The 119,847-nt window shown below is 38.8% G+C and overlaps 6 protein-coding genes across 7 annotated transcripts; 3 read left to right on the forward strand and 3 right to left on the reverse strand.

The window, feature by feature from the left end:
• The first annotated feature begins 410 nt into the window (after window positions 1-410).
• LOC135467094 (autophagy-related protein 2 homolog B-like) lies at window positions 411-55,076 on the forward strand. Its single transcript, XM_064744854.1, has 43 exons — window positions 411-678; window positions 1,778-1,946; window positions 2,368-2,532; window positions 3,695-3,797; window positions 4,330-4,519; window positions 4,775-4,966; window positions 5,604-5,700; window positions 6,330-6,524; window positions 7,373-7,486; window positions 10,518-10,601; window positions 11,187-11,457; window positions 12,933-13,119; window positions 30,080-30,193; window positions 30,881-31,060; window positions 31,541-31,644; window positions 31,902-32,074; window positions 32,736-32,841; window positions 33,198-33,399; window positions 33,776-33,918; window positions 34,559-34,734; window positions 35,334-35,497; window positions 36,048-36,198; window positions 36,933-37,138; window positions 37,529-37,609; window positions 38,018-38,124; window positions 38,462-38,554; window positions 38,942-39,012; window positions 39,217-39,284; window positions 39,769-39,957; window positions 42,637-42,757; window positions 44,518-44,906; window positions 45,350-45,566; window positions 45,808-45,850; window positions 46,203-46,329; window positions 47,159-47,326; window positions 47,699-47,800; window positions 48,164-48,474; window positions 48,809-48,878; window positions 49,278-49,360; window positions 50,320-50,441; window positions 50,896-51,050; window positions 51,357-51,512; window positions 52,034-55,076. The coding sequence occupies exons 1-43, from the start codon at window positions 511-513 to the stop codon at window positions 52,277-52,279; spliced, it is 6,573 nt and encodes a 2,190-aa protein (XP_064600924.1). The 5' UTR covers window positions 411-510; the 3' UTR covers window positions 52,280-55,076.
• LOC135468880 (insulin-like growth factor-binding protein complex acid labile subunit) lies at window positions 13,742-22,183 on the reverse strand. Its single transcript, XM_064747342.1, has 2 exons — window positions 21,493-22,183; window positions 13,742-18,817 (listed from the first exon to the last, which is right to left on the reverse strand). Exon 2 carries the CDS (start codon window positions 18,783-18,785, stop codon window positions 16,272-16,274), a length of 2,514 nt encoding a protein of 837 aa, XP_064603412.1. The 5' UTR covers window positions 18,786-18,817; window positions 21,493-22,183; the 3' UTR covers window positions 13,742-16,271.
• A 2,726-nt stretch (window positions 55,077-57,802) lies between the features above and the next one.
• LOC135467773 (perlwapin-like) lies at window positions 57,803-60,196 on the reverse strand. The gene is made up of 4 exons (XM_064745613.1): window positions 60,082-60,196; window positions 59,145-59,186; window positions 58,782-58,872; window positions 57,803-58,590 (listed from the first exon to the last, which is right to left on the reverse strand). The coding sequence occupies exons 1-4, from the start codon at window positions 60,115-60,117 to the stop codon at window positions 58,274-58,276; spliced, it is 486 nt and encodes a 161-aa protein (XP_064601683.1). The 5' UTR covers window positions 60,118-60,196; the 3' UTR covers window positions 57,803-58,273.
• Window positions 60,197-66,412: 6,216 nt separating this feature from the next.
• Window positions 66,413-73,793, forward strand: LOC135468935 (purpurin-like). Of its 2 annotated transcripts, XM_064747424.1 has the most exons (6): window positions 66,417-66,728; window positions 68,907-69,040; window positions 69,536-69,642; window positions 70,532-70,762; window positions 72,742-72,789; window positions 73,113-73,793. In XM_064747424.1, the coding sequence occupies exons 1-6, from the start codon at window positions 66,615-66,617 to the stop codon at window positions 73,157-73,159; spliced, it is 681 nt and encodes a 226-aa protein (XP_064603494.1). In that variant the 5' UTR covers window positions 66,417-66,614; the 3' UTR covers window positions 73,160-73,793. The 2 variants fall into 2 exon arrangements, with proteins under 2 accessions (XP_064603495.1, XP_064603494.1); XM_064747425.1 differs by lacking the exon at window positions 72,742-72,789 and having other exon boundaries at window positions 66,413-66,728.
• Window positions 73,794-75,732: 1,939 nt separating this feature from the next.
• On the forward strand, window positions 75,733-79,694 carry LOC135469210 (retinol-binding protein 4-like). The gene is made up of 5 exons (XM_064747766.1): window positions 75,733-75,865; window positions 77,637-77,773; window positions 78,305-78,402; window positions 79,038-79,268; window positions 79,537-79,694. The coding sequence occupies exons 1-5, from the start codon at window positions 75,746-75,748 to the stop codon at window positions 79,581-79,583; spliced, it is 633 nt and encodes a 210-aa protein (XP_064603836.1). The 5' UTR covers window positions 75,733-75,745; the 3' UTR covers window positions 79,584-79,694.
• Window positions 79,695-84,451: 4,757 nt separating this feature from the next.
• On the reverse strand, window positions 84,452-104,184 carry LOC135467095 (visual system homeobox 2-like). The gene is made up of 5 exons (XM_064744856.1): window positions 103,737-104,184; window positions 92,384-92,468; window positions 90,081-90,204; window positions 85,025-85,205; window positions 84,452-84,744 (listed from the first exon to the last, which is right to left on the reverse strand). The coding sequence occupies exons 1-5, from the start codon at window positions 104,182-104,184 to the stop codon at window positions 84,452-84,454; spliced, it is 1,131 nt and encodes a 376-aa protein (XP_064600926.1).
• Window positions 104,185-119,847: the final 15,663 nt, after the last annotated feature.

Genomic DNA, 119,847 nt, shown 5'->3' on the forward strand with positions numbered 1-119,847 from the left:
AAAATAAGATAAACAGAAACACTTTTTGCAATTCTTGTTAATACTTTCCTGGAATTTATTTAAGCATATAGGCCTATACGTTTATGGTATAGTTGATTTATGTGTAATAGTATAACAGGTGTGAGATGGGAATAGTATATCAGAAAATTGGGTTAAAAAAATTATACAATTTCATTTTATTTATTAATTTGCCTAGTATCGAATGATATTTATCTCGATGTCGATGCATTTTTTCCCCAGTTATCCCTTGATCCCTTGGCCACGAATTTACAACTCATCCTTACATTACCGATCGATGTCGTTGCATGTTGCAAGAAGATCGCTGGCTTTCAGAGTTACTCCCCTTGGCAGAGCTCACCTACGTGACGTCAGGTTTTATTTACAATCCAATGGCGCATGATGTTGTTTTCATTCTGAAGATGAAAATTAACTGTAGTTAGCTTATGTCATAGACGTATTGATGTATGTTTGTATATATTCTTTAGAGTGTTTGAGTAGCCGTTGTCAAAAATGCCTTGGAACTTTCTGTGGTCAGATTTTGTGAAGAAAAGGGCGTGCAGATATCTCTTGAACCACTACCTCGGTCAGTTTCTCCAGGAAAAGTTGACACTCGATCAGCTGAGTGTTGACCTCTACAATGGCACCGGAGTCATTAAGGATTTATCACTGGACGTCGTTGTAAGTTTATTTGAACAAAATTCAATAAATAATGTGCCCTGGGTGTTATCAGATGCTGACCTTTCAATTTGATTGACAGACACACCTGATGATTGTTTGTATATGGAAACAGCGTACAATGATTCTAAAAATAGATGACTCAATGTCGGTGTCACCTTTGTTGGATTTATGAAATTTTCCATAACAGAAAGAGACAAATCAACTTATTTAGTAATTTGGCAGGTCTCCAACAGTGACTGATGTTGACTGTCCTATAAGCCTTGATCTGCCAGGATGTAACTACAGGCATCATAAACATCTTCGAAACCGCAGGCATCCAGATATTTGCCGTTTTACTCGTACAAACACTCTTACTGGCACAAACTCTCTTACTGGCTCACACCTGGCCATGAAAACATTGTCTTAGAACATGGGAGCTAATTAAATACAAAGTTTCACAGCCTCATTAGTCCAGAACCAGATTTTGTTAACGTTCACAGTTTATATTTGTGCACTGTTCTGTTGTTTAATAACAAGGTTGCTGATGTAATGCTATTGCTGAACCATTGTTAAAGGATTTCTTTATACTTCGACATATGGGGCTACAAAGTTATGAAGCCTCCAAGATGAACATTTTCAGCCGAGTCATACATAATGTATCTGCTTAGAATCTCACTTCACAAACAAATTAATTATTTTAGTTGATACTAATTCTACTTGGATAAGTTAAATCTAATGGCCTTGGAGTGTTGTTTTTACTTGCTTGAAACTGATAAATAATAAATAAAATTCTTTTTTCAAAGCTATAAATGTCATTGTCATGAAAGGAGTAAAAGATAACTGAGAGGATGAGAAACATTAAAAGTTATTCAAAACTCCATGTGAAATATTCTCTGTTTGCATTACGAAATGTGAAATATTCTTTGTTTGCATTACCAAATGTGAAATGTTCTCTGTTTGCATTCCCAAATGTGAAATATTCTCTGTTTGCATTACCAAATGTGAAATATTCTTTGTTTGCATTCCCAAATGTGAAATATTCTCTGTTTGCATTACGAAATGTGAAATGTTCCCTTTTTGCAGTACCAAATGTAAAATGTTTTCTGTTTGCATTCCACAGTCCTTGAATGATGCACTGAACACGTACAACATCCCATTTGAAATTGTGGATGGGTTTGTTGGGAGTATAACGGTGAGTGTGCCATGGTCTGCTCTGATCAGTGACAGTACCAAGGTGGAGGTGGATGGCCTGGAGCTGACAGTACAGCCCAAACAGAGAGCTGATAATGGTATGGTTTTAAAAATGATAAGATTTGATTAAACTTACTGTACGTGTGTAACTGTTGATAATATTGTTCTGTTTAGGGACTATATTCCTGAGAATTGGATGCTCATAATGCAACTACAATGGTAATTATGATGCCAAATGAATATTTGACAGTTAAGATAGAGAACAAATCTCCTTTGTCAGTACACACTGAGATCCTCTCTAAAATTTAGTATACATGTCTTTGAGCTTCCAAACAAACGACTGACTTGTACCTACAACCCATTTATGATGAGACAAAGTTTGGTCATTATGGTGCATTTCATTGCTCTGCCAAAATCGAGGCAAGGAAGGATCAAGGTGGTTCATTGAAGTTGAATGCTAACAATAGAAATTTCCCATGCTCTTGAGGAAATTCTTGCTTACTGGCTGTTTATTGTCAGGCACAACCCTGGAGGAGATGTTCACCAGCATGACTTCCATGTCCTCCAGCCTGCGTCTAGCGCAGGAGGTGCTACGCCAGGATCAGACATCAGACAGCGGGCAGGCCAGTGATGGAGCGGAAAGATTTGAAGGTGTTGAGAAGTTTGCTCAAACAATTGACTCTGGTAAGTCTTAACGTCAGTACCCTGTAGCAAGGAGGCATTAGCTTCATAATCATAAACAAGCTATTTTCACTTGTTTAAGATATTACATCTGTTGCCCAGTGTTTTAACAGAGAACATTATCCTTGACTTAGAACGTCCGCCTCAGGAAAGGTAGGGATCAATCCCGAATCGGGTCATAACAAAGACTTTCAAAATCTTACTTGTTGCTGCCTCGCTTGACGCTCAGTACTGAGAGGTTAGAGTAAGGAAACAGGGCTGCTTGGCCCGGTGTCAGTATAATGTGACTGGATGGGGTGTTATATTCTGGTGACTTCAGTGGCAGCAGCACTTTGACGGCATGGACTTGCAGTGCCAGAAGAAGACAGTATGTGTGCACAGTACCTAATGACACCTCGCTATGACTGAAAAATTGTTAAGTACAACCTTAAACCCCAAGCATTCATTCATTCATTCTATCCTTAACTGGCGAGGCCATAAGCTAAAAATTATGCTAGTCATGTAGGATCCAATTTTTGACCCACTGCCTCAGTTTGACCCGATTAATTTTCATAGTACATGTATCTTGAAAACCCTAAAACTATGATATCAATCTAAGGACTCTACATTAAAGAAAAGACAACAAATACTATAAACGTAGTTATTTTGGATTAGAGCTGGAAAACAGACCTGACAACCACTGACCTTTCTTTCTGACATGCTTGGTAATTCTTTAAATCAACTTTTAATCAGGAATTCTTGTAAGGCCGTGGGATATTAAAGACTCGGGATGTTAGAGAAGTAGGAAATGCAGTATCATGTCACTCACTTGTCAGTTTGTGTGGCAAATACGCAAAGCAGGGATCAAATTGCTGCCATCACTGGAGAAACTGGTGCATTCTCAGTTTATTGAAATAACTTGTGTCTGTAGTTAACATAGGTGCTTTCCGCTTTCATGATGTGTATGTTTTTTTCACTTTGAACACTCGGGTTTAAAAAAATAGATAGGTTTGCTTTGTAGAGATTGGATGTTATACTTTATTGATTGTGATAGACGTGTACATTTGGCCTAGTGTTGCGTTTTCTTTTCAGAGTGGACAGATACATACACATATATAAGTGCTGGGTGTGTCTGACTACCTTGTCACTATAGACTAACTTCTGGTTGTAATTTTTCATTTTACAGTTCTATCGCGGGTCAAGGTCACATTTAACAACACAACCATACGGCTGGAGCATCTCCCTAAAGAAGCCAACGTCGGAGTGGCCTTAGAAATGAGAATCAAAAGGTTAGAGTACAGCATAAAATACCAATCAGATAAATGTGCATTATATTGTCGCATATACATCAGGCTCTATGTTGACTTGATTGGTTGTCATGGTTTTACATCTTCATTACGCACATGATACACAAATGAGTATATGAGCTGATGCGGGGCTTTCTCTCTGGTTCTACTTGTTAAGATCGGGCAGCAACCTGCAGATTGTTGTTTTCTTTCCCCTGCCTCGTTTCCGTCCAACTTAATACTGGTTGTCGTAGCATAAGTGAAGTATTTTTGTGTGTGGTGTAAAACACCAATCAGATAAATAAATGCACTGTTTATGCAGGGTCATGGCATTCGCCCGGATGGAAACTAGCCACTAATTAATTTGATAAATAACACAACAGCTTTTTATTTTTTCTTCCACCACCTATAATAATACGGAGGGTGGGAGCAGTTTCTGTGAAGCACTGATCATCCCAGGAAATATGGATTGATTTGAAAATGTAGATAGATGTTCAGAATTTGTGTCCTGTCATGTTGTTGTTGCTGTGTGCAGGATGGAGTATTTTGATGACCTGGCAATGGACCAACACAGTTCCTCTGAAGAGGCTGGGAAGAGCAATGTGGTGGAGCCAGCTGCTGTGTGCCACAAGAACCTGAAGATGATGGGAGTGACGTTGTATGTTGATGAGTTTAACAGAGCCACAAGGACACCCCCAACAAAGGCTAACACTGGAGACTCACAGGTACTTACTCTTACCAGGCGTGACGAGGGAACCAAAATAAACTTAGGCCTAAACTGTGTAATCTGTTTTTTTATTCTTATCTTTGTAATAACATATTGTGGAAAACCTCCATATTGGAAAAGTGAAAATGTACCCCATTCCATGTTACATGCACATGTACACATTTAAACTGAAAGGTCTGTAATACTAAACACATAATTCTTCAAAAATTCTTTATGTTTTTATGTAATGTATTTTTTTTTCTGCCCCATCTAGCTATTTGAGTCCAGCACCAGTTCGTTAAACCTCAGTCCTGAAGCTTCCCCATCAGCTACAACCGTTACAGCACAGCCCAGTGGAACAGGATTTCCATTTCTGCTGTCTGAGCCCGTCAAAATAGCCATGCTTAATGGCACCCAGGAATTCAAGATAAAACTCAAACAAAATGATTCTTTACAGGGACCAAAGGTGAGCAGTTTAAAAAAGCACTTTCACTTTTTTATTTAAGTTTTATTCATTGTTGCCTAGGACTATACTCAAGAATTTTTTGCTTATACAATGGCTGTCATTTTTATGAGTGAAGGAAACCATTGTAGATTGCTTATTGTCACTATGCCCTGGCAAGCAGTGAGTGAAGGGAACAAATACCCTGTCATGATTGTTCTTTAGGCTGCAGCTATCATATATATGCATCAGTGCATGTACATATGAGTCACAGTGATTTGAGTCGCCTCAGCAGTGTTAATGATGTCTAAGTAATCATGAGCGTGATTATCAAAACTATATTTTAAACTTTGACTGAAAAGTTGTAAAACATGTAAACAAGGAGCGATACTGGCTCACAGCTTTACTTTACAAGTTATAAGTGGAAATAACTCATGGTATAACTCATCACGTGAACAATTTGCTGGTTTGATATTGCTATTCATTTATAAATTGTTTTCTCCCCTACATTTGTTTTACTTTTGTGTAATACTTTGCTCATTAAGCAAGTAGCTATTAACTCTGCAGTTTGAAGCATTATCTAAGGTAGCAGTATGAATTTTCAGTTTGATTGTTATACTTGGGGGATGTTATAAGCATTATGTTTTTGTGACTGTTGTAGTTGGAAGTGGACAGTCAGTTTGGAGCTCTCCATATACTGTTGACACCACGGCAGGTGCACATCCTGATGGAACTAATGAGTGGACTAGCTGCTCCAGGTAATTTCAGTTCCTCTCTGGTACACATCCTGATGGAGTAAATGAGTGGACTAGCTGCTCCAGGTAATTTCAGTTCCTCTCTGGCACACATCCTGATGGAGTAAATGAGTGGACTAGCTGCTCCAGGTAATTTGAGGTTCTCACTGGTACACATCCTGCTGAAGTTAATCAGTGGACAAGCTGCTTGAGATAGGTTCAGATTCTCACAGGTACACATCCTGATGGAGATGGAACTGCAGTGGTTGCATCCCATTAACTACATTTACATGTAATATGTTGCAACCAAAAGTCTTGATTCTAGATGTTTTTTTTCACAGAATACTGACATCAGCCAGTCCAAATGCAGGTTTAGAAATTGATGATTTCTGTGTACATGACCAGTAATGTGAATTCACCTTATTGGGATGCTTTGTGAAATACGCCTGGAAATTAAGATGCCCTTTAAAATATGCCTGAAAGTTTGATTGAGGATGTTTCCATATATTCATGGTATAAAATATTATGTGTTAGTTGCAAAAAATATTAGCAGTCTCTGCTAGCAGTCATGTTTGAAATTACTATGAATTGAAAAATAAATTCTATTAAAAGATGGATGTATATTTAACATGTATTTTGTATTACAATTGTAGGTACTTGTGACAACAGTAAAACAGGTCACCATGGCAACAAGCCAATGGCTGCTGACGATTATGACAGGGTGGAGTCAGAACTACAGCGTCAGCTCCAGAGTGGGAGGCTACAGCAGGGCAGGGGAACAGAACCTCACCTGACCTCCCTGCCCCTTATACAGGAGCCTGAGGGCATGATGATACAGCACTCACTAGGTAGACATCAGAGAAATTATGTCACCCTAATTCTTCAACCTCTTTAATCGCCTCTGTAACCAATATTTTGAAACATTCTCAGAGAACTATGGAGTGTACGGAAATAATTTGCACAGTTTTATGAAGGTTGCATCTTTAGTGACACAAAGAAATAATATTTAGTGTCTTTTTTGTAATAACTTTACATAAAACTCCACTGAAAAAAGCCCATTAGTCATTGAAAAGGTTGACGATTTACAGTGGATACATACTGTAATAGGAATGGAGGTCCAGACAGCGAATGTACCCTCCTATATGTTGTTTTCTGGAGGAAATTCTGCTGATTGCCCAGGACATATAAGTGATTTATGTGGAAAAAATCAGGTAGTGCATGTAATAATATTTGAAAATGTCAAAGTGCTGTACGGAATGGGAGACAACTCTGTAGTGTTTGTTCACAAGATGTACTGGGTTGATGTGTGTGACCTACATGTAGTTGATTCAGTTATGTTTAGCTTTGTATTGTAAGAACTTTAGTCTTGGCATTCATTCAACCATTTTGTGGCAACCACGTACTACATTTAAGTACAGCAGTATAAATGGCATTAAAATACTCGTTTAATGTAGTTATGTATGAAGTTAAAATTACACCATTTAAAAGGTGATGTAAACAGAAACAAGTAGCTTAAAAACAGAAAGAAAATAAAGTGTAAATAAATTTGTGAAATGCTCAAGGTCTAAATTAAATAGCGGGTCTGTTTAATAATTCATTAGATATACTCGTCATTTCAGTTTCTTTTAAACATTCAAATGATTTTGATGTTTTGAGTTGGTGCTAACATCTTCTGTTTGTATTGCATTTGTTGCAGATGACTCTGATGATGAGGTGTACTTCTCCATGCATGCCAACAAACTGTCATCTGTGATGGAATCCTCCATGTCCAGCAGTCTCAGTACAGCCACCTCAGCCAGTAAAACATCCAGTAAGTCCACTGAGTTTGGATGCAGTACTTTTCTTTTACACATCAGGAATATTCAGAGCAATAAAATAGACATGCGAAAAAAAGACATATTTTAAGCCATCCCCCACTTGCCATAGACAGTAAAAGTTCTCAGGATTTGTGCTACGGTACAGCTTAGGCTAAAAGTGAGAATCAGGTAGAAGATTAGCACATTTCTAGGAGCCTTGTAGTGAGTTTGTAGAGGACATGTAGAGAGCTCCGGGGCAGACAGTCACCTGCAGAGTCAGTGATGCGTCCACTGTGACTGAGCATGGTTATGCCTACACGCTGGCTCTGGAAAGTTGATGACAGAAAATCTAGTTCTTTTTAAGAATGATTTAAAAGATTTTTGATGGGCTAACACAATACATGAAACTAAAGTAAAATATCTGATGTTTTTGTGTTTTTGATCGCAAAATGGCAGTTTTCTTGTAAGTAGTGATTTACAAGTGGGTCTGTGCAAGATTTGTAATGGATCACTTTTCATTCTTCATCTCTCATAAAAAAAGTTAAAAGTATATTTCATTTCTTGCCCAGAAGGTTTTCCTTATTGTGGGAGTACATGTAATGTGCCAGTGAAAAATTATCTGCCACTTAGTTATTTAGAAAACAAAACTGACACTTTGACGCTGAAAGGTTGTGCAACAACAACAACTCCACACAGTATTACAATACGAATTCCATCTATAAAAGTGGTGAAAAAGGAAAACACGATAAAAGACAAGTTAGATTTTGTCTGTGTGACTTTGTGGAGAATTTGTAGTTTGTACGAAACCATGTAGAAACAGCACCCACATATTTAGTGCATGTAGGAAAAAATGATTCATTTCTAAAGGTTTTTACCCCCCAAAAAAGAAATAATACTTTCCCTTTTGCATCAATACATTTTATTTGAATTTTTGGGTCACTGGATACAGTGTGCCTTAAATATTTTCTTTTCTGACTGTTTGACTATAAAATGCCTTCATAGAATTCATCCAACTCATTGTTAAGCATAAATTAACAATACATGATTTGAACCAGCACCCGGATGAATTCAGAAGTTAAATTTTATTTGTGAACTTGAATAAGAACTTGTGTGAGAAAATATAATGGGTGTTAGGCATCAACAGCAAAGCGGATTATTGTAGGCTTTATTAAACTACTCAGAAGTGTCATGCAGAGATCTGGAAGAAGAAGTCATGCAGTCTTTAGTGCCCAGTGCTATAGATGTAGGGTAATCTTGAAAACTTCTTAAACACACCAGTCAAATTAAAAACAGAAAAAACGTCAGCCATTTCGGATTACTTGTTGAAAACATCGATAGCTGTGGTTAGTCCTTTGTGCCTGTGAACCGGATTTAGCCAACAGTGAAAGGTCTGCAGCTTGGCGATGCCCGATTCTGTCCAGTTTGGACAGAATTTCGATGTGTTTTCAGTTAATTTCTTTTAGTTCTTTTCATATGAGGCTTTAACCTTGCAGTAATGTAAATGCATTATGTTAAAGGATGTCACCTTTATAAAAATGCGATAAATGATAGGACATGCGCGGTATTGCGGGTGCTTGCATTCGTTTGTGAAGTTTATGCAGAGATTTGGCGAGTTTACTGTGAAATCTCTTTTAGCAATGTTCTATATTCCATAATATAAATGTATATCAAAATGAGTAGGCCTATGCAGAGCATCAACACCATTAGAGGACTTCGATCACATATTTACACCCTTAATCAAGTTGATAAACTGATTTTGTTGTGCTCAGGTAGGTTATATTGTGCAAAATAAATTTTCCACCTTCTGGGCTAGTGCTCTGTAAAAGGGATCAGAAGCTAGAGACCACGTGATCTCCTTAGTAGCAAATGACATGGGTGAAGAAAACGGTCGTCTCAGTGTTATTGCAAAGGAAATGCCTATTTTTGAATCACTGCCAAGGATCTTGTAACACTTGAATTTGTATAATTTTCAGCTTTTCAAATAGTATGAGTATTTTTGCAGAGCTTTTGTGATGTTATTTTGTACAACTAGTTCTCACTAGGTCACTAGCGAAGTGGCAAAAAGTGACCTTTTCCCCAGTGCTTTAACATTAGGCCATTTTGTTTTCGACACGAAAGGATTGTCACATGACCTCCAACTTTCGACCTGTCTTACAGAATATTTTCACATAACTGAATAGACTATCAATGCACCTACTTTATACAGAACTATATTCACACCTTCCAACGAAAATCCTACGCGCCTCAGCATGTCTCCGACACCGCTCAGTAGATGGTTTGTCATGTGTCAGTAGAGCATTATTCAGTATCTCATAGCGCAATACGAGCAGTAAAAAATTGACTTCTAGTCTGAGCTGTACTGTATATCGGGAGATAATTAAATTGCAGTTTTACATAAATCCTGATTTGGCAAAAGTTTGAGCATCAGGTGTAAGTGTCCCACCCAGGCATAATTGCTTTGCAGTCCAGCTGCATGTGATAAACAGTTGGCAAAGCAACGTGCCTGCAAGAAATGGGCCCTTACATAATTGTATCAGATACCCACATAATCAAGGGTTGTGTTAGACTCATTTTTGCAGCGATATTGAACGAAACTTTCATGACAGAAAACAAGCCATTGGTCTACAGTGTGTCTATGATAGATCAAAGTCAGCAGATTTGTTTTCTGTTCATAATCATGTTGATGTTGTTAGTTCTAAACCTGAAACCTGGGTTGGGATTTTTTTTCACTGTTGTTTGTCCGCACTTGTCCTTATAACAGACATACAAAATTTATTGTGCTGTCTCAATGAAATGCTGTCTCAATGAAATGCTGTCTGAAGAACTCCAATCAAAGTAAATGTATGTGACATGGAGCCTACATGTACTTCCACATGCTGAGTAGCAGGCCAGTGAAGTGCCAATTTGGCTAGATATAGTCTGACTTTGAACTGAACTGCAAGCCTTTCATTTAAATAGTAGAGCATTTTATGCACAAAGTGGAGAGAAGTGTATCTTAACCATTGACCTGTATATGTATCCTACCACTGTCTCCTTTGATTTCAGCTGCTCCGTATAGCTCCAGTATCCCCCTGACTGATGAAAAACTGGATTCTCCAAAGAAACATACCAAATCACCGGCGTCTAAAGGTAACAGCATCTTCATGTTTCTGATCTGTTTTGCTGATATATATATATTTTGCCCTACATATCACGAATTACCATTGCCCAAGAGTGAGTAAAGTGTACAGGCTCAAACTGACTGATACAAGACTATGAACAATAATTTGTCCAAGTTAGTTCACTTATGTTCCAGTTTGATATTTGATTTGTTTGTGTTTCTCCTCTCTATCATAAATTTAGTGACGATTCCAGGTAACCTCCATGATGCAACACTGTTCCTGGGATCCCGTGTGGTGTAGTGATATTGTTTTAAGCTCTGGTTATTCATCAGACATCATTGAGTAAAAAGTCAGCCAGGACTCTGACAACTCGATGTTGATACCTCATTGCGGATCACACATTGTCCTGATAATCTGTATGTGTCAGTTTGAGCCTGGTTATTTGATGAAAAAGTTCACTGTGGATTTCTCTGACTAGGTCAGTATCATATTTAAGATCTAACCCAGAACATTTGGGTAAGGTATTCAGGTAGACAGATGCGACATTAAAAGCGTGTTGATACTTAAAATCAATTCTCATCGTTTTTTTACTCTTTTCTCCTTTTTCTCATAGATTTTATACAGAAGTTTTATGATGATCCTGGGGCGGAGTTAACACGATACAAATTTAAACTAGGTTTCTTTTCCCTAACCATCCTTCATGAGAACCCAACAGCCTCACCTGGTGATGTCCTGTCTCCTGGGGTATCAGCAAGTGACAGGCTCAAGTCTATATCAGAGACATTCTTTAACAAAATCGGATTAGTGAGCACGACTGGTTATAGTGTTGATCTTACCGAGCAGCGCCACAAGTTCTCAGAGGCCTGTCCTCATGACCATCTTGGGTAAGTCAAACTCCTCAAGATTCCCAACCATTCATTCTATATTTGTCTGGTAACTTAATTCTCAGAGGGGTTGATGCATGTATGCGTATATCTGTTATTATAGGGGGCGTACATCTAAGTCTCACCTGAGGATTAACAATATCCATCTACAGGAGTATACTACTTGGAGCAAATTTCACACATGCACTGGTCATATTAATGGGCACCTGCATCACCTCCACATCCAGTCAAGACTGACCTTTGGAACCTGTACAACACACATAGGCTTGTTTAGGTTCAGCCATACCACAGATAATCTCATGCAGACCTGTGTAAAGTAAGAGTGGTGCATGGTGCATGCTTTTTGAGGAGTATACTTCTACAACCTGGTGCCATTAATTTTTGGGTGAGATTCACTATCCTAATTGGTATCCATTGGTAGGGTTAATTTGCCCTTACCAATTTTGTCAAGAACATTTTCCACTGTCTAGGGTCAGTAATACTGTTAAACAGGGGGGAATAACTTAGACATACTCTGTAAATGAAAACCTTGCCATGTGGGCTTTGTACATGTACATTCTTATACTGGAAAATAGAGATGAAAAATTGTAAAAACAGCCATCTAGCTGTATGTCCAACAAGCATGGTGATGTTAGAATCACATTGTGAGTTATGTGTCACTGGTTTTGTGTATTTTTTGTGAGGATGTTTGTAATGCACTGAGGAAAACTATGTATACAATAAATCTCCTATAATTTTCATAGTGTTTTACCCAACTTAGAATCACCTTTCTGTATTACATGTATAAAGTTGGTAAAATATCACTTGAAAATTATGTCGTTTATGGTGAATTTTGTATGTCTTCTCTTAATTTTTCATCACCAACCCTTCTGCATGGCATTTCATACAGCATGGCATTTCATACAGCATGGCGATTGGATGATGGAAAGTTGTACAATGGTGACATATTTATCAATAACAATGACATTTGATAAAGGGAACAGTATATTTGCAGACAAGTTTTAGTCATGATATAATTATTGAAATACTTGGAGTTATTTATTTAATTTGATTGGTATTTTACGCCGCACTCAAGAATATTTCATTTATACGATGTCTGTGATCATTATGATGGGAGGAAACCGGACAGAGCTCGGGGTAAACCCACCACCATCTTCAGGTTGCTGCCAGACCTTCCTACCCACAGGCTTAGAGGAAGCCAGCATAAGCTGGACCTGAACTCCTCAACAACTGCATTGATGAAAGGCTCCTTTGTCCTCGGGCACACTAACCACCTCAGTCACGGATAAAACCCTTGGAAATTTTGAATGCAAATGCAATTCCCACCGTCCAAAATGACTGTATATATGACTTTGTTTTGATGATCATCATGACCTGTTGTACAAAGCCTAACTATATTTGCTATTCATTCAATATTATAAATACAGTCATACTCATTTACAAAATAACTCTAGACGTATGTGTATCTTTTGCAGGTTTTTGGGGAAACCAATCAGCTTGGAGTGCATGCAGAAGACTTCCTCTTACAAACAGAGCTTGTCTTTAGACTTGATGATTTCACGCTTTGATTCAGTGGAAGCCCTGTTTGACCGTAATGACAACACCATGTCCAGCCATGGCTTCAGTCTTCCTATCCACAACAAACTGCCAGAGTACAGCGAGGTAAAGTAACACTCTTTGCTCTCTCCATAATCTGGACATATACCCATTCATATTCTCCTTAGAAGGTATGATCCCTGGAGGGTCGACCATCTGCATGTCAGGATTTGTTGACTGGGGCCAATTAGTTTCTGGTTCCGGACATTGAAGTTTGGACACAATTACTTGAAGTTTAGATAGCATTTATGAGGTGGTCAAGATTTTAATTTCCAGAAACCAGAAGTAAGCTGTAAACTCTTATTTTAAATTTTGAATTGTGTCAGAAATGGCGCTGTGAATTCTGACTGATTTTGATCTTCAGGCATCTTTATGACAGAAGCGAGGACTTGTCAAATATAGGTAGGGGGCCTTGTGGCCGACTGGTGAACATGGTAGTACAGCACAGTGATCTCGGAGCCTCTCACCAATTTGGGGGCTGTGAGATCAACTCAGGCTGGCTTGTTCTCAGGTCATACATGGGAAGATCTTCCACTGATCGTGGGTTTCCCTCAGGCTCTGCTCGGTTTCCTCCCACCATAATGCTGGCCACCATCGTATAAGTGAAATATTCTTGAGTGCAAAGTAAAACAGCAATCAAATAAATAAATCACATATGGTTAATTAAGGCTGAATAATCTGAAACTTAATCCTGGTTCATAGAAAACCATTGAAGAACCTGCTGGAGTTCTGACATAATGGTCCTTAACAAACAAAAACATGAACATTGCACCTTGATATTGTACATAAAATATTTCGTTTTATTCAATGAGATGTTATGTGGAAACTTACATCCTAGCTATCGCTATGTGTTCCCATGTACGCAGTAATACAATTAAACACAGCCATTCACGTATCATTTATTTCTATGGAGTCCTGATATGTGTCGTATGAAGAGTAAATATATATGAAACACAAACTGTAACACTTACTCAGCACTCAAAACTCAAAGTTCGTGTGTTTTTTATGTACAGAAATATACATGTATATACAAGTGCATGATTACCAAAGCTCAGCCATTATGTGATGTAACTAAATTTCACAGCCCAGTAATTTGTGTTCCACTTGGATATGCTATTTACATAGTGTACCTACATTTTATTAGGCAGTCAAAAATAACATCAAAAAGTAAGGGATTTTAAAATATGTAAGGTCATTGGCGCATACCTACACTGTGTTTTATGTTTTGTTCAGCATTTTGCTTCAGGAGTACACATTGGCTACAATAGCCAAAACACAGTATATACATAACATGTATGAAAGAAAACGGAAAAAGAATTGGACTCGATGAACAAAGAGAATGGATGGAAAACATAAAGTACATACATTATATTAGTAGGACATCTTGACCTTATCTGTACGCATGTACATGACTCAGGCAGTGACATACATTTATATCATTTGTCCCCAGAATAATGTGGCCTGGACAATATCTATGTCCCCTAAATGACCTCAGATTTCGCCCACAAAAGTGCATTTTTTTTTTAGAGACAAATAAATGTCACAAAATATTATGTTTGGTGCTAAATCTTACAATTTTCCAGTAGAATATCACCCCATATTCCAGGCAAACCTCAAAACACTTTTCTAAACTAAACAGAACTCTCAGAATCAGGAAAAATGGGCAAGTCAGTCATGGACAAAATTTAAGGTCTTTTAGGGTATATAGAGCTATCAAGTTGTTGACATATATATATATTATATAAACCTGAATGTCTCACAAGTGTATAAATTAGTATTGTAAAGTATTGTATATGAAATACCATTACAACTCATTCTTTGTTTGTTACCATCTTCTAGTGGAAAAAAGAATTGGAAAAGTAAATATTGAAAAGAATGATTTCTTTACATGTTTTACTCTTTCTAGCAACAAGTACAGTTATAAAACAAAAACAGTGAAAAAATACAGCTAGAAAAATATACATGTAATAATACAAAAATGAATATGGAAATTTTTTCAACTGCCTAGCGTGAAGATTATATGATATTGCTGGGACGAGATTTTCATTGTCTTGTAGTGGTACTTTTTTTTACTGCAGGGCCCTGCTGTTAACTAGAATACATCTAAGGTCAACATTTAATACATGTAATATACCTTAGACTTGAAAAACACCTTCAAACATTCCCCAAGTTTAATAGGTAAAAATATAACATCCTAAATGTAAATTTATGATGTATATGAAACATCTAGGACACATTCCAGTACTTCCATGTCTCAGTGTATGAACACTGAGGTCTGTGAAGGAGCAGTTTAGTATGTTTGCATAGTCCTGACTCAGCTGTGTGGATGGAATGTATGGCTGTGCTAAGGCTTTGTGGTTTGGCCATTGAGTGAGTGAGTGCATGGGACATATTCATACATACATGTTCAAGTTGGCACATGTAATAAAATGTCTATACATCTCCTAATTTCCTCACCAGGCTGATACATGCACCAGCTGTAAATCTTCAGTCTTCGAATCTTCAAATTCGACCTCGTAAGCACTTTTTTCTGTGGAATTTATGCATACAATATTACCAAAAAAAAAAAGAAAATGTCACGAAAAGAGTTGTTTATGTCAAGCTACATAAAAATGTGCAGATTATTTCTCTACAACCTCATAGTTCTCTCAGAATGTTTAAAAATATTGGTCAAAGTGGTGGTTGAAAAGTTCGAAGAATTAGGGCAGCCTGAAGTATACTGAAGAATTGGACACCTATTATGTCTCTACAAAACATTTACAACTTTCTTCAATGTGAAAACAGAATGGCACATGTACGTCTTTTTCACTGATTATCACAAGGGTGATATCCCATGTAAGCCCATTATAAGCACCTCTTTCTTGGTTACACAGATATTGTGCTGTTTGATGTAATATGGATGAAATGACAGGATGTGCACAAAATAGCCATATAAGTTTAGTACATGTAGACACACAGTATTATTAAATAGTATACGAAAACTGACCAGCAGGTTCATATACAGGTTGATCAGATTTTTCACTATTTATGCTACCAAGATAATATATGTGTGTTGTTCTCACAGCCAAATGTAAAATCTTACCATACGTTGTACATTGTATCTGTATTGTATTGGTAATCACAGCACTGTAATATGCACACTTTCAGTCCATTATCATACCACATATATGTACACCCTGATGGAATGGATGATGAATATTAATTGAGATTATACGGAGTTAAATATGAGTCTCTATTCCATCTAAATTTATCTCATAATACTTATGACGCAAGTCTCTAGTGTCCAGTCCATTCGTAGAATGTCTCTGTGGGTAGAAGGAGTTTGTAAGTCCCATTTGGCCTCCAGGGGCAGGTAACTGGGATACATCTTTATCCAGGTACTGGTAACTGCCAGCGGATGTACGTTGTAAATTGGTGTTTCCTTGGACATGCCGAATCTCTTTGATGCGGTGGTCTTGTCCAGGCGGCTTCTTCTGTTTGGTGAAGCGTTTGGAGTCATAGGCCTCATGGGGCTTTCCTGCTTTTTGCCAGGGGGAAGGATCCTTGGGTTTATCATACACATTTTCTTGTTTTCTGTGGCGAATCAAAATGAAGACAATAGCCACAATAATGATGAGAAGCAGGACACCTCCAGCCACTGAGCCTGCAATGACCCCTATCTGTGCGCTTTTCATTGATTGGGCAGGCGTAGTAGTGGATGTTGGCTTGGAGGTTGTCCCTGAAAGACACTTATTCTCAGAATGAGACTCAAAATCCTTGTAGTAGACAAACAGGCAAGCTTCGTACGTGCGTTGTGATTCTAAATTCCGCAGTGTATACTCATTAGTGGTTCGATGAATCATATCGGTGTTTTTCTGTTGTGACGTGGATAAGTCTTCATACACAATCTGGTAAGAGCCCACATATGACGGATAGTTTACATTCCACTTCAATGCTATAGTAGAGCTGCCAACATCTATTATGCTAAACCTGACCACCAGATTGGGAGGTGTTGGTTTAGGGGTCGTTGTTGTTGTTGTAGTTGTTGTGGTGGTTGTAGTTGATGTTGTTGTTGTGTAGTAGTTAGCACAATCTCTCCTCGTTGTGTTTTCATCACAGCCTAGATCTTCTGGCCTTACATTAATGAATTTCCTCCCATCAGTGCATGTCCACTGTAAAAGCTGGATTTGGAATTTATCATCGGGTGTGGATTCATTAAAAATTCTCTGTACCCATTCACTCAACCATTCCAAACGACAGTCACAGATCAGTGGATTGGAATTTAAATTGATTGCTTGTGGTTTTAGTCTGATAAAATTATAGAACGTGCAATGGTTAAAGGAGTTAATTGAGTTTTTTTGAAGTCCAAGACTTCGCAGACTGTCTTTCAGGCCATGAAACGTCTCCTGATTCACGATTGTGAGCAGATTTCCGCTGAGATCAAGATTTTCCAACTGTGACATATTTTTGAAAACAAAGTCTGGTATGTGTTCTATCCTGTTCATGGAGAGGCCCAGGTTGGTCAAGCTGGTCAAACTCCCAACAGCCTCCCAGTTTTCTGCTGTGCCAAACCCCGAGTTCTGTAGTTCAAGTTGTTTAAGGCTTCCCAGTCCAGAAAACATGTCTGGTTTGATGACTTGGCTGATGTTAATCTGCTGGTTGTCTAGCTCCAACTCTCGTAGGGTGGTCATCCTGGCAAATGCTCCTGCTTCAATCTGAGTGAGACGGTTCTCAGACAGTATCAGCAGTGTCATTGTTGACCCCAGACCTTCCATCATGTCTGCGGTGATAGTGGTCAGCTGCGTCTTACGCAAGTTCAAGAATACCAAATTGCGTAGGTTTCTGAAGGTGCCAGGTGGGATTGCGACCAGTTGGTTGTGACCAAGGGCCAACTGTTCAAGAGCTGTCAGGTTCTCCAAGGCAGCTAGTTGTGTCCCGGAAAGCCTGTTTAAGTTCAAGACCAGAAGGGTCAGTGAGTTCGTGATCTGATTGAAGCAGCCGGGTTCCATCTCTGAAATGAGGTTCTGAGTAAGGTCCAGCTCACTTAGTCTGGCGTTTGTGAAAAAGGCATTTTGTTCAAGCTTTGAAATGCTGTTTGAAGGCATGAATAATTTCCTAAGAGCTGCCAAACCCTGAATGGCATTGCTGGGTACTGTCAGGAACCCATTGTTACTTAAATCCAGTGTGGTTAGGGTGTTGCCAAGCGGCTGTAGCAGGTCACTGTGCAGAAAGTGAAGTTGGCTGTTGGTGATCTTGAGACTCACAAGGCTCGTCAAGGTGGACAATGCAGAGCTGTCATCAATGCTGCCTATGTCAAAGAAGCTAAGCTCCAGATTGGTCAGGCTAGATAAATTTGCCAGCACTGACCATGGGCCAGGAAGAACCCTGTTGTCCTTGTTTCCATGAAGAATCAGTGTCTCAAGCATTGTCTCCATGCCAGCAAATGCTTCTTCTGATATGTTCATAATCGGATTTACCTGAAGATCAATCTTCTTGACCAGAAGTCCTTGGAAGGCATTGGCTGGAATGGATGTGATAGAGTTATCAGCAAGGGTAAGCTCCGCATAGGTAGTGTTGGATGGTGTTATTGCTGGGATTTCAGTTAGACCTTTCCCTTTACAGTAAATGGTCTGTTTCCCTGAATTTTCTTGACAGTCACACTCAGCCATAGGGCAGCCCAGTGCTAGTGGTATGGCCCAGCTAATAGCTAAAAATGTAATCACTGCACTCATGGTATTGCATGTACACTTCATCTTGCCCAAGGGTAGCAGCTGATTAGTTTTACCTGTGAAAAAAACAAAAGGAAAACTGTGTCAGAAATTGTGAATTTTCAGAAATACACTTATGGTATAGGATGATATTACACATTTTAATAAAAGTTGTAGTTTACTGTTTTTCATAGCACCACATTTTTTCCCTAAAATGATTTGACAGTATTCAGAATTTTCAACAGGAACATGCCAACACTTGGATTTTTCTGACAGAAATTTAGCCTAATTTCACACAAAATTCTTACTTGGCCCAAAAAGTGGGAGGAATCAATCAAGAACCAAGCAAAATGTGTCAGTTCAAAAATACTTAACATCATATACAGTATTACCTCTTCTCAGATGTCACTGCCTTTTAGGCCTGTTCCAACTTACCATACATGTATTATCAAGGTACACATGTATCGCAGGTACATGACACTATAGTTGTCTCTGAATACTCAACAAGAACAGTTTAGCCTATCCTAAAATCTTGGGATACTGTATAAGGATCTGAACAGTGCTGTGATCATTTTAGGCCCATGCCATTCAACCTTGCATAATGTATAGCAGACAACTTCTTTGGGTGAAGCCTTCCACATATTGTCACAGTTCAACCATAAAAGAAGAGCACATCCCCTGGGGTTGAGGAAATGGTTCTTTGCCCACACCTTCAGCTTATCTCACCCAGCACATGTAACCTTTTTCACTCAGGGTACTTTTGTTGACCAACCCTGGGCATGTCTAGTGTCACTAAATTCTTTAGATAACAAAGTAATCCTCTCTTTTATCCCCTAGTAAGTGAGGTAAACTGTTATGTCATGGGTCAATAAATGAACGGCCACAAACTGCTATAGCCTTCAGACTAGTTAAGGTTTAACTCTTTAAACTGTGTGTGCTTAGGTAAGCTTTAGAAAGCCTTTGATCTCAACCCCACTTCCTTTGAGGTTTTGTTTTGTTATCCATTTAGTCACTATTTATAATTCATCTCGTTAAAATGTGTGCCCATGAATCTACATTATTATGTGATAGTATAATGTTTTGCACACATGTCTTATGTTTATTTTTATTACATTCAGTGCTCAACACCCTCTCCTACCACACACCCCATCCCCACCCCTTTTTCTGCCCATTCGAGTAATTGAGGTGTCAGGAAGTGTATCACTGTTATGTAAAGCTCTTTTTCAAGAGAGTTTAAGAGGAGATTATAAATCATACCTCCATCATCTGTTGTGGTTCACCACTGTTAAGATTTAGCCAGGTATATGTCAGTATCTAAGATGTGCAAATACATGCACTTCTAGTGTAAGCTGTCAAGCTAATTTTTCTAATTTGTTGATTTCTTAAAAATTGCGATGATTTTTTCATTGGAAATATCCTGTATAAATCTTTTAAACCACTGAGCAAGATGTATGTATGGTGCCGAGCCTGTGGCCCTGAGATGCCCGGGTTTACCGGTAATAGTGGTTACCAAGGAGACAATCAGAGTTGAGGGTTAAGCCCTCTTTCCTGTTTATGTCCGTTTTATAATGTCACTTTTGTTCATTGATCAAGGCTTGATGGGGCAGATTTAGAAAGGAAATGTAGAAATTCATATGTCTTAATATCCCGAATCCTACATTACAACCAGAAATAGCCAGCTAGAGAGATATATGAGTAACAAAATGATACCAGTGCCAGGGTACAATATTACCAGCTGTTTAAAAATAGAAAACTAACTGCCCACATTAAAATAAACCTCTGAATGTATTGTGTAGTGTGCAGATGAGTAAAGTCTGTTTTGAAGATAAGCTTTAAAAGTAGTTCATTATAATGTTATAGTGATGATCATTGTTGTGAGCTGCTAAATTTACGTGTGGTGACAAGGAGGAACACATTTAAGGTTTCAGGTTTTTGTAAAACTTTTTATATTTTAAGCTGATTTTCTGTTAGGTTTTCATTTACTTGTATGCACCTAGTGTTATGCCTGGCTCTAGGTATACTATCTAGGCACAGGAAAGACTATCTAGACTATCTTCTATGTTCTTGCCCTTGTGCATATTTACCTGGTGATGTCATTCGCATACAAGAGATATCTAGCCCACTGTGTCAGCTATACACTGGTAATATTAGAAGACATTTCTTTGTGTATATGTAATTGTAAGAATCTAGAGTACACCTCGTGTTAAAAGGATCATATGCACTTGTCAATTATCCAGCTAAAAATAACCTACATTTCCAGTCGTCACAGGAATGTTTCTGTCTTAATAGTTTTAACTGGGTCACATTCATCCATTTTTTGATGGGTAGGGATTAGGTGAAATAAAATTTTGTAACTGTTAAAGACTGGTGTCAGCTGCTTCATTTTGATAGCAGTTTTAAAACCTGTATAGGTGTTTGGGACTCGGCTGACAAATTTCCAGATCATAAATAGTATGTGTTAAGTTTTGTGTTAAGAAACACTTCTTTAAAATGTAAAATCAAAGTAATAGGTCAGGATAAAGGGAGAATTGTGTGGCCCAACATCTGATTTATCAACAAAATTCTATACATGAACATGTATTACACATTGATGGGCCATCACTAATTAATAAACAGTTTGTGTGTAAGCTTATATAACTTCAAGTTAAGCTTAACTTTAAGGTATTGGTAAGCTAAACCTATAAATGCCAAGCTCCTGGGATATAACTATTCTTGAGGTAGGTCAGCCAGTTTGTTTTTTAAGTTTTCTCACCTGTTGTGACTTCCTTTGATCTTGATTACTTCAGTCCACCTGGGCAGTCCACTGTTATCTTAATCCAGTTTGTACACATAAAGTAATCAGGCCATTATTACCAGGTATAAATTTACCTGTTGATCATAGAATGTATTCTGATTAGAGGCAGGTGAAAATATGGCCTCCGTGTCCAGTTAACTTGGCTTGTTCATATGTTAAGGGGTATCTGAACTAGCTGCGGAAATAACACTACCTTACATGGTAATGTAGGCCTGCCCTGTTGAGGATCTGAAGGGGACTTCTTTTCACCTTTGCCTTTATCAGCTGCAGAGCTTCTTTTACTCTCTATTAAGAACTTTGGCTTTAAACGTGAGATTTAAAGAATGGAAGGTAGATTTATCAACTAGCTTTAGATTACATGGACAATATTAAATAACATACTAAATTCAAAGCTATGTTTTTACTGGCTTTGTATATAAGACCCCTTTTACTCACTGTACCCCCATATGCAAATGACAATTGACGTAAGCCCTGCTGGCCAATCATAGCATAGGACTGATCAACACCTTGTGTCAATCACGAGGTAGACATATTTTCATGAATGTACAGAGGCTAGGCCAGACTGTTACATATACGTATACTGCTGTTATGGCTCAGCAATCATGTCACTGACCTTTTGAGAGATACAGGGGTCAGAAGAACGCTTAAGGACCACAGACTGCTTTCTCTATGTTCTTTTCTCTGCCTTAGTTATTAACCCCAAGGCTTTGGGAAGACAAACTGGAGTCGTGAGAGAAAAATACATTATATTCTATTTGTCAGCCAGGTGTGCAGTATACAGCTAACAATACCCCCCCCCCCCCCCCCCCCCGACACAAACACACACACACTCTCCCATACCTGTCCATAGCCATGCCTCCCTAACCTTTGCCCCACCTGTAAGGCTGACTCAACTCAGGTGTGCTCTATTCTCGTAACATTGACAAGATCTATATAGGACTACATCATGACACACTTTTGGAGAGGCGCTCTGTATCTCCTGATTGTTTTCTGAATAAAAATGTAAACCCTTGTACAGAAGATATGTTGCCTATATTTCACTTAGCAACTGTTTATTGAGGTAATTCATTAAAATCTCTATTTACAATCTATAAACTAAGGTGATTATAGTGATTATATTGTCTCAATGTAGAATGTGTGATTTCTGTAGATGTTAAGTTATGGGCCAGCATGAAAAAGCCCATTCACCATTAGTTCTAGTACAGTACAGTAGTCAGATAAACCATAAAGTGTACATGAAAATATGCTATAAAACAAAGAGTATGGTTTTAAGAAAAATGAAGAAAGAGTGAGAAAAAAAATTTTCATTTTTTAAGGTACATAATATATTTTTTAATAACCTCTCTATTTAACGCATATTTCCATCACTGGTCGGAGATATTCAGAGGTGACATGAATGATGAACATACTGGGTAGGTGGGACCAGCTTAGCATCATCAGTAAAAGCTGTTTAGATAGGTAGCACCATTGACCTCACCATAGCAGGAGACTTCATTTCTGGACTGACCGCTGGGGCTTGAGGCAAACTGTGGTTTAAAGCCAGTTGAAATTTTTTTTTTTTTTTTTTTTTGGTACTTAATATCTTAGGTCCCTTTATGCATATATTCCATATTAAAACTTGACACCATATATATATATATATATATATATATATATATATATATATATATATATATCATGTATCTGCTAAATGGATATTTTTGTATTAACAAACTTGCCATAAGTACTCATGAAAAATATTTAATTCCTTCTGTTAAAACAGTTTCCAAAACATACATAGATGTAGATTTTCATAAAAGTGCTGTTTATTTGCATTTTGAGCTTTGATCATCACAAGATGAAAATGTTTCCTCCATGTCGCGCAGCAAAGGTTATTACACAGAATGTATCTATCAAACAAATGGGAAAGATGCTGAATTGGATGATGTCCATAGACTAGTGTAGAAATATTGATCTCTGAGGAATATATATTGATGTACCATCAGGGTGGATCAGCACACATGTTGTCACTCTTCCTCACCTTGTAAATTGTCCAATAGACATCATTTAACATGCATTTAAAGTATTGATTGATTACAATCTACTCATGATGAGTGTACTGATTGGATATTTAGATTACCCTAAATGACCTAAAAATTCGACCACAAAAAAGCATATGTGGATGCAAATAAATGTCATGAGATATTACTTCTGGTGATAAAATTTACATTTTCCCAGTAGGACATCATCCTACCTTCCAAACACCTCTCAAAACACCTTTACAAAAGCAGTAGAACTCCCAGAACCTGGAAAAATGAGCAACTTAGTCATGGACAAAATTTTAGGTCATTTAGCTCATTTTCCTGACATCCAAATGTTAAAATGTTTTTGGCTGCAGTCGTGTAAGTGGAGCAATCTTCAGCACTGCACCAGTCATATAAGTAAACAAAATAATTGCCAGTTAGTTGTCCTTCATGGAGAAAAAGTTATAAAATGATGATGCATGTAGCCTAAATATATGACTTTGAGAAAAAAGCTTGACTTTGAAAAAATTCATGGATTAATTTTGATGTACACTTCTAATACATTTTCATATAAACACTTGGAAAATAGTGGGTAAATTGAATTGTACCTCTCTACTTGTACTGCACCTGTTTTACTCATGTATTGAAAATATTTAGATAAAACAATACATAGATGTAATTGAAGTAGATTTACACACATAATGTGTAATAGTTTCTAATGGACGGCCTATAGCCTTGGGGATTTTAACATGGGTTATTTTCAACAGCAGGATATCACGAGTGCCTCTGTTTGTACATGCATGTCTCTATTATGGTATGTGGTGGACATGAGGTTAACTGGGCACCCCCTCCAGTGCCCCCCCCCCTCCCTAACAAAAACCTGTAATGTCACAAGGCACACAGCAGACCCTGAGTAAGCTAGGTTGTCTGTAGTTCCTGCTCATCTCTGAGTCACTCTGCGTAGCATGTATTGCTGCAGCTGTCTTGACACATAGAGACTTTAACACATCTTTATACAAAATCACGTACGCTAATAAGCGGTCATTCATACAATGTATGTATGGGCATGATGGGCTAGCCGACTGTGATTTAACTAAGGGGGGCAATCTGACTTCGCCAAGAATAAATTAGGGCATTTCTTTTCTCTGTCAGGTTCCATGTACACATACCCCCTCAGTTACTAACCCAGTAGATTGCATTAGGGCTGGGGAAGAAAAACACCCACATTCTATTATTGTATATTTGACACCTCTGCTGGTTTTAATTGTCCTTTTTATTGACTGCTAAATAGGTAGTTAAACATGGTATTAGCAGCTCAATGGGAAAAGTAAACTTGCAGACTGTTTGTTATGTGTGGTAACTAATTGAACTCTGAAGTGATTGTTCAATGAGTAGTCTCACCTCTCAAACAGGCTGTTACGTGTTTTAGAAATAAATTGGCCTGGTTGTTCAAAAGTGTATTTAAGATTTTATTCAAAGTATAAAAACAGCAGATTTGGTGCATATTTAATACACTTTTAAGTACAAAATTGAATAATTGGCTTAAAGTTAAATCTGGGATTAAATTCTTAAAAGAGTTTTGCACAACCAGGCCTGATTAGTGAATAGAGAATTGTTCAGAGAGAGCACAGTCAAATGTGATTAAACAAGAGATAATAAAGCTACATTTAATCTAACTGGAAGTAATGCACAATGTACAGATTTTCACATATACTACTTACTCAGAAACCAAAATATTATATTATTTACTATTTGTACTGGTGGTATTATTAAAATTGATTGCTAGTTGACACCAATGCTGAAATCCTCCAAAAATTACATGATAAGGATTACTTTCTCTTGGTCAGTGAACTCTTGAACATGAAATCTCTGTTGTTCCTGCAAACTTGTCCTGTTTGTAATGAACAGCTAAAAGTATTTTTGTAGGCATATTAACTTTGTACAGGTTACCATCCATAATTTGCACATGCAGAATTTCACTATTAAAAGCGAAATGGTTTGTTTTCAAAGCATGGGTTCACACAACTTGTACATATGTGAAGCTGTTCAGTTTATGTCAAGGTTGTAAGGAGTATAATGTATTAAATGTGTGTGAACAGAAGCACGCTTAAAGCACATACATGTGCATGAAGTGTGAAAATTTGAACTTGTTCATATACACATATCGTAATAAATGTCGTAAAATTTTGCCCATGGAAGTGCTTTTTTGGAGACAAATAAATGTCACAAAATATTATTTTTTGTGCTGAAACTTACAATTTCCCCATAGAATATCATCCCAGGTTCTAAGTAAACCTCAAAACACCTTTCTAAAATCAATAGAACTCTCAGAGTCAGGAAAAATGGGCAAGTTAGTCATGGACAAAATTTATGGTCATTTAGGGTACTTAAATTTGTCAGATGGGTAAAAGGTAATTTCTGGCAGTAATCTCCATTTTTATACCAATATTTTGGTATTCAGATATTATAAGAATGTTTAACAGTTACATACAATGTATGGAGCAGCTAGTATCACAAGCTTTTAATTTCAGTTGTTAATACATTGTTGACATATGTGCATGTAGACATGAATAATGATCTAAAGCTGACATCAGAATGACCAGCCTTGTTTACCATAACATGTTCTTTTGCCTTGTCTTCCCGCTGAGGTTTTGTCTAGTCTCTATAAAGAATTCATGTATTCATGTACAGAAATTTTATCCAGTCATAAGTACATGTTGGTATGTAGGCAAAAATAGCCAAACAGTACCATGTAGTTGAAATGCCTCGTAAATCTAAACAGGCCATCACTAGTGTACTATTGTTACATAGCGAGATATTGGTGTTCACGCACCGTATGAAATGTGAGTGTATACATGTATGCGACTGTGTCATATATGTACACTGTACATAATGTGCCATTCACTCATACATAACTTGACCACAGATTGCTGATATTGGCCAGAAATGACATCACGCGTCTCCCATAATCATATACTACGTACAGCACTGGTATTTTTATGTTTGTGATGTTCATTGCACACCCCCGACAAGTAACTTTGTCCACAGGATATCTCCAAACTAATGTGTGGATTTTCACCAAATCTTTCTTGAAGCTTAATGACACAAGTGTTAAGAACTGATCAACTTTAGGGGTTGTGAGTCAGTCTCCTTGTTTATCCATTCGTCAGTATTGTGGGAAGCAATAACTTGTTCTGTGTGATATCCAGAACTACACACGTAACAATGAGTGGGACCTTGGTGACAAGTTGGAAACAATGCTCGTGTGGCCGTTCGTGAAGCTGTCACAATAGGCAAAGTTATTCAGTAACTTGCCAAAGGTTGTGGTTTACCCTGGGCACTCCAGTTCCTCGATGCACTCAAAATTCGTCAGTGATTTTGAGCAACAGTTAATGTAATAAATGTGTATGTGATCGGCTGATCTGCAGCAGATTTGAATTTAAGATTAACTTAATAGTGACACATTTGCATTGAGAACTGACTAACTTTTTGTTTATTTAGACTGTTTTCGAGTTTGTGCTTTAACTGCAGAACTACTGAAATGGACAAGCATACTGTATTTGATACTATTTAAATATGTGTAATATGATTTTTTAAAGAAAAAGACAATTAACTCTAAACCAAATGTATATGCATCGGTAGAGTGTCCCACAGAAAGTTTAAAAAACGTAACTTTTTCTTTTTATGAGGTTGCACAACCAAGATATCGCAGTTCAAAGTATAAGCAAAATCACGCACATTGAGATATTCAAAAGCACTGCCATGTTATCAGTATTATCCAGTCAGATGTGAGCTATGACTGTAACCTAATGGACATATCTGTTTATGTCACCCGAACCCTGTTTTGCATTTCAGCCATATATGCGAGTGATGTGACATCATGTTTCCGGTTACTCTAACATGGTACACCCCACGGCCTTGTAAAACACATCAGAAAAATTGCCTGTGGCCTTTTAGGTCTGTTTTCACCCATCTTCGTAAACAACTATATTATTGGTTGTTTCTGCAGTTTTTGCTCCTCTGTTTGTTTGTTCATTTGTGGTTGTAATGAGACTGTCACTGACCAACACCATGTCTAAATGGTGGGGTGAGATAATTAAATATGCCTTCAAGGCACTCTTTCACAAAACTTCATTTGTCAGTTTTTCGTAACTTTTCTCATAAATGTCATCACCTTATGGTGATATTACCTAGACAATGGAAAAGGAAAAAGCTACAAGAAGTAAAACTTTTGTGAAAGTGGTCCAAGGAGTTCAAGATTATAAGCAGACCCTCAGAAGTGGTCAGCAAGTGGAAGGGGGGAGATAAATGTTGCAGTTCCAAAACCTGTGTGAAAGTTTAATTACTTATTTGATTGTTCTGTAACATGATACTCAAGAACTTTTCACGCATAAGGAAACTGTCTGATTTTGAGGGGTGGACATAAGTGAAAGTGCCCGGAGTACACCATTGTTTTTGTGACAAGTTATTGACCAACTTTCCCACCTGGGGCAAAAAGACATTACCCTTTATAATGGCTCAAGGGAAGTGGTCATCGACAGATGTATTACTCCATAAAACCTTTGAATACCAGTATTGCTGGAGCGATTTACACAAATTTAAAGAAAGGTATTAATTTCAAGTATTATTTCATAAAAAAAAATTATTTTAAAAACAAAAGAGGACTAGTGAATTTTTATGTATAGCTTTGTAAGCATTCTTTCATTCAACTTTTACAAAGTGGAGGGTTTATTTCCTGAACTGAGCTAAATTTGATGTGTAGTCTGGCATGTAATTGTGACTTTAACCTCAGAGGTAAAATCATACAAATGTTGAACATGTGACACATTTGACTTCCAGTCTTCATTGACAGAAGCAGATGATATCATCCTTGATTTAATAGAGTGTAGAAAAAACAGTTATTGCAAAAGTTTTTATATGATATAACAGTGTATAATACTTTGTTTACATTCATTTGTCTATTTGAGTGGTGATTTATGCCGTACTCAAGAATATTTCACTTAGAAGACAGCGGCCAGAATTATGGTGGGAGGGAACAACACAGCAGTGGAAATTCGGTCTGCTTTGTTTATAAACATGCCCTGTAACAGGAAATAAGTTTTTATTCTTTGTTTATGCAAGTAATTAATACTTGTCTGCAAACATTGAAACGGTTTTGAAAATCATATGAAATGATGTGTTAGAGTAGGAATTTCCTCTTTGTATATAGGGCACCTGTCACTCTTCAGGTAGTGTACAGGTATTGAGTGATGACACATCATTCTGTGGGTTACAGGGATTGCCTGGCAGCGTACTTCAAACGGTACTATGTGTACACACACGAAAATACAATGCTGGCTGTACATAGCTGTGCACACTGTTATATTTAGCTCTCCCGTGACAGTGATTGACAGAAAACATCTTGCACCTAAATGATATATGTATTATCTCGGTATGTGTCACAGTGTGTATTAGATGTGAAAGCCCTATGAGTTCATATTAGAAAGCAAAGTGAAAGTGTTGTTACAGAACTACTCAGAAATACTGGATTATGTCATAATGGAATTGACACTTACTGTATTTGCCCTACAAATTCACCCAGAGAAAGCAAATAAAGGTCTTTAAATATTACATATGGCACTGAAGCTCACATTTTCACATTAGGATGTAATGTTCAACCTTCCAAACAAATGCCTTTCTAAGATCAACCAGATTTAAGTCTGTCAATGTGTCTAAATTAGTAATTGATGAAATTTTACATAAAACTCATATGTATATACTATATATGTTAACCTAATGTTTTGTGTATCTTATGAGAACTGATTTGATATATGTATTAAGTAGTTTAAACTAAGACATATAGATGCATGTTTCAGCACATATGCAAGAGTTTGTTGTTAAGGAATTTTCATCAACATTCATGTACATCTTAACTGCACAATTCAGTTTTCATCTGCAATTCCAAAAGCTGCTCAACAGAAAAAAGACTGGTGCATTATATTGTTGGAATCTATATGTTCCCGCATTTGTGATGATGAAGACTGAATAGAGCCACATGTGTAGTGCTATATACATGATGTAGTCTGCCCCAATGGGCCTCTGTGGCCGAGGTGGTTGGCGTGCCAGCATGGTGCCATGACCCGTGAGCCTCTCACCAATGAGATCTCTGTGAGCGCAAGTCTAGCTCATGCTGGGTTCTTCTGTGGATGGTCGTGGGTTCCTCTTGGATTTGCTCTGTTTCTTCCCACCATAATGCTGGTTGCCGTTGTAACTGAAATACTTTTCAGTATGGTGTAAAACACAAGTCAAATAAATAAATAAATATTCTGCACTAAACCGTCATTCCTTTTGAAGTTTATTTTAGTTCTGCCATGGCACATAAATAAATAAATAAATAAATAAAGAAGTACATAAGTCTTATGAAAATCTTTGAGGGTAGAGGTTCTTCATTTAAAACTCAGCTTATGAGGGAAAAGCAATTATGGGCCAGATTCATGATAATATAATGCAAACAAAATTATCAAAATGCAGTAACAAGCTAACTCCTTTGTTTCTGTTGACAGTTGCTTGTCTTTCATGAGGATTTGGCTGACACCAAACCTTACTCCATGTTCAGCAGTGTCCACGCCTCCACCCCATGTGTGAAGTTAAAACTGGACAATGTTGAAACACACAAGGTAAGTACCCATAGTCATTTATTGCATACAAGCTCCTCAAGTTGAGTTGGGGACCTCGGTGGCATAGTGTTTAGCATGCTAGTGCAGCACATGTTGACCCAGGAAAGTCTCGCCAGTGTGGTTGACGTGAGTTCAAGACCAGCTAATGCTGGCTTTCTCTCTGGTTGTATATGGAAAGGTCTGTCAGCAACCTGCTTTTATGATCATAATTACTTTCTCCCCTTTTTGGAGTTTTAAATAATCAGAATAGGGGAGTTTCAAGCTTGACTCTTTTTGTTGTAAATGGTAAAAATAGTCTTTCTTTATCATGTGACTTGTCAAAAATGTTAGGCAACTTTTGCTGACATTGATGTACTGTACTGATCATTCAAGTTCTGAATTCATGAGTGGCATCACTTATCTTCAGGAACGTCATGAGAGCAGCCGTTCAGCACCTCAGTTTTTTTCCCATCGTTTTTCTATTCTAAATAACTTTGTGTGAAACCTTTCCCAGGGGCCCATGTTATAGTAAATGTAATCAGGTATAGTTGCCCAACATTTCTGTCAAGTCACATGGTACAGTAGGACATTTTTTACCTTCAGCAGTGAAAGAGTGCAAACTCAAAACTCTCCAGTTGAAATTAGAAACAGCAAGTCAGTCCACTGGCTATGATTCAAACACGGTTATATTAACATGCCATTTTGCAGATGTCTCACCGGAAATATGTGCCCCCACGCACAGATGTGGTGCTGGAGTTGGGTCGCTGCTCCTCTGAGCTGGACATTACCATCGTGGATCGCATCGACACTTTGCTCAACCCTGACCCTCTGACCCCTGAACCCAGCTCCTCCAGACTCTATACATCCTATGCTCCACATTATAATTTGGTACGTGCCCCGGCTAGATTGTTTACTGATCATGAAGTCAATGTTTCCCATATGTGAAGCCGTTATCACTTATTATGAAACAAATGGAAAAATGAAAACAGAGTATAACTTTGTGGGCTTTAAAGTAACAGTTTATTTCATGATATTTATGTACGTAATTTCTTGGTTCTGGGTTTGTGCCACACCCAGTATTGTTTCACGTACATGGTATGCTATATATGAGTGGATGAATCCAGGTAAAACATGTAACCTCATGTTTATTGGACAAAAACATGTTGTCTGCAACAAGAGTAACACCTTAGACGAATGAGCCAAAAAATATAGGGTGCAAAATAACAGTTAAACTATTTTTCGTAATGATTCCCATCTTATTTTGGTGGTTTTAATACATGCTGTCCAGCACTGATGCAGTACTGATGCACTAGTTATTTATAAGACTATATAGATATAATAGTGTGTTACTGTTTGTGTGTGGTTCAGGCTGGTGCTCAGTCCCTGTCAGAGGACGTGATTGATGAAGGATCAGGGGATGAACGACGAATTGATGTCACTGTGTCCGCTTCTTATGCTCAACTACACTTCAGGTAGAACTTCATCTTTCTAAACTGACCTTAAGAAATTAAGGTATGAATGGCAAAAGCTGGATTGGAAGTCTAATGGATCCCAAAGAGATGAATCATTTTAGGCAGGTGTAAAATACTGGTGTACATGTAACACACTTTCTTGCATAACAGCCAAACAACATTATAATATTGCCTATTGTGTGATGAGAGCAGTAATGTTGAGTTTTATATAAACATAAGATTTGCTAAAAGTGTTCATATTAAATCTTCACTTGCAGGTTCCCAATCCCTGTGTTAGGGACTGGGCCTCAAGTGGGGAGGTTGGCCTGGTGGAAACGACGACTAAGGAAGGAAGTTCTAATAGCTGAATTGACCGAGTTCTGCTTCCAAACCAAATACATCCCTGTGGAAAACGTACAGCAGTATGAATTCACATGTCGGGAAGTACACGGTGAGAACGTCAATCGTAATCTTGTGGAAAGAAAAAAACGATTTTTACAGGGAGAGTTGGTATTGATAATTTAACTGAATTTTCTCTATGTCTCTACACAGTATCATCATTGATATATTCAGCATCTTGCCATGACATTTGAGATGAGATAAATATTTATATTTGGGAAGGTAGCACGTACATGTACTATACATGGGGAGTCTCTTTTGCTGTTTGACCCCAGTGTGGATGAAATATTGCCAACTGCGGGCGAAACCATGATCATTCGTTCATTTTTTTGCTACTATATAGTACCACTCTATAATCATTGATTACATTTACCCTGTTCTCACTTGCATGTTGCCAAGGTAACAGCCTTTGGTGACGCTAGTGTAGCAGTTTACCCCAGGCACACCAGTTTCCTTCACCCATAAAACTGACTCCCATTGCATAAGTGGAAAATTTTTGAGTATGGTGTTAAACAACTGTCAGATCAAATTAAATTAAAATTTTGAAAAATCTGATTCTAATCGTAGGTTGATTGGATACTTTTGAATTGTTAAATAATGTTTGCAAACATTGGGTCTGTTTGTGGTCCATTAATGGTATTTAAAATGGGTGCACATTAAAGTTTTGAGGCACATGTACATTGTACCTGTTCATGCTCTCTGCTGTTCTATAGGCCAACTGCAGGAGGAACCAAGCCAACCACCAATCTCATTCGTTCACATTAGACAAGATGTGGATTCATCAACCAATGGAAATCAAGATGACTTCAACTGGCCAAGGTAAGAGACACCAGATGGCTTTTGTTTGTAAAGACGATTACCTATCATTATTAATACATGTATCTTCCCGTGTCCTAATTGCACTGCAATTTCTCTGATGTAGGCTACATGCTGTTGCGTTTTTTTTTTTTAAACTTAAACTTTGATTTTCATACATTCTAATTTGAATAGGGTTCAACTGTTTGCAAATTTCCCTGATTTTAAGAGAAAGAAAAAGACATGAATAATTATTCCTGGAGCTGTCATAAAGGAGATAGATATACTATTCTTTGATGAATTAATCTGGATTAACACGTTTTTGTTGTAATCAAATTTTAGTAGTTGTCAACCTTCATTTATGGTGTAACATTTTGCAGGTTAGTCGTGAAGGTGTTTTCTCAGAAGTCATCTGTATTGGAGGAAGAACAGGTGGAGTCTGATGACTCCACTCCAATGGACTCACTGAATGGGGCATGTCAGTTTGCCAAGCCAGAGTCGTCTCCCTTTTCCTCCAGAAAGTACATGTATGAGAAAGAGGAGGTGTCCGACAGAAGTGAAGTCACACACACAAGTGAAGAGGTAAACTTACAGCTAAGATGCATGCGCAGTTTATCAGTGTGTTACTCGTAAACGCAAATCATTCATTCATTCATATACATTCAACATGAGTTGAAATTGAGTTGTGTGCTTTATTTGATAAAATCGCCTGAGAAGAAGATGTAAATCTTTGTACAGACTTGGTGTTAGTAGTAATATAGTAAAGTTTGCTTTGGAGTCCAATTAAGATACATGTAAATACTAATGGCAGAAACACATTTCATTAAATATGGATAGCTGGATTATTAAGACCCATGTAAAAGTTAAAAAAGAAAGCACACCTTTCTGAAAAGTTAATCAATCAGTCACTCATTTAATTCATCAACAAGTGATCAAACAGTAATTTTTTGCTGTGTAGATGGTGCTGCCAGGTGAGAAGGAGGAGATGAGAGAGTTCCAGGAGAAGGCCCTCAGTAACACACGGGTGGCTGTAGAGCTCTGTCTACCAGAGGTCATCGCTGTCTTACCCAGTAAACAGTTCTTTGAACTTCTCTACAACAGGTAGGTTCAAGCTGTAATTTCGTACTGTTTTTGGTGGCTTACTGGCTAGAGCCTCGGCCTGAAAATCGGAGGACGTGTGATCAAGGAATCAGGACTGCTTGATCAGGCGTTAGTATCATGTGACTGGGTGAGGTGTCATGTCTGGTGTCTTTGGCATGATACTTCAGCGGCAACATTAACTTGCGCTGCTACAAAAAGACACAGTGTATGTATATACACCTAATGAACCCTCATCATATGACTGGAAATTGTTAGGTACGACATAGAGCTCAAAGCATACACACAAATTTACAGTGATCTCAGTGCACATTTCATATAGTTCAGCTTAAAGTTAAATCTAAAATCAGCAGTCTATATACTTCCTGGGCTTAGTGCTCATCGTACTGAGATAGACCAAGCACCGGTTGACCCTGGGTCAATATACTGTGATGTAGTGAGTTGGATGTCTGTTGTTTTTGGCAGAAAGGGAGGCAACGTACATATAAATGTTAAATCAAAAACAAACAACACAATGTACAGTTCATGTGAGACAGTTGCCTACAAGCTCAGAGGTAATAAGTTAATAAGGTAATAAGAGAGAGAGAGATAAACATAACAAAGTTTACATAATGTGGAGAGGATATGTCTTTTTTTTTCTCAGGGTGAACAACGACTTGTTGTTATGGTCCCCGAAAGCCCCTTCCCCAATTCAGCCTCAGGATATGTACCCTGTCTTTCCCTCAGTCAGCACCACCTTGGATTCCATCAGAGTAACACAGCTTCTACAGGAGGGTGGTCTGGATCATTTCCAACTATGCAAGTCTGCTTTACAGTATGGTGAGTTCGGCTTACGCATGAGTTTATCCATGGATGTGGTGACCATGAGCCTGCCTTACAAAGCTGTCAAAATGCTGCCTCAAACACACTGACCTTGGTGACATTTTCTCTTCACTATGTGTTGCCGTGGACCTTTACCTGCCAGAGGCAACCTATGGATGGTCGTGATTTCCCGTGAGCTCTACCCAGTTTTCTCCCACCATAATGCAGGCACCTGACCTATAAGTGAAATATTCTAGAGTGCAGCGTAAAATACCAATCACATAAATAAATAAATATATGCCACAAGAATGTTGCAACTGATTCGTAAAAGGGTCCGACAAATCTGTAAATTGTCTTCAGAAATTGAAAATTAGCATGAAAGTTCAAATTTAGGCTTAGGAATAATAATGTGGGTTAAGGCTTAAAGTCTGACTTCAGTTCAGGACAGCTTCATGATCCTGGAAATGATTTGAATTTGTGGGGGGTATTTGGGTCAAATTGTATGTGTAGCATTTCTTCATTTACCTTTGGCAAGTTGTATCAAAAAATTGTGTGCAAATGCACAAAAGTAATAGGGTATTCTTTACATGTCAGATGTGATTTTGTTTATTTCACAGATTCGGACTCAGACTCAGAAGATAGCATGGATCCTGTATACTCCATCCATGATATGAAAAGAGGAGGACTGAAGAGGCGCAGAGAAGGGAGACAACTGCCCAGCAAACTCTGTCTATCTATCAATATCACCAAAGGGAAAGTTTTGGCTTGCATCCCAATACTGGTCAGTCGTACTGATTGATTGATGTAAATGCACAAGAAAGGCTGCAAGTTTTTATTTTGCGATTTTCACACCTTGCACATTAGCAGAAGATTTTTGTTCTATAACTGACATCAGGTCATTTAAGGTCTACTTGTATTTTAACAAAGATGCTCCATTCCTAGCTTGCCAGCTGCCAGCCCTACTGCTTCTGTTTTCATGATTCCATCCTATTTTCATAAATTATATTATTTCTTATTTCATTGGTTATTTCTTAATTCGTGCGATTTAATATTGACCGGGAATGTTCCTCTTGGTTGACGGTTGGTATACAATATTTGTGGGTCAAATGAATGAATATTAAACAATACACAACTATCAACCCATGAAGTTATTCCAGGGCTGATTTTTGTTTGTAGAGGGTTAAGAATATCAAAAATTTATACATGTGGTCAGAGAGCTACCTTTTTCTCTGCCCATATCTTCAACAGATAGAAATGCAGCAGTACTGACACCCTGTACAGTGTATAGCAATCTATGATAACAGTCACACACAAAAGCTGTCTGTTTGCAGGATGAGAATGAAGAAGTGAGCTCACAGGAGCATGGGGAGATAATCCTGGCTGTGGAGGAGGGAAGTGTGTTTATCGTCTCCTCATTCAAGGGAGACAAGGACCTGGAGTATGTCTGTGTGCAGGCCAACCAAGCTGCACTCTACCATGATAGTGAGTGTACAAGTGTGTCACTGAATGTCTGATACTATATGTCTGCCCCAGCTGCCATCATTGTGAGCACATGGCCTAGCTGACTGTGATGCTTAAAGTGCTGGCTGTGATTATCAGGCCCTTGACTAATGAGGCGATGTGTTTGAATCCAGTTGTCAACTGCAGGTTTGTCGATGGATACCTGGTGAAGATCTGTGGTTTATTCTGGGTTCTCCGGATTTCTCCAACCATAAACCTGATCGCCGTCATATATCCTAATTCCTCAAACTTTTCGCATGTGAAAGGGCAACTTTCATTGCAGTTTGCATGCACTTTCTTAGTATGAATTTTTTTGTGTTGGCCAATTTCAAGTCTTTACAAAAAGCATAAATTTATCGGTTTACACTGAATAATGTCTTCGGAATATGCTTGAATAAACATCTCGCAAACGAAAAGTTTGAAGAATAACAATGGTGAAAAATTATGGAGTACAGCATTAAATACCATTTAACCAAAAACCTTCCTGCTTCAATCTGAAACCTATGAACCTCATCCTAGATTTTATGTCTTCCAGTTTTCGTTCAAATTTCATCTAGTTCATCTAATAGAATTACATGGAATTTTGATCTTAAAGTTTTGAAGATCTGAAACAATATGCATGAAAGGTTTCCTTATTTTGAGATGGTCATTTGAAATTTATAGAAAGGTGCTTGTCAACAGTTGAACTGACACGTACCATGATTACTTGTTACCAGACTGTGTAGCGACTCCAAGTAAGTGGCCTCCCACCAGTCAGGCGGAGTTATCTCCCTGCATCAACCCTGCCCTCAGGTGTGTGATCAGTAAGTCTGGGCCAGGTGTGTACAGTAAGCTGTGTGGACAGGTGGGCTGTGGTCAGGACAGCAAAGACATGCTGGCTGTCGCTGTTAAAATAAAACTAGACACCTTAAACAACATCAAGGTAAGCATTGACTACCTACAAGTCTAAAAGTTGTATCTCAGATATCTTCATTTATAGTAAAGTCCCATTGTTTGTAGTATGGCAGTTACCACTATGTTTGTATCAGAATTTTCCATTTCCACAGAAATTGATGTTGTATGAATGTTAAATGGATGTCATTCACATCTAGATGTTGTGGCAGGTATGTTTTTATGTAGGAAACCTGCAGATAGTCGTGAGTTTCCCCCGGGCTGTGCTCGGTTTCCTCCCATCATAATGCTGGCTGCTATCGTATAAGTGAAATATTCTTGAGTACGGCGTAAAACATCAAATCAAATCAGATATAATTTAGGACACATTCCATGCCTTAAAAGTGCTTTATAAGTTTTTATGAATTTGTATGTTTTTCAGGAATTCGTTGTGTCACTGGGCGTGAAGGGAGCCACACTACGACATTACATGTTACCAAGTGGCTGTAGTTGGATCTCCCAGGTGAGGGGTTTAATGTGAAAGTCAGTGAGGGTTGTGGTATCTTAGGTCATATTAGTATATTTCACGTAAAGTTTAGCATTTTTCATGTGACACATTTTCCTTTATTCTGATTGATTTATCCACCTTATAGGGTGGCTTGTTTTTTATCAAGTTTGGTTGGTTGGTTTCTTTTCAGAAAAACTTTAGTGTTGGCATCAAAAGTATCACTTAATGACCTTTATTTGCTTTTGAAATTGCATTTTCACATACCAAACTTTAGATGAAGTACAGTAATTAAATCATATGGATTAAGAAAATATTACGTAATGTATTCAGCATGTGAGTGTTTGTTTCAGCTATGTGTTCACATGTTTCATAAGACTTGGAGACAGACCTGATTGTGTTAATTTACCTTATGTATGTTAACAGGCCATGGAGTTTTTAGATGTGAAGGACTTTCCCATCCAAGGGTATGTGGAACCTAAAGTGATAACAGAGCTGCATGTTCACCTGTGGAGCTGTGCCATTGATTACAGGTAGGTTTTTATATATTTATTTATTTATAGGTACATATAGCTCAGAATTTCAGATAAGAGAGACAGTATGTGCATTCCCAATTCATGATTCAGGAATGCCCACTTTGGTGATGCTTGTGGAGTTAATTCATGGATAATACCGTTAATGAAGGTGTTGTGTATGCAATTTTAACTATGCGTAACATTCCGACTACATGAAAATTACAAATATTTCAAATTTGTTTTTAGAATGACGTAAAGTCATCTTTGATCCAATCTGATAAGGAAGTTGTTTGGGTTTGTCGCACATATGAAGACACAATACAGTGTATTATGTATTACCTCTGTTTCACTCCAGGCCCCTATTTCTGCCACTAAAAGCCATGGTAACATTGGAGGCATTTAATGTGTCTAGTAATATTGTAACAGGGTCACCCACTTCTCTGTTGAGGTAAGAAGATACAGCTTTACAACATATGTCTATTACTATGTAAATAGCCCTGTCCACAGATTTCACATATGGCTTCTCTTTCTAATGTAGATAATGTCACCATAGAGAAGACAATAATCATGAATTTTTCCTGTGTTTGTAAGTAACGTTATCTTTTTTTTAGGTTTTGCGTACAGGTTACCATATGCACATGAAATATGTCTTACTTTTAGGTCTATAAAATGTTACGGTCGGCCAGCAGTCTGCTGGTGGTCGTGGGTTTTCCACTGGCTCTGCCAAGTTTCCTCCCACCATAATGCTGTTGCTGTCGTATAAGTGAAATATTCTTGACAACAAGGTAAAACATCAATCAAATAAATAAATAAATCTTACAATATGTTGTTACAGATTTCTGGTGGATGATGCTGCCCTCTTTATCTCAGATAACTGCAAGTCTTCTCAAGTTGACTTGAAGAAAAGTAAGATGACTTTTCATACTTTAAAAAGTTTTGTGTCACACACTGGTGTCATTTGCCATTGACATGAGTTCCGATATTTTATAATAATGTGTACGAAATTTTCAAGTGAATGATTGACTTTTTATTGAAGTGTACAAAGTTCTGTTATGCATTAGAAGATATGGAGTTGAGGGCTATCAGAAGTATTTTGTCTCATGTTTTCAGATTATGTATGTGTTTTGGACATGGAGAGGTTTGAGTTGTCCCTACTCTCAGCTGATGGCAAAGATTTGGTAAGTCTTTCCAACATTGTCATATTATAAAGGATTTTAATTAGTTATGTTAACTAAGACCTGGACTTTAAAGTGGTCTAGAAATTTTTGTGAATTAGGTTGTCAGAAATTTTCTTGCAAAGCTTAAGTTTTGGTCTTTAGGCAGAACACAATCATTATGTCCATATGTGTAGAATTATTGCCTGTCAGTTTATGTGTGAGATTATTGACTTCTGTAGCATTCATTCAAAATTCACTCGTATTTGTATTCTAAAATATTTTACCAGCGGTCAGTACATATACACCGTCTTCTGGTGTTGTTGTTGCATGACATGGGTAGAGGAGGAAAACACTTGTATATTAATACAAAGTAATATGCTACATGGATAAAGGTCATCACATTCATTTAATAAAAGTTCATAATAACAAACGATGTTTAATTTATTAAAACTATAAGACTGAACCCATAGCTCTTTGGCATGTCATACTTTTTTTTCCATTTCAGAAATATCCAAAAACAGATTTAAGGATATCTACAAATAAGCTGAATATTCGAACATGCTCTGATTCTGGGAAAGCCCTCACAGAACTCTTACAGTACTTTGCTGCGGACGGCGATCTGGTTGCCAGGGAAACAGAGGCAATGAACCAAACAGATTCCTGTGCTTCCCCTGGTGTCTCCAATATTGTTAAGGTAGAAGTTATTTGTAACACACATGTCAGATCAACAGACAACAAAAGTGTTTCATGGAGGAAGTTGTTCACTACAGTGGAGCACATAATTCTCTTTCACTTTCATTCATGTAATTCACTTTCATTACAAGTTCATTACATATACTGTAAATCACGTAGAGTTTAGCCGATGATTTTGAACAGTGTTTCCTTGTGTTTAGTTGTGATTCTTGGTAATTGGACACAGCTTGGGAGTGGTGGGAGTCTGAGGAGTGTCTTCACAGAATTGTACATACCTGGGACAAGGCCAATAAACACTCTCACGCTTCACTGAACATCGAACTGCTAACTCTAGTAGAATCACAACACAGCTGCTGCCAAAATGCACATCTCACGTATGGTATGCAGAGTGAGTCGTGCCAAAACGCATCAGTGATCAACAAAATGTTAGCACTGGTACCATCTGTACATAACTTCCACCAGAATGCATGTTTCACGCATGGTCTGCGAGAGTATGTTGTGTCAAAACAGGCAGATTGAGGTTAGACGGTGGACAGTAACAAATAGGCCTACCGTCATAAGCGTGCAGATCTTTCAAAACATCACTGAACGACAAAATGTCTAGCCTAAAGTAAATAAGTACCCATGTGCCTTTTAGAGGAGAATTTGCAAATGTAAATACAACATTGCATTGCTCCGACTTACTGCGATTCGGTTCGGCTTTACAGGTTTGCCCTTGTTGAAATAAGAAAATCCATTTTCGCGCAGTTTGCTTAAATCAGAACCAATCTAACAGATATAAACATCTGAGTTCTATTGATATCATGGCTTATCCTAGCCTTTCTCACATCTCTGGGTGTAATCTTGCTACTAAACCATTCTTTGAAGTTTCAACATAGTTTAGGAGACCCGTCAATCACAGCAGAGACCCGATATGACCACCTGATATGTTGTCAGTTGTTTTTAATTCTACTCACTGTAAATGGGTTACGTGTGTTACGTAAACCACTGAAATACACAACTACCTGGCTTTACTGAAATGGTTTAGTAGCAAAATCCATAGTGATGTCACGAAAATTACTGTGCATGCATTTCACTGAGCACGTGGCTGTATGTAAATTAATGGACCTTCGTCTGCTAGTCTAGATTTGGTGGGAGATTTCATTATTGGGACTATTCCAAGGGGCGGATTAATGAAAATAAATGCACCTAATTTGTCAGTGTTGAAATCTATAAGCTGTCAGTTACCTGTAGACATTTACTATTACATGACTCAATCCAGTATATGGCAATCGGCTGTCACAACAATGCGAGAATGAGGTTAGAACATGTAATATATCTGGTTTCGGAAACTTGGCCCTAATGTGCTTTCTGTGTTGAACTGAAGACACCTGATTGATAAGGCGAGAAACTAGAAGAGGGAGAGTTTCAATTGTAAAGAAATAACATGTGCGTGAGATGTGACAAACTCAATTGCTATTTTTCGAGAGCTTGATAACTGATACTTTATATCGCTGAAATACCTTTGCCGATGCGTTAAATTTATTTATGGTGCTCCATGTAACCTGAACAATTAATCATTCGCCCATTTAATTGAGGCCAGCATGTGTAATACACAACTTTAGCCTGTCAGCCTGAGAAGTAACACGTCAAGTAGCCTGTTTAGCGTGGACATTTTTGGAATTTACAGGTTTGTTGCAATTGTCGCTTGATACTTTATTTTCTTTAATTCATGAGTGAAAACAAAGGTGTGACTGGTCTGGAAATCTTTAAGCCTCACTGTCAAGTACTATAGTTAACCCCCATATCATGGGGAATAGCAGCCTAAGCCTTCATGAGGTTTAAATGGGGATGGAGGGTGCTAATATCTCATAGGCATATTTCATGCCGCCCCCAACTCTGACTGCACGGAAGTAACCGATGGGGGAAATTTTAGATCATTTTCCACAAGTTATTTCACAGGTCAAAATGCCTAATTTTTTTTCAAAGACTGATGGACCCAACCATTAATAGCTTGCTACTTGCAACCAATAATGTTTTAATGAGGGTCTAGATAGACTAGTGGGTGTATGATCGCCCTTCTCTCAGTCCATGCCTGGGGAGTTTATCCCATGTGGCGAGGTCCACCAGCCAGACTGTCACTGGGGACTGGTCACTATCCCCTGTCATCTTCGGTGGCAGCTCAAATCAGCTAAACTTTACGACCAGAAATATTTGGCTAAACTCTACATGATTTACAGACTTAGACTTTTTCTAAAACATCTTCTATATGCATGTTTGGCAGTCAGATCTCACGATGCATAGAACATCACCTCTATCTTAATTCTACATGTTTATCTTTACCCTCTATTCAAATAGCCACCAATAACTTGTGCATTCTTGATTATTGTAAATCTGTGTAGTCGCTGTCATTGATCATGAGTTCAGTGCACAACCTGAAAGCTCAGAACACAAGAATTGAACATATTGAATATACTCATTAATGAATTACCTAATTTGATCAGTTTCATAGAGAGTGCAGTTAACCACTTTATGTTGAAGTATAGCGCCTATACCATGTCGTTGCATTGCTAACAAAATCAACATTGTCCTACTCTACCTTTTTTATGCTTTTATTTGAGCTGACAAAAACTGATAATTCAGATGACATTCCAGTATAATTTGTCTCACCAACTTGTACCTGTGTTGTTGTTTGTTATAGGAGGAGAGGACACGGTCTAACAGTTCGTCTAGCGGGGGTCTGTCTGAGTCTCGCATGGAGCAGGTTCATGACCTGATGGCTGATGCCATGAGAGAGTCCAGTTCTTCCCCATCAGGATCAGGTCTGTCATCAGATAGGGCATTACCCAGTTAGCAGTCATATCAAAAAGGGCATTACCCAGTTGGCAATTGTATCAAAAAGGGTATTACCCAGTTAGCAAACGTATCAAAAAGGGCATTACCCAGTTAGCAGTCATATCAAAAAGGGCATTACCCAGTTAGCAAACGTATCAAAAAGGGCATTACCCAGTTAGCAAACGTATCAAAAAGGGCATTACCCAGTTAGCAGTCATATCAAAAAGGTCATTACCCAGTTAGCAATTGTATCAAAAAGGGCATTACCCAGTTCGCAATCTTATCAAAAAGGGCATTACCAAGTTAGCAATCATATCAAAAAGGGCATTACCCAGTTAGCAATCTTATCAAATAGGGCATTACCCAGTTAGCAATCATATCAATAAGGACATTACCCAATTAGCAATCGTATCAAAAAGGGCTCGCTTGCACAAAGGGGTTGCAGTTACAATCAGTTGTATACCTTACAATTGAAAATGGATTGTAAAAATAAGTTATGCTGCAAAGTTACGATTTTAAAGTTGTGATCATGATCATGTCAGATTTGACTCGTACATAAAGGTGATCCATAAAAGCAGACAGTGTACCAACCAATACATTTTCAAAAGATGGCCAACAACCACAAATAAATAATGTTTGTAATATCTTCTTAAGACAGTTAAGTTACACATCTTTGCAAACCCAGTCAAGAATTAAAAACTGCCAGTCTATCCAAGGTACATGTAAGTATTTGTACTTATCATTATTTTGGGGGCCACTGTAAATATTAAGAATAATGTCCAGCCAGTTGTACCTTTTAAATGTACAGGTGAGTGAAAGTGATCGTTGCAATACGTTGTCGATTGTACATTAGGACTGCAATTGTGATCTTAGTTATTAACAATGAACTTCAGCTTATGGTCCCTTTGTTCAAGCGGGCCCAGGAATCTCTCTTCTTCTGAATGGAAGAAGGTCTGTTTAAGACTTCCTTGGTATTTATGGCATATTCAGTTTTTCACTTAAGTTATATTAAAGGATTATGGCTTGTGAACTCTAGATAGATCCCATAGGAAACTACTGCACCTTGTCAATTATGTAACAAACATCCTGACTTAAAGCTGTAGTCAAACTTAACGGAACTGGATTTGAACTTGCGAGCTCATTGCTCAAGCTCTAGTAACTTTCTTCTGAAATCAAGTTCACTCAGCTGACTAGGAAAATAGATGACTGTGATGCATCTATTACTGTTTTGTATTGCTGATTAGATGGTTGTGCAATATGACTTTACTGCTACTAGTTCCTGAAACTTTGTCAGTTGGTGCTAAGTTTAAGCATACGAAATTTGAGAGATTCCAAAACTCAAGTGTTCTTGACAAACTTTCATGTCTTTTCAGATGCCCTGGGTTCACATTTATGTGATTGCACCCATTTTCACAACTGGTTATGATTAAAACCGGTTTATATTTGATCCAGACTAAATTGTGGTCAGGTGAAAACGGTATTAGATTCCTGGTGATTCATATTATTAGCTGTCGGTGTACAGCTGAAGACTTCATTAATTCTGTTACAGGAATTTATCTGTTATTCCTTTACCTTATTGCCCGTAAGTGGGAAGGTCTGCCAGTAACCTGCAGATGGTCATGGGTTTCCCCCAGGCTGTGCCCGGTTTCCACCCACCATAATGCTGGCCGCCGTCGTATAAGTGAAATATTCTTGAGAACGGCGTAAAATACCAATCAAATAAATAAATAAATTTACCTTATTGCAGGTTCAAATTCACCCGAATCACGACAGTCTAAAAACACTACACAAGTTTTCTTCTTTCCAACTGGGTCACATGACAAAGCTGAAGTGGCTGACCCTTTGAATGGGTCAGCTGATGCTGACCTCAGTGACGTTCCACTTCCCCTACTGGCTGGAGATTGTAAAATGACTGATCACTTTGGGTCAGGGGAGAGAACTCCTCCGACAATGCAGTCTCCAGGGAAGAAAGGTGGAAGAGTTTTGCCCCCTGGCAGTGATGTTGGGTTTTCCCCTCGTCAGATTGTGATCTCAGACAGTCAGGACTCAATCAGCAGCACACTGTCAGACAAGGCAGAGCGGATTAGTGATGATGAGGAGTTCTGTATTATAGATAATCCCGGTTTAGGGATTGCGGTGAGTAGAAAAATATGTTGATCATTAATTCTTCATATCTGTTGGTTATTGTTGGATAATGTTCAACTGTTCCATACATAACAAGAGAGTCTTAACCGTATAACACTTATATGTGTGTTTCACTCTTATTATTGTGATATTACTAACGTCTCTAAAACATTAATCAAAACAGAATGTTTATCCTGCAGTGATCATCCTCGAACTATAAACATTATTTCTGTAAAATCAAGCATTAGTCCAGGTTAGTCCATATGTGTTTGCTACACTTGTGCACTGCATTTTACAAAACGTGTTTTTTTCACGAGACACATCTTGCTTAATTCGATGCATCCACCTTATAGAGCAACATAAAGTGTTGGCATCAAAAAGTATCATTTGCAGGTCTTTTGAAGGTGCTGTTGACAGCGCAAACAGTAAATACATTTCTTGCAATTTTGTTCCAGCCAAAAGATGGCCAGCCAAATGTGCGAACATTTCTCAGTGTGCCCATACATATAAAGGAGAACTATTTCAGCCAGCCACTGGGTCGAGGCGACCTGCTGAAAGCCCCAGAGCACTTCCCCCCTGCTGTCTACAGATACACCCTTAAGGAGATGAATCTGGTCTGGCACATGTACGGAGGTCATGACCTGGGCATGGGGTCAGAGGCCCTAACCAAAGGTCAGGGATACTTTTTGCAATGTACATAAATGCTTTGAACTTGAGGATGGAGCTCATAATGGAAGAATGTAGTTTGTGGCTGAAATCACTATCCGTTGCTGTTCTGGCATAAAAATCATGATAATCATGAGTCTTTAATAATAGGAAATGTTTAAGATGCAGTCATGATATCCTGGTCTTTCTAAATTAAATATCGTTAGATCTTGTTAATAATTCATCTTCATCTGTTATCCGAATACAGGTAAACACCAAAGAGAAGATGTAGCCTCCAAGAAAGAAGATAGGTATGATATCTGATTGTCAGCCAGTGTCTTACAATGCTGTGTTTGTAAGGTATTAGCAGATAAATCTTAAAAGAAGCATGCATGGCACAAACTAGTAAAGTGCATGTCGTGTGGCCTGTTGTATAGTTAAATTTGTTGTGCCAACAGTTCAGTTATACCTGACATTGACAGGTGGTGGTAGGAGTCTTGGTATAAAGGGCACCTTCAGCCACTGCTGCTAAAACCCTGTTTAGGTATTGTCATGATGGTGTATGTTTGTTTGTTTGTCTGTCTGTCTGTCTGTCAGTGTGATAACTACAGAACATATTGAGCCATTTTCACAGATATATTGCTCTTTTTGCTATTTTTTCAGAAGTCCTAATCTCCAGAAACGGCGAAAGTCAAAGGATAAGTCTCCCACAGTTCCCAAGTTACCATGGCAATCAAGAGGAGGACCAGGCCGTGACCTTGACACACTTTTAGAACTTCACCTCAGCAAGGTCAGTCTGTTGTCAGCAAGGTTGTGGTACTGTAAGAACACTCACATATAGCCTCTGCGGGGCCTCCGTCGCTCAGTTGGTTAGCGCGTTACCTCAGCATAATGACCCAGGAGCCTCTCACCAATGTGGTCGCTGTGAGTTCAAGTCCATCTCATGCTGGTTTCCTCTCCGGCTTTAAGTGGGAAGGTCTGCCATCAACATGCAGATGGTTGTGGGTTTCCTCCCGGGCTATGCCCCACCATAATGCTGGCCGCTGTCGTATAAGTGAAATATTCTTGAGTACGGCATAAAACGCCAATCAAATAAATAAATAAATGTAGCCTCTGCTTTCTTACCTGATTGTACTGGCTGAGACACAATGTTATGACTACTGCGTGGCAATCTTGGCGACAGAACATCGCTTTACAGGACATGGTAGGGTCAACCTGCCAATTCTAAGAAGTGGTGACATATAGAATATAGAAAACTAATGAAATGTGATTAGATTAATCATCTTTATAATTGTTTTTTTTTATAGATGTTTTTTTAGTGGGTTTGGGGGTCTAACATTGCAAAAATAATGATTTTATAACAGTACATGTGGTTTTATCTGAACATGAATATGTTCTTGTTGTTCTAATAATGACATTTTTGCCACACAAAGTATTAATACAGAGCACTGTATTAAACATGTAAATAACATGTCCTCCCAACATAATGCTAGTCACTATCATATAATTGAACTATTTTTGAGTATGGTGCAAAACACCAATCAATAAATAAAAAAAAATTTTAAAAAACTGTGTAGCGTTGAAGTCATTTCTTTTTCTACATGTACGAACCTGATCAGGTGAGAGTGCAGCACGAAGTGTACCCTGATGATCGTGAGCACGCCTCCCGCCAGGTGCTTCTCATCCACGACCTGGAGGTGAGAGACAGGTTAGCCAGCTCGAGGATCAACAAGTTCCTCTACCAGTACTCCTCAGAGGCCAGGCCCAGGCAATCACATGCTAACATGGTGAGATAACATACCTGTACATTGTAATGGCCCACATGGCCACAGTCAAACTTCAAGCAGTTTTTATGATTTTTGTCTACATGTAAATCTGCTTCAGGTCTACTTTATTTTTCTGACTTGATCCAGTGAAACATGACCTGAAACTAACATAAAGATAATCAGTAGATTTACAGTTTCAGCTCCTCACATTATAAATTGTGTTAGGCCATACTATAGTACGTTAGATGTAATGATTCAGTTATGTATTTCAGATAATAATCTTGAATCTGAACATTCAGCGTATTGTATATGTAAAGTGTCCAGTGTTGTGGGGTGGGGAGGAGGTGTTAGAAATACAGTATACACCTGTTCATGTATTATCTATATTTCCAGGTGCTAATAAAGGCTGTGCATTCCCGACCAGACCCCTCCATACCTGCCCAGGAGTGTTCCCTTAAAGTCTCCCTCCTGCCTATCAGGCTCAACGTAGACCAGGTATGCAGAAACTGTCAACTTCAAACCCCCCACCCATTAACCATACCTTACGGTGTTTAGGTACAGATACGTATGATTCTGCATTGTATATGCACAGGATTAATATTTCAATTCTCTGATGAAATGCAAATCACCCCTGATACTTGTTACATGATGGCCATACATAACTGTTAGTTGTCCTAAGAACAGGAAGACAATTGCAGTTTATTGTCATACTCAACTGTATTTCACTCAGTATGTACTGTGTCAATTGCGGGAATACGTATACGGGGAATATACACTTCTCCCTTTGTGACCATTGCTGTCTGGTGAAAATCACAGTATTTTGTCTGATGCGAGATAATTTGTCGCTTTGTTTCGTAGGACGCTCTTTTCTTCTTGAGGAAGTATTTCATTGAGGTAGCAGGTGGCTCTGTGTCAGATCCACCACCTGCCAAAACCAGGAGGTCACCTGCAAGACAAGAGTCACCTTCCAGCTCCTCCCCAAAACACACCCATCAGGCCATGGCTCCTCCCCCTGTCATGGCGGTTGTGGACACGGCTGAGAAGACTGAGGAGGTGGAAGAGATGGAAAATCTGATTAAGTTTGACGAGATTTCACAGACAGAAGAGGATGTGATGGATGAAGTGTATGAGATGTCGGAGATGGAACACAAACAACCAGTCTTCTTCAAGTAAGGGTGTTTTGTATAGAAAGTACTATTTCTCAGTAAATACTGGTTGAATGTAGTTTCAATCTAAGAAATAAATGAATACAGGGTTGATTCTGAAATCTTAGCTTTGGAGTAAGTCATGAGATGGGGGTCTGCTTACATGACTTTTTACCAATCACTTGATCTGATTGTTATCCTATAACAATTCCTCAGCCCTACCCCCTGTTCCCCCACTGTCTCTCTGTGGATTGGAAACACGAGGAAGTATTCACTAACTGCTTTTTAAACTACTATGAGTCTTTCAAATGACTACAAAGTATGATGTCTTTGATCTTAGTATGTTGGTTTTTTCCAGGTCCTTTGTCTTTTCCCCTGATGTACCTATACGGTTAGACTACCATGGCAAGAGAGTCAATATGGAACAGGTGTGGCATCCAGACTCAGTATTTAACAGTTATTTAACTTTTCCACAGAATCCTCATTACCATTGCAATCTGCAGAAAACAAGACATTACTAATTAACTTGGATAATGAAAAACCATTCTATTAGGAATTTTCTTGTGATACAGATATTTGTACGTGAAGCTTTAATTGGAATTACCTCACCTAAATAAACAGGAAAAAAGATCTTCATTGAAAACTTCCATAAAGTTCTGTATGTGTCATACAGATTTTTTGTCACAGAAAAAATTTCATTTTATGTACACTGAACTTTGTTCAGCATAGGGCTTTATTTGTTTCCATGTTAACACTGCAATTTGTGATAGTATATTACACATGTACACCCCTTCTCAAATTGTAATCGTCTATGTTATATTTGGCAGGGTACTTTGGCTGGCCTTCTTGCTGGACTGGCTCAGCTGAACTGTTCAGAGCTCAGGTTGAAGAGGATTAACTACAAACATGGGTAAGAAGAAGAACAACAATGCTCAACATTAACAGATAAACCAAAAGATTAACACTGAAAATGACAAGCTTTTGTCCTATGTGCATGTTCTAGGAATAATGCTGAGTGAATTTTTAACTTCGTCTACTAACACAAAGGTTTAATATTGAGGTTTAAAAGTTTTGATGTGAAAAGCTGGCTTATTTTAGACTAAAAAAATGGTTCTCAAAATAGGCTAAGTTGGTAAAAGTCACTGAATTACATAATGCCACTGTTGTAGCGGCAATTTCATCATTATAGTGCACCTATGCTATGCTGATTTTATAATTACAGCTGCCGAAATTTATTAATGAAAGGAAACCATTTTGTTTCCCCTGCTTTAAAAACAACTACAGTGAAAATTCCTGAAAAAAAAAAAAACCTTTCATCAGTAAACTTGTAATTTAATGTAACTAAGTTGTTAACCCTTGACAAGCACATTTACTTGTAAGTATTCCTTCCTGCGTGTTGCCATGAATCTAATCAGTATAAATCTTCATGAAAACAAATGTGAGCTATTTGTTGGAAGTATGCAGAAAATATGGGTTATAAGCGTGGATTCATCTGATTCACCTGACAACCTTGAATCTGTGCGCTCAAACAGTACATTCTTATACCAGCTGTCAACCAAAATAGACACTCCAGATGAATAATCGCAAGGCCAATTCCCAAAATGATGTTTAACACAAACCACCAAAGAACTGAGAAAGTATATGAAGTACAAAAATAGGATTTAGTCATGCAAAGAGAAGCAGTCAGCAGTTTTCAGTGATGTTGGAAGGGCGCAAGGAATGTTCTTGGGATATGAGTGAAATCAGTATTTAAGTCGTGTACCATGCTAGTTATTGATAGTAAAATATGTATTGCACTTTGATTGCAACTGTTCATATATCCAACGTGGAGGTCTAATTCAGCATGATAAATGCTCATCTGTCAACTAGGTTACTGGGTGTGGACAAACTGTTACAGTACACCCTGAACGAGTGGCTGGGGGACATCAAGAAGAACCAGATCCCCAGTATACTGGGTGGGGTAGGCCCCATGTACTCCTTTGTCCAGATAGGTAGGCTGTATTTTCATAATCTACCTTTTCTCCAGAAAGTCTGCATAAAGGCAGTGGAATCTATATTCACGTTTCGAACTCTACCATGTACATATAAATGTGTCCAGGACCCCAGAATCGTGTGGAAATATATGTAGTACAGTAGTTAATAAACAATTCTAATGATGAATAAACACCTTGTGTTACAACAAATGAATAATATCGAAATGATTTCAGTTTTATCTTTGGGAATCGTTTTTTTTTATTTCTCAAGTTTTATACAGGTTTTGGCTTCATAAATACCCTTTGTGAAGTCTTAATTTTTGGATTTGTATCACCCAATCCCCCCCCCCCCCCCCCCCCCCCCCAATTAGACATGTTGACCATGTATAAACTCAGTTGGGAAACGTCAAGATGGCTGACATTTTGGCAGAACACTCTTAAAATCCAGAGTACTTGTTGTTCTTGCTCACAGTTCAGGGTATCCGGGACCTATTTTGGCTGCCTGTAGAACAGTACCAAAGAGATGGGAGACTGGTCAGGGGAATTCAGAGAGGCGCCACCTCCTTCACCACCTCCACTGCCATGGCTGTTTTGGAGCTGACCAATCGGCTTGTCCAATCTGTTCAGGTAAGGGTTAGAACTAGATTCATAAACCTTTTGTATTAAAGCTGTATTTTTTTTAGTTCAGTTCCCATTTGGCTTTTACTGCTATTACAATTAGCTGAGGTAATTATTTATCAAAGATGAGAGAATGTTAGTCCCAATGGTAAATTATATTTATGAAGGTCATGCTCATGTAATTTTGTCACCTGCAGTTAATGCCAATTGGGCATTTTGTCCCCAGTCATTTATTTATGCCATTTTGTTTATCCAAAAAAATAAGTAAATAAACAAATCTTAACTGTGTCTATCTCTCTGCTGGTTTCTCTCCAGTATGTGGCTGAGTTAACTTATGACATGGTCTCCCCTGGACCTAGTGTGCGACAACAACAGACCCAGTACCAGCAGCTTCAGTTCAAAATCAAGAGATCTATGCAGCCTTCTGATCTGAGAGAAGGAGTGACGAATGCTTATGTGGTGCTCAGGGAGGTCAGTATGTCAGCAGACAGTACAGGTGTAGTCAGACACATTGCTGTGCAATAGTGATTACGCATTCTGCAGTCATGATGTGTATTCATGCAGAATATTCATTCAGGGAAGATAATTCTGGAAAGTGTCTGTACAATTCTATGAGGAATATGTTCAGTTCTGTGAAGAATTCAGACAATTCTGTAACAAATATGTTCAGTTCTGTGAAGAATTTATACAATTCTGTGACGAATGTGTTCAGTCTGTACAATTCTATGTGTTCAGTTCTGTGAAGAATTTATACAATTCTGTATTAAATATGTTCAATTCTGTGAAGAATTTATACTTTAGTACATGTTAACTCAGATAACTCCAGTGATTTAAAATGTTGATTTTACCAATTTACAATTTTCTTTTTTATCTTACACATCTTAGACAAAAAGGGAGTATATTTAAGGTGTTTTACTTTTAAAAATCTTCTTAAACTAAAATCGGCATAAAACACTTATCAAATGAATAAATAAGTAAATTTATGCTTCCAGGGAATTTCAGGAACAGCTAAGAACATTGTTAAAGTGGCAACGGATGAGCATGACCAGAAGGGCCTGACAGGTGCTGTGGGAGGCGTGTTGAGACAGATTCCACCCACCATAGTACAGCCAATCATCTTAGCCTCAGCGGCTACGTCGAACGTCTTGGGTGGAATGAGGAACCAGCTAAAACCGGATGCCAAGCGAGAAGACGAGGAAAAATGGCGTGTACAAGAGGATATGTCTGGTTCGGTCTGACCTTTGACCCCACACATAAAAATCTGTGATAGATTTCCTCATTGACTGTAAATAACTGTAAAATATTCACGTCTTTCACAGTCACATGTTGTATTTTTTGCAAACGTAAATTCATATTGAACTTACATATGCTTACTCACTAGTTGGTAGTGCATGTTTTTGGAATCCTGGCCTTGGGACAGGGAGTTAGTAGATTTCCTTGCTCTCATTGTTAGTGGTGCACTTAAGGCATGGAGGTTTACACTGCACTCATCAACTGTTTGAGTAATCCAGTGTTTATTGAAGGCCGCTTGTCTTCCACTATGAGATATGGTGTGTGGGTAAGTTTGATGGCAGCTTGCCTAATGATGGTGGGTTGCTCCAGCCACTCTAATTTCCTGCACCAAAAAGACCACGAGTATGTCATTAGAAAACAAAGAAGTCCATAAAAACATGTGTAAGATGAGAAAAAAAAATTGAGTTACTGAGAACTGATTGTGGGCATAATGAATAAATCTGTTTACTTTTGAATTAGACTACAGATTAGAGACTGGAATTTGGTCAAATGTGTGAATGAAAAGCTTGATACTTGTGGACTCCATTATTCAAAAATTAATGAAGATTTATTAAACCCAGATACCCTGGTAAATTGGACTATGATCACATTGGTTTTTCTGTAAGAATTTTGTAGAAACATGTAGGCTACTATTAAGATTTAAGCCTAAATTAACTTTAAATACACTTTTGGTTAAAAGAATGTTTTTCCCGTGTGGCCTGTATAGGCAAAGTCACTATTTGGGCCTCTTTTTGTTTTCTTTTTTTTTTTTTGAGTGCATAGCGAGTGATAGTTAAGGTTTTGGAAGAAATAGGGCAGGTTTTGGTAATCGTGTACATCATAATCACAGTCTTCTGCAATGTGTATGTGTGTGACTTGAAATGCAGGCCTTAGCTTGATTTTGTAAAGGCTTGATGTGTTAAATCTGCTTACAACGACTAGAAATTCAGACACTGAAAGAACAGGAAGTATGAGATTACCTGTAATAGGCACATATGTTATATTGTACAAATATCTCTGGTGCACACTTTACAGAATATCCATGGCAGCCTATTGGATGTATATACAGCCAGCAATGTAAAATCCACTGACACAGCCTATTAGGTGCATATACAGCCCACAGTGTAAAGGATTCCATGAACACAGCCTATTAGATGCATATACAACCCATAATGTAAAGGATTCCAGGAACAGTCTGCTAGATGCATATACAGCCCACAATGTAAAATTCACTGACACAGCCTATTAGATGCATATACAACCTATAATGTAAAGTGACATAATTTGTGACGCGCTAAAGTTGAGCTGTGAAAATATCGTGGCCCTTGTGGCAAGGATGCTGTGATTGTTATGTATTTGGGACAGATTACAGTGTTCACTCAGTTTGGACATGAAGTGTGATATGGTGTCCTTCCCCAGCGGTTTCCTAGTAAAGCAGACACTTTCTGTATCCAGGAACGAATTTTTTGGGTACTGCCAGAGCCTGTCCACATCGGGATGCAGTTTAGCCATGAATGTTTGAATTGAAGCCACCATGCTCATGGGTGAGTGTGGTTCTTCTGGCATGAAATCAGAAACACTATCTTTGTCATAAGCTTTAAGATATTTTGTCATTTCACTGCAAATGTGGCCTTACTCATCTTTTCCATGTTTTCAAGTCCTTGTGGACAATAGTACAGTCTCACGTCAAACATAACTTTATTTAATAAGCCATACGGGGTTTTGAGACTGACGTCAGTGTAGGAATAAATCTTTTTCCTGTCAACTTCGCAAATGACCGGGTAAGGGGTTGTTGTACCATGGCCAAGTTGTTTCATTCATTAATGGCTGTCTTGAACATTTTATTTGCATCGGTAAATACCGGGCCTCTAAAGATGTCACATTTCTTACAGTGGGGCGGAGCTTTCAGATAGCAGTCCGTACCGGAAACTTTCAACCGAATTTGCTTTGTAGTGAGTACCTCCTTCTTTGCGACATTGTACAAGTGCGATAAAGCTTCGTGAAGAGTCAAGGGGGTCGTATGCCTCAAAACTCTCTTTATGTTTTTCGAGGAGGTATTCGCTAAATATTCTCGCCGCGGTTGAATTACACTTTTTGGGCGACGTGAATAAGCAATTCTTCGCTAGTATGAGACACATCGACGTTATCCTCCATTTTTAGGGACAGACAACTGCAGCAGACGACAGAAGGCCGAACTGAGTTATCCCCCCTTATAATTCTGCGCGGTAATTTTATTGCGCAGAGTGTATGACATGTAAACCCCCGATGTAAAGCAAAGGCATCCACAGCCTATATGATGCTTGCATGCAGTGTCTTGCATTATAAAGAATACCCCTGACAAACTTGTTGGGCGATCCAATCTTTAAGACTTTTGTTAATAGTTCACTTTAAGTGTTGTGCTATAAAGACTCTTATTGATTGTGTTTTCATGAATAATTTCAATAAAACCTTACCGGTGGTAAATTGACAAAGAGGTCGTATTTCACCGGTTATGTGTGACCATTTGCCAGCTGTCACACCCTGCTCTTGTTTTACATTCTGTGTTGTACGTCTTTAATTGTTTTCTGGCGATTAAATTCTTACTCATGGGCATTTACCATTTTATAACGGCTGTATATTTGAGGTTTTATGTAATTTTATATCATGGTTTAATAGAGACGTTCATTGTGTAGTTATGGGAAGTGAAGGTCCTACTCCAGAAAGAATTACGCACGCGTATGTATTTACCATACAGTTCACATCGATTTTTTTCTTTGTTATTTTTTTTTATTTTTTTTTTTTTTAGAAGTATACCGTAAAAAGTATTATGGAATGTCTCTTTAAGACATTTGCAAGTGTTGTGTTTCAGTCTGAAAGAGTGTTGTCAGTGTATGTCTATTTCATACAGATTTAAAGAAATACAGAATGTTTTAGGCATGTTATGTAATAGAGGTGTGACGAACACAAGCCTAGTCGTGGTACTTTTGATGTGGAAGATTAGGCTAGCATTTTCCATTGACACACGGTAGAAAAGGTTAACTAGTTGGTTCTTTAGCTTCATGAAATGTGACGTTTATTTCTGATGATGGTGGTGATGTTGATGTTGTTAGTTGATGCACATAGACCATGTGAAGAGATTCTAAATGCTGTATATAGTATAGTGTATTATATATTACCCATATTTATATTCTGACCTTAATAATCATGCGACAAAATGTGCCAGCTTTTTTTATCTTTCTTTAGCCATGTAATGGTGTTGTGTTGAGTTTGTTGGAAAATTCCTTAAAAGAGCCTTTAATATCTATACCTCGGAATAGTATATAGTTCAATCGTAAGTAACGTATACTGAAACTTAGTGTTTTCTTTTTTTTAATAGACAAAGTCTACCATTCCAACTGTCCAACGTTATATGATTTACGCGGTACGAAATATCACGGTACCGTATGCCGTGGTCAGGAATGCTTAGTTTGTCTGGTTAGAGTGTGATGAAGGTTCATGTAAGGCTGTAAAGCTTTCTTCGTCAAGGATACATCAATTTTATACGATTTCCGACTCTAGATAAACTCCAGTCCTATTAAGATAACATATAGACTTCAACGAAAGTCTTGGGGGTCATCTAAGTGATAGATTTTGAATTGATATATGACAAATTAGTGATGAATGATGAATGTGCTAAAGTGTCATCAGCAGGAATCCTTATTTTCAGTTTTATATTATTGGAGTAGTATTGTTGTAAACTGGATTGTTCTAGTGAATTCATGGATTGCCCATGTAATTCTGTGTTTCACCCCTATATATAAAGTTCTCTTTTGTATCACAGTAAATGATATGCTTTAATCGAGTGTGATGCATTGACAGTATACTGTACATACATGTACACGTTTCAGGTTGTACATAAATGGTGTGAGCTCAAGTCCAGCTCATGCTGGCTTCTTCTCCGGCCGCACATTGGAAGGCCTAGCAGAAACCTGCGTACATAACCATGGTCGTGGGTTTCCTCGGGGCTCTGCCCGCTTTCCTCCCACCTTAATGCTGTCGTATAAGTGAAATATTCTTGAGTACGGCATAAAACACCAGTCAATAAATAAATACATCAGTGGTGTGTAGTGTGATAGTATGTTGTGCTGTGTCAACGGTGTGGATTGGAGGAACCTTGTATCTGGCATGCGTAGAGGCTGCCGCACACAAACTGTACTACATGTGTATATACCCTCTGTGATAAATGAGAAATAAATGGGTTCATTGCAATACCCTTGTGTATAACCGGTAACAAATATGTGGTTCGTGACTCATGACTTAAAATAGAAAGGTATAGGTAGTTTTCGACCAAGAATAAAAGACATGGTGATGTGAGTCTAGTGTCAAATCAGAACTGTAAAACATTGAGTCATATTGTATAGAACTAGCCGTATACAATTGACTCGCTGATGTACGGTGGCTTATATTTAAGGAGGGGCCTCCGTGGCTCAGTCGGTTAGCGCGCTAGCGCAGCGTAATGACCCAGAAGCCTCTCACCAATGTGGTCGCTGTGAGTTCGTCCAGCTCATGCTGGCTTCCTCTACGGCCTCTACGGCCCCCGGGCTGTGCCCGGTTTCCTCCCACCATAATGCTGGCCGCCGTCGTATAAGTGAAATATTCTTGAGTACGGCGTAAAACACCAATCAAATAAATAAATAAAATAAATTATATTTAAGGAGTGTTAATTATCTAGAGCATAATGGTTCACGTGACCAATGCGGCCGCTGTGAGTTCAAGTCCAGCTCATGCTGACTTCCTCTCCGACCGTAAGTGGGAAGGTCTGGCAGCAACCTCCGGATGGCCGTGGGTTTCCCCCGGGCTGTGCCCGGTTTCCTCCCACCATAATGCTGGCCGCCGTCGTATAAGTGAAATATTCTTGAGTACGGCGTAAAACACCAATCAAATAAATAAATAAATAAATGGTTCACGTATTCGCTTGCGAGCGCGAAGAACTGGAGTTCGAATCCAACACTAGTCTACATGCGAACTAAACACAATACCAAGCAACTTTAGACTCTCCAAATATAATCTGCAGCAAGTTGAGTAATGATTAGCCTGAATATCGGTCCGTTCTCTCTTCCTTTCGCTTCCTGACAAGAATGGGTCCATTCGTCCAAAACACCAATTAAGGGTATCTTTTAAAATAATCTCGCAAGAAAGCAAGGTTGTCGTTTTAGGCCAGTCAGTCAAATCTTTTCGTTGTGGCAGATTGAAACGACGGGCTTTGAACGATTTGATAGTGACAGTGGCCCGTGAGAATACATGGGTCATTGGCATGCACCCCTCGCCTTTGTCAGGAAATATTGTCTCTTTACAATCTCAAAGATGACACATAACTTTCATATCTTGTCGTAGTTCTGATTTTACGTTGAAGATTTTACGTTACGATATTCGAGCCAAGCAGTGACCTGGCGTCACAACTAACAGTTTCTAAGTCATATGTGCAAAAATTTGGCTCCTTTTGATGTGAAACAAAATATGTAAGGCCTAAATTATGAAACAACAATATGTTTATTTGATATCACAGGTGGCAGTTATTCACCGTTCCAATTTAAATTAACATCGAATTAACTTATTTATGCAGGTATGTGCAGCGTATATAAATTTTTTTTTATGTACTGACAGCTTATACAAGAATACGTATTAGGTATATAACTGAGTATCCGTGAGGAATAATGAATAATATACTTGAAACTGACAAGTACGTGGGAAGGAGATAGGAGAGTGGCTTAATTACAAATACTGTATGTCCACGAAACACACCTACAGTGATGACTGCTTTCTCGTAAGATTGACGAACTCGCAAACAATTATGATAGCATTCTGGCGAAGTGTAATATCAGTGTGTAAAAAGGCATATAAGCCTATACAGATGACGTTTTGGATGACGATATCAGAAATGCTGATGTGGGAATAAACATGAAGATGTGACGCTGATCAAGAGAGTTCTGACAACGGGTTAGCTAGTTGGGCCCCTGTTCGATTTCCACAAGCGGACTTGTACAGCGGTGTCCACAGCCACTATCGCAGCAGAGATATCCTTGGTCACAGTCCTCGTGCGACTCACAGTCCGACCTAATGATTCGACACCAGCTGCCGAATAAGCCTAGGGGCCTGGGTGGACACCGGCTGGTTTGCTGAACCTCCGGTATTGGCTCGACACAGACTTTAAGGCGGTTGCCGCAACACTTCTGTGTACCTGGACAGGAGTTATCGTCGAAACACCTCACATCGGAAGTACCGATGTCCGTTTGTTGGGGGCACGTGCCAGGCTTCTCAGCTAGAAATGAAAATACAGTCCATGGTAGTATACCGTTACCACAAAAAAATGAGACAAAAATGAAGAAAAACAATAACTTTGGTTTATAATAGCTGGCAGAAAATTAAAGGAATGGCCTACAAAATGATTACAAGTGTATCTGCATGTCAGTAACAATATATTATGTATAACGCTGTGAAAAAGTCCTATACCTGGGACACATCTCTGTAGAGGGGGACATGGGGCTCGTATACAGTATACAGTCTCTAAAATACATCTCTCTCCGTAAGGGCAATTCGAGTCCTGAAATACACGGAAGTTCAAATCAAATGTGTGCTATATAGGAAATCAATTTAATTTTTTTTTTTGACGTTTGAATAACTAATGAAACATAATATATCTGATTTTTGGTGAAAGATTAATTAAAGGTCAGTTGAACACATTATAGACGCAGTTAGACTCAGAAAACTCTATTTGGCACTGTAGACTCAATTTGACTCAGTAGGCTGAATTTGGCTCAGTAGACTCATTTTGGCAGAAAAGACTTGATTTTAGTGAAATAGTGGAATACTTGCATCGCAGACACGTTGAAGACCGCTGCCAGCAGCGTAGGCAATCTGAAACGAATCGAAAACAGCATCATGAAGCGTCAGTGATATATGACACGTAGGCCTATTTACTTTCCACATCAACCATGCTTTGGCTGGCTTCCTCTCCGGTCGTACGTGGGCAGGTCTGCCGGCAATCTCAATAAACTCAGCTGGATATTGGAATATCCAATTGAGTTTATTCAGACTGGAGATATCCTGTGCGAATTATGCGACAAAGCTGTGCTAATACTTAGTATCTTTAATTAAATAAACTATGTAAAGTATAAATATATTTCCACTACATATGTATATATTATTATCCATCAATTTGCATAAATCTGACTGATTAAAACACGATTTATATAAGTCCTTCATGAGAAATGTCTGTGCTATTGATATATTGCAATCATAAATCACAAATGTGTTAAAAATGTTGTAATACAACATGCATGATAAATGTAGTAAAAGGTATAGTGGAAACATCTTAAAATGCTCCGCCGAATGTTGCTGTTTGTGGGTTTCGACATAATGTTAGATTATGTTAAAGCCTTTCTTAACATTTAAATGTAAACTCATGCTAAAGGTGAGGAACAATATACCTAAAATATTGCTATTTTCGGGTTTTAACATAATGTTAGATTACGTTAAAGTCTTTATTAAAATTTATAATGTAAACGCATGAGAAAGATGCGGAGCAAAATACCTAAAAATCTGACATTTGACATTAAAATACTGTTATATAGGTGAACAAATTTTCATACAGATTTTGCAAAATCATGAACTCCAATAAGTTAGATAGTAACAATATAACATTATAAATGCTTCCCTGCTCCACCACTTCCAAAATATTGGATTTTAACCTTATTAAAGTTATATAACATATACGTTTGATCGAAGGCATTCAAAGTTCATGTATACTCACCAGGCCGAAGATTATGCAATACACGAAGGACGACATGTCGAATAGTGGTTTTGTTCTAAATGTACTTCTGGAAACGGCAATATTCCGATTTCTGCCTTCCGCCAGCTTTCCCGAATTTAAATATATCCCGTGAACGACGTCACACAGCCGAACTAACCGATGGCAGGCAGTCTTGGCTGTATTGTCCAATCACAAGCGGTGACATCTCGGTTAGTGAAACGTGATCCGCTTCAAGACGTCAGTTGTTTTCCTGTATCGAGACAGTTGGTTGCATCATAACGGTCTATGTTGTTTACCATAACGAAAAAGAAGCATCGACTACACTATTGACTAAAGGCTAAGAAGTCAGACTAGGGTTTAGTTCCGGGACTGATGCAGTTTTATTGTTGGTCGAGCGGGAAAGCGAATCTCGTGGTGCTCATGTATATCACACTGCAACTGATGGTTATGGGATAATGAGGCAAAATGCCAGCCGAATTACACATGTATGAATGTTTACGTATCTAAGTTTTGCTTCAGTCTAGCTTTTGACCCATGGCTGCATGTAGCAGTGATAGAAACACCTTCTCCTATATACAGTGTCACAATAAAGGTCAATGACTTATGTATCGTTAACTTACTAATAGGTCAACTTGGTATATATGAAGTCCTACCCATTTCCTTCTCTGAAACTAGGTCAGTTTAGATTAGATTATAGATTTAGATTAAAGTAAATAGTAAGCTCACTGTAAATTTGTCACCTTCAACAAACATCCAAACACACAAGTCCTGCTACTGCTTACTAGCACGTGTAGTATCTATAGCAACAAAATTCTTTTTCAGATTTTGCTATGCTGAAATTTAGGTGATATAGCACTTTGGCATCATGTCAGCATCCTTTGGGGTACTTATAGTAATGTGGATAGAAAGGTCACCAGTTCTTTGTAAAAAGACAAAAATCTGATACCGGCCTATTCTAACTGGCACCCCCCCCCCCCCCAAAATTTCATGTCAGTGTCGCATTAGGGATCATGTGCCAGGCTGACAAACAAGTGACAACTACGCAGTTCTTTGTAATTCATACTATTTCGCCACGATTGCTCGTTGACCTGTCAGAGAGAATGTTAATATGTACAGTTTTGTAGTGCTTAGAGTTTAAAACTATGTCTTCTGATCGCAGATGAGAGTTCAATGCCGAATGAACATTTCACCCAAAATGGTACTAAAAGTTTTGTCTGATTACGCTCGTGCTAAGTATTTATTTATTTATTTCATTGGCGTTTTACGTCGTACCCAAGATAATTTCGAGTTACACGACTGCGACCAGCATTATGATCGGAGGAAACCGGACAGAGCCCGAAGGAAAACCACGACCATCCGCAGATTGCTGGCAAACCTTCCTACGTACGGGTTAAATATTTAGATACCGAGAGAATTGAACACGTCGTCTGGGCAAATATCTTTTGGAGTTGCCAACTAACACTATCGACTTGGACATATCTCCTAACTGCGATGATATGGAGTCTAATATATCGAAGTGTAGAGCTTGTGTAGGTGCAGGTGGCATATTGTCAGGTCTGATATGATTTGCTTTTAGTTAAGTCACCTTATAGTGCCAACGTATGTACACATATAAAGCTACCTCGCTAAAACGGCATGACCAAGACACTAGATTCGCTTGCAAACAATAACTGTACTGTGCATGCGTTTCTCTTCTGATGACAAACTGGAATTATATTTGTTTTACAACACACACGAGAGACAAAAACAATCACCCCTTCTATGATCATCAAGAAGCGAACCAGACTATAGACATACAGGACGAAAGATCCTGGACTGAATAATGTCATGGGCTACTGTTTACGGAAGTTGTGGTTATAATATTTTTTATTCAAACTAGTTAAATCGCGCTGTCTGTTAAGAAAGATGTGAAAACTTTGTTTTAACAATTTTTAATGCCTTTTTATGCCTTTGTGAGATGTTTTGAGATGCTCGTGTGCTTATATATAGTATATAACATATCCACAGGCGCACCCTCGCGGATGTGTATAAAGCATTTTATTGGATACAGTGACAGCTTGCAGACAATGACATGTACCCTTATCTGAGGTCAGCCAAGTTACCATGTAAACATTGTCGTCAAACTGGGTCAAACTGGGTCAGCGAGAGAGAGAGAGTGAGAGAGAGAGAGTGAGAGAGAGAGAGCATAATTTCCTGATTTATGTGAATAATAATGTCACACTTATGGCATGAACTTGTTAAAGTGATTTTCTTTGTCTGTGGGAAAGAATTGTTAAAAAACGAAGCCAGATAGTACACGTATCCGTAACACTGGTGTGCTCGTGAAGTAGTGAGGTATTAGATGCATCCGTGACATTGGTGTGCTCGCAAAGTAGTGAGGTATTATACGTATCCATGACATTGATGTGCTCGTGAAGTAGTGAGGTATTACACGCATCCATGGCATTGATGTGCTCGTGAAGTAGTGAAGTATTACACGTATCCGTGACATTGGTGTGCTCTGGAAATTGTGAGATGTTACAATTTACAATTGTGCTAGCTCGTGAGGTAGTGAGATATTACACGTATCCGTGCCATCAGTCTGCTTGTGAAGTAGTCAGCTGTTACACGTGTCCGTGGCATTCGTGTACACGTGAAGTAGCGATATATTACACGTATCCGTGACATTAGTCTGCTCGTGAAGTAGTGAGGCATTACACGTATCCGTGCCATCAGTCTGCTTGTGAAGTAGTGAGATATTACACGTATCCGTGCTATCAGTCTCCTCTTGAAGTAGTGAGATATTACATGTATTCGTGCCATTAGTCTGCTCGTGAAGTAGTGAGATATTAGACGAATCCGTGTCATTAGTTTGCTCGTGAAGTAGTGAGATATTACACGTATCCGTGCCATCAGTCTGCTTGTGAAGTAGTGAGATATTACACGTATCCGTGCCATCAGTCTCCTCTTGAAGTAGTGAGATATTAGACGCATCCGTGTCATTAGTCTGCTCGTGAAGTAGTGAGATATTACACGTATCCGTGCCATCAGTCTGCTCGCGAAGTAGTGAAATATTACACGTATCCGTGGCATTGATGTACTCGTGAAGCAGTGAGATATTACACATATCCTTGACATTGGTGTGCTCGTGAATAAGTGAGACATTACACGTATCCTTGGCATTGGTGTATTTGTAAAGTAGTGAAATATTAAACGTATCCTTTGCATTGGTGTTCTCGTAAAGTAGTGAGATGTTACACATATCCGTGACATTGGTCTGCTCGTGAAGTATTCGTGGCATTGGTGTATTCTTGAAGTAATAAGATAGTACACATATCCGTGCCATTGATGTACTCGTGAAATAGTGAGATATTACACGCATCTATGGCATTGGTGTACTCGTGAAGAAGTGAGATATTACACGTATTCGTGGCATTGATGTGCTCGTGAAGTAGTGAGACACTACAGGTAACCGTGCCATTGGCCTGCTCGTGAAATAGTGAGATAGTACACAAATCCGTGGAATTGGTGTGACGGTAAAGTGACGAGATAGTACACGTTTCCGCGACATTAATTGGTGTGCTGGTTGTAGCGAATGGATACTCATATCTTCGGCATTTTTTGCTCGCCATGCGGTGAGCTAGTACACATATCCACGGCATTTGGTGTGCTTGTGATAATGCGAGCTTGTACAAATATTATACGTATTCGTGGCGTTGGTGTGCTCGTGAAGTAGTGAGATACTACACGTATCCGTACCATTGGTCTGCCAGTGAAATAGTGAGATAGTACACAAATCCGTTGAATTGGTGTGATGAGAAAGTACAGGTTTCCGCGACATTAATTGGTGTGCTAAAGTTGTAGCGACAGGATACTCATATCTTCGGCATTGTTTGCTCACCATGCGGTGAGCTAGTACACATATCCACGGCATTAGTGTGTTCGTCATAATGAGAGCTCGTGCAAATATTACACGTATTAGTGGCATTGGTGTGCTCGTGAAGTAGTGAGATACTACACGTAGCCGTGTCATTGGTCTGCTAGTGAAATAGTGAGACAGTACAAGTGTGCGTGACATTGGTCTGCTCGTGTAGTAGTGAGTACACAAACCCATGGAATTCGTGTGACGGTAAAATGACAAGATAGTACACGTTTCCGCGACATTACTTGGTGTGCTAAAGTTGTAGCGACAGGATACTCATGTTTTCGGCATTGTTTGCTCGCCATGCGGTGAGTTAGTACACATATCCACGGCATTGGTGTTCTCGTCATAATGCGAGCTTGTACAGATATCCACGACATTGATGTAGCACACAGCGAGATTGTACACATTTCCCCCACTTTTTGTGCTCGTCATGTAGCGGCTTACATCTAATGACAGCGTAATGATCCAAGAGTCTCTCACCAATGCGGTCGTTGTGAGTTCAAGTCCAGCTCATGCTGGCTTCCTCTCCGGCCGTACGTGGAAAGGTCTGTCAGCAACCTGCGGATGGTTGTGGGTTTCCCCCGGGCTCTGCCCGGTTTCCACCCACCATAATGCTGACCGCCGTCGTATAAGTGAAATATTCTTGAGTGCGGCGTAAAACACCAATCAAATAAATAAATAAATAATGGTTAGAGCGCGCGCCTGGAAGTGGGGATACCTGGGATCAAACCCGGGTCGGGTCATATCAAAGTGTTAAGTGCACTGAGAGGTTAGAGCAAGAAATAGGACTGATTGGCCCGGTGTCAGTATAATGTGATTGGGTGATCTTCGGTATAATACTCCAGTCCTTGTCATGTAGTGAGCTCTTGTGTATTTCTTTTAGCGAGTCGCCTATATTCAGGTGTCTGTAAAATCAGTCATACTCGCTACCAAAATTGCCTTCAGTCAGTGACACGTAGCACAACAAGCCACTCGCTAAAAGAAGTAGACAGTAGTACATATACACTGTATAGAGTTGCGCCTTGAGATTTGATGTGTTACAATGTAGTGCCAGCGAACAGGCTTGTCTGTGTGTGCCGTTCGATTTTGTGTTATGAGTTCTTAAGATGAGCCGTCACTCATTAACTAATAACAAACTTATTGCGCAATATTTCATTTTTGTAAAATCATGATCTGGTACGAAGATCCAAGCGATGTTTCTACGTGTATTTATAACTAGGCATCACATGCTATCGTGCGTGTCTCTTATACGTTTGGACTGAAGGCCTAAATATGACAGAGATCAGTAAGAGATGTTTGCCCTAAACAGTTCCAACCGAATATGAGTTTTTCCATCTTCATGTACGTTGTAAGTAGTTGGATATCGTGGAACATACAAGGGCAGACACAATCTACCAGGTCTTGTAGCCAATGTAGATTCGTAATAATGCTAGTATCAGGTGAGCTGGAAACTGATGATGGGTTGAATTAGCACAAAGACCACTTATATTAAGATCTGAGGGTAATTATGGCTTCCGTGCATCTTTGGAAACGATGTATCCACCTGGTGGTGTGAGTGAACAAAGCGAATTGAATGGAACATGCTATACAGCACTAATTTGTATCAGAATAATCAGGCGTGTGGGAATAAACAGCTGTGAGTTACCCTAAAATAGGCTGAGTACATCTATATAGGCCGGGACTTTTGCCCTGCCCATGGGTTCACTCATTTGGCACTCTGCTACCAAAATATGAACTCGTCCACAAAACCTTAAGAACTTCTGTCTTTGAAAATGTCAGTTTTCCCTCGGAGAATACTGCCCAGGTAAGTACTTTACACAAAATACTATTGACCAAAGAGAGGTGGTGTTAATTCAGGTAGGTGATATATTGTGTTCCCTTAGAAAGACATTCGGACAAAAGCTTGAATATCACACCGAGTACAAACCCAGTGGAGCAAGACTATCATCTCTTCAATGAAATACAAGCTCCATACAGTGACAAATTTGCCTCTGCGACGCCTTAAGAATCCATAAAAAAGGCAAAACCTGCTTCGAGTAAACAGAATTCGGCATATGATCTGTAACATTTAATTACATATAGTTCATATTTGTTTTCGGTGAAAAAAAGACATGCATAAAATGATATCTAGTGTAGATTAAAAATGCTATTAGAAATTCGGCGTGGTTCATCAAACATAGAGCCTTGACAATTTCGTCGTTGGCAGAGTTGATACTCCCGCACTGTAAGTGGAGGACTCATCCAAAAGGGTGGCGGTATATAGGTCTATACAATTCTGGATACAATTGTGAAACGCTAGAATACATACGTACTTAACCTTAAATTACTCAGCCATTTCACATGTCGACATGGTGAAAATGACATATTTCTTGTTTACAAATGATCTCGAAGAAGGTGAGTGGAGAATGTGGCCTTCAGTTTTCCACCGAAATATTTTGAAGACCAAAACTGACAAATTTACATGTTACACTCAGAATTCTTTTCTTTTAAATAGGGCGCTTATACCATACTTAAGGGGGATTTGTTGAATATTTATAATCTGGTATGGTGTTATGTTCTTGCACTTCACCTCAGGGGTGGAACTTTTTGTGTGACTAACCACAAGTGAAGCGACCATCTTGAAGTCAACATGGCGGTCTTACTAATCCGTGTGATCTTCATCGTAAGTTTGACAAGGTTTACTTACGCTCAGAGTTGTCTGGTGAAAGATGCCCAAGTAAAGGGGGACCTGGATTTGGAAAGGGTAAGTATTCCGTGAATGTGATATCGAATGGACATCGATATCGCTCAACACCTCCCGACTTGAGAAAGGTGTCATAGCTCAAATTAAGGATGGTCATACCCCACATGACGATCTCTGTTGTACCGATTTATATTTGTAACATGTAAACCATATCGTTAATGTTGATTTAACTGTAATGGAGAGGGACGGTCGCTGTGAGTTGAAGTCCAGCTCATGCTGGTTTCCTTTCCGGACTTACGTGGGAAGGTCAGGGTTTTGACGCTGCCCTGCCCGGTTTCCTCCCACCATAGTGCTGGCCGCCGTCGTATAAGTGAAATATGCTTGGTTAATGAAACCCGAATCAAATAAATAAATGAAGGATATCTGTCTGTCTGTCTGCCTGTTTGTCTATCGATCCGACCGTCTTCCGTTTTCTCCAGATTCGTTCATCAGATCGACTCGATACATGCAGATGTATTGCCGGGGACACAAAGATGTGCATTTGCTGAGTTTTCTTTTGTTGTTGTTGTTGTTGTTTTTTTCAGCTCTCCTGCATATGTAAAATATATACTTTTTAGAGCTGTTCGTATAGTAGGCCTACTGCACAAAAAAACATCCGCGAAGCAGTACAGTGGATGAGAAACACAGCTTTAGCACCACTTAGCCTCCTGGTAATGCGGGAACACGTTTACCAAGCCACTGAGCTCTCTTTCCGATCGTCCTTAGTGTCACTTCTTCTAACCGTCGGTACCAATGGCACATTCATGGATTGTGTATTTCTGTCATATAAGATGAGATTATTGTTCGGTTTACTTAATAATGAATGTATATAATATAGGGTGTTTTTCGTACTGACTTAATAGCGAAGATTATGAATAGCTGTTTTGTGTACACGAGAATGCGCCTCTTTGCACCTGGGTGGTATCATCAATGCAGGTCAGAATCTTATATTGTAGTGTTTGCGAGGAATATATTACATCGGGTATTACAAAAGCAGTATATACGCTCTTGGATAAAAAGATATCTTATGTTATGGAACTTTTTAAGTAGCTCAAGTTGAATAAACACAGAGAACAAATGTTTCTCCCATTACCGGCCATATTAAAAAAATTGTTTCATTTTTTACACGAGATTGTCTATTTACGATTGTTTTTCTAACCATGCTACTTTTACTGCTGTGTTTGTTTTTTCTTTTTTTTTTCTTTTTTTCTTTTGTTTTGTTTTTTTTTTTGTCTTTTGTTTGTTTTTTTGTCTGTTTTTTTGTTTTTTTTTGGCTATGCTATAACGCTGCGAATGCGATATACATATATATATATATATGTATATAGACAGCGAGTCATAGCGAGGCATCGAGATAGCGTGGTAGCAAGGCAGCTAGGTAGCGTGGTAGCAAGGCAACGAGATAGCGTGGTAGCGAGGTAGCGTGGTAGCAAGGGATCGAAGTAGCGTGGTAGCAAAGGCAGCGAGATAGCGTGGTAGCAAGGCAGCGAGGTAACTGAACGGCTTTTGGATTCTCTTAAACACAACCATAAATAAGCATCTGTACAAAATCGGCGAGACATAATCGTCCACATTATTGCTACTTCACAACGTGATCCTACACTGTACCATTGTACCTCTGTCATTTCAAAGCTTGTGTCCCACAACACTAAACTGAGTTAAATATTAGCGCCATTGTAGAGTCACGTTAAACATATAGAGGCGGGCGTAGGTGGGTGTTGAGGTCACGTTCTAGATAAGTTTGTTGATGTTATTGTGAAGTCTTAAATAATTTGCAATAAAATATGCCAGGCTCAAACCCTAAGCACTCACTCATCGTACCTACCTTTGCCAGCAACTGTGAGGTGCGCCTAAAGCGGCGTCACTAAGTCTTATCACTACCTGACACCTTGTGTCCTCTCGCCACATATTTCAAACTTTCATCAATAACTCTCATACCTGCAGAAACTTAAGACAATTTCCATTATTTTTATACCAAGCATAGAACTGTACACCAAATATGGCACCGAAACAAGACTTTAAACCCTGGTATACACAGTTTTACATTCGTAAGTCAGGGCTATTATCATTCCAAATCAACGCTAGCTGGATTGGAACACAAGCTGTTACTGCAGAGTTTGAGGTCTCAAGCCATGCCTTGCGCCACTGAAAAGCTCTCTGTTCATACCGAATTTAGTGTGGTGATGCATCTTGTTTCAGATGGAGGGCCGATGGTTTGAGCTGAAATGGCGCTCCTATTCCTTCGTACCGGAAGAATTCCGTTTCCGTGATTACGAGCACAGATACAAGTATGCTAAGAATACCGGGAACATGATTGTGACTGGTCAAGGGAGGTAAGCATACATCTGTGACACCTGTGTCAGTTCATTTATTTATTTATTTGATTTTTCTTTGGCACCATACGTAAGATTTTTTCACTTATTAAAGTACCTATAGAGTGATGATAGGTATCATAATAAATATAAATATTGTGCAATGATGCGCAGAAAGCAGATTCTAAGTAGTAGAAGACACATTTTTGTGGTGTATATGCTTCCGTATAGATTTAAACGAGGTAACAGACGGGGAACTTTGAGGAATCGTAATTGAAATAAATTGAAGGTGAAATCGGGATTAAAACAAGAAAAGCAGTTAGGAATAGGTGAGAATCCGGAAAAGGGTTTGAATAGGTCTTATAATAACTAACCTGGGTAGTGAGATGGGAATTCTCAAATAGTGCACTATATATAAAGAAAGGCTTCCCTTCATTGAATAGGGAGAGTTTGTTTGGCAAATATATGTTATTTAAAATATTTATTTATTATTTACATAATGCACATTTTTGACAGGCCCACTCCCCAGGCTGAGTGTTTTACATACTCGGGCTTTCTGGACAGTACCTCGACACCAGGAAAATTGGTCTACACCAGGCCTAACAGTGTCTTCAATGACGACGGTGGGCCTTAGTTGCGGGCAGTGTACTGAAGCGTGCTCTGGGAGCGGTTGTTCAAATTTATTTATTTATTTATTTATTTATTTGATAGGTGTTTTACGCCGTACTCAAGAATATTTCACGTATACGACAGCGGCCAGCATTATGGTGGGTGAAAACCGGGCAGAGCCCGGGGGAAACCCACTACCATCCGCAGGCTGCTGACAGACCTTCCCACTTGAGCTGGACTTGAACTCATAGCGACCATATTGGTGAGAGACTCGTGGGTCATTACGCTGCGGTAGCGCGCTAACCAACTGAGCCACGGAGGCCCCGGTTGTTCAAAAGTGTATTAAAAGTTAAACCAGGCTTGAATCATAACCCCAGTCTTGGTATACAAAAACAATTGGGCTTTAGACGGGACAAAAGTTCATACAGGGCTTAACTGCTTGTACACTTTTGGAGAAACTGAAACATGGATAGGACGTGTAATTAAACTTAGTAATGACCGACGCGTAACAAAATCTAACATGCTTTCATTTATTTCGTAGTTTTGTCACTTAAGTGCTTTAGTGCAATTACAGCAAGGTAATTCGAAGCTTTTGAAGGCCCAAAAGAAAAATACCACACTCCAAAACCTGAGACTCTCCTAGAGCGCGAATCCCCGCCACAACCAGGTGTAATACAAAGGGAGATTACTCTACATTGCTGGCGGAAATAGTTCAAAATGTCGAGCCGGAGTTAATAGTTTTGTGTTTGGCACAAGGGTTTTAAAGGTGTGTAGAAACTCCCATTCATATCCGTCCGCAAATTGTCCAGTAAAGCTGATGAAAGACAGACAGGCGAACAAACAAACTCTGGCAAAACCACCACAACCTTCTGGTAACGAACCGATGTTCCTTTTGTTTCTCAGGTACTGTGAGCTCAGACTATTGGATCGTGGACACAGATTACGTGAACTACGCTCTCAGCTACGGCTGCAGGGAGATTCTGACCAACGGAACGTGTCACCCGGAAAAGGTCGAGTCCTGGCTCTGGGGTCGTAACCCATCGTTACCAGATCACCTGACATATCACGTGGAAAACTTGATGAAAGAGCTGTGTCTGGATCCAGACTCTTATATGGATACACCTCACGGTCACGGTAAGATATCTGCCTTACTTTATAACATTGCTGTATGAACTTACACTGTTCTGTGTTTAATAGTAACCGATGCTGTCGCACCCAAAACTCCAGGTACCAGGCACCCATATGAAACATAGTCTCCAAATCAGTCCCTCTTGCAAGTGAAATGTGTTTGTTCTGATTTTATTAATGCAGTAAAGAAAACAGACCCTTTTACTTGTATATGATATAAAGGTTTCCAAACCATCAAATACATAGTCGTGGCCGAGGTGGTTAGCACATCAGTGCCGCGCAATGACCCAGGAGCCTCTCACCAACACGTTCGCTGTGAGTTCAAGTCCAGCTTATGCAGGCTTCCTCTCCGGCCGTACGTGGGAAGGTCTGCCAACAATCTGCGGATGGTCATGGGTTTCATCCAGGCTCTGTGCGGTCTCCTCTTACCATAATGCTGGTAAATATATAGTCCAGTAGGAACGAGTGTTACTTCTAAGATATTGATAAAATATACAGAAAAACTTTCTGTATATTTTCCGAATCAGAAAAGGCTTTCCGAATCAGAAAGTTTCAAGATTTCCTCTTCCATTGAGCCAATCTGCAAAGTTCTCTTTCGTTTGGGAGTCGGTTGCCTGGGCGATAAATATAAGCGTCATGTCCGACATTCGTATACCATTCGTAGTCCGTAAAGGGCGTTCCAAGTCGATAATCGCAAGATCCAGTTCCAAAACAACGTTTAACACGAGTTCCAAAGACAAAGGTATGTAAGAAATTATACAAACAGGAAATAAAGCCGGTAACACACAAGAATCGCACGAATTCCATATCAAAGTTCAAATTCGTAGTCAAAGATATCCCGTTGAAGCCTGTGTTTGACATCGTTCCCATGTAATTGCATATAGACAAGATGATGTTTTTTCATGACTGAGACAATATAGGTCAAATATCGTATAGTGAAACATGTGATGGAACTCTTTCCATCGACAACCAGATGCCTTCTCTTTGATCAGACAATATAAGTCATATCGTGTGGTGCAGCCTGTGATGGAATTCTTGGAATTTAATTCCAACCACTTCCTTGTCTTTTGGGGGATACCATAGCCATGATATGGGCCAAATACCTTGCAGGAAAACTTATGCTAGAATTCCTTCCAAATTCCATCGACAAGGTGATACATTTTCGGGCTTTCGATGTCTCTGAGGATGTAAGATAAATGCCTTAAGCTTGAAGGGAAATCTTTGGTAGAATTCTTTCATAATACCATCGCAATATGATATTTTTTCGGGGTTTGGATGGCTCTGAGGATATAGGATAAATGCCTTGCAGAAAAATCTGTAGTAGAATTCTTTCATAATTCCATCGGCAAAATGATATATTTTCCGGGTCTCGATGGCTATGAGAGTATAGGAGAAATACCTTGGAGGGAAATATGTGTTTGAATTTTTTTCCTAATTCCATCGACAAAATGGATTCCATTGTGTTTCCAGGGCTATGAGGATCAGTTTCCCTTGCTCGACATCGGACCTGCTTGATTTCTTCTGAAATATTTATCAGCTTACTCAGTGATTCAGATATTTATTTGTCGATATGCTTTGGGTTTTACGTCGTAAAAATATTTATATTTTTATATTTTTATAAATATGATTTTACTGTATAACCACATAGTCCGCATGGAATTTCAGTCAGTTGTATATAGATCGTGTACCTGTATGGGACGCTATATGACGACTGATGATTTATTTATTTTATTTATTTATTTGATTGGTGTTTTACGCCGTACTCAAGAATATTTCACTTATACGACGGCGGCCAACATTATGGTAGGTGGAAACAGGGCAGAGCCTGGGGGAAACCCACGACCATCCACAGGTTGCTGACAGACCTTCCCACGTACGGCCGAAGAGGAAGCCAGCATGAGCTGGACTTGAACTCACAGCGACCGCATTGGTGAGAGACTCCTGGGTCATCACGACGACTGATGATATTTGTGTTTCCATTTCAGCTTGTTCCGAATATACCGTCAGTAGCTCCGTGGACAATGCCCCGATAGGTAATTATCTTGTTGCCGTATATTGTTACATGATTTTGTTCAGACACGGTGTTTGCCTCGAGGCTCTGTCCAGTTCCCCCTTTCGTACAGCCTGAATATCGTCTTGTCATGCAGTAAAATATTAGGAAATACGGCAGTGATCGTCTTATGTATGGGAAGTTAACTTATCTTTTTAACTGTCTCTTAACTGGATTTCAGGGCATCATTATACGTCTCCTTATTCAGTTCAGATGTTGTTAGTGGTAAACGTAACAACCTTGTACACGTCCTCCCTCCAAGACTGTTCCCAGCAAACAAATGTGTTTTGTGTTTTCTCCCCACAGGTTACGTTCTGTTGATGATGTTACTGGGACTGTGGGTTGCTATTTGAGTCGAGGGTACATACACAAAGCGTGTGGCTGTACTCTACACGTTGCGCCTTGTGTCAACTCTAAAGTGTATAGCATGAACGCTGTTGGAGAGTAAACTATCTCACTATGTCCCTTAACCACTAATGCTAGAACCAACATGCAATAATGTTTCATAAGACTTATTACTCTGATGTGAATTTCCATTTTTAATCAGAATGTTTGATTTATACTGACAAAGATGGACAGCATTGTATACAGTACGATGTTTGTGAGCATCTGTAGGCCTATATACATGGATATAGTTTTTACTTTGTACCTATTTTCTTCCTTTTTAAACGAGATATGGCACATAGTAAATAATGAACAAACGTTTGTTAGCTGCGTGACACAACCGAAGGTATGATAAGTTTTGGCATAAGCCATTTTTCGTATATATATTGTGGAAAATGCCGGTTTAGGTTTAAAAGTGCGAGTAACAGTATACAGTGTTATGTTACCTTATTTTAGGCTTACCACGAACACTTCGTGTTAAATGATCAGTATCGTTTAACTTATTAATATCTACACAGGTTAATGCATACAGGTTAACGTATGCATTTAAAAATAAGCGCGTCTTTCACATGTATTGCATGCAATAAACTGATTTCAAATACATTCAGTTGTTTTATAGTAATACTTTTTGGGGCCTCTGTGTTCTTGTAGTTGGCGTGCTAGAGCAGGACAATGACCCAGGGAGCCTCTCATCAGTACTCTCCAGATCATGTTCCCTCCCTCTGCCGTCGTACCGGGAGGTTTAGATGGTCGTGAGTTTCCCCCTCACTTTCCGGTTTCATGGGTAATGTTGGCCGCTGTCGTCTAAGTGAAATATTCCTGAGTGCGGCGTAAAGCATCAAATAAATATTATCGTCTCATACAGGTATGCAAGATATATACAACTTCCATGCATCATTGCGGACTATGTGATTATATAGTGAAATATAAATAAATAAATAAATAAATAAATAAATAAATAAAAAAATAAATAATAAATAAATAAATAAATAAAAAAATAAATAAATAAAAAAATAAATAATACTTTGTTGCACTAGGATTTCTGCTAACATTTCATGCTATAACGTATGGACAATAAGCAGGTCGCTATGTCGCTGAGTCTATATATTGTTTCATGTCATTTATTGAACTGATTTATTGATTTGAATGATCGATATTTTCATGAGCATAAAGAAAGCACAGGACTTGGTACATTTGTGCCTGTCCCCAACTGAGAATGGTTTATTGGAGATAAAACCAGGGTGAAGGGAGACAACTATAGACCCACAGAGCGACAAACAACTACAGATTGCATGTAGACAAATGTGAGGATTTAACGGAAGCGTGTGGAACACTCGTGCTGCGCGAGACCTTGCGATTATTTGATTACATGAAAGATTTCGATGTGACTATTCCAACAAAACTGTGAAAAACAGAAATTCCAGGCCCATCTAAAAATAATAAGCCTCTCGTTCTCAGCCAAAATTATACACACCACATGTTGAAATACTGGGTTTAGGGGCACTTCCCCTTCGGATATCGTATACGCCCACAGTTCTCTTTTATTTTATATATGCTGATGGACGGAAAGCTACGGAGGGAAATCGGCTGATATCGGACGGACCCAGTCCAACCCAAATCAGGCAATATGGCAATATTGCTCCTTTCAGTTGGAGAGTATAGGGTACGTGGGAAGGAAGATAATAGAACTGTATGTAAATTGTGTTGAAATACCGATAGCTTCGTTGAATATTGCCGTTTTTGTTGAAAGTAAACACTTACTTTCTGTAGTGGATAAACAAGGATGCGTGGTCGAACAACTGTAATTATTCCTCAGTTATGCAAGCTTTCACTTATAGCTTTCTGTCCATCAACATAGCCTATGTAAAGTTAGAGACCTAAACAGCTCCGTATCTGTGTGACTCTTAGCGTCGCCTTTAATTATTAAATAGCGGCTCACAGGAACAAGTATTGTGTAAGCGGAGGGTCAAAAATTAATACTGTCAACACAAAAAAACATGCCAAGGTTAACCTACTAACGACTGCCCCACTCTAGGCCACCAGTGGTGACCTTCATTGTCTATAAAACGTGCGATTCTAGTTTGAAATGTAGTTAAATGTATCACGTATGTAACTGCTACCGAATGAAAGCTGAATTATTAATGAGCGAGATGACGAAAATTTTTGTGTCAGGCGCATGTGATGTATAGCCGGCCTTTCGTTCGACGCCCTGTGCACTTTCATTTGTATCAAGTATGTCATGAGTGAGAATTGGCCAGAATTCGCCAAAGGTTGCTTGGTTGCGCTTCACGAATAGGAAAAGGGGAAAAAAGACGAAGAATCAACAATAATACTTTCACTTCCATGCATTACCTGTAAAGTAAACTGAACACAAAATACAGTAGGAGGCGTCTTCTGGACAATATTGTCAAACGTGGAACGAAAATATGGCGAAGTTTCTTGGTTAACATCCGGCTAACAACTTAGCCGGTGCATTTATCTGTTGTACATCTCCGCGAGTAGTTCGGTTTGACCTTGTCAGGGTTCCGGATATTCGCTTGCGAACGTGTATAACAATGGCTCGGATGGTCGATGTTCGCTTCCTGTGCTTCATAAGTTTGCCTTGGATGACACTCGGTGCTCTGGACTGCAGAGTGAACAGTTTCAAAGTCAAGTCCGATTTAGATCCTAAACAGGTATTAGTATGTGGGAATCGTTTTCCAGTTCCAAAATATAAATGTAACTGAAGATATATGTATGTGTATCTGGTGTCCTTTTTGTACTTGGTACAGATATCGCAAGAATTTATGCCATGCTTTATATGTAGTTCGTGATAAAGGACACATTTTCCTTTGGCCTAGTGCTGTTAACATGTTGTTATTCTGGCCTTCTGTATAATTGTAGTTACAGTTATCTCAGTCAGATTCTCCCTTATGTCAGTGCTTGCTTGATTTTGATTCCTGGCATTACGAATTATATCCTACATTTCAAGCTCTGCACTACATAGTATAATCTGGAAAGTGCGTACAAACTACACCCCACACACTGCAACGTACATATAAGGTACACGCCACACAGTGTACGGTAGTCTATATACTTAATATGAGCCACACGGGAGTTTTATGAAGTGCAAATATAATAATACGTTGCTTACCAAATCCAGAAACATATTTACTAGATTTAGCACAAACGCTAATATACAAGACACATATCCCTAACAGAGACAGTCACTGGCGCACGCCTTTGTTCAAAGAAGCTCTTTCGATAAAAACAAGGCCCCACCGCTGAAGTTACTGTTCGTCCTTGTATGTATATTTCTTGCTTTACTTGTTTTCTCTTAATTGTAAGCACAGTTCAGTGTGCATAAATAAGTTCACCGTAAGATTAGTTTTCTCATGCCTCGATAATGGCATTGAACTACAGGGCATGATTACCTCACTATTGCATACTAGACTCGCACAGTGCAAGTATATGCTACATGCCATCATGTGCATCGGTTTCACGATATAGTGTCTTTGGTACAATAAATGTTAGCAGGCATTAAAAAGGACATCGCTCAAGTTGATTCCAAATAAAAATTTTAGCAAATTTTTTTATTTGTTTTTTGATGGTTTCTTGAAAACTTAGCGAAAAATATCCTTCAACTGCGCTAAAGAACGACGTTAAACCCCAAGCACTCACTCAACTGCGCTAAAGTTTGTGAAGAGGAAGAGATATTACATCAAAGATCAAAAACTGTCAACAGTTTTGTATCAGTCGTACAGGAGGAAAAGTGAAAATATCCTTTTGGCATGTAGACGAAAAAGAAAAAAAAAATAATTATACACAAAAATATACAGCATGTCAAAGTGGTAGCTAGAGAAGTTCGACCATGCAGGACCATATACCAGATCTGGGCAAAAACATTCGGATCATGATTTGCACCAATATAACAACATGATTTCTTCAGTCTTCGAGTCACACCTAAGATTTTAAAAGGGGAAGTTGAAACTTCCTCGCTTGGCGTTCAGCATGAAGATGAAAGTGCAACGACTGATTGACCCGTATCAGTGTTATGGCTCGGGCGAGGCGCCTTACTTGCCTTCGGTAAGCCGTCTCAGTGAAGCAGCACTAGATAAAAGAACGGTGGAAATCCGTCCTGCAACAAGAAGGCACATTACATGCACTCTAAGGATTTCTTCGCACGAGGTTAAACCCCAAGCACTCACTCACTCAATAAATAGCTCCAAGTTAGCTAACAGGATTCAACACATATTGAATTATATTTTGTTATAATTTTCATTGGTGTTTAACGTTGTACATAGATTTTACCGGATTGACATTGGTAAACCACCAACCTTTGACAAAAAAGTGACGTTCATAATTTGAGATCCCATTTTTTTCACATTGCCGTATTCAGAAATAGTACCACCTGTCCTGCCTTTGTCACACTGTACACATAAACACACATTCGCTTCTCTGCTATAGCTCGTGGGGAGATGGTATGAGGTAAAGTGGATCGCCCAGTCGTTCGTCCCAGTCAAGGATCGCTACCGTGACTATGAACACAGGTACTCCATGGAGCCCGGGAATGGCGACGTGCTGACAGTTCATGGACAGGGGAGGTAACTCTTTAATATTCCAATATAACAAAGGTTGACCTTCCCTGGAGCGACTGCTGCCATATACGCAGAATATTCTTGAGTAAGGTTTTGAAGTTTAGTGCAAATCAAGAAAGTTAGCATAGTTTTCGACGTTATTGTGACATTTGTCTCCCTGTAGCAAGGTGGTGTCAACGTTGCCATACTTATGACGCTGCCCGCACTATATCTCTATGCTGAAGACACCACTGATATCTATTATGAATTAGTTGAGAAGAATTACATCGCTTAAGCCTGCTTTGAAAAGTACATTTTCCGATAAAAACTTTAACCAAGTGAGTCTAGTGAGTTTATGTAGATCTGAGATACGTTTCGTTCTTCCCATTCGCTTAATTTTAGCATAAAAACAAAGTCACGTATTTAGAAATGGCCCTTGACAAAATTCGTATGCTGTCCGAGTCATTGCACCCGCTAAGTAGTTTCGTTCTCACCAAACACTTTTATTTAGGCTAAAAATAGTGTTTTATATGTGTATATACGTTTGGTTTGTTCTAGGTCTACGATTGACGCCGACTGCTTTTACTATAACGGTACTCTGCGGCCCACTAGCGTCCCCGGCAAGTTGGTGTACTCTCGGCCTGGAGGACATAACGGTAATGGCGGCCATTAATTATTTCTTAGAGCCGCATGAACCGGGAATGGGGGAGCGGGAAGCATGATGGAGAGACATAATATAGATCGAGATCCAGATATCTGTATAATTATACGTGGATCGTCTGCAGATATTGCCAACAACATACTGACAGAAACGTTCGTTTATTATTAAGCTTTACAGTAAACATGGGTATAAGAACAAAAATCAATTTATTCATTGATGTACATCGTGTAATTTGAAAATTATTATTTACACGGATGAAAATAACCGAAAAAGTAGTATCTGTATCTAAATCCACTTAACCTAGGTCTAGGAGTTGTGTAAGCATCCATGTTTATTACATCGTTATGGCTCTTTTATAAATAGTTGTTATCAAAGCACCTCTGAGGTACCTTGGGTTGCATGCCATGCTTAGAGTAACGAATGTATTCCCTGCATGACTTAACACTTCTCTCTTACATGTTGCCAACTATATTTACTAGTTATGTACCGGTAATTGTCTCTTACATTTTGTCTTGGGCTCTGGTGGCTTTCATCGACGTGGATCGCCCTATCGTGGTTTAAGAGAAGCAGATCTGACGCTTAGATTCTATCGGTAACCAGCGCTTATCATAGCTCTTCTGCCTTATTCAGATGTTATCAGTACAGATTATTGGATTGTTGATACCGATTACACCAACTACGCCGTCTCTTACGGTTGTCGCAAAATTCGAATTGATGGCACGTGCGACCCGGAAGCAATAGAGTCCTGGGTTTGGGGTCGTCGACCGGTGTTAACGTCGCCCCAGCTTAGTACGATCAGTGGGGTTTTAAAAACTCTTTGTGTCAACTCCAACCAGTATCTAGATACTCCACAAGGAAGAGGTGAGCTGTGCTTATTCATCGAGTTGCTTAATTAAAATTGAGTACATGGGCCAATTTCAGAAAACTTTGTACACGCATTTTCCAAAAATGACGTATACATTTTGCAGAGAAAAATCTCCGTTTGGCAGAAATTGCGTAAGAGTAGCCCTACTTTCGTAAATTTGATGGTCTAGATTACGGAATCATTATGATATGAGAGGGTGTAGAATTAGTTGTTAGCTTTTTTAAGAATTTCTGTATTTACGGCTTCCTGACCCATGTCTTTCAGAATGTCCACCACGACCAGATGTCGGCAATGTGAAACCAGTCGGTTAACATTCGAGAAATTGACTGTAGACGGGAATTTTAAAGGACCTCTTTAATCACGGCCAAGAGTTTTCTTGCATTTCTGACAATCAGAAACCATGTGGATAGATGCTCTGTTGGCACACTGTGTTCAATAAAATTATTGCTGTTTAAGTCCTGTATCAGCTTCAGAATTTTGTAATATTTCCCCCGTATCTATTAAGGCATTGAGAGAATGTAATCGAAATGATTCTATTTCCCAGGGACTTCTTGCTACGGTACCCTAATGAACGACGCTATATTGTTCAAGGGAATTAACTCTACCATGCAGTAGTATAACAGTTTTGTCCCTTAGTTTGTAAACATGATTTGCCACCCACGTTCTGTGCTCATTGTCTTCCTAATATTTGATTTATTTATTTGGATTAGTGTTTTACGTCGTACTCAAGAATATTTCACTTATACGACGGTGGCCAGTATTATGGTGGGAGGAAACCTGACACAGCCCACGGGAAACCATTCGCAGGTTTTGTCTTCCCAATACATCAACGTGTTAAAGCAAAGTTTCCGAAGTGAGGTGTTACGGAAGTGCCAACCTTAAATTAGGTAAAGCCATACAGCTGTGAGTTTGATTTACATTTTCGCACATGCAATCTAGCAGTATGCATAAAATGAAGTAAGTGGTTTTGTTTAAGACCATGCACGGTACCTCTTGCTCTGTTAATGGGCTATATTTAAATGAGATTGGCTAACACCTGTGTTCTTTCCATGCACGTCCGGATTTTCTCATAAGGCAGTTCTCACAATTAGTGTCCAATGTGTAAGGCTGGAACTAATTTATTTATTTGATTGATGTTTTATGCCGTACTCAAGAATATTTCCCTTTTACCACAGACGCCAGCTTTATGGTGAGCCCGGGGGAAACCCACAACCATCCGCAGGTTGCTGAAAGACCTTCCCGGCGTACGGCCAGAGAGGAATCCAGCATGGATTGGATCAGAGCGATGGCGTTTTTTACATCATTATCCTCGACCACCTCGAACAAAGCACTGCCTACTAGACCATACTGTACTGTCCATTAGATCTCAGTTTTCTGGCTCGAAACCATATCTTCATTTGCGAATACATGGATTATGCTGAAGTGGTTAAAGCAAACAGAAAAATCAAAGACAAAGACTGGAATGTCTTGATTATGTCCGCAACAGGAATTTTAATGTTGCTGTGGACTATACGGCCTTCTAATAGCAACGTCAGCGACCTCTGTGGCCGATGGGGTAGGGGGTGGTGTAGCACGCCAGAGCGGCGCAATGACCCAGGAGCCTGTGACTTCAGGTTCAGCTCATGTTGGCTTCCTCCCCGGCCGCACGTGGGAAGGTCTTCCCGCAACCTGCGGATGTTCGTGGATTCCCCCCTGGCTCTGCCCGGTCCCCCCCCCCCCCCCCCCACCACCACCACCATAATGCTAGCCGCCGTCGTACAAGTGAAATATTTTTGGGTACGGCGTGAAAGACCAATCAAATAAATAAATCCATTCCGTCGAAACGGATACAATTTCTAGGTCGTTTTTCCTTCATTTGAATATTGAACATGTTAATTGCCTCAAGAAACCGACTCTTGTCTATTCTAAACACAGAAACACCTCAGTTCAGTTAGTGTTAATATGTATATACCCAGAGTGTGACACGTCAATCAATGCAATTACCGTGCAAGGTGAAAACAGTTTTATGGGTCTTGTATACGTCGACTTCAGTCGAACAACTTTGTATTTGTTAAGGCCTTTGTATTAGCTAAGTGCTAGGTATAATATCTTCCAACCTCAATGACTGTATATAGATGGTTATTTATTTATTTGATTGGTGTTTTACGCCGTACTCAAGAGTATTTCACTTATACGATGGCGGCCAGCATTATGGTGGGAGGAAACCGGGTATTCCAGATGTTATACTTATTTTGGCTGACGAAACGTTATAAATCATTTGAGTTAAAGCACGAAAAATTATAATACTCATTATACTAGAAAAATGTGCTGCAGAGATGAGATTTAATTTTGATTGATAGAGTGAATAATCTCTTCCTAAAATTTCATTCAAATATACACTTCCTTCATGTGCTGTCACACCATTATTTCCTGCTTTGGATAATTGCTTATATTCCTATACAAATCACGAGTTGCCTCTGGTTTAAGTATACTGCATGGTCCTGTGACAAGTCGTCAAGAGGACAAAGCGTTTGATTATTTATTGATTTATTTGATTGGATTTTTACACCGTACTGAAGAATATTTCACTTATACGACGGTGGCCAGCATAATGGTGAGAGGTTGCTGGCAGACCTTCCCACATACAACCAGAGATCAAGCCAGGGTAAGCTGGAGCACATTGGTGCAGTGGCTCCTGGATCATTCTACTGCGCAAGTGCACTAGGTCACGAAGGCATCCGTTATAGTTTAAATGAATTTGTGTAGATCGTACAGGATGCTGTAAATGTCTATATTTGTACATTGGACCATGTTTTAGTAGTTCCCTATATAACTTGGTGTACATATACGTGAATAAACTAGAAATCTGCCGGTAGTTTTGTTTTCAGTTTTATATCTTTTTATGGAAACGCTATCCTGCCTGGATGATTTCTTCATGCATGACCTATTTCCAAATGAATGATGAGAAAATCTTTCATGAGAAATCGGTGGTTGGGTTTGAACTCTCAGTTCTGTGTGTCACATTCTTCATATCATCCATATCTGTATGAGAGAAGATAGCTCTGCATGGCTGTGAGAGCGGTAAATTCTGCTTCAGCTATGACCACTATATATAGTCTTTGAACTGAGATCTCATTTCTACACCCAGCTCGCGCTGAACAGGTCCAGCTCCAGGTCTTGGCGAAACCAAGTCGCATATTTTTAGTGCTACCAGTAAAACCTCTTGAAATATTCTCAGTGTCAGAAATGGCTGTATACCCGACCTTTTTAATGGTTTCTTCAGGAAAACGAAATTATATACCCTATATAGTTTCCCTTAAAAACAGCAGACTGCCCAACTTATTTAACTGTGATCAAGTTTGACATCGATTTGTAATGACGCCGAAATTCCATTTTACAGAGCCAATTCCCCAAAACGCCCGCTTATAACTTGGCATGGCGTTATGTTCCAGTCCAATCTGTTGGAATATTCTCAGTGCCATATATATATATATATATATATATATATATATATATAGCACTTACACTGTACTTAGTTTTCCTTGACATCTTTTCGATTTCTTCCATCAAAAAGTCTACACACCGTTTTATACGTGAAATATTCTTGAGTCTAAAGTAAAACATCAGTCTTATTCGCCACTATATGAAGTGTCTTCAGTGTACTAGGTTGATAAACTTTAAATAAATGTACCAGCCTACAAATGACTAGTGACGGAGCGCTCAGGTTGTTTAGAGGTATATCTATTAATTATGGCTCTGTACTCAGTCCCGCTTGACCTGCGGGCCTAAAAACATGAACAATCGTTAAGGCAACGTGAAGGTGTCTGGATGAGACGAATGTCTCACTGTACCAATATACACATGAATACGGCGTAAAACCAATCAAATAAATAAATGAAGAAATAAACGGCTGATTCCCAGATTGCAAGTGGTTATCAAAACGTATGGGCCTGTATCCACACTGCTCATATATATTCGTCCTGGATCGTGGGCCGTGTTGACATCAAAAAAAATTCCGATAAACATCACTGCATTTTGTTTTTATCATATTCTGCTTAAGTCATGATGCTATCGGGCCTCTGTCTCTTTTAGTCTTTACTTATACTGATTACATTTCTGAAAATATGCCAAAATGTTCTTTTGCAGATCATTTGTATTTCTGCCTGCATTTGTTTGATGTTCTTACATGATTAGCGGTTCTCTGTGTGTACTTATGAGATCGTCATACATGTATGTATTATATATATCTAACATAATACACACATATGTGTCTGTTTTAGACACTGGCCTGTATATATCTGTATAACAAATTAGCCAAACGCCCCGAGCAACACAGAACCTTTGTTGTCGTCATGCGCGATCAATATCATATCGATCAGGTATGCAACTATGGTACGAAGGGCGTTTATTTTGATCCCGTGAAAAAATCAAAGGAGAAGTGAAAAAGCCGATGTAAATCAATCTACTTCTAACTAGTACTCAGTAGTCGCCTTAACACGAAAACATGTTAAAGGAGTACAGTTGTAGGGTAGGGCGGGGTTGTGGGGACCGAGATCGAGAACTGATTTGACCGGAGCCACTCCAGTGTCGAGAGGTACTCGGCTTAAAGAGCTAAAGGGTCAAAGACAGATAAAAAGCTCTAGCAGAAAGGAAAGGGTAAAGGCGTATGTTTGTTATTCCTCTTAAATACGAAAACATATTTACACAAGAATTGTCATGACAAATAGCCAAGATTAGCCTTATCAGTGAAAAGCTGATTCAAAGGAAAAGAGAGTAGATCTGAACAGCTTATTTAGACTATTGAAAACTGGTGTGAAAACTTAAGATAAAAGTTCAAGTCTCTCTTTTTTTAACAGCTTTCAGCACATAGCGATCCGTCTTTGGCGTGCCGAACACAGTATAGTCTCTCCCTATATACCGTAGGCGTTCAGCGTTCCAAAGGGGGAGAAAAAGCACCGTTGTTGTTGCTATTATCTCAACTTGTTTCACATTCTCAGAGAATGCCCCATTACAAAGGTTCCGTCATCTTGGATTAATGGCTGACTCAGACCACAACAGATCTGTTTCCGTATAATTAAGACTATGAACTGGTAGACGATCCCGTACCGTAGAAGAGTATACAATAACAACAATTTGTGTGAATCCAGAAACATATATAGATATTTATATAGAGAGTTCTTTTCATATCAATCTCGCTCGATCATCTTTCCGAATTACCGTCGCTAAAACTACATTGACTGTCCGAGAAAGTAGAGTCATTTAAACTGTCATCGAGTTTGCCACCGATTTCTAATGACGCTGATATTCCATTGCCGCCGATCTCCCGAAATGCTTGCATCACTTTGGCGTTGTGTTCCTGTGCGCGTGCGCGAAGTGCCGCTATGCTCTCAGACCGGATGTCTTTGGGAGGTGTCTTCACTGGACTTTCATCGCTCTCTTCTTTGTCCTCTTCATTCATCTTTTTCGATGCTTCAATCGACTTCTTGTGCATTCCTGCAAATTAAAATAGATGTGTACCGTACTTAGTTTTAATGCAGGAGAAGTGATTACTTCCAACAGATTAACCATTAATTTCCACTAGTGTCAGATTCAAATATCGGAAACTACCTGAAGAACATAAAACATGTTTGCCACATATATTGACAAAATGAGACACAATACCAAATAATGGGCTTGTTAGCCGTTATAACCAAACATGGCATTTTATACGCTAGTATATCTACGGTACTGGTAATAGAACATATTTTTCATTCAATTCACATTAAGGTCTTACCTAACAACCAGGGAGCACACGAGTTCTCTATGCCTTTTTCCGCTGATTTGACGATGGTCTCCGGTAGGGGGAGCGAGTGTCGAACCATGGCGCCGTATAAACCGTACTCTGCCATAATGCTGCTCTTTCCCCATTCCTTCTCGGTTTTTCTCCACTTCGCTCTTCGGTTTTGAAACCACACCTGTAGGAAGAAAACACTAGCTGAATTTTCTCTGTTTAAATATAACACGAAACTACACAACCATTTAAAAAGATGCAACGCTGAAAGTAATATGATAGTAGGTGTCGATATTTCTTGAGTGTTATGCCGTTTTCAACATTAAAGCAGTCACATCACTTTCCGTCATCGATGAAAACTATCTACTGTTTCCTTTCACATGATTAATATGCTTTGTTAGTTCTTTGGTGGTTTGTGTTGGGCGTTGTTTTAGAAATTGATCTTGCGGAATTGATCTTATTGACCTGGAACGTCAATTGTAGTTAATAACTGGTAATCTGCCATGACGCCTGTATTCCATCCATGCACGACGCATTCCGGAATAGCTTGTATGGTATGTCGTGATATTTATATAGGCCTCCTGCATGGACAGACTGATGCCTAGCTGGAAACATTGGAAACATAGTTCTTGGCACTAAAAAGTTTGTTTCGACACGACAGGTGGCCACTGGTGCACTTTTCGTTCTACCATACATCTTCCTTGAGACGAAACAATGGGTATTTCATTTGAGAGGAAATATAAGGTTATTAGTGATTTCATAGTTCTTTTACATCTGGTTGATATACTAAAAAATACACAGTCGATTTACCATCCGAAATAAGTCATCTTATAGTTTACTGGTCACCCATTTTAGTCAGCTTTTCCCGTGGATAAACTTCTTTCTTCTTCTTTTTTTCTATTACAGATATCGTCATTTTGTAAGAAAAGTGCATTATTCGTCCATTCACACACTCAGGCTTGAGTTTGAAGGAGTTTCGTGTGACATCTATATCTCCGGGTTTATTGATTGTTTCAGATAACCTCATGGGAAATGGCGTTATTCCAATCCCCTGAGCCATTGTACGTCTAACTATAGCATTCAAGGTTTTTAGACAGCCTAAGTGCGAAAATAAACGGTGATTTGATATGGCGAGGTGTTCTCGGGAAATCCCGCGTGAGTCAGTAACACAATATGGTCTTATCATCCCGGATTGTTTTGTGTGGAAAGTGATGAAATGAGAACACTTAAGGGGCGAGAAAGAAAATGTAATTCCACATACTCAACAGCTGTCGAAAGACTCAAGATATATATATATATATATATATATATATATATATATATATATATATATATATATATATATATATATATATATATACTCATTTAAATCAAGGTTGCAAAAGAAGCACATGTGACAATTTCCAAGATATGTAAAGTTTAACAGACTGAACATTAGTTTGAGAGCTTTACTTGAAGGTGCACTTTTTTGGCGAATTTGAAAATTTTAAATTGTAACATTGAATGCTCTATCAATGACGTATGAACGGTCAAGCCATGCACGTGATCACATGGAAAAATGTCATCGTAAAAACACGGGCTTTTCTGATAAGAATGAAGAGACAATGCAAAGGTTATTCAACATGACTGTGTTTACTCCTACACACAGAATGTTCACGTTGCACGTTGAGATTTTCAGAACGTTTCAGTTCCCGCCGTGGTAGAGTGGTTAGAGTGCTACAGCGCAGCATAATGACTCAGGGCCCGCACACAAATGCGGTCTCGGCCGTACGTCGGAAGGTCTTGCAGCAACCTGCGAATGGTCGTGAGTTTCGTCGGGGCTCTGCCCGTTTCCTCCCACCCTAATGCTGGCCGCCGTCGTATATATGAAATATTCTGTGGGAAGATCTGTCAACAACCTTCGGATGGTCGTGCGTTTTCCCCTTGCTTGGGTCGTCGCATAAGTGAAATATTCTTGTCTGCGAAAAATATATTCTGGTGTTATTAAAGATAATCGCTGGTGCAAGTACATATAAGATGTGATACTGTTTTCGCATGGGAATAACCGCTCTGTGCATATTCCTCTGTTGTTGTGCGGTGTTTCATGTCGCGACTTTTAGTTACCCTTATTGACTCGTTCACTTATTGCTACAGCATTGATTTGACCATGCGTGCCACTCAACCGGTCTAATTTGAAAATATGAACCTAATCAATCCAAGCATGCGGTCGACCGTGAAAGGATGTTGAGTATATGTTTTCGGAAGTTTGTACACCCTTTCTGTTTGAACAGTTGCCCTTTCCATTCGGCCAAGCTCGTTAAGATCTCAAGATTGCATCATTATTCACATATTTTTTCTAAAACTGGAAGTAAAACAACAAGTATACAATGACGGGTAAAAAACGACGGGACCGTAATTAGTGTGGTTTGCGGGTGAGTGCCGAATACCAGGAGAGTGCGATTAGCATCACGTGTGGAGTTTCTATGTCTGACGGACACGACAGCTTTCCAAGCAGAGCTCGACACCAGTCGTCTGTTCTTTTTTTTTTTTTTTTTTTCTCCGCCGATCACTCCAATATGTTGCCATTCTTGATGGACCTTTTACAAGGAAAACGTAAAGTTTTGCCTAAATGATATTTTCTGTCGTCACAGACTGGGCCGTGTAGTGTTGATGGAGAGGAAGGCTGAGCAATTGGGCTTATTTCTTTTTTCCCTATCCCATTAGAGAGCCACGAATCCACAGGGCAACAAGATGAGGTATCTAAAATTTGCTATAAAAACAACACTGATGCAAACTGCCAGACCGCATCACTTTTCGCACGTGTTAAATAGTCTGGGAATTACCCTAACTTAGCGACGCTTATCCGGTAGGGGGCGCACCTGTCCCTGCCACTTCGCCGCCTCTGACATGGCGAATTAATTTGCTACAGAGTCGAAGAAACCCAAGCTCGGCATTTAGACTCGTGCGTTTCCGTTATAGTGGTCATTACACACGGAGAATGGATCGCTCGATTCCGCAATTACTGTCGGAGACAATGTCGGTGGAGTCAGTGATATCCTAAATCTCTTCCTGTTCCCTTATCCGCTGCACCGTTAAGATTTTCCAAACAAACGACGCACTTAAACCGTTGAAAACCGGATCCAAGGGTTGCTGGTCACCTCTCGGCCCCCCAAGTGCCACCGGCAAGGGCCTTGCCCAAACGGACCTCACCAGGCCGCCTGATGGCACTCAGCTCGGATTCAATGTGTCAGAGTATAGACTTTAACATATCTTCTCAGTGAGTCGTCTCGCGTTGGGATTGTCTGCCTCACTTTGGCTCCACGGTCGATAAACTAAATAGAAAAACAAGCCCCAGTTAGATTAGGTTCTGTCTGACAATTTTAGTTTGTTTTACTAGGCGGAATCTCGCCTCGGCAGCGACCGTTTCACACCCCGATCAAGATAAAAGGATGCGAACATCCGAGACAAGCGATATTTCCTGTCACCCAGTTTAGAGATTTTGAAGAAACAATATCTGATGTATAGCATGCTGTCTTGTGACACGGCAGAACGTCGAGATGCAGACATACAGACAGATCACCGGGGACAAATGAGGCTGCGTCTCAAGTTCCGTAAAGATCACCGCGTGCTGTTTCCGGGAACAGTGGGCATGCGTGTGTCGACAATCAGCTGGTCACGTGACAAAGAATGCCATCCAAGACGTCAAGCTCGAGTGTTAATCAACGACACGCTTCATCCTGAAGTTGCAGTGCTGAGCATAAAATCACAATCAATAACAAGTTTTCCAATTATGCTTTTCTAGACATCCACATTCTGTCTGATGTACAAAGAGAGGAGGAAAAAGAAGATAACGAGGACTTTTGTTGCAACTGATAAAAAGTCGCTTGACAACAGAAACATTTGAACAAGCTTAAGCAGTTCATTAATAGACCTATTTTACAATATATGCTAAACATTGAGTCGAGAAACGCTGATTCACGGTCTAGTTCCAGTCACGTTTTCACAAACATCTATATATAAAGAATTTGGGCTTAAATTCAGTGAAATTCCTTCACCTTTTAGATTTCTAAATATTGTTATCCTCAGACGAAAGATAACAAGGATACGTAGTATCAAATACTTATTAGAGACAATTGTAAGCGAATTAAATACGATACGATGACTGTACTTCAATAAGCAATATGCACTGACAGGCGTATTAATGTGTTTTGTTGATTTCCGTGACAATAAATGATTTATATAAACCTTCGTTTGACTTCAAATGTTGACATGTTCGTAGTAACAAGTTTTGCATCATGCTAGTAAAATGTGTTGACAGGTGATAAAAGGGATTCAATTCAACAGAAAATACAAACTTGTTTTTTAAGGGAACAAAATACGTTAAAACCATGTGTATACATCATCTGTGCGCTTTGAAAATTTCAAGCGCATTCTATGTTTTGTTACACTGAAGGAATATATAGGTGACAGCTATGTGACAATAATTAAGAGCTTCGGGAAATTACGACAAATCATTCATTGTTTTAAGGAACGACTCAAGTCACTCTTATACAATTCCCGTCGCAAATCTGCACGTGTCACATGCATTTTCTGGAGAATCCTAAAGGCGAGGAACTGGTTGGTTTTAATTTATTCTTATTGAAGTAATCTTAGTTTGTCGATCACGTATATTTATTTTTACAAAACTGTAAGCAACGTGGAAAATAAACGTTTTGTGACAGACCATTTATCCATGCGTTCTTAACGCACTTTCATTACATTATATATATAATATAATGTAATTATGAATTTCATGTTCGTTTCATCCAAATTTAAATGTAATTTATATGTTTTTGTAATACATTAATTTTGTGTATTTAATTAATAAAATTATTTATTGCTTTATAGTTGTATTTTCGGTTGATGTCCCAAGACTATCAACCATCCTAATCTATACCCTTGATTTTGAAGCATATAGGTTAAATGTATAAAATATCAAATCAGATGATTCTGCAAAGAACGGTATTTGGAACAAAGTATATTTTGTTTGGAAAGAGATACGGTTAACAGTGAGGATCAAACGATGCACATGTATCCTCACCTGTATGCGATCCTCAGGTAAATCGATTTTTAGAGCCAACACTTCCCGGGCATAGAGGTCTGGGTAATGAGCGTCTTGGAAAGCTTTCTCCAGTTCATCTAATTGATAGCTGGTAAAAATTGTCCTGAAAGAAAGAGAAAGAAGAAAAGATTTTTTAAACTCGGCTTTGAGTTTGCTGGAACAAGCACGCACATTAAGCTCAGCTGATTACATGATTATTGTTTTTCTATTTCAGTTACTAGCATATAAGTATCTATTCTTCTGTCACTGCGGTGACTTAGAGATGAATAAAGGGTACAGCTGACATATTCTTGTGTTGTTTTTTTTTTTAATTTTTGCTAATTATTTCAAAGGTAAAAGGCCGTTACGATTTATATTCAAATACAGATTATATAAAATATATAAACATATACGTTGGGTCTCTGTGTGTATGTCAAGACATGCAATGTGCATAATTTGGAAAGCTTAATACAGAAAAAAAAAATTCAAAGCATAGAAATTGATGTTGTGTATAATATACAGCCCATATGTAACTCAAACAACGATTAAAGTATGGTGACAGTGTGGTGTGAAGGAGTACCGCACACACACGTTATAGTGGAAACTTTACTCACAGTTCATGAAGCCCAGGGATTGCCCTGAAGCAATTATAAATACCAAAATTTCGAAATTAAAATGTCAATGAAGGCCTACAAAGTTGTTGTCATTTACATGTACTATAATGTTGTCACATGGACGGTAAATTTATGCCAGAAATCCAACATGGCGAGCAAATGACGCCGATTTCTGACAAAGAAATAAATAAGGCCAAGAAAGAAGGGAACAAAACAACAACGCGATAACTGGCTTATAAAGGCCTAGACTAATTACATGATCCGGCTTAAATAAAGAATATCCCGGTTTCTGTCAGCTGAATGGATTGTTACAATAAATCATTGATCAGTCATAACTGTCACATTGAAGAGGGGGAGGAGGAATGGATAAACTAACAGCCGTATTCTTCAAATATTTTTTTTCTTTTTTCCCTTGATTTTGGAACTAATGATCACTGTTGTCTGCGGGATTCAGCCAATCTGACAGGACGTGATCTGTCTCCAGACGTTTGATCACTGGACTCTCAAGTCCTCGTGACTGCAAAAATGACAGCGAGACGGAACTGTCAAACTGGAGAAGAGCGTATCGTAGTTGCTCCGTACCCGCGCGGCCACCGCCCTACAAACAACTAATTACAAACGTATAAGAATAAACATCGGTCTGGAGGGGGAAAGGGCCATTAATTACAGAGCGAGTAAAGATCTGGCTCGTTGATCGACTGTGTTCCGGAGACCGCAGTTCCCCTGGACTTGACTGACGGTCGCTAATTGATCCCGGACAAGGGCTATAGGTGGCGGAGATGAGCGCCGTACGCTGACGTCTAATCGATGACTCGGTGCGAGTCCGCGCCTTCGCTCAGCTCCGTCCCGCGGTGCCGCCGAGTGCGACGCTCCGTGGATGCCGTATCGGCCATCGGCAGCTCGCCAAGGCTGAACCAAGGGCGGCGCGTAAGCCCGGCCAGCCACGCTCCCCGTACCTGCGAAAACGACCTCTCTATCTTAATTAAGAACTCGTTTCCCTCCCCGTCAATTAGAGCATCCTCACAGAGTGCGACATGGTGCTCAATACAGACAAATGAAACAGTAATGACTGTCCGTACTCTTCCATTTTGCTACATCACCGACTGGCTTCTCACGAGACCGACTGGGCCATTACGCACGTGACTTCACCTGATAGGCAGAGCACCTCTCCCTAATTACAGAAACACAATACACCTCATATTGTCAATACACCTGTACCATTTACAGCAAAAAGACTATTCGATATAAGTATTGATTTGTAACACTGCTAAAGATTGCTATCAACTGAAGATGACCTCCATCCCCCTCCTCCAAAAAAATAAACAAAATGTTCTTGAATTACAGTATATGTTTCCATTTTAAAGATACTTTGTACCGTTTTTACTCCATATAGTTGTATTGTTCACGAAAAAAATCCAAATGTCTACGGAAGAAACAGGAAGGATTTTCCTATTTTCACAATAACGGCTCCATTCTTTAAAGAATAAAGAAGCAGCACATTTCACCGCCGATTATACATATCTAACGTCGGGTTAATATCAATACTGCCATTTTGCAAAAAGGCATTGAAAAAAGGAAAAACGACCAGGCAAGTAACGCTGAAAAAAATATCAATAGCCTCTCAAAACATACATTGCCTCTTCAGAAGTCTGGAGAATATAATACCTTTTTTATAATACATTCTCTTACCTGTGTCGCCTTTTCTTTCGAAGTTTCTGTTTATTGTGAGAAGGATCAGATGGCCGAGAAGGGGATGTCATTTCGTGCTCCATGCCTGTGGAAAGTGAGATACATATAAGACACTTTAATATACAGGATAATTTAAGCAGTTAAATAATAATAAAATTCATAGGTAATAGATGTTAAGAATATTTGAAAACGGAGAGAAATGTATTAACATGAACAGTTAAATTAAAACTCTGTGGTAAATTGACAAGAGGCCGTATTTCACTAATTTCTCTGGTTTTACTCTATAGGCGGTACGTCTTTAATTATATACAAGATATATTATCTTATGTATGATCTTATTATTTATTTAATTATTTCCTTCAAATAATGCTGTTCGTATGGCTTTCACTAAGAAATCATCTAGACTTCTAGGCCAACAACGTCTTGCCAGTCAGCTGTGTCTGGCCCCCTGCTTTGCCCGAGTGTGTATATGTATATACTATTACTGCTAGCAGCCTCTTTATTCCTGAAGATGGTTTCATAAAAACCTAAATATAGAAACAAACATGAAGCCCATGTCGAATTTCAGAGTGGTAACATTTAGTCTACTACTTTTATATGAGCTCTTGAAGATTAATTTGATTTTTGAAAGGATTGAGTTCTTTGTGTTTAATGCAATTCGTTTCACTGTATATAGTTGAAGATAAGGGTGAAACTGGATAATGTTGATTCTGATATGGACTGCAGACTCGGTTTGGATCCAGTAAACAGGTGCCCTCCGTGTGAACATGGACAAACGCCTTGATCTCGCGAGACCGGGTAAGATGGCGTATCGGTTGTCAGTGCTGATTGGCTCAATTAGTGACAATACTCCGCCAGGATGACTAGCCCCTAGAGACCACTCGTTAGCGTAAAGCGATACTCTAATGGCAAATCAGTTTGCTTATTTCCGCAACCCACAATTTACCTGTTGAGGCTGGAGAGAAATTGACCCCGTACTTTTCCAGACCATATCTCATATTTCTATATTTCTATACACATGAGTAAGGATCAATGCAACATTCATCAAATTGCATGTGAGGCGATACTATACCTAACTGTAAAGAGAAAATGAAAAACGGGATATATTGCAATTTTACCTATGTATGTAGCGTAGACTTCCACACTGGTAACCATGAATGATTAAGGCTTAACACCACACTGACGTATGGACATATTGGTAACGAAAATAATATGCTACATACGTCATTCCAGTAAGTACCATACAGAATAAACGCGCCCATTATTGGAAGTCTTTATGCACATGCCTACGACAAGGACCTCACAAAAGTGTCTGCATTATGAATACAATTTACATAAGAGGAAACGGTAAAAAATATATAGCTACTGAGACATTTAGTACCTGGGGCCGATGGCACAAAGACATTTCTGACTTGTCAAAATTTAAAACCTTTCCGAAAAGCTCGTTTTTGTGGTACTGAAAGTTCAAATTTGGGTACATTTGTCTTAGGACAACACTGGTGAAGTGGACAAAATTTTACTTAATAACTCCTAAAAATAAGCTTTAAGACCGTATTCAACATTTTCGCTTAAGTCAGAAATGTCTTTGTAGAATCGGCCCCTGGAATTTTGTTCCTACGCAATTCATTTCAGCTGTGAAAGTATCTAATTTATAAGACAGAGATTTTTTTATAACCATCCAGCGACTGTTATAGTAAGTTGTTCTACAGCTTTTTCATGCATCTGCGTGAAACATCACATTTACTTTCGTTTTTGATCTATAGATCCCAGAGCACTTTGCATTAATTCCATGGGTTCCTTTTGCAAATCTAGACACCGAAATTTGTCGTAAGTTAGAAAGAGCACAGGACATATAAACGATACCCCTATTTTTCTTCCTTTTAGATTCAAAAGTTACATCTAAAATGTTGGCATTATTATAAAATTAGTAAGTATTTTAAATATATTTAAAAGAGGAGAGAAATTTACCATTTAATAAAGAATGGATTTGAATACATCTTTGCTAATATGTGTAGTTTTTCATCACAGAGACTATATATGAGACAAAGTGTATTTATTTCCATATATATATATATATATAAGTGACCAACATTTCCGACCAAGACCAAGGCCCCCCCTCACAAGTGGCTTGATAGATGAAACATTATGAATGGAGGATTCTCAGCATAACCCATGTAACAGCAATAATTTATTACACATCACAAGTAACAAAACTGTTTTGGAAACAGGACATTAAGTCTTACTGTTTCTCATCACAGCGTACGTTGGCACTTTAATTATCACGAAAATATATATATTCTCTTCAGCATTTTCATTTTAAAAGAACGACCGCGTGAAACCAAAAATAATTTCACGTGTCGTCTGTTCAATAAAAAGGGTACCGAATGACTACAAGGAAACTTATCCATCAAAAACCTGTATAACGCTTTGGTAAATCAGACTTTGAAAGAGCCGTTTGATGTGACCATTAGCCATACTGTGTTCGCCGCTCAGGTTTTACTCTCTATGCTGTACGTCTTTTATAGTATTGCAATGTTCATATACCCTGCAAGTAATGTTTTTTAATTTCCTTTTCGGAAAGTAATGCTATATATAAAAAAGTATAATGAGAATGAAAGTTTTGAAACCATTTGTTATCTAAATGTGCACCACACAGTATGAAGATAGCTAATTCAACACATAATTCGTCTTTCGTTACACGCACGTACATGTGTGTTTGCACAAGACAAAGTCAAGTGTTGTCTATACGCCAGTCATTCCTCTATCATGCACCATGCACTCTCTGTGTAATGACGTTGCCCTGGAGATCAGAACAGATGAGATATGATCGTTGAATTCTTCACATACTTTGTCAATTGGAGACCGTTACCACGCCCCCTACCTCCCGAAACTTAAACCAATTATACATGACACGTTCACAAGAACAGTGTAGAAATAGTTAAAGGAACTTAAAACTGGCTTAGTGAAATAAGAAGAGGGTATACTTGTTTTATTTTTGGCCAAGTCTGGGTATATTGGATAACTAATCCTTTCGGCAATCACACAGTGACATTTTTTTTATTTCTCATACTGATCAAAATAAATGTACTCAACAAAATAAAATAACAATCCTTTTTATACAATTTACGCTGACTGAATTATTACATGCGTGGAATATATTTTAACGAAACACTTCATACACTGGATATTCGCTGAACAGATTTGTGAGGCCCATTTGTTAGCCCAAATCGTGTCACGTGACAAGTACGCCATGTTGAAAACTAAACCCTTAGCTTTACAGTTTTCAATTACTGATGCTGAAGGCGGAATTATTTGTTTTGGCGGAATGTTCCGATGTTCTCGTGGAATTCATACAGAGGTTGTTAGATGTACTGAACAGCAAGATATCCATCCGCTCAGCGGGATGACAACTAACGTGAGATAACGCGTGGCTCTCGTGACACCGTCACCAACCGAGCTGGATTCTGATTGGCAGCTGGAGAGCTGATAGCGATCGGATTCGCCCACACCGCTGACACATTGGTAGATAAGGCGAAAGACCTGACACAAGACACACAAATTAACAAACAAGAACACGGAAAAACTAACAATGTGGGCGAAATTCTTGAATAAATGGCTAACGTCTATCGCAACCACGATTTCTTTAATTTTTTTTTTTTGGCTCTCACGATGTCCAACGAATCATTTAAATACAAATTAATGTGCTTAATTTTCACTTATAAAATGGGAACATAAATGGTTATAAGTATCCCGGATACATCATATAATATTTACATGAAGCTCGAATAGACCTGTAAAAATGTTCGATTTGTTTGCTTGGTTCAGATACTGGCGTTTTGACTAAAAGGGACGAAGGAGTGTACCGTATACGTAAGAAAAAACTACACGGATAATTAAGCATGGTGACTTTTCTAATGCTTCCGTTGAAAAAAGCGTGACATATATTGGATTTAGCTAATACCACAAATTTAAAGTGAATGTTACTTCTTTGTGACAAAATATGTTTTATAACTTTATAACTTTTTCACATTACTTTCATTTTTGGAACTTCAAATGCTTGGTTGATGATCAGAGATGACCTGACTTACAGTCTATTTATCAGAATGTTACGGTTGAATCGCCAAAGTGAACACAGCTCAGACCTCACAACCGTAAACCCATAAACGCTACCTTGATAAAATTACACAAAGTGTGCGTGATTGCGTTTTAATTCTTGTCGGCACCTTTACTGAGAAAAAAGTGAAGCAATTTAAGTTTTAAATTCAGTGCCTTTAATTTGCGATTTGGAGATGCCTGTGTTCTTCATGTATTGTTCGTTTAACACATTTTCAAAGGATAGTAAATATTGCATGTTGAAGACTTCAATGGAATTTGTAACTTAAAAGAACTATTTGTTCACTTGTTCAGTTTACAATGAGTATTAATTGCTATTGTTAAGATTACTGGTGTGTACCATCCGCGTCGATGACTTGAGAAAGGAAACCAATCAAACTTCCCGCCTGATTAGTAGCCAATGTCAAGCGGAGACCACCTGTTGAGATTCGTCTTTCATAGTACCTTTGACCTTCGAAGAGGCTGGTCCTTTCCGGCTGGAAGCCGACAGCGAAGATGCCAAGAGGCCTGGTGTGGTTGACATGTTGGCCAGGTAATACGGTATAATCCAATTATCCTGATGACCAGGTGTCCAGCAACAAAACCGCCAAATTCATCTTATTTAGTCAAGAAAGCTTTGGCATAAATTTTAAGCCTTATAGCAGTCTTGAAAGACAAATGATTCTTGTTTGCAAGTATACGATCTCTTGATCTCTGACTTGAGATTTTAATACATGTACTTCACACAAGTACTCGTGAAATACAAATGATTGTGTTTGTTTCGACAGTGTATACATTATTATACGATCTTGCAATACAACAAGGTTATTTGCTCTGTTTTCTTACCTAATTATTTGTATGTCATATAGTGCTAGGGGGCGGTATAAGTTGCTAGTTTTAAGCATTCACGTGAAGAGTTAGAAAAACCCCACACTAAGGTTATCGGACAAGAGAACGAATTTCGCCGGTTACGTGTGAACATTTGCCAGCTGTCACAATGCAATAGTTGCTGTGGTTTTACTCCCTATGCTGTCGTCTTTTATATTAGTATAAATTGAATATTTCATTGTCCATTTGCGAATATCATGGGAATGACTTCTTTTGACTTTCGCAAACAACACTATTGGCAATTAGGAACCGATTTTTAGTGTGCACATAAAGTTTTTGACAGTGCAAATATTTAAATATACAATGGTTAAAGCTAATAATGACTCATACTGAGTCAGTCATGCCACCGAACTACAATAATATAATATATGCATCTTGCATTACATTGGACCAGTTGAAAATTATAAAACTAAATCACTGAGCGTATATCTGTACTATGTTTAACTGTTGTTAGGGCAATCGGACAAGAGATATGATTTCTCATCGCTCGGATAACACTGTTGATTTGAGTGCTGTAATGTGGGATTAGCCTGGTCTGAACGCTCCTGGTCGGACTTCAGGTGTCTGGTGCTGGGAGATAGTGTCAGGGTGCAGGAATCCCCCTGGGCAGACCGCGGAGCACACGGGCACCCACCCAGACACGACCCTTTACGACGATGAGTAGGTTGGCAGGGATACAGCCCTTCAACTAGGCATCCATATACTGTCAACAACAACAACACTGTCTCCGCCCGAGGATGTTGTCCAGGAAGATCCGTAGTTGCTAAGGGGCGGAACAATGTTCTCCCATCAGTCACTGACTAACGAGGATTCTAGAATTGTTGGCCTACTCTATTTTATGAACATTATGTCATCGACGGTTTAATGTCTAAAACTTTATTTCATCACTGAGAACAATAATTTATGCAACTTTTCGTGTAACGGCTATGGTAACTGTGTCTAACTAGACAAAAACACTACGGTACAAAGTTCGAAAGAGCAGACAGGAAATCCATCATACCGTTGTATCATTTAAATATGTGCGGGAAAAATAGGCCTATATATAAGAGTGAAAGGAAGCTTAATTTAGCAAACTCTTACAGAAATATTTATCACCGTTTACGCACGAAAAAAATGCCAGGCCAATTATTTTGACGGTAATTCTAAAATTCGGTACTTTCGAAAAAATATACACTTGTGGGCAAAATCTGGGCGATTGGGTGGTTGATTTGTAAATTCAGAGAAAGTTCGGACCGAGTTAGGGAACGTAGATCTACAAGAGCAGACTTCGCGGCACCGATTAGCAATTATTCTCCTGTCTATTTTCGCGGCTATTTTTTCTTTGACCGTTTTTCTCCTTACCAGACCCACGTTGTGACAAGAGGAAAGACTTCTCCAGCATATGGTCGTGTATTTAGATAGTGAATGTCTGTGTGTACAAACTGAGCGAAATGCTGGTACCGCCTCCAGTACACAATACCATATGGAAACGTTGTGGCTCAAAAACCAGCCAAAGAAAAGTATAACCAACAAGTGCTAATGGCTATATGGAAGAGAGAAACCGTTATTGCACATATAAAACTCTGGACGTAACGGTACATGAATCTAACTGACTTCATGACAGCTATCTATGCTGAAATGTAAACACATAGCAATATTTACTGAATTTGAAAGACCATTCTCAAGGCCGTAATTTGATTCGCAGTACAATTTGATACGGGATTTAATACTCAGTTCGCATGCTTCACATATTCACACATTCACATATTTTCCTCTGCTAAAATAAAAGGTAATGGTCTGATATGCATATGTGCATGCTCTAATTTTGCAATAATTCAGACATTTATGGCACAATACAACGGAACGGTTTAGCGAAATAAAGTACAATTATAGTGCCTTACTGACGGGTATACCACACTGACAAACAAAGATGCATGAGGGCAAGCCCGAAAGCCTCAAAACTGAATAAGGGAATAAGACAAGGTTTTGACGAACTGAAAAACGTACAGCAACTTGAAAATTCTTCGACCCACTGTTATACTTTACAAGGTGTAAATATATGGAAGAATTCCTACATACACGAGCGGTAGGTATTATAGCCTAACTCTCAACTTGTCTTTACCTTTAGCACCTTGATGAATGACCGACCAAGCGCTGTCTTTACCGACAAATATTGTCTTTACACGTCCATTGCCTATATACACCTGACACCAGGTGATGGATTACACTTTTGTATGCGCACCTTACGGGTTGCCTTTATTCATTTGCTCGAATATAACCTTCTAGCAGTTCCTCCTTATAATATATATACTGGGGATTAAAATTCAGCTTATCTTACTGATGTTTGAGCCTTTAAAACGACTTTATAGCACAAAAAAATATCAGACCTCTTGTAGGTGTGCATGCTAACCTTTGCAACCAGGAGCTCAGTTGAGGTTGGAATTGACGAAACTACAATACGAAGCCTACAAAAATCACTTTTTGAAGTAAATTTTGGTAAGCCCAACTTTCATGCTGAGATTCTGATTTATACTCAAGTGGAAAGTGTTGAATAAAACTAACTATTTTGCGTAAAGGAAACAAATACCAAAAAATCACACACGCTTAATTGTTAGCATTTAGGATCTGAGTTTATGAGTTATTATAGTGTTATTTATTGATAGTTTTTCATTTGTCAGTCTGTGTATTCAGTTATAGAGTCAAACAATTCATGCTGATTGAATTTTTCATCAATACTGCATGCCATAACGGTTATATAACATAAAATGAGTAAAAAGTTAAGCAAAGTAGAAATAAAGCGACAGGAGGAGGCCTGCCTCTATGTATATCTGATCTGACAATGGAGCAAGCTGATATACAATTTAATTAAGCGTTTAGAAACTGAATTATATTATAGACTTAATAAGATTGCTGTAAATTTATAGGCAACAAAAGAAATATGTGCAGAATATTTTGCATAAAATTAATTCTATTGAGATAACAGCGTGAGTCCTATTCGGGTTTTATTTGGTAAATATTTGACGACACCTGCAATACATAATTCAATTCTAGACTCCATTGTGTGGTTGGCCTTCACGACCTTTGGGTACGGTATATAGATATATATTAATAATAATGTGGCTGCAAACACTCAAAATAAAAAGAAATTAATTGATCAATAATTGTCATTTAAATGTATATGTTATGTATACACTTGAAATATTCACTCTTATGGTAAACAAACTCATCTAGTCAAGAGTTTTAAGAAGTCTGGATAAAATGTATATGATGACGCGTTCGGCAAATATTTGTTTTCAAACAGAAAAATGAGATATACAAGTTACTGTTGTTATGTCATTCTTTTTTAAATATGATGGCAACATAGCTTTTTGTGTGAATCACTGCAATTTTACCTAATTCTGCGTAAACGATGGTACTATATATGGTACTGTATAAGCTGCTATTATTTGTATAGGTTAGAACAAAACCATAACTGAGATAAATTGACAAACAGTTGACCATTTGCTGCCAACTATCATATACTGTATACATTGTCGCGCTGTATGACTAATGTGTGCAGTAGCCTTTTATAATGTTTAAGCGTATTGCAGAAAAATAATAAAATAACATTAAGTATGTATAGAAAAATAAGTTACAGCGGCAAAACTGATCGTACTGATTTCTGGATAAAAACACTTTTCTTCTTAACTGTATTTAATTAAAAATAAAAAAAAACTGCTGAAAAAAGTGTTACTTTTAAGCGATATTTACAGTAACTTGTTCTTCTGTCGGATTGTCCAGATGCAATAACGAACTTGTTCTTCTGTCGGATTGCCCAAATGTAATTAGAAACAATAATTAAGCCTGTATAAGAATAATTATTTAAACCAATGTCGAGCACGACTGTATAAATGAACATTTTTCGAAAATTTCATCGCAAAAGAAATATTTATTTGCATATATATATATATATATATATATATATATATATATATATATATATATATATATATATATATATATATATATATTATAATAGCTAAAGGAGAGGTGTTCGTACTACATGAACAAATTTAATAGTCTTATAGACCATATTAGCCCCTTATTATCAAGAGTCTGACAATGTTGGCGATTCTTAAATCTTAATTTGTTGAAATATATATTATAGCAAAAGGCATTTAGACAAAACATTATAGTCTTCATTTTGGACAAATCTTCTTGAGAGAATGAGAGATCAGTTTCTGAAAATTACGTTTATAACATGAATGTTTAATATATCTCATTCACTTAAGCTGATTTTATGTTTTAGAGTTACATTTGTATTACATTATTTTTTTAACATAATTTTCAGTCTCGTAGCCATAGTCGTTTGTTTTTTATTTGTATTTTATTTTTAATAATAATTTAGAATTCAGTCATTTTCTTGTCAGTTTCGAGCGTGGTCAGAGGCGTGTTCATCGGACAGCCAGCTTGGTTTGAGCCTGGGTGGGCTGTGTCAGTCAAGTATAGCCGGTCCGAACTACAAACAGCACTTCATCTGACAGAATAACTTTGCCTCCCCCTAAAATTCGGGTCGGCTGCACGGGATGGCATAGACAGGTCGCTGTACTGAGCTACATTGGGTTAAGGAGAACCTGCTTACCCCCAACACCCGTGAACACGCGGGGCTAAGTGATTTGTTGTATTATCTGTCAACACCGATAAATCGTAAAGAGAGAGATTTTGTGAAGGGCTGTTAACGGGTAACCGTAACTGCTTGGTGACGTTTGCTTTCTTGGGCGTTGATTGCAACGCATATATACCCGTCCGGACGGTTGGATCTTTGCATGGAGACTATTAAATCGTCATGCATGTAGCACATAGAATAAACAATTCACAAACAGCAAGAGAGAAAAATATTTAATTTACTTTTACCTGTAATAATGGGGAAGTACTTTTTTTCCAAGAAATATACTAACTTTACACAACAACTATAAAATATAATCAATAATACTAAAATTCTACCTCTGTCGTCACTGGATGGGACTGGGGAGTTTAAAGACTTAAAACGATCGAATACAGAAGGTTTGTCACTTCATCGAGTATTAATACATAGAGAAAACGCATTAATGCAATTGAGACATACTTTCCTCCCCTAAAGTATCGTGTCCTAAAGTAATATTTGCAAGTATTTTGAGCTTAGTTATTTACAATTACATACCAAAGTTGTATCGTCTTTTACGATTTCCCGCCGTAAAAATCAATACTGACGTTTCTCCATCGAGGGCTGACCCACCATAATATTAATGACTTTTCTGTAATATTTAAAATTCTTAACTATGGCGTTAAACAATAGTCAAATAAATAAATAAGTGCAAATTATATTTTTTTTATCTAAAGTTTCGAAAAGTTTTGCTACAATTTTAGTGCGTGCTTCTTCTTAGATTAACACAGAACAATAAGTATTCTGTTTGATATTATTGAAAAATACCCCACTGTCGCATATATATATATATATATATATATATATATATATATATATATATATATATATATATATGCGGGAAGATGTGTTGCTTTCGAAGCAGATCTCATTTTTACTTCCGGGATGTTCGCTTGAGGGCAGCAGAGAAATGATGTCAGTGGCATACTTCTGGGTGTCCATTTTACCACAGATATGGAACAACAATACTTATTATCCCTGCATGTCAAAGTCAGTCTGATTTATTGTTTAGCATCTGGTAATTGGCTACAGCAGCCGGGATATTATGGCTAATAAAGCATATACGATTTCTATATGGTTGGAGCTCACCAAGAACAGATGATGCTCATACAGACATCCAGGGGACGTTCAGACTATACCGATGGTTTTGTCAGAATATGGAATCACGAATATGTCAGGTAATCTCAAACACGGCTATAGGCTCAGAAACTATTTTTAATTCCCCATCTCATTTGTATGACTATAAACTTCCCATGTTGATGTGTCTCCTTTGAATACATGTTTTCCTAAAGGTTTGAAAACGTTTGAAAGTCATTAAAATTTGTACTCACGTTGCACATATATCACCTGGAACAATTGTATTTTTATCTATCGTTCTAATTTTGACATTCTGAAATTTGCCTGAAACCAGTAGTGTCTTTTATCTGATACTACATTCATTTAATCGATTAATTTCAGGTCAGTTTTCCACACATGTCTTGAATTTTAACCACAAGATATAACATGGTACCCTACTCAAGCTTTTTTCAGATATATACACAGCCTTGGAATCTCAAACATAAATTTAGAAAAGTGCATATTTTATCATTTATTCAGAAAAACTTGTCGCATACGAAAGTAGGTACTTCTGCATCATATCCTGGTCATATATTCTGGGTAAAATATCCTATATACTTCAATTCGAGTTACAATGTATTGTTAAAAAAAACATACCTTGGTTATTATTTCTTGATCGAAATCCGAAAAGATCGGTGTCGTTGTTGCTCATTCCCGGTCTGTGGGTAGGAGCTGTTGGAGCCCCAGGGTGGGGAACCTGGCTGAAGTCCATTCTCCAGGGATGGTAGTAGGACGGGGGGCTGGGATCCATCCTAGGGTCGATCTGACTGTCCCTGAAGTCTCTCTGATGATACAGAGGAGGCTGAGAGTCGACGGCCAGGCCAGCTGAGGTAAAACTAGGCAGAAACATAACCCCCGAAGCTCCTGCGTCGTAGTGCAGGTCTGACGCGTTCGTCTGCTTACATGATGGTGCAAGCCCCAAAATCTCCTGTATAGCGAACGAGGGTCTTTGATGAGAGAAGACTGGTCCCAAGTGACTTCCGGAATTGTATGTACCATGTAGACTTGGCAAAGTCGACGCTGCCGAGCTCAAGAGAGAATTCATGCTGGTGTGAAGGTGTAGGCAATGTCTCAGACTTGTATAACACTTAAAGTCCTATTGACACGTTGTCTGTCTCCGAGTAAAAAAGAGTTTAGTCGTTGAAGAGTCCTTGAGAGCGCCTAGTGTTGTATAGTTATGATGCTAGGTCGGCCCCCGTCGGTAAATGCTTGAATAGCCGTCTCATTCGGTCCGATTAGCACCGCTGATGACTACCTCTAGAGCCTACTCCAATCTTCTATACTGCCAATATCGGCCTTCAATAGGTACAAAACATACCTCGTATACTACTATTCCAGCACGGCTATAATTTCCTGCTTCAGAATGCTTTGTGGACATGTCAAAGGTATTTAACCGTTCTCTAACCCTGGCCTCTCTTCTTTAGGGGCCGTACGTTATGATAAGCCTTTGTCTTACCCGCTAATCCGCCCACCTGACCGACAAGGGGTGTAGCCCAACTCTCGTGCGAAACAGACGACTGTCAATCAAACGGCGGACTGGCTGAGATGGTTTGGCTCGAAGCTGGAGCTCGCGCGTGTTCCCGATATCCGCCGCTTGGCGAGTTTCTTTACTCCAGAGCCTAAAGAGCTACAAACATTTTCTAAGCCCTGTCTTCTTCAGTACTGGGTAACGAAAACATACTGATAGAAAAACTGGTGTCGCTGATTCGAACTAAAAAGTTCTTGGAAGTACATGATCGAAAAAGAAATCGTGGAACAGAACGACAGGAAACTTGTGAGAAGCTGAAATATACACAAGGTAACAGTTTCACTGATCTGAGATTTGTCAACACGTGAAGTAGAAAATAATCTGTGTTACTTCAATGAAAAGCAATGACTGGAGTGAGACAGCGTTTTAGAAATAATGTTTTTCCAACGTTTACAGAATTTACTAACAAATATCAGCTTATAAATTTGGAGAGATTGACGAATATAAATTTGGGCGCCCAAGCAAACATTGTTATGACAGCCGTCAACCAAAATGAACGTTCCCAGTCATTAACAGAATGACCAATACCCAAAATATTCTTCAACACAAACCACCAACTAAGAAAGTATATAAGGTACGAAATTATAGGAGTCATGCAAAGAGAAGCAGTCAACAGTTTTCGATGAAAAGACGCAAGGAATGCTGAAAGCGAATGAATTAAATCAGTACCCAATTCGTGCATCATGCCATGTTTTTTAAGTTGTGGACAATAAATTATGTATCTCAGTTGCGCTTTGGTTGTAACTGTTCATATATCACACGTGGCGATCTTTATTATCATTTTTTTTTAAATATTAAAGCTATGAATCAAAGGTAAATGGGACATTTTTCTGCAGTGCGAAAGTAAATGCGATCACAGTGTTATAATGCGGCAAAAGGACTGTAGATTATTACAGGAAAGTTTTTTCCACGAGTTAAACGGAAACGTGAATTAAAAAAAAATTGAGCTCGATCAGATGTAATAGAGCAACATAAGTGATTTCAGACTGATCGGATAGAGCTTTGGAAGGGGTCAACCTTGTTACGTACAAATCAAATGGTTGGCGTTTGAGGAAGATGTCAGCTTAGCTCTCAACACAGAAGACATCGGACAAGGTGTTAATCTGGAAATAATTGTTTACAGCTACGAGTAATGACCGGATAGCATGGAAGAGAATAATTCTTAATTACTGTATGTTTACCCAGGCCAGAAGTAATTGCCACTTTAAATTACACCTCAATTTGTTAAGAATGGAGACGACCATTGAAAACGATTGTCAACGCATTCAGAGGCCTCCTACGGGTGCTATTTAGATGGTGTTCCTAAAGAATAGAGCCAAAGGGAGGGCAGCGATCATCGGAGCGACAAACTGTACTGCAAGCTCTCTCGCGGGTTTTGTTCGGCCGGTGATCGAGGCCCGCTGAGATAATGATGGGGGTGTTAGTCGTCCCCGCGGGACACCACAGGTTCTCTCTTCACTCCCGCTCAGGGGGACGAGCCCAGTCTTCACCCGTTTGTTTCCACATCTGGGCCTAACACACCAGAGTCTCACAATTTGCCTATTTTTTGGCAATTATTAGTCATTAATTAGACCTTTGACGTGTTAATCGGGTTCTTTTTTTAACAAACTGACACGTGATGCTCCTTGAACTGAGTTTGCAAAGCACCAAAGATGATTTCAAATCGGTGATTGTTTATCCCACGCAGAGTGAAAACAGTTTTTGACGTGTTGATGGCGTATCTACAGCTTATCTGTAGAGATACATATCTGTAGAGATAACAACGCTGTTATTTCATATTATACAGGCTGTAAACATGAAACACGGTGTACTGAGACGTCGCTTGCGTTCATATTCACACCATACAAGCTCGTGTCTATTTAATATAACGAATGCTTCGCGCACTGCACTCTGTCTATTTTAAAGCAGCTTAATACAAACTGGTAATTTCATTACACTCTTATTTCTCCCTAGTAATGAATTCAAACAGCGTCTACTTGATGGAGGGATTCGAAGTAAAAAAAAAAACAAGTCTTGGGAAACCATTAGCACCTTAGAAAATTATAGTTGATGGGTGTAAAATTCGAACACATATTTCCTGAAACGTGAGAAAATAACTAAATTCATCTACAAATCTCTTTTTAAGCTATATAGCCATATTTAGTGATTGATTTCTTCTCCCAGCCTGTTGGATCAATGGACAAATCGGCTTAACCATAGTTTAGTTTGTGCACCGTTGTGTACATAGCAGTTGTTACCACATACAGGTATATATACAGGTGTACTTTACCAACAGGTAAATTCGTAATTTGTTTACATTTCCCATATACCTGCAAGAAACGTTTCCAAGCCATGGTAACTACGGCAAAGCATGCGTTTATGTAAGGTTTAATCCTTTCTATCCAACAGATAATCGGCTGTGTGGGAATTGAGCCGAGTACATGCAATGGGAAAGACAATTGCATACTGTTTTACCTTTCTGGTCGCGTTTAATTCCTTGTAGATATGCAAACTGGCATTTATTACCTTGAGCAAATTTAATCACTTTCAGGATTGTTTTTAGATTATTTTCATTCACCGCTGTACGAACTCAGTTGGAATATTTAAGCAGGGTTTTGACCACTAAATACACAAAAATGAAAAGATCAGCTATATCATTTAGTTCATGTTTAAAAAATACATGTGAAACGTCAAGTCTTTCATGTTTGTATGCACATGCATGCAGGGAAAGGAACCGCGTGGATGCACCTGTAAAATTTTCACATGATGATATAGAGGGAGAAAGTTCTAAATTAGCTGATTTTACGCAGGCTAAGCCATGACATCTCCACCCAAACGCGTCATCACGAGATGTCAGCACATCTCATTGGATAAATATCACTTAGCGACCTGCCTCTATCTGGTATAGCCAATCGCTGACGCTAATTGGCGTCCTCGTGGGATCTACAGGCCAAATCACGCCACCTGGTGGGGTAGCAGCAGCGCTCAGCATGGCATACACGGACTACATGCAGCATGGTTGATTTGGACGGAACGATAGGGCAGAGTGTTACATACTCATGCCAGGTACTGCTCTCTTGAACACCAAATGTGTGTAATCCCCAGAACAAAGAGGGTGTCAAAATGATCTTTCTCTAGACACTCGCTGCACGCTGAGAATAACGGAACACCAACTGAGGCAATCAAAACACTGTCAAAACACAGATTGCCAACTTCAGCAGATCAGTAATTAAAATCAGATAATCAATTAATGTACAAATCGCCTCGCGTCACATGTCATATACAAACATCATTAAATGTTATCACTTTTTTATGAATGTACGTTGTGTTTGCTGTTAAGGAAGTCTTTAATATGTCGATTATTTATAATTGCAATATAAAATATTTGAGTTTATAAGACAATAATTAAGATGTAATCTTCATAAAGCTGCAATGACTGTCCAATGGGTGCGTGTAATTTACAGGCTTCATGGCACGTGGGATATATCAATCTAAGTATATCCAATTCAGCTATACTTCTGCTAGGTGGCATGATATTCAGGTATACTATTACGTGAATCGATGTCCACAAATGTATATTATGATGCCTTACTACGTGCATAATTTTTTTGCATCCTTCAATTATTTATATCCGATTAAATGATCATTTTGGACAATACTACTTTACACCTTTTTGTGTCATCAATCACTATACTCAACTGATGCGTTCCTTACTACAGCGAAACTGTCTCACTTTAGTATGTTAATCTCTCTTCAATGTAACGCTCTGAACTAAATAGGCAATATGCGTTTCAATTTTATCTGACTTGTAAAAGTTGAAAAGTATTATACAGAGCATGCGCAAGCTAGCAGATGCCATACACAACCCATAGATGCCATATATGTCTGCATCCTGGAAACCTGCATAAGCTGATATTGCAACACTTGTGCAGGAATGGTGACCAAGCAATGGGCGTATAGCTGTTCATTACAAGATTGTGCAAAATCCAAGAAGTTTTCGTCCCGTACAATTTTGACGAATTTTACAGCGTATATACATTTGTAAATGTATCTGTAACTGTTCAGAGCGTAGATTTCCAAGCAACACAATACCGTGCACCGTCTAATCAAATGACAAAGATATTTCACCCTGCAAAAGGAGACTTGGAATCCAAGTGAAGATATAAACTGATGTAACCCGAGCTTACTTAAACGCGTTTAACATCTCCACACATACCGTTACGTGTAATGCGACTTAATGCCTGCTAAGTTTATGAACTCATTTATTTGCTTATCATCTATACAATCTTACTACAAATTACTTGCATGAAGATTTTATGAAAATACAATATTTAGTTAGTTATTTGATAGTGTTTCACTCAGGTAAAACAGCAATCAGATTTAGGAAAATTCCAAATTGTCACAAGAAAGTTGTTAAAGATACATATACACAGAGTTTGTTGTAAAGGGGAAATATAACTACACTGTCAAGTACAAGATAATTGGGTTTCTAAAATTTCATTACTGGAGCCAAATAGGATTCTTCCAGCCATTGTGACAAATTGCCACACAGACAATTGAGAGCAATTGCAGGTAACCGGAAAACAAATACTGCAAACCATCCGTGGCAATATTTTTAATAATGAGGAACATACTGTTTCGATGAGTCTCTCGTTCCTTTCAGTGATTTATGCTCTAAATGGAGTAAACAATAGAGAGCTGGCTTTTAGCTCACCGAGATTATTTGCCTTGTTATTAACCCTTGTTCCGGCTGGCCAATCGACCGCGCCTATTGGAGGTAATCTCTTTCCTGTGGGTCAACAGCCGCAGAGATGGGCAAATAAAGCCAATCCGAACAAACACAATCGCAGTTGAATGGGGAGAGATAAATAGTGATTATGTTGATTTTACCTAAGGCCTTTTGTGGTGCTTATCTCGTGTGAGTCAAAGATATGTACTCCGGCCTCACTTTTTTTGCACTTTCCTGTAACTATAAGCCGTTTGGTTAAGCTGGTATTAAGTCAGCTGAGTTCAGAATTGGTTTGTATGAGATTTAATCACGGACTGCTTTACATATATAGTTTAGGTACCACAGGATTCACCCACAACACTAATCCGGACAATCACCTTGTTTGAGATCACACATTTGTCTCTCACTGATGCCTGCAGGTGTACAGGTAAATATAGCTGAAGTGTAGAGGTTATTCTAAGAGTATTTATCATTAGTTCATCGGATGAAATTGAAAATGATTCAGTGTTTATAAATATAGGGCGCTGTGTACTACTTTGATTCAAAATATGTTTCAGCCTTTAAGCGAAAATAAGGCGTTTGATATTTTGTTTTCTAGATATTCACAACATACCTATAATTACTTAAATCGACATTTCCTCGGTAGGACTGACAGGCATTTCTTTTCGAATATTTATAGCCGTGGTTTCACCTTGCGGTTGCATCTATAAATCCATATATAAAATAACTTGGTTGTCTTAGATTTTAATTAGCTTTTATGAAATGTATATACTATTATATTGATCCAAAAGTGGGTATGTTTCGTGTTATTCCAAAGGGGCGTTTTAAAATGTGATTACATATTACATATTAAATGTGACGACAACACAGCATTTTTGGTTAATTCTAGACCAGGTTAATTCTAATATTCGCTGCATTTTCTTTACCGAATTCTGCTTAAGCCATAGAAGTAAGGGATGTATCCGTTGTCACGTCTTAAACATGAACATGAACAGTTGGCATAAAAGCTTAACTGGGGAAAATTGACCTGTTATAACCAAATGGTTGGCAAACAGTACACTCAAAAAGTGAATGTGTTTGGTGCCTGAATGATACTGTAGAATGTATTCTGCTATTGCAACAAATTATTCTGTTAACACGCATTCTATTGATTCAACATAGGTTCTATTAGACTAACAGGATATTATGTTGAATATGACACAGTATTATGGTATAATAACAGAATATATTCGAACATCACTCAGACAACAAACTTTCTGTTAAAATGAACACGTTATCTATTTTTTATTTGGATGTATCATTTGCCAACTACACCACTGTCGCACACTACTCTGGGTTTAATCTCTGTGCTGTGGTATGCATTTTCCTTTAATAGAATTTTATTTTCATTTTCGTTTTCTTTTTCTTTTTCTTTGTCTTTGTTTTTGTAATAGGACCGGCCCTGATAGCACAGTTGGTAGAGCGCCCGCTTCGGGACCGGTAGATCCAGGATCAATCCTGGGTCGAGTCACACCTTGGACCTTAAAAGAGGAAGTTCTAACTTCCTCGCTCGGCGTTCAGTATGAAGGGGAAAGTGACCCATATCTGTATAATGGCTCGGTCGGGGCGGCTTACTTGCCTTCGGTAAGGCGTCTCAGTGAAACAGCATTAGATAAAAGAGCGGTGGAAATCTGTCCTGCAACAAGGAGGCACATACCATGCACTCTAAGGATTCCTTCGTCATTACATAACTGAAAAATTGTTAAGCAAGACATTAAACCCCAATCCCTCACTAACTCTTTGTAGTAGCGACCTACCATATCCAGAACCTTCTTAAAACTCAATTATGTCATTCTTGTTTTATAAATTAATCCCTTGTTTATAAATGGGCCATTTAACTTTGCACGTGCACGTCGAAAAAGACTGTGATGGACCCTTGGTCCATATGCATGCACTAGAATGTCACGTGTATACAACGTATGGACGAACAAGGTAACGGTCAGAAAACGGCGGGTGATGTATTGTGAAAATCTAGTAAATAATTGTAGTCAACAACTGGTCGGGCCTTAGTGGCCTGTCTGATCATTAGAGGAGCACGTGGATGAAGGGTGGTTTGAAAAAAGAGGAGCTTTCTTAGGGACGTTGACCGGAATGGACTTGGAAAACAACAATGGAAAAAAACTCGTACGTGGCGAGAAGAAAAACGAGTCGCTTCTTACTCGTTCTGTGTCTACGGGAAGTATTGCAAGTCTCCCTCCGGGCCAGATACAATTAGACAAACGAGGCGGAAAATCTCCGATTAAAATTTATTTTTCTCCGAAGGGCTAATGCAAGTGTAATTGGGCGCCCACTCGAGTCCTATTAGCCGGCTAAAGACGGGTGCGCACAGAGAGCGTTAGACAAGACGCCTGTCAACGCGGCCAATCAGTGACGGCGAGATGGCTTTTTCTCGGGCTCCTTACCGCTCTTCAGGCTGGTAACAAACCCACGGCGTCGCCCGGTTACATTTGCGACATCGCCTTCGGCTCACTTCCCGTCAAAGGACTCCAGCCCTTACTCCTTTTTCCTCGATATGAGCCAAGGGAACGCCAGAACGAGAGTCAAAAGCCCTCGAGATAATGTGCTATGGTTAGAGACAAGCACTTCTCCGAGGAAGGATCCAGCACTCTCCATCTTCCCACGTGGCCGGGAACAATGGCGGACTGGTGACCAGAATGTAACTAACGCTCGAAACAACAGACTCATCGGTTTAATTCGATCCCAGAGAGGAATTATTCACAAAAGGCTCTTGATAGCAGAGATTCAGGCTTCAATACACAAGCACATAGAGCTGTAATTCTTGGGAAGTTGTCCCGTAGACGTAAAACTGTACGACCAGTGTATCCTCTAGCTCTCAGATATGTAACAGAAACCAAACAAGAATAAGTAACAAGCAGAGTGTGCTACAGCAGCGACTAATCATTTTGAATAAATGTATCATTTGACTGAAGTGATTGATTACTGTTTCTCGGTATAGGTGAAATTTTGTCTTGGCCAGTTCAGTGTACGTCGGATTATTGAGTGAATCATCCGATTTTATTATGAGATTTACCTTAAAAGTTCCGATGGACGTAACATTTATAGCAGTATAAAAGACTATACAAGCAGTATGTAGAGTAAAATCAGAGCAGCGACGACAGTGTGATAGTTTTAAAAAATGATCACATGTAACCGTTAAAACCCGGTTTCTGTCAATTTAACACAGTTATCGTTTTACTGTAACTCCTTGTTTATGCGTGAAAAGGCCTAAATAGTTTGTACATGGTTTATAGCACAATGACTAAAGCCGAATTAGGTTATTAAATGGAGTGATGTTAATAGCAATTTCGGACGCCACTGGTGCAGAATTACTCAAAATGCTATTTTGTTGTCACATTTATCACTTAAATAAAAATACTATGTTTGAGTTAATTCGTTATTTATTTAGCTATTTAGTTATATTCAGTCATTTGATTGTTGATGTGCATCTATCTTAATTGTGTTGACTTGCAATGGGGTATAATTTTTAGGTGATAATACTATCGATTGATTTGATTTTGATTGATGTTTAAAAATTATGCTATGGTGACTAGTACATTTATGCCATGGTGACTAGTACATTTATGGATAGATGAATGAATGTGCCCGGAATAAACCATGCAACTTTGATAAGTTATACGCTGAGGAAATTTTCCACGTGATATAGTTCATATTGCTCGACGGCCTCCGTGGCCGAATGGTTAACGTGCTAGCGCGGCGCAATGACTCAAGAACCTCTCACCAATGCGGTCGCTGTAAATTCAAGCCCAGCTCATGCGTGGGAAGGCCTGCAAGCAATCTGCCAGGGCTATAATCGGTTTTTTCCCACTATGCATAATGCTGGCAGCCGTCGTAAAAGTGAAATACTCTTGAGCAGGGCGTAAAATACCAATCAAATAAATAAATAAATCGTATTGCTGGAAGGTAAGTAGTCTCCAGCAAACTTTATATACAATCACGAGGGAACACCCCATAGATCACTTATGTTGAATCTTAAAGTTCCATCATCCAGAATTATATTTAATTTATTTATTGTTTGTGTGTTGTTTTAAAGCTATACTCAAGAATGTTTTGACATACACGATTGGGGTGAGTTATGAAAGGAGGAAATTAATGACAAGTTACTGACGAATTTTCCTATACGTGCTTGAGACTTACAAAGAATAATGGTGGAAGACAAGTGATTTTCAAGAGACATTCAGCCACACAAACGGCCACAGGAGCGTTGTCGATAGCTTATTGTCACCATGCAGTACCTGAAGAACAATGAGTTCGGAAGAATCTACAATATTTTGGCGATTGAAATATCAGATTATACATGTAGATATTCCAGTTTTTTTTTTAAAGCTGTGCTACTTATGGATTGCAAAAGGTTTCTGTTTGAAAACTGTTTACAATATACATTCCAAAGGCGCTCTGACAAGAAACAGTGATATTAGGCCCTATAAAAGTTCACCTCAGTCGCAGTTTTCACGAAAATGGATAAAATGGGGTGAAAAAATGTGTGTTTTGTTTCTTCGTAAAGTCTACAGATCCTGCTCTCAAACAATTTCACTTCATGGATGTCATTAGAACACCACTTATTACATTCAATGATTTGTAAATATTGCACGCATCGAACTTGCGAGATATGATCGATGAGGAAACACAGTATGTTTGGTCCTGCATTATCTCCCTTGGATGACTGGAGATGCACACTGGTCTCTGTAATACATGACAAACAAAGCGTTATTCGTGTGCAGCGAGCTTAGCTGTTTGTTTGAGACATCCCGCAAGGGCAGATTGGAGATTTTCTGGAGGAAAAGATAAATGATATTTTTAAACAGTTGCTCATGATGTAATAATGCAAACTGTCGTGTTAATTAATAAGATTGGTATATGTATATAAAGATTGTAAAACTATGTTTGAAGAATTACGAATGTGCAGCGAGCAAAATGCTGACCCTCATATATTGTCACAATTTTTACCTGGTTTCCAGTGCCCCCCCCCCCCCCCCCCCCCCGCCCTCCACTCGCTGACGCTTCTGGTGAAAGCTATGATACACTTGTATAACACTTGGAATAATCAAATACTTCGAAATACTGAAGCCACAGTTTTTCTCCCTGAAGATGTAATTTGACTAACGTAACTGTTATAGAAAGTTGTCGTTATGTAACATGGAATTCAAACACTAACGTGGAGCATAGGTCGTGATGAAAGCCTATTAAAAACTGTCCACAAAAATGGTTGCATATTTTTTTTTCAACCCAGAATAATGCATTTGTAACTTTGGATTCTATGATGACCTTTCCTGGCCACACTGAAACATCAGATTTTTGCCACTCAACACACACTGATTTGTGCTCACACTGATTTGTGCACACACACGCTCTAAATGCACATGCATGTAGATCTATGAATGGGCCTTGAACTATTGGATGTGACGTAAATGATACTCTCTCGGTCACACCCAGACCACCGTAGAATCTGATGTTTTATCAACTGATGTTTTGCTCGGTTGGAAACATTCTGTAAAAGGCAAATGTATCGAACTATTTTCCGGGGCTTTGTTTATTGGTCTTTCATCCACTTTATACTTCATGAGTTTTCTTTGCCTGTAAGTTCCAGCCATGTTTCTATAGGCCTTGGCCAGCAAGGTAATAACAGTAGCATTAGTGTCCCCCAGGTGTGATTTGTCATTTACCACCTGAAGACGGAATCAGACTGTTGAGTGTGATAACTGCATAGGCGAGGGTTTCGATCATGTCGATGAAAAAAGACAGCAGCGTAAAACCAGATCAATGACAACAGTTTGACAGTTGGCAAACAGTCACACGTATTACCGGTGAAATCCGGTCTCCTGTCAATTTACCTCAGGGTTTCATTTTAATTGTTCATGTAGTTACTTATGAAGTAGCAGCATATACGTCCCCTTGCACCATGGCTTAAGCAGAATAAGGTTTTAAAAAATGCAGTGAAACCAGATGCAATGTGTTAGATGTCACATTTAATATTTGATACGGTGATATTCCAATCCAACAGGACAAAAACTGAAAATTCCCCAAACATGAAGCTACAAAGGTATGGTCATTCTTTGTAGAACTGACTTCTGGAAATTTTCAATGCATTTTTGACCAGGTTGACAAAATGAATTTTCCACTACTTTAGTATATCTAAAGACTTATTTCACATATATACATTTAGGCAGTGTTCAAGAGTATTTTATTTATATGACGGCGGTCACTTTATAAGGGAAGAGGAATTCATGCACCACAATTCGCAATATAGGTGACAAACCGCCTGGATAAAAGTTGCGGTGGTAAAACTGGGGGCGTGATTGTTGAAATGCTAGACGTCTACTAGAACAACGTATTAAACGTCTCACGAACAAATTCGAAAAAAAAAAGACAAAAGCACCGCTTGTCAATTTACCTCGGTTAGAGTTTTCTTTTATATTCATGTGTATACGCTTATTTTATTTAGGTGTCACTATTATTCAAAATGCTGTAGTGTCATCACCTTTACGATACAACCATATTAAAGGTCTCATGTGTTGAACCAAAGACCCAGCACAGAAAACCTTATCTGCAAAAACTGAAAGATTTTGGAATACTTATTGAATTACACGGCGAGAGATCACAAAACTATAACTATATACATGCACACAGAGCTGTAAGAAAATCAGGTTCATAATTCTATTGTTTTGCGCATGCTTCATGTATCGCAATTTCCGGTGTCTCTCGAGGCTTCCTTGCGAGCTGATTCGAAAGCACCTGCTTAACGCTATAACAGGCTTATTTACCACTTATTTACCGCTTTTACTGACGTCGAACACTCGGGGTTGACTCAGGCAATTGTTAATAGCATGTCAATGGTCGTTCACACGGCAGATCTGCACCCATCTGGAACTGAGTTGTGGTAAGTCGCTAATAGACTCAATGGTGTTGTTCGGTACGTCACATTACCTCCTCATAATTGTTCTGTTAGCGTGTCTGAATTGGGGGTTGGGTACTTGACATTGTTAACATGAAGTCACTATATTTCTTGACACCTTCCCTGCAAAAAAAAGTCCCCATCGCGTTCCGGAAGGAATGAGAGCTGCTTTTGTTACCGCGCGCATAATAGCAAGTGAGACTGTGATTGGCTGAAAAAATCTCTTTTCGAAAATCGCTTTAAGCAAGGTGTTGAGTCGGTACAGTTTCTTCTGTTACCAGAGTACACGGTTAGATGGCGCTTTAGAGTGAGCTGTGAAAACTAAGGCGGGGGTATGTAATTTTCTCAGCAGGCATGGCGTTCTGACGACTTGGCATATGTCAATAACGCCCTGTTATCCTTACAGCTGTTGCTAAATAGCGGATCGCACAAGCCAAATAGCTGCCTGCACACATTCCCGCTGTCATATTTATAAGAAGCACGTATCTGTTGAAGGATTTCACTTAAGATTTCCTGTTATATGCTAGAAATAAGGCGACCCTGACGTGACGGGGTCAGCCGGTGTGAAATCATCTGGGGCGGGAGACGTTCCTACAACTATATCTATGCGTAGACTTGCTTGCAGTGAATTTCTGCCAATTTTATTACAAACATGTTATTTCTGTGCATTTTGAATGAATGATGCATATACTGACAGTCCCCTACATCATTTTAATTCCACGTTACATAATGACATCCGTATCCAGTGTTGCATATATACATATAAACATGCCAATAGGTGAATATCAGTGAATTTTAGTATACTCATTCGAATCGCGAAATAACCTGCGTGTGTAATATATCCATAGCGAATAAGACCTTTAATTATTAAATTAATTATTAACTAATTGTTTGCGTGACTTTCAATTTAATTATGATGTCGACTTTTTTGCTGAAAATTTTCCTCTATTTTGTAGCATGTTTATGCACATGTTGATAAAATGGTGCATATGCACAGTCCTGCCATGGAAGTTCCATGTTTCCCTTTTAATCCATGTTACATAACAACATCCGTAGCCAGCGATGCTTAGAGCCCGTAACATATGAAGGTCAATGTATTTACTAATTCGAATCATGCGTAAAGCCTTCATCAAATTTTTGATAAGTTTGTTTTCACCCCCTCAAACCGATGGCCTTCGACATTATTTCTCACATGCTAGAGGGTGACTCATTGTCGCAAGAGTAAATGCATTATACCTTATACTTATAGTGCTACCTCACCTAGTGAGGACACCAGATATGACACCCCACTCCGCCTCAACTTACTGAAACCATTAAGGTATATGAACTTGTATAATACGTAATTATATATACAGGTTCTATTTAAAGAAACAGTTATAATGCATGTTAAATTTGATCATATTTTCAAATAAGCTGGCCATGCATATACTTCGTGGTAAATGCTTCCCTTAACACATAGCCTATTTCTTTTGATATAAATTGTATTTATTTGATAAGCATGCTCTAATCTGACGGTTAGTATTTGCAAGCGCATGTGCAAATACACGAAAACGTGATACCTAACTGACCAAGCCCCGGGATGACAAAGATATATCAGACATAAGTCAAAATTTTACATCACTTTAAAATTGTTATTTCTGCTGTAACTGTCAAAATACTTCTTGCTTATGTATAAATGCTGTTTTTTGTGCATGTAAGAGCTATATCAGGGTCAAGTGATATCATCATAATGACAGGCAGCATGAATATAAAGCAGTTTTACAATATTCATTACAAGTTTTAGTATTTCTGCACACAGCTTCTGTTTGTGCATGCCTTGTCTTCATGGTAATGTGTTTGGTGGGGGTGGGGAGTGGGGGTGGGGGGGGCAGCATAGACCTGTACATATACATGCCTTCAAGAGCGCACGCATAGCGGAAGTGACACGCGCTCTTCAGCTTTTGTAAAGCTGAGCCTTATAAAACATCACTACAAGTCAAGAATCACTTGATTTTTTCACAAGTGCTTCCGCCGTAGAACAAATAGCTATTGATAATGGTTGTTTAATGTCGTGTCATACTGGTAAGTTCTGTAGACCACGTTATAACAATGGCCATCGCGCTCCGCAGGTGTGTTTTGTCATTGATCACCTGTAGACGGAATCTCACCCTTGAATGTGACACCTATTTAGACAAGGAGCAGTCTGTTAAGTAACCGGTGTTGTAAATCGTGTAATTCTTAAAGGAAAGGCTCGATAGATGACACTTTAGCCACCTGAGATCGTGCCAAGTCTCGTGTCTAAATGTCAAATATATACAACTCGACTTCTTCGGTATTGACCCGATCGAGACGCTCTCCTGTGTGACGTTATTGCTCTGCAAGAGCATTAGCCGTTGGTTAAGCTTGTTATATATATGTATACGATTTATGTCGTTTCACTTTTACTCCATCAAAGTATTTACTGGCCAAAATTTATTTCAAGTTTATCATTTAGTCTTTGTGTTATGATATATTCTTGAGCAGGGTGTAAAACACCAGTGAAACACATAAATAAATAAAGCTATAGTGCTTGAATTGACTTGTTCGGGTTAGGCATCTAATCGCCTGTAATACAACCGTCTAGGAAATTCGGTAAACAGGCATCCGGCCACATGTATTAGCCCTCTTACATTCGGTAACAAGGGTTCCCATAGCTGAACATGTCATATAGGTGGGTGTCATTCAGAAAGCCGTGATTTAAGTACCGCATACTTTATGAGGGACTGTTAGGTGGGAAGGTCTACCAGCAACCTTCGGATGGTCATGGATTATTCCCGGGGTCTGCCTGCTTTCCTCCCACCATAATGCTGGTCGCTGCTGTAGAAGTGAAATATTCTTAAGTATGGCGCAAAACACCGATCAAATAAATAAATAAATACCTCTATAAAGGGAAACATGGTTGACACGAGAATGACTCTCGGTGTAAATCTTGACGAGGGTCAAAATAGTTTGCAACAGTCTCCAGGCATTAGGACAATTTGCTGGCAAACAGATATGGTATGCACGGTGTCTAGCGTGGCGTGGATAAGACTGTAAATTAATTATCAAGCAAATATTCTTTCATGTAGGCACATTTATACTGTACATTTAGTATTCGGTGTGTTTTAATGTGCGAAAAACTATATGTGTTTCTTATCTGTATGAAGAATAACCCCTGGCTCTTTCCTCCCGGCATATATACAATCGACCTTAAGTATATCCTTATACTGCATCGGCTTTGGGATCAAAACACTGTAAATTAACAAAGTCGCTTTTTATAATTATCAAATATAACATAGAATTTAGCATGAATAATTATGGTTCACGTCATAATGATAATGTTCCGTACAGCCATATGTATATTATACCTCAGTGAAATATAAGCCACACTGGATTGAACTCACGATTTTGATCCAGCTTTCTGTATACCAGTATGTAAAAGAAAGACAATATTTATGCAGCGATATATTGCGTTAGTAATCTCTTTTAACTTATAATTACCTTGTTCTGCAATTAAACTGAATAA

This window comes from Liolophura sinensis, chromosome 6 (genome assembly GCF_032854445.1).
Source record: "Liolophura sinensis isolate JHLJ2023 chromosome 6, CUHK_Ljap_v2, whole genome shotgun sequence".
NCBI classification, from domain to species: domain Eukaryota; kingdom Metazoa; phylum Mollusca; class Polyplacophora; order Chitonida; family Chitonidae; genus Liolophura; species Liolophura sinensis.

Coding starts and splice junctions, on each gene's coding strand:
- LOC135468935 (XM_064747424.1), top strand. CDS start 66,615: ATGGCGGTCTTACTAATCCGTGTGATCTTCATCGTAAGTTTGACAAGG. Junction 69,643..70,531: donor CAGTGTCTTCAATGACGACG/GTGGGCCTTAGT, acceptor TTTGTTTCTCAG/GTACTGTGAGCTCAGACTAT. Junction 70,763..72,741: donor GGATACACCTCACGGTCACG/GTAAGATATCTG, acceptor TTTCCATTTCAG/CTTGTTCCGAATATACCGTC.
- LOC135468880 (XM_064747342.1), bottom strand. CDS start 18,785: ATGAAGTGTACATGCAATACCATGAGTGCAGTGATTACATTTTTAGCT.
- LOC135467095 (XM_064744856.1), bottom strand. CDS start 104,184: ATGAATTCTCTCTTGAGCTCGGCAGCGTCGACTTTGCCAAGTCTACAT. Junction 92,469..103,736: donor ATCAAGAAATAATAACCAAG/GTATGTTTTTTT, acceptor CACTTTCCACAG/GCATGGAGCACGAAATGACA. Junction 84,745..85,024: donor GTGTGCTCCCTGGTTGTTAG/GTAAGACCTTAA, acceptor TTTAATTTGCAG/GAATGCACAAGAAGTCGATT.
- LOC135467094 (XM_064744854.1), top strand. CDS start 511: ATGCCTTGGAACTTTCTGTGGTCAGATTTTGTGAAGAAAAGGGCGTGC. Junction 37,139..37,528: donor ACACCTTAAACAACATCAAG/GTAAGCATTGAC, acceptor TATGTTTTTCAG/GAATTCGTTGTGTCACTGGG. Junction 38,125..38,461: donor AGCTGTGCCATTGATTACAG/GTAGGTTTTTAT, acceptor GTTTCACTCCAG/GCCCCTATTTCTGCCACTAA.
- LOC135469210 (XM_064747766.1), top strand. CDS start 75,746: ATGGCTCGGATGGTCGATGTTCGCTTCCTGTGCTTCATAAGTTTGCCT. Junction 75,866..77,636: donor CCGATTTAGATCCTAAACAG/GTATTAGTATGT, acceptor TCTCTGCTATAG/CTCGTGGGGAGATGGTATGA. Junction 77,774..78,304: donor ACAGTTCATGGACAGGGGAG/GTAACTCTTTAA, acceptor GGTTTGTTCTAG/GTCTACGATTGACGCCGACT.
- LOC135467773 (XM_064745613.1), bottom strand. CDS start 60,117: ATGTCGTCCTTCGTGTATTGCATAATCTTCGGCCTG. Junction 58,873..59,144: donor GTCTTCAACGTGTCTGCGAT/GCAAGTATTCCA, acceptor CGTGTATTTCAG/GACTCGAATTGCCCTTACGG. Junction 58,591..58,781: donor TCTACAGAGATGTGTCCCAG/GTATAGGACTTT, acceptor TTTCATTTCTAG/CTGAGAAGCCTGGCACGTGC.